The sequence below is a fragment of the Anopheles moucheti genome, chromosome 2, assembly GCF_943734755.1.
Source record: "Anopheles moucheti chromosome 2, idAnoMoucSN_F20_07, whole genome shotgun sequence".
Taxonomy (NCBI): Eukaryota; Metazoa; Arthropoda; class Insecta; order Diptera; family Culicidae; genus Anopheles; species Anopheles moucheti.
In genome coordinates, this window is record NC_069140.1 from 4,817,158 (window position 1) to 4,927,198 (window position 110,041).

General features: G+C 46.1%; 14 protein-coding genes across 19 annotated transcripts; 7 read left to right on the top strand and 7 right to left on the bottom strand.

Moving 5' to 3' along the window:
* Window positions 1-5,976: 5,976 nt before the first annotated feature.
* LOC128299666 (DNA-directed RNA polymerase II subunit RPB2) lies at window positions 5,977-9,899 on the bottom strand. The gene is made up of 3 exons (XM_053035688.1): window positions 9,789-9,899; window positions 6,267-9,685; window positions 5,977-6,187 (listed from the first exon to the last, which is right to left on the bottom strand). The coding sequence occupies exons 1-3, from the start codon at window positions 9,805-9,807 to the stop codon at window positions 6,098-6,100; spliced, it is 3,528 nt and encodes a 1,175-aa protein (XP_052891648.1). The 5' UTR covers window positions 9,808-9,899; the 3' UTR covers window positions 5,977-6,097.
* Window positions 9,900-12,073: 2,174 nt separating this feature from the next.
* LOC128308594 (ER membrane protein complex subunit 1) lies at window positions 12,074-16,435 on the top strand. The gene is made up of 5 exons (XM_053045505.1): window positions 12,074-12,323; window positions 12,392-13,512; window positions 13,941-14,756; window positions 14,822-14,974; window positions 15,040-16,435. Exons 1-5 carry the CDS (start codon window positions 12,217-12,219, stop codon window positions 15,603-15,605), a joined length of 2,763 nt encoding a protein of 920 aa, XP_052901465.1. The 5' UTR covers window positions 12,074-12,216; the 3' UTR covers window positions 15,606-16,435.
* A 197-nt stretch (window positions 16,436-16,632) lies between these two features.
* On the bottom strand, window positions 16,633-18,010 carry LOC128298874 (uncharacterized). The gene is made up of 3 exons (XM_053034677.1): window positions 17,858-18,010; window positions 16,839-17,769; window positions 16,633-16,761 (listed from the first exon to the last, which is right to left on the bottom strand). Exons 1-3 carry the CDS (start codon window positions 18,008-18,010, stop codon window positions 16,685-16,687), a joined length of 1,161 nt encoding a protein of 386 aa, XP_052890637.1. The 3' UTR covers window positions 16,633-16,684.
* Window positions 18,011-18,770: 760 nt separating this feature from the next.
* On the top strand, window positions 18,771-31,018 carry LOC128310500 (kelch-like ECH-associated protein 1B). 3 transcript variants are annotated; one of them, XM_053047150.1, is made up of 4 exons: window positions 18,771-19,333; window positions 27,435-28,187; window positions 28,271-28,953; window positions 29,020-31,018. In XM_053047150.1, exons 2-4 carry the CDS (start codon window positions 27,477-27,479, stop codon window positions 30,530-30,532), a joined length of 2,907 nt encoding a protein of 968 aa, XP_052903110.1. In that variant the 5' UTR covers window positions 18,771-19,333; window positions 27,435-27,476; the 3' UTR covers window positions 30,533-31,018. The 3 variants fall into 3 exon arrangements, with proteins under 3 accessions (XP_052903110.1, XP_052903109.1, XP_052903112.1); XM_053047149.1 differs by having other exon boundaries at window positions 27,438-28,187; XM_053047152.1 differs by lacking the exon at window positions 18,771-19,333 and adding an exon at window positions 25,921-25,990 and having other exon boundaries at window positions 27,438-28,187.
* A 440-nt stretch (window positions 31,019-31,458) lies between these two features.
* Window positions 31,459-32,344, bottom strand: LOC128310501 (28S ribosomal protein S11, mitochondrial). Its single transcript, XM_053047153.1, has 3 exons — window positions 32,058-32,344; window positions 31,693-31,990; window positions 31,459-31,597 (listed from the first exon to the last, which is right to left on the bottom strand). Exons 1-3 carry the CDS (start codon window positions 32,249-32,251, stop codon window positions 31,490-31,492), a joined length of 600 nt encoding a protein of 199 aa, XP_052903113.1. The 5' UTR covers window positions 32,252-32,344; the 3' UTR covers window positions 31,459-31,489.
* Window positions 32,345-34,673: 2,329 nt separating this feature from the next.
* On the bottom strand, window positions 34,674-51,344 carry LOC128309384 (ubiquitin carboxyl-terminal hydrolase puf). The gene is made up of 17 exons (XM_053045753.1): window positions 51,233-51,344; window positions 49,232-51,064; window positions 49,097-49,154; window positions 48,050-49,022; window positions 43,843-47,964; window positions 42,668-43,603; window positions 41,068-42,596; window positions 40,869-40,992; window positions 40,597-40,784; window positions 40,255-40,525; window positions 39,318-40,175; window positions 39,066-39,256; window positions 38,009-38,972; window positions 37,719-37,933; window positions 37,517-37,640; window positions 37,237-37,444; window positions 34,674-37,155 (listed from the first exon to the last, which is right to left on the bottom strand). Exons 1-17 carry the CDS (start codon window positions 51,273-51,275, stop codon window positions 36,080-36,082), a joined length of 13,713 nt encoding a protein of 4,570 aa, XP_052901713.1. The 5' UTR covers window positions 51,276-51,344; the 3' UTR covers window positions 34,674-36,079.
* A 1,358-nt stretch (window positions 51,345-52,702) lies between these two features.
* LOC128299381 (alpha-mannosidase 2) lies at window positions 52,703-56,994 on the top strand. Its single transcript, XM_053035329.1, has 5 exons — window positions 52,703-52,807; window positions 52,880-52,991; window positions 53,079-54,963; window positions 55,034-56,120; window positions 56,189-56,994. The coding sequence occupies exons 1-5, from the start codon at window positions 52,703-52,705 to the stop codon at window positions 56,333-56,335; spliced, it is 3,336 nt and encodes a 1,111-aa protein (XP_052891289.1). The 3' UTR covers window positions 56,336-56,994.
* Window positions 56,995-57,402: 408 nt separating this feature from the next.
* Window positions 57,403-60,113, top strand: LOC128298877 (ionotropic receptor 40a). Its single transcript, XM_053034680.1, has 6 exons — window positions 57,403-57,535; window positions 57,612-58,210; window positions 58,280-59,027; window positions 59,098-59,593; window positions 59,662-59,918; window positions 59,995-60,113. Exons 1-6 carry the CDS (start codon window positions 57,403-57,405, stop codon window positions 60,111-60,113), a joined length of 2,352 nt encoding a protein of 783 aa, XP_052890640.1.
* Window positions 60,114-60,424: 311 nt separating this feature from the next.
* Window positions 60,425-61,778, top strand: LOC128297992 (HSPB1-associated protein 1). 2 transcript variants are annotated; one of them, XM_053033715.1, is made up of 4 exons: window positions 60,865-60,919; window positions 60,988-61,123; window positions 61,184-61,294; window positions 61,357-61,778. In XM_053033715.1, the coding sequence occupies exons 2-4, from the start codon at window positions 61,040-61,042 to the stop codon at window positions 61,741-61,743; spliced, it is 582 nt and encodes a 193-aa protein (XP_052889675.1). In that variant the 5' UTR covers window positions 60,865-60,919; window positions 60,988-61,039; the 3' UTR covers window positions 61,744-61,778. The 2 variants fall into 2 exon arrangements, with proteins under 2 accessions (XP_052889674.1, XP_052889675.1); XM_053033714.1 differs by having other exon boundaries at window positions 60,425-61,123.
* Window positions 61,779-62,322: 544 nt separating this feature from the next.
* LOC128298522 (cysteine protease ATG4C) lies at window positions 62,323-65,444 on the top strand. Its single transcript, XM_053034273.1, has 4 exons — window positions 62,323-63,791; window positions 63,860-64,189; window positions 64,267-64,463; window positions 64,544-65,444. Exons 1-4 carry the CDS (start codon window positions 62,783-62,785, stop codon window positions 64,811-64,813), a joined length of 1,806 nt encoding a protein of 601 aa, XP_052890233.1. The 5' UTR covers window positions 62,323-62,782; the 3' UTR covers window positions 64,814-65,444.
* A 265-nt stretch (window positions 65,445-65,709) lies between these two features.
* LOC128298520 (RNA helicase aquarius) lies at window positions 65,710-104,208 on the top strand. The gene is made up of 5 exons (XM_053034272.1): window positions 65,710-65,868; window positions 65,952-66,770; window positions 99,591-100,131; window positions 100,832-103,605; window positions 103,678-104,208. Exons 1-5 carry the CDS (start codon window positions 65,776-65,778, stop codon window positions 104,017-104,019), a joined length of 4,569 nt encoding a protein of 1,522 aa, XP_052890232.1. The 5' UTR covers window positions 65,710-65,775; the 3' UTR covers window positions 104,020-104,208.
* On the bottom strand, window positions 67,217-81,090 carry LOC128298523 (probable G-protein coupled receptor Mth-like 5). 3 transcript variants are annotated; one of them, XM_053034274.1, is made up of 4 exons: window positions 81,056-81,090; window positions 71,378-71,830; window positions 69,209-69,336; window positions 67,217-69,119 (listed from the first exon to the last, which is right to left on the bottom strand). In XM_053034274.1, the coding sequence occupies exons 2-4, from the start codon at window positions 71,544-71,546 to the stop codon at window positions 67,962-67,964; spliced, it is 1,455 nt and encodes a 484-aa protein (XP_052890234.1). In that variant the 5' UTR covers window positions 71,547-71,830; window positions 81,056-81,090; the 3' UTR covers window positions 67,217-67,961. The 3 variants fall into 3 exon arrangements, with proteins under 3 accessions (XP_052890234.1, XP_052890236.1, XP_052890235.1); XM_053034276.1 differs by having other exon boundaries at window positions 81,038-81,062; XM_053034275.1 differs by lacking the exon at window positions 81,056-81,090 and having other exon boundaries at window positions 71,378-72,000.
* Window positions 82,726-87,682, bottom strand: LOC128298524 (probable G-protein coupled receptor Mth-like 11). Its single transcript, XM_053034278.1, has 6 exons — window positions 87,192-87,682; window positions 86,734-87,032; window positions 84,272-84,350; window positions 84,029-84,174; window positions 83,501-83,923; window positions 82,726-83,388 (listed from the first exon to the last, which is right to left on the bottom strand). Exons 1-6 carry the CDS (start codon window positions 87,503-87,505, stop codon window positions 83,351-83,353), a joined length of 1,299 nt encoding a protein of 432 aa, XP_052890238.1. The 5' UTR covers window positions 87,506-87,682; the 3' UTR covers window positions 82,726-83,350.
* LOC128298525 (DNA excision repair protein ERCC-1) lies at window positions 104,134-105,094 on the bottom strand. The gene has a single exon (XM_053034279.1). The coding sequence runs from the start codon at window positions 105,024-105,026 to the stop codon at window positions 104,268-104,270; it is 759 nt and encodes a 252-aa protein (XP_052890239.1). The 5' UTR covers window positions 105,027-105,094; the 3' UTR covers window positions 104,134-104,267.
* Window positions 105,095-110,041: the final 4,947 nt, after the last annotated feature.

Below are 110,041 nucleotides of genomic sequence, written 5' to 3' on the forward strand. Positions count from 1 at the left end.
AAATGGAATTTCTGTCTGCGTGTCTTTATCGAAATTAAAAACTTTTCTTCTCTTCTTTGGAGTCAGAGGTGTAAAACAAAGCACAGTGTAAAAATGCAATCTGCTCCTGTTTTCCCTTTTCCTGTTTCTGACGCCATCGACGGCAATGTGTAAAAATGCAATTACCTGAAATGAAACATTATTAATTTTAATCCTTTTATTTGCAAACTCACTCTCGAGCGTGCGAAATAAACTGGTTCTCCGTAACGATGCAGAATAAATGTATTGATTAGTCTTACCGGATGGATATGCAACAATGAGTTAAAACTATTTTTAAAAATGATGTGCAGTCCACGAGAAAAATAGTGTTTCTGTGTCTCAATATCTAGCGTCGTGACAGTGTAGCAAAGAGGGAAGAATCGTGTAGGTCACACCGATAAAGATACATACAAACACATACACTCACAACCAGCCAGCCAATTATTCAAAAAGGATCACCACACATCTTCCAAAAAACAAACAAGTATGAATAAAAAGTGTAACATTTAATTGCAATTCTTCTTCTTGTGTGCGAATTGAGCCGTGTACGTGTTACGTGTGCGTGAAGTGTGTGCGTGTTGTGTAATTTGTTTATTACTTTCTTTATTTTTGGTTCTGCTTGAACTTAGTTGTAGGGGCGTGCGGTGGATTGGCGGAAACACGAATTAGATAATGGAACAGATGAAACAAAGGGATGAAATATGAATGGATAAGAAAAAAAAACAGAAATCTAATTCGTATATAAATATACATATACAATATAAAAATATAAAAAAGTACTATACATATTTGCATATATATATTTTACTAACAAAACGTGGAAAGAAAATATAAACAAAAAAACACAAAACAAAACAATGCTTATTACATCGGAACGAAAAGTCAACCTAAAAAGAAAACTAGAAAGAGAGAGAGAGAAAAGCGTTAATAAAACCAAGCGAATATAACTACTGAAACTTTAATTGTTTAAGTGAAATTCGACCACAATACACGTGTGTCGTCCTAGAGCGAATGCAAGCGATTGGGAAATAAGTAAAAAGGCGAATGAATGCGATATATTAATGAAAAATAGAACAGAGGAAAGGGTAAAAAGAAATGCGCAAACAAGTAAAGAACCGAGATATTATGATAAGAGACAAATAGAGCTGTGTTGCTCTATACATGACCACACCCTTTGATAGCCACACACACACCCTTTATCGATTGTAATATAGACTAATAGACTTGTATCTGTAAAAAACAACAAACAGCGCAACTAAGAAAGATACTATCCAATATAATGCTATGGCGAAAATGCGCGCTGACCCGTCGGTAGAAAGCATCAACGTTCGATAGCGCGAGAACGAGTTCAGAAATAGGCCCAAATAGCGTTTAGCAAAAGTGTACGAGTAAATTTTCGAACAGTAACCACTACTATTACTAACCAGCCTGTCAGAAACTTGAAAGGCTCCATGAAGCTTTACACGATCGTCATTCTGGTCACAGTTTCCAGCAAAGAAAAGCACACAAGAACACACACCAATAATTAATTTTATATTGTTTGAAAGGTCTTCATCCTTTTTTAGTATGACACGTCGTGCATGTTGTTCGAATAGTGGTAAACCTACACACCTAATGATACATGCACCAGCCCACACGTGGTAGAGATTGCGAACCACATGCTTTAGTGCAAATCGATTTTCTACTAAATATGCAATTTCAGTTCAGTGGATATGGAAAAAATGAGATTTAAGCATTCGCTTTGCGCCAAGGCCAAGGCACACAAGCGTTCATTTCTATTTACAATTTTTGACTGTAGCGCTGGGAGAGTTACTAAAAAGCAATGCGTTTTATTACAATATTTCCTATGCGAATGCGTGTAGCCGCCGATGAAGGGATATCAAGCGATCGGTCTCAAGTCGTGATCCACTTATGCATGCTTGTCTATCCTGTGTGTGCTTGTGTTTCGCTTGTGAAATGCAAAAGCAAGGTGCAACATTCTGCGGTTTGCTGTAAAAATCGAGGTCAGCGGTCAGTCAGTCAGGGGAAGAAGTTCCTTCAGAGAATACTTCATTCGGAACCATTACCGTGTGGTGGTGTGTCTTGGGTTTGCTAAAACACGCACGGGTTACGGGCAGGACTTTATTAGCACCTTTATTAACGCCTGATTGTGTTTGATTTTGATTACGTTCTTTCCTTAGCATTTAGCGTTCCATATATCATGCGTATGATTTGTTTCGACTCTTCGATTTGTACTTTATCAAGCCGCGCGAAGTATGAATGTGGATACGGAAGCGATAGATTTTAGCGTTTAAGCCACCCACTAGACAAATTGATACATGTTGTGTTATTATTAGTAGAAAAGCCCGTAAGAAAAATTTTACCTGATCTATATAACCGTTTCGTTGTTTTCGTTTTATTTCTCTTTCCGCATTTACTTTCTCTTCCCACTGTTGTTGTTTCATTATCTGTACACCGCTTTGTGGACATTTATTTGATGGTTTATTCGACATTTTGCGCCTCTTAACACTTGTAGTGTGTGTCTGTATTGTATTTTATTTACGGTTCACCCATGGTTATGCCTATGTTATTCTCTTCTTTTATAGACTTTCTTGTTCTTTTACCCTAGTTCTATTGAGTTCTCTGTGCGTGATCCTCCTTTCACAGTTTTTGATGATTGTGATCCACGTGGAAAGAAATTTAGCAAGTATAATAATAAGCGCACGCTGCTTTGTAGTTAACTATTCTGTTTCCTCCCTTATTCCATTCGCGTGCTACCTTTTTTCACATCCGTATCCTTCCAGTTTTCCGAACGCGCTGTATACATACATACATATGCATATACATATATTAATGTGTATAAAATGTAGGCTTAAGGTGGAACTCTCCCCTAACATACTTATTCGCAGTGAGGGCAGTGTGTAATTCATCACTTTTTAGTATTTACTATTTCGGGCGGAATGTGGAACAACCAGGGATAGCAGCAATGCGGTGTTTGGCAAAAATCCGGGGTCGAAAAGCGTATTTTTAGCAACACTAGGAAGGAACCGCCATTATGGACTTGTAATTTAGAAAGAAATTAAGCAGAACACGTAAACAAAACTAATTAAAGAACTAAAACACATCTCGCTTTAGAGCTTTTGCGCGCGGTGTGAAGAAGCACACACAACACTTTGCAATAGAAGAAAGGAGAAAAACAAAGGTGATAAACTAGTAGAGTTGATGGTACAGCAAGAGTGGGTAATGTGTGTCTCGATTTTTGTTTTTGCTTTTATTCCACCCGGAAAACCCAAAAGCTCAAGTGAACAACTATTACTAAAGCGATGAATAGATTTTATGTTTTAACACCCATGTTTGTCAGTGCCACGATACCCCAATGTCCTGTTGCCGTAGGCATGTTGAAGCGCAATCAAAGGACGCTTTTGGTTTCAATACTTTCCATTTAATGCAATCAATAGTAGTATCGGTTTGTAGTTTGCTTCCGTGTTTTAAAACTATTTTGTCGGAGAGAAAGCCTTTCTCTAACAAAACGATGTGTAGCGCGCGCGGGCGGACACACCAGAAGCAGCCACGACGTGGGCCTACATTCTTCTACAGATGTGCCGACGGGCGATCAGTGATCATGTATCCGGCTGCAAACTGAAACAAATCAACGGGATAACGAAACACAATCCAAAACGTTGGAATGGAAGAAAACTATCAGAGTAAAGCTCCTCGGCAACTTATTACTTCGATGCTAGCAAATTGATGTGAGTGAGTGACCACCATGCGTATAAACGTGCACATTTATAAAACACAACATATTGGGAAAGCGAAGGGATGAGAATGACCTAGCGGAAACAGAGACCAACCTTCTCCCCCTTCTTGCCAACTATCCAAAACGTGATCGATGCGTGATCGCAATCTTTGGAGACGGTGGATAGTTGGGCGATCAGAGCGAAACACAGGGATTCCGAATACACGGGGTGGACATCCAACTAAATTGAATGTGTGTGTACACCTTATGAGAGAACAATAGAATGAGTTTGAAGCGGATGAAACACACATGAACGTGTGTGTGTGTGTGGGGTAGATCGTCCATCGTTCGTTAGTGTGTGGTGTTGGTGATCTAGGAACGAAGTACAGAACTTCACACCGTGACAATGTTGTGCAACCGGTGTAGGATATACAACTTCGGAAGGGTAACAACAACAATAAACTGTGAAAAAAACGTAAATTCGTTATTGTTTTGTTTTTGTGTTTTTGGCAGTAGTTGAGAAAACAGCAAGCGGTCCTGTTGAAGATCCTGAAAAAAGATCCTTTTTCTGGGTGGTTTCTATCCTGATGTCGATTATTAAACTCTATAAAATGTCTCGAAAATAATCCGAAAATACTCCCGCTTTAATCGTGATATTGCTAATTAACTGTAAAAATTAGTGTTTGGTATTTCAGATATTTGAACGAATATTTGCAATGAATAAAGAATCTAAATCTCTATTCAGAGATTAATGAATGAATTGCGCTAACAAGAGAGCATCCAAAACGGCAGGTAACAACATTAATTCCCCTCCAGCATGCTCACAGTTGTTCCGCTCTCGCATGTTTTCAGCGTGCTGCGAAATTCCAAGCCGTTTTCAGATTTGCGCTACCAGGGGAGCATCCAAAACAGGAGGTAACATTCCAAATGATGAAATGAAATGAAATGAAACGAAATGAAACGAATTGAAATGAAACGAAACGAATTGAAATGAAACGAAATGAAATGAAACGAAACGAAATGAAATGAAACGAAACGAAATGAAACGAAATGAAACGAAACGTAATGAAACGAAGTGAAATGAAACGAAATGAAACGAAATGAAACGAAACGAAATGAGATGTCACCTCTTGAAAAACATGTTCTCTTGGTATCGGAAATCTGAAAACAGATGGTTTTGTATGGAATTTTGATCCAGCCGACGAAAAGAAAGTTTGAGCGAGAGATGAGGGAGACTTCCCATTTCATCCATCTCACTTGCGCTGGCGAACGCTCTCACTGGTTTGATAGTATGCGATGCAATAGTGATGGGCAAATTTATTCCACGCTGCAGGTGAAGCAACAAAAAGTCTAGAAAAAAAAAAATAAATTATAAATAAATACATTAAATAAAATTAAAAGTATAATTGCACAAGAAAGTATTTTCACGTTGCAATTGTTTTTCCGAATGTGTCCATCTATGAGCAACATGCAGCAAAGTACCCTACAAGATAAGCTCTCTCCAACATTCCTCAAAACCTTGTGAAGAGTAAATAAAATTCCATTTCCACTCTTCTAACTCCGAGGCAAATCTTACGTCCATAATGGTTATTTCTCCCAGCAATATGTTATTGCGAGTAAATTTGAATTCAATTTTTATATTTACATTTTATTTATTCATTAATTACGAATGATCCCCGAATGATTCATTACGAATATACGAATGATTACTTGTTTCGAATGTTATTACTTGTTTCTTTTTTATATAAGAATATGTACGCTATAAACAAATTTATATAATTTTGCATTGTAGTTCTATATTCATTTAACACTCCGATTTACAAAGATTTGCAAGCTACGAAAACGGTTAATTGTATACGTCAAAACGTATTGAAAACCCGGGTATACCGGTTGCCAACTTACGTGTGTAAATTTGGTTGACTCTACTCTACGGTTAATTACACTTCTACGTATTTATCGGTGAATTTTAAAAAAATATGAATTGGACAGAACATTCTACACAGTAACACAAAATGAGTTGTGGAGTATTTGATTCATTTACTATTATTGTTGTGTTATGTGTTTACTACTATTTTTATTTGTGCTGCTTGCTTTTAATACTTATCCCGTGATTTAGCATACGCAACCATCCACCCAAGGAATTCTCCCCAGTTCGTGTGTCCATCAGCATCAGAGGCTTCGGAATCTATCCCGCTATCGATTTTGTTTCATGTTTGGAAATTGAACATTTCTCAAAGTTGTTTACTTAAATAAGGAGCTTTTTATTCTATAGAAACGTAAAAACACAATACACGGTGTACAGCAAACCGCTGAACCGAAACTGATCGGATATGAACAGTGTGCTGTGTCCGGTCGGGATTTCTTTTACAGTACCATCAAACGAGGTGCAATGTTCATTGCCATCAGTTCCTGGAATAAGAGTTTTGCTGCATATGGAAGTTTCACCTGAGATATCTGCAAAATACAACCCAAAAATGAACTTTTTAAGATCCACACCAGACGTCCAGTTTTGCCAACAAAACTCCCTCCTTACCTGTGTCTTGTTTTTGCAACCCTTGCACTCGAACGTATTGTTGCGCAGATTTGCGATCGCGATCAGCCCGCAGAAGTTGCACACGTGAATCCTGTACGGATCGGACACCTCGAACAGTCGTTCGCGCAAGAACTGCGCCGCACCGTGGGATATTTGACAATCACGTTCCATCTCTCCGAAACGTAAGCCACCGTCCCTAGCACGACCTTCCATCGGTTGCCGTACAAGTATCTGCACCGGACCGCGTGCTCGCGAGTGTATCTTGTCGTCCACCATATGCTTTAGACGCTGGTAGTAGGTCGGACCGAGGAAAACCTGTGCGTTAATCTTGCGCCCCGTGTGCCCATTGTACATCACCTCGTTGCCGCGCAGATGGTAGCCGTACTCCTGCAGGAAGGTGGAAATCTTTTGCACGTTTACCGCATCGTTGAACGGTGTTGCGTCACCGATTTCACCCTTGTTCGAGCCCAGCTTTCCCTGGATGCATTCGATCAAATGTCCAATGGTCATACGCGACGGGATGGCATGTGGGTTGATTATAATGTCCGGCGTGATGCCTTCGCACGTAAACGGCATATCCTCCTGGCGGTACTGGATACCGCAGGTACCTTTCTGTCCGTGACGTGAGGCGAACTTATCTCCGATCTGTGGGATACGTACCGATCGCACACGGATCTTGCAGAACTTGTAACCTTCGCTGTTGAGTGTCAGCATCACCTGATCAACGATACCAGTTTCGGAGTTTCGCAAAAACGTCGATCCATCACGCTTGGTGTACCGTTTCGTGGTACCGTCCAGATCATCGTCCGTTTCGGGCAGTGTGATCGTCTTGCCAATCACTACATCATCCCCGGAAACACGCAACCCGGGCGCAATTATACCATCTTCGTCTAGCTTATCGTACAGCGCATTCCGCATACCCTGACACGTCTGGCGGTTGGGTTTCTCGAACTGTTCTTCCTGGTCACCGATGCGCTTGCTTTCGGAGTCTTTATACGATCTATAGAACACCGAGCGGAAGAAGCCGCGCTCTACCGCCGATGCGTTCAGGATGACGCTGTCCTCTTGGTTGTAGCCTGTGTAGCAAAGAATGGCTACGATCGAGTTGATGCCGGCTGGCAACTCGCGGAACCGAAGGTACTCCATCGAGCGTGTCGTTACGAGCGGTTTCATCGGATAGTAAAGCACGTGCGCGAGTGTGTCCATACGCACGTGAAAGTTGGTGATGTAGACACCCATCGCCTGCTTACCCATAGCGCTCTGGTAAGTGTTACGCGGGCTCTGATTGTGATCCGGGAACGGAATAATCGACGCACAAACGCCCAATATCATTGCAGGATGGATCTCACAGTGCGTGTAGGTCGTACAATAAGCATACTCCTTATCCTGCTTCAAATCGTACGGTGTCATCGCGATCATGACAGTTTCTTCCTCGAGCGTGTCGATGTACTCTACCACACCGGACGCCACCAGCACCTGCCAACCGTAGTTGTTGTAATCCCGATCCTTCAACATGTCGATGTGGTTTTTGCGCAACAGTAACGACCCATTTTCCACGATCAGCAGCGGTCGACAGATACGGCCGGCGTCCGTGTAGATGCGAATCTCACGATCGCGAATGTCCCGAATCATCGACACTTCAGACACGATAATATCCATCTGACGGCGCAATTTCCTCAGAGTTGCCATAAGTTGTTCCGGATCGCGATGAATGCCCACCCAGCAACCGTTGACGAAGATCTTGGTCGCGTCAGCAATGGCGGACGGAGCGATTTCTTCCAAATTTTCCATCGACCATTCTTCCAAGAACTCGAGAATTGGAGACGGCTGTGAACCGACGGAAATGTATGCCATAAGGGCCAGATTCTTTACCAAGCCGACAGCAGCTCCTTCAGGTGTTTCGGCCGGGCAAATCATACCCCAAAGTGTGTTGTGGAGTTGTCGTGGTTTCGCTAATTTGCCATCACGTCCAATCGGAGAATTCACGCGACGTAAATGACTCAACGTGGAGGCAAACGTCAGACGGTTCAACACCTGCGACACACCGGCGCGTGCCTGATGCGCTTTTTTCTGATCACCCCAATTACCCGTGGCCAACGAATAGCGCAAACCATCCGTAATAATCTTCGTCTTGATGGCCAACTCTAGGTTAAAGTCCTTTCCACGATCAATGAACTTCTGGGCGTACATCCGTACCTCCTTCATCAGGTTTTTAAACAGCCCGCGGAACAGAAACGCTAGCAATGGTCCAGCCAGATCTAACCGCTTGTTACCGTAGTGATCACGATCGTCCAACTCGCGACGACCGAGCGCAGCCAGCAGCAACCGATGCACCATATATCCGAGGAAGTAAGCTTTCTTGGTTTCGCAAAAATCAGACACACCAACGTGAGGCAACATTTCCTTCTGCAGGATTTCTTTAGCGTACTTGATACGCTTGTCCTTGGTAACGCCCGGCCGCGCACCACGAGCTCCGATGAAATTAAGAGCCACATTTTGCTCCTGCACGACAAACGCTTCATCCAGCGATGGCTTCACCATTTCCATCATTTCTGGATCGTCAAAATCGTAGATGATGTGCTCGAGGATGTCCCGATCAGCGACGAACCCGAGCGCACGGAACACGATCATGATCGGAATTTCTTGCTTCACGTACGGCAGGATCGCTATGACGCGCTGTCCGATGGCAGATTTTTTTATGCTCTGACCGCCTCGTGCCATCATGTTCACCCACAGCGTAGAGGTGGGTCGTGAGCTGTGCTCCAGGCAGGAACGGATCTCCGTCTTGTACGCATACTTGCCGTCCTTCATGCTAAACACGTACACCGTGTTGGTGGCCATCTTCTCCTGTGCGATCAGCACCTTTTCCGAACCGTTGATGATGAAGTAACCACCCGGATCGAGCGGACACTCGTTCAGCTCAGTCAAATCACGATCTGTTAGCTGTGAGAGTAGGCAGTACGTGGAACGCAACATGATCGGAATCTTGCCGATGAACGTTTTCTGATGCTGCGTCTCGACCGGATCCTGGCCCTCGACCAGCTTCGTCTTAGTAATGTCTACGTACAGCGGAGCGGAGTACGTCAGATTGCGTAGACGCGCCTCGTTCGGCATCATCGGCGAAGGGGAACCATCCTTTTCCCAATGCGTCGGTTTCGACAGATAGATCTGGTCGAACTTTAGCAGGTATCGGGTAGGATTTTCAATTTCGCCAGACGAATGTTGCGCTTCGGCTGTCAGCTCGATGGCCGGCGAATCCTCCACGATACGCTGTACCGACATTTGAATAAACTCATCGAAGCTGTCCAACTGCTGACGCACGAGACCCTTCTCGTCGAAGTACGCGTTGATGACGATCCAGCATGCTTCCTGCCACAGTTCGTGCGAAATCTCCTCTGGATCTTCCTCCTCGAAATGATCTACGCGACCCCGGAAAGAAAGTTGGGAAATTGCAGTTGTGGTAGCAGTGACGTTGTTTAAAACAAAGCCGTTTCCACCTTAAATTCCACCGAATCCACCTACCTTCTTCATTTTCATACATCGTTCACACCGAGATTAACAATTATACTTGTATTTACTATTGATTGCAGGTAAAACAGCACGACTCAACTTTTGTCGGTCGCTTCTCCACTCCGCACGATTGGTTAATGGCGTCGGCAAAAAATGCCTTCTTCTTCGGTTGATTGTTTGTGCGCGCCTGTCAAAATCGGTTGGTTTTTCGGATCGGATTGGTTTCTTCCGCAACCCAAACAAAGAACGTACGCAGTCAAATGTAACCCAAGGAGAAACGCAGCCCAATTTTGCATGCTTCGATTAAAATTTTATACTATTTGACAAAATTAAAAACGATTACCATATATATTCACACACACACCATCTTTTCACTGCACTTTTTTACTGCTCTTCTAAGCGGCACCCAATCCCATATACGCGAATAGCTTTAGTGTCCTGCGCTGGCTACGCGAAAAATTTCTGCTTCCTTGATCAGGAAGAACATCAGGGACGCCTTGGGTTCCATACCAACCAGCTGTTTTCAGATTTCCGTTACCAGGAGAGCATGTTTTTCAAGAGGTGACACCTGCAGGCGTGGAATAAATTTCTCCATCCCTATTGCATTGCATACTATCAAACCCGTGAGAGCGATCACGCTAGTGTAAGGAAGATGGATAACACGGCAAACATCCTTCATTCCGCTCAAACCGAAAATTTCCGTCGGCTGGTACGAAATTCCATACAAACCAGCTATTTTTAGATTGCCGATACAAGGAAAGCATCCACGGAAGAGATAGCACCTAGTACAGCAATTTTGGTTGAAAACCGCCGAAAGGTATGCAATATTCAAAACATTAACTTTCCCGTTAATCGAGAAAAATTTCTTCGAAAACTACCAGTTTCCGAATATATAGTACCAGGAGAGCATCCACGGAAGAGGTAGCTCCTGGTACTGCGCCGAAAGGTATGCAATGTTTATACACTATATAAACGCCGTAAGGTATGCAATACTGCAATGTATAGTTCATAAACATTGCATACCTTACGGCGTTTATATAGTGTATAAACATTGCATACCTTACGGCGCAGTGCCAGAGCTACCTCTTCCATGGATGCTCTCCTGGTACTATACATTCGGAAACTGGTAGTTTTCGAAGAATTTTTTCTCGATTAACGGGAAAGTTAGTGTTTAAACATTGCATACCTTTCGGCGATTTTCAAGCAAAATTGCAAACCCAAGTTGTTGCATGTAAGATGTTGCAAGCCAGATGTTGCGCAACACATGTTGCGCAACATATGTTGCATGCCAGATGCTGTGCAACATATGTTGCGCAACATGTGTTGTGCAACATGTGTCGTGCAACATTCTGGTACTCGGCTGGTACCAGGTGTTACCTCTTTGAAAAACATGCTCTCCTGGTATCGGCAATCTGAAAACAGCTGGTTTGTATGGAAAGTTAGTGTTTAAATATTGCATACCTTTCGGCGGTTTTCGACCAAAATTGCTGTACTAGGTGCTACCTCTTCCGTGGATGCTCTGCTGGTACTATACATTCGGAAACTGGTAGTTTTCGAAGAAATTTTTCACGACCAACGGGAAAGTTAGTGTTTAAACATTGCATACCTTTCGGCGATTTTCAAGCAAAATTGCTGTACCAGGTGCTACCTCTTCCGTGGATGCTCTCCTGGTAACGGCAATCTGAAAACAGCTGGTTTGTATGGCATTTCGTACCAGCCGACGGAAAGTTTGAGCGAAATGAAGGACGCGTTCCGTTTCATCCATCTTCCTTTATCTTATCGTGTTCTCCTGGTATCGGAAATCTGAAAACAGCTGGTTTGTATCTGGCATGTCTAAAATCTATTTGATTCATTCATTATGTTTTTTAGGTTATGATAAAACTAACGATCCAATTCAAATTTTAAATCTACTGAATTTGACTCGAAAATAAGCACAATAAGAAAAGAAGCACAAGAGAAACGTCACGCTCCATACAAAATGTATGGAATACCCGGGTATGCTGGTTGCCAACTTACATGTTAAAGTTTAGAATAAATCCAAATAAAATACTTACTGCTTGTTGAAAATTGCAATGTATACACCAAAAATCAGAAATAAAAAGTTGGGAGGCTACTTAACATTTCAGGTCAATACAAGAAATGAATTAAAAGTAACTGCAGTTTAAAGCTGAAAAAATACCCGGGTATCCGGTTGCCTACTTGAAGGTTAAACCACCAGTCCTTCGAGGGTTATTTCACACAGTTTGTCCGGTTGACAGCGCTAGCGTCAAACTACTGTCAGCTAGAAAAGTCCAAATCAGCCGACAGGTGAAAAAATAACCAATCAACCGCGTTTGTCGTATTCTCGAAAGCCAGAAATCACAACTTTTTGTATAAAATACAACCTCCCGTAAGGATTTTGCCATAGGTGTTGGTAGCACGGAAGGGCGCGGGTTGCAAAATGAGGTACAGGGCCGGAGATGTCTGGCGCCGTGGGTTAGCACTGCTGGTAGTCCTGTTATCGACCTGCAGTGGATTATACGAGGACCAGATAGGCAAGTTTGATTGGTAAGTTCCGTACTAGCTGCTGCATGCCTAATCGATACGGCTAATTGCATTTCGTGGCTACATTTCAGGCGACAACAGTACGTCGGAAAGATAGTCGATGGTGCCTTCGATACCTCATCAGTTGATCGGATCATTGTTGCGACTGAGAGCAACGTTCTTGCGGCAATTAGCGCCAAAACTGGTGATATTCTCTGGCGCCAGGTGCTTGAAAATGGTCCCCGTGGCACGATAAAACTACTGCACGTCACAAGTCCCTCGGCCACTGGGGCGAGATTGAACAGAGGCAGTACTGGATATGATGTGATAACCGTCACCGGCAGTAATCCGGCCCTAGTACGCGGATGGAATTCCAATCTGGGTACGCTCGAATGGGAATGGTCGCTGCTGCCATCGGTCGCGGAAGAGTCTGCATCGGCAGCAATTTGGTTTGAGCACGATGGGCTCCTATATCACGTCGTGCCTGTTTGGGGATCACATCTTGAAGTGACACCTTATCAAGCAGTTTCCGGGCAACAAGCACGCTCAACAACAAGCCGCATTGCAGCTGGTTGGATTGCAAAAGACCGTTGTACGCTGGCAGGTACATTTTTCGCTTGCGGAATCAAGGAACAGATACTTGCGTTGGATCTTTCCGCGGATGCTAGCAGCACGGTCGTTTCGAAGCCACTTGGAGCCGAAGCTATTGGACGTCCCCGAGCAGTACGTGGAGAACCGGCTATCATCCAAAACGGACGGTACTTCTCGTTGCGCTCAGATCAAAAACTTGCCTTTGGGTCACGCGATGCCGCACTGGTAGATCGTATGGTGCAGGAAGGTGAACCGATTCTTTTCCAAGGTATTACCGATCGGGCAACCAACAGGCTTACGATCAATGCACATCGGTTGCGTGATTTTGTGCGCTTTGAACCGATCGAATTCAGCACGGAATTTAGTGAAACGTTGGGCGAACCAGAGTTGGTGGCGATTCGTTGCAAACAATCGTCCGGTGGTGGTTCGTCGAGGGTCGCAGCTGGACTTGTGTGTCGCATACTACTGTCGACCGAAGATGGTGCCATCGTGCTGGTGCAGCAAGGGAAAATTAAATGGGTGCGTGAGGAAGCACTGGCCGAGGTGGAAACGGCCGAATTCCTTGACCTGACGCTTTCTGATGCCGAGGGCGCGATTGAAGAGGAGCTGAATAACAAAAATGGTAAGACACTGTTTCCATAGTTTATCTCTTTCATTTGGATGTCGAACTTTAATAACTCAACATTTTTACTACTTCCCATCGTCGTTCACAACATTTGCCGGAATTGTAAAGCAGAAGAAAATGGGCTGGAATGTGAGTGCAATTGCTCTGTTGGAGTTTTACTGGCCCGTTTATCAGCCAGGATGTATTAGTTCCTTCTTTTCTCCCCGTGTGTGTGTTTTACGCTTGCAAAGTGGGCTGTAGTGCCGTGACTATCGACTAAAATCGATCAGTAATCTTAGCTTAATTGTGGTTTTCTTTGATTTCCTTATTTATTTTATTTCATGTAAGAAAATTGTTGTATTTTATTACGATTGTGTTTTGGTTGAAAATCATTTAATTTAAATACTTATCTAATATGGTTTCTTTATTGGAACTCCCTCCCACAGGGGATGTCTTTGGAGCGTTCCAGCGTCGCATCACGGCCCAGTTGTCACACGTGAAAAATTTAATCCTACACATCCTAGGCGTTGGACCGGCCCCATCAAAAGCCCAACGAGCTGGACTAGTAAGAGATGACTTTGGCCTGCACAAGATGCTAATAGTGGTCACATCCAGCGGGAAGATATTTGGAATCGATAATGTATCGGGCAAACATCACTGGATTCGCTATCTGCCCACCTTTACCGGATTCGGCAATAAACAGCCAATGAAACTGTTAGTTCAACGTACGTCCCGCTTCTACCCATTGCCGGCCCAATGCGTCATACTTGGGCGGGAAAAGAGCGACACGAAAAAGGCACTCCTGTACGTGTTTAATCCCATCACGGGCCAACCGGTTGCCGGTGGTGGTTTAATCGAGTTGCCATACCGCGTACAGCAGGTCGCTTTGTTGCATCAAACGGGTGCCGATTTTCTAAAAGGCATCCTGCTGCTAGACTACGACAACAATGCACACGTGGTGCCAGAATCGTTAGCAGTGCATGCACACAACTTCTATCTCTTCACCACCGACCAGCGGATGGCACAGATGCGTGGCTTTCTGGTGCAGTACCGTGCCGGGAAGCTGAAAACCATTCCGACCTGGCAGATCGATCTGAGTGGAGCAAGCAAAAGCCAGCAAATTATTGCATGCGAAGGCAAAAGTCCTATCGAACATGTGCACTCGCAGGGTCGCGTCATGGCCGACCGTTCAGTACTGTACAAATACATTAATCCGAATCTGGTGGCCGTTGCTACGAACGGACCGGATAACATTCATAAATGTAAGTATAGGAGCGTATTCTTAGAGGCGTAGAGATTGTGTGACGTGTGTGTTTTTCTATTGCAGACATTTTAAACATACATCTGGTGGACGTTGTGTCCGGTTCGATTGTGTTTTCAATGTCGCATAAGCGAATTCGTCCACCGCTCCACATGGTGCACTCGGAAAACTGGTTAGTTTATTCGTACTACAACGATAAAGCACGTCGAACGGAGATCAGTAAGTAGGCTGTGAAAATTGATTACTACTCATCTGTTGTAACGCACATTAATTCCCCTTTCCAGCCTCGATCGAACTGTACGAAGGTAAAACGCAAACAAACAGCACCGTCTGGAGTTCGCTCGATGCACCGCCGCTTCCGATGGTGGAACGGCAATCTTACATCCTACCGATGGCGGTTGCTGCACTGAAGGAAACCATCACCGAGAAAGGCATCACCAGCAAACACATTTTGATCGGGCTGACGACCGGGGCCGTGGCTGAAATGTCCTGGGCACTGTTGGATCCACGCCGACCGGTCACCTCACCCGAGAAGGCACGCGAAGAGGGCATCGTACCGTACATGCCGGAACTTCCGCTACCGCACGAGATCCTGATCAACTACAACCAGACGGTGGCACACATTCGCGACATACATACAGCACCGTCCGGTTTGGAGAGCACCTGTCTGGTACTGGTGCACGGGCTAGATCTGTTCGTTACACGCGTTTCACCTTCGAAAACGTTCGACCTGCTGAAGGAAGATTTTGACTATTTCCTCATCACGGTTGTGCTTGTTGTGCTAACCACCACATCCTTCGTCGTGAAGCAGCTCGCATCGAAAAAGCTCATCAAGCAGGCGTGGAAGTGATCACAACGAGCAATTGCGTATTTTGTGTGTATGTGTGCGCGCGTGTGTATGTTTGCCAATGGTGTGATGGTGGTGTGTGGTGCACACCATTCGTTCATATTGTACAGCCAAAAAGACATTTAAATGCATTTTCACTCCCCCGAGTTTTGTTGATACAACGGAACCTCTTTTCCTTTGCGTAAGCTAGCGGTGTAATGTTGTTGCGGGCAACATGTTGCTGGTAAAATGAATGGATTCGACAGCTCTACTCCAACAGTTACGAGTTGCCGGTTACGATCCCCGTCACTTTTTCACTGATAAAATGTGATTAATATTACAAAAGATTAGTGAGAGAACTTTAAACACTGAGCAAATATGGCTATTTATGACGGTGGTACCGTTATGACCATAAGCAACGATATTTGTTGTCAAAATTTCAATGTCCCCAGCAATATTCCTAGGCCACCACATGTTGCCCGTAACAAAAATTGACCGATTGGTTCTTCACCGGTCTTAGTTGCATTTACAATTGGGATATGTACTGTTTGACGACGTTTGTATCCGCTTGACGGGTGTACTTGAATAGAAATGATCCCCATTTGCCTGTTATATCGTTTACCCACAATTGGTATTTGGTAACTATTTTATTTTTGTTTTCCTCTATTGCACTATGTAGGTTGATTATCATAAAATGAGTTTTAAATTGTGGCAACAATCGGCAGCTGGGCGTGTATTTGAATTACTTTATCTTATGTTTCTTCTGTAGTTTTATTGTCTAGGCCAAAATAAAGAAACGGCCATGCATCTTCCGCCTAAAGTGAGGACTGCGTAAGTTTTGCTGGTAGTTTCATTCCACAAGGCGAAAGAAATGCAACAATTGTAAGGTGTTTATGAACACAATTTAACAACAAGCATTTTTATTACAAAGCGTTACATTATACTGCACGCAGTCATGAACAATTTTTGGCAGCTCTTATTGCTTTATTACTATTAAGTTAACGCATAAGAACAGAAAACATAACTAAAACACATAAGCAAGCAAATTAAAAATCGACAAGCGTAAATAAAAAAGTGACAATCGTTAAAAACTCTGACAATCCTTATCCTCCGTTTAAACGGGGCAATCGTACTTCCACGGTCCGGGACGATTGTACTTCCTTGGGTGAAGGATTCAAAGCTGTGAAAGAACAAATTATACGTTATTAATTTGCGCCGGCGTTGTCTCTGTCGTTGCTTTAGAAATGGGATGCTTACGAATGGGTGAAATTCTACGTCGCTTCGGCATTGGAAAGGTTGCTTCCTCACGTTGCCTTTGCAAACCACTTGGACCAGCTTCCTGCGAACTACTGTATCCCTGCAGCGTTCTTCGGAAGGTGGGTGGTTCCATTGAGCAGATGGAGGACGCTGAACTGATGTTGCTCAGTGTTCCAATAGGTATGGTATCAGGTACCGGCAGCTCATTCCCACGCCCAACATCCTGCGAACTGATGTCGATCGCAACACTGCGCACTTCGGGCGCCTGCGATTGTAGGCTGCTTAACTCGGCATTCGTTGCACTCGGCACTACTGTGTGCTGCAATGTGGAGTTTCGCAAAATGTCACCCGGCAATTCCGAGCTGATTTCCATGCCTAAAGAATTACCGCTGATGACTGCTTCTTCCGAGTCTCCAGTTCGCAATTGTTGCGAGTCCGATATGGTGTCCAAATCTGTTGCATTATGCGACCGACTTCGCGTCAACTGCGTTTGGAGTGGTGTACGTTCAATCATCAGGTCGATGTTGTCGTAGAAGTCACTAGGTAGTTCCATTTCGTTATAGGTGCGTAAAATTTCCTGGTATTTCTCCCGCAGGTCATTGGACATTTCTGCTAGTGTGCCATATTTTTTACATCTCAACTGATGCACAGGCAGAAACAAATCGTAAATTTTCTTCAATTTAACTTCCGTAGGCATCGGTTTACGGGCGATTTTCTTGAAGCTTTGATGGATTTTCGTTTCCTCAGTTATGATTATTCGTTTTTTCCCCGCATATAGTTGGTAGTACGGGTTGTAATATTTAAAACCTACAAACAGCTGGAGAAACTGCTCATTTCGTAAAAGGCTGCCTGTAGGGTACATTGAACAGCCACTAGTGTCGTTTAAGGCTGGCGCGGGTATACATTCCACGCAGAAAAAATTGTGTGTGAGCTGTGTGGAACAAAACAGGAACGGATTACTGAGGACTCTCGTTGATAATCTATCTGTGACGCTTTGTCAAAGGGTTTCCATTACTTACGTGCATTCTTACTGCTGTTAGCGCTGCCCTGGATGTAATATAGAATATAAAAGGTGTGTAACCCCCGCACGCACAGCACCGTAGAAAACTACTGGCGTCTTTCCCATTGTACTTGAAGTCCTTTTCTTTAATTATGTGGCTTGGCGTTTCCATATTTTACAACGCGAATTTCGTTTCAACTTCCGAACAGGCTTTGGCGTCCTGTGGCTTGTTTTTATTTTACCGGGAATAATCGTTTGAATGTGACATTTCCAATTTGAACTGTCAGCGCACAATAGGCGAGCGCTGGACTTGAACTGTGAGTTTTATCAGCTGATCTACAGCCAATATATATTGAAAAATTGTTCAATGGCTGCATCTTCACAGCTGAGGGTCGCAGCATCGCAACGAACTGCATTTCTGATCTGCGATTCCGTTGAGTTTTTGAGCAGTTCCAGTGTTTGAGCCTGTTCCAAAATCTCCACAGGCGCAGTGTTGGACCCCCAGTCGTAAACTTGCCCAGCTGTCACACTGATGTATTGATGACCATTCGTTGATGCAGGGGTTTTGGAGTTATGGTTCGCATACATCTTTTGTTAAACCTGTTTTTACATTACGGTTAGGGCTCTAAGCTCTCCAAATTACGGCTACGAAGACAATTTAACGATTTTGTTTTTACATTTTTCATACGTTTTTGGTTGATTGAAGTAATATGATAATAGAACATATTTTAGAGGAAGAATAATCAATGAGACTAGTCTATCACACCTGTTCCAGCCCTGCAAATATGCATTGCTCTTGCCTAGTACACACAGCACCCACCCATGCACAGATGTTGGCCGTGAGTGAGTGGACACAGAGCTGTCAGTTTTATTATTCATTATTCTTTTCTGTTGCTGTCTAGTCGTACGGTCGTTTCACGGGGCTCCAATTCTATCCTGAGTTTGAAGTGTAATTGTTGCGTTAACGCAAAGTGGCCTCTCGTTTTATGCCCACAACGCAACCGTGCGTGCGTCTGTTCGTGAAGTGTGCGTGTTGTGTGTAGTGTTTTCCTTCCCAGTTCCACTGTTTGCAGGGCCACCATACAGAGCACCCGCTGCACCAAGAACAACAACGTTATGTGGAGCGTTTAGCGAGTGCCAAAAAATGGTTGTGAAGTGATGTAGTAAGCTGTAACAGTGTGGTCAGCATATGAAGAAACAAAAGGAATAAGTGATGGTCAATAGGTGAACCGGGTGGGAACGGGTGACGCGAGAATCGATTGTGCACTGTGCCTGTCTCCTCGCTGGTGTGATATTTCAATAGTATTTCCCCGTGCCAATTGTGATTGCTACTGCTGCAGCTGTGTGCGAGCGTGTGTGTGCGCGTGGAGCAAGGGGAGCAGAGCTCAGGACATTCCGACGTTGGCCAGCGTTCGAAGGCGATAAGAAAACGTACGTGGTACGCAACACCCAAACCCATTGTCCTTCGGGGATCTTTGCCGCATCTAATCCAGCAGTAAGTAGTTCAAATGTACCGCCTGTGTTTGGCTGAATTTTTCAAGCCACCGTTTAAAGTAAACACGTTGTAAGGCAGCTCCACGTTTCCTCGCGAGTGTTATGTAAAGGCGGAAATTAAAGCCAATGCACAGCTGGTACTTTTTCCTCCTCCGCTCGGTAAAGGCAGCAGTTTTCGTCCGACCGATCGAATCGCATTTACCCGTAGTAGGCCGCTTACTGGTTCGTGAAATGAATTTGTGTACTGTCATGCTTCTCACGCGCGTTTCGCACTACTTGGATGTCATATTTGCATGTGCACAAAAACAATCGGCAAACGAAAAAAGTGTGCGCGTTGCGTGCGTTGTGATAAGCGGTTGTGAATGAATGTGTGCGAGTGCGGAATCGTCTCATTCACGCCACACCTAGCCCGAGGCGCTTTACGATTTGATCTCCGGATAGCGCAGCACGGTGACAAACAAGCGAGTTCATTGTCGATTCGATTTGTTCCATGCCGTGATTGGGTGCAAAAGCATAAGCCTCCACAACGAGCGAACATCATCATCCCACCGTAGGACGTTGTTTGTTACTCAGCTTTGAGCATTGAACGACTCACCCCTAGCGGGCTTTACGCAGTTGAGCAATGAATCAGCACGATTAGCTCGCACTGGTGTGTGTTGGTGCTATTCTTGCTGTTCTGATTCTTTTTTTCGATCGCTTACCGTTCTTGTGCTGACTGCAACAAGCAGACAAGTATCGCGATACGGGGTAGCACATGTTATTTGGGGGGGTTCCCGGTGGCACGTGTTTATTGTTATGCGTGCGCAGACTGTCTCTGTGTACCACGTGCTCAACGTGATTAATTGGTCCAATACGGCGAAGCGGTATGGTATAATCACTCTCATCACTGAAAAGTATTAAGTTATCGCAATCCCCGATGAGCAAAGATCCTTCTTGTAAGGCTAAGATCTTGTAACATCTCCAGCGCCAGGGCTGATCAAGAATTCATAGACGTATGACGATGTTAAAAATGGTTCTTCCAGAGGCCATTGCGTCTTCCATGTAGACGTTAAGATACTTGCAGATAAGGTTAAATTGCTCTCACGATCAATAAGTCGTAGGTCTATTACTATCTTACCTACCAGAACTTTTGAAATCGTAGCTATCACAAAACGAAGGACTCAGAGAAGCACTCAGACTGTGGTTTTTTCAATATCTCCCTGTAAATGCCGGTAGAAATTGCATTTAATGGATAACTGCAGTTGATCAACTATAGACCCAATGGCAGTTACGGTGGTAACTTTACCGTACGCCGCCGTACCTTATCTTATCAGTGCAATACACTGATTAGAAATGGCCACAGAAAGCAACAATAAATATTTCATAGTCACCAATTTTGCATTCCCCACTAATACGCCAACCAGGGCCCGGGAAAGGCGAGAAGCTAACTTTCACTTTCTAGAACAGTTTATTTGCACGTGCTACTTTGATCATGTTCTACTGTTGCAACTGTTGCTTAGTTGATTTATCGCCCTCTATCAGTCTTTCTCTCTGCTGGTGACTTGGAACTCGATCGTGATCGCGATCCGTCCAGAAGCGTCAGCTATTGATCGCTCAAACTTCATTGACGGGCGAGCGAAAGATCATTCGCGCACACCCACTCATAATCTTTACCCAATCGTCAAACCGAAAGAACAGCGCTTGATGCTTGATGAAGACCTCGCGGAGTTATTTGTGAAGAAAATCCCGGCCAGATCTACAAATAATAGAGTTAAAAGCAAGAACGCGCGTTAGGTTTCTGGTGGTGGCAAAGAGTGTATAATTTTGCGCAATCGGCTGTGTGTCGCGATAAGTATCAAAGACACGCGGGAAGAGAGCGCTAGGCTATCTCACCCGCCTGCGGTCGCTGAGCCGCGCTCGATGTTGGCGATGACCGCGCGTGTAACGCCGTGCCATCGTTGCGTGTGTATAGTACGGGTGCCCCCATAAACATGCACACACATGCGCCACTTCGACACCCTGTTGCCTCCCCCCCCATTCCGTGTTGCCGTGTTCATATGCCGCTGTGTTGTCTGTTGTCAGCATGATTCGGCAGAAACCAGCAGCAAAGAGACACCCTTGCGTAGCTTCCACCCCACAACCGTGATCATCCCCGCGGAAGTCGTCGTCTAACCAAACGATCGTTGCCCGGTTTTGACGATAGTGTTGTGTGCGTGGTTGGGAGATGTTCCCTTGTTCATACATTCTTGGCCCTACCGATAAAGCGGCAACATTCTTGAAGAAATTAAAGCTCTTTTCTCCTTTCTGATATCATCTTCATCATTTCCAGTTTGATTTACCGATACGTAGACGAGAAGATGCTTATAGTATCACCAGAAAATTAGACAAAAAAAAAACACGAAACAACCATAGACATTTCCTGCAAACACACCCCCGATCTTGCGTTGGTAATCGTAAGAAGTTACTCGCTGACAGAATCGACGATTACGCATGATGACGACAGGACCTCGCACAAGAAGTTAGACATATAAAAAACCCGTGGAACGATTTCTTGCCAAATGGCCGATCACCGTGACCATGAGCAGACAAAGATGACGGAAACGGGTCGGATTATCATTGGACATGTTTGCATACGCAATCATCTTTGCTGGTGACCATGGGCAGTTTGCCGATGGCGCTTATACAAATGCCCGCCCGAAATGCATCACGTGTTAACTATTAAACGGGTTCGCGTTAATGTGTGGAAGTGTTTCGCTCTAAAGTTGGCAGATTGTGAATGTAATCGCTACCATCTTGTTTATATATTTACGTACAGCAGTGTTGTTCTTATGGCAAACTTCAAAAACAAAAGCCATCCTTTGCATGAGTCATGTTGTGTGTCCTTGAGAAGTTTGTTTGCTAAAAGTTCTGGAAAAGTGATAAAAGAAAATTAGTTTCGGTGGCATTGTTGTGCTTAATGAATCTTTTGAGAAGCATCATTTATATGTTCAGTGAGACGTAATTCAAAACAGGAATCAGGGGAGGGATGATCTCAGTGGATTCATGAATCTTTTAAATAGAGATTCCGATTCAACCATTTCAGTTCGAATGTTCATTCAGATTCATGGCTATGACTCAGATTTACCTCACACTAGAATATGGGTCACCGGGCTGGGGTTGAATTAGCTGACGACTTCAGAATGTGCATGGGTTCGATTGATTTGCCCATAATTACAATTAATTGATTCACTCCCACGGTAACAACTCGAATATAGCTCTAAAGCAATCCGACATCCACTGTTTTCTCAAATCTCGAACAAAATTCTGCTGTGCGTGCTGCTTGCTTCAGTCTCGATAAACATGTGAAGTTCGTGAAGTAATATGGGTTTTTTTAAAGATATGTTGCAAACGTTCTATATAAACATAGTTAGGGGCAGCTTCTCTTCGGTTTAACAGCACCTAGTCGTTTGCTAAAATTTGTCCTATATTTTAGATGATATGTGATTGAGGCCTTAAGTTGGGGCCCATTCTTCGCAACTGATTCTAAGGAATATTCAGTGAAGAATCATGTGTTGACTTTCAATTCATTCTAGCAGCTCTTATTAATGAACTTCCAAAGGCTCGCAAGCACGCAAAATATCGAACCTTATCGAATATTCAGTGCTAATGATGCAGATTCATGGATCTTCATAATAGCCATCAGTTTATCTAATATACAAACACACAACCGGAAAATTGTAGCCCACACATGTTCTAGCACAAAGTGTTGCCTATTGCTTTTCGCCGTTTTATCCATCACGCCCCAGTGACGTCTGAGATTTTGTTCGAGCAATCTTAGCGAACGAACGGTCCTTTCGCCCAACCGTTATTTTTAGCACACTCAGGAAGATTATCGAGCAATTATTACACCATCCGTCTATTCATCAGAGCGAAGAGGAGCACACTGCTGACCGTAGGAAATGTTGCGTTCTTTCACTGGGGAAAGCACGAGACGATAGAAGGACAGACCCGAACCGATTATGTGCGGCTAGATTGTTAGGGGTTTGGACGGACGACATACTGCGCTGTAAACCACCTAACGCTACATGGACGCTAATCTGATGGTTCTTGCTAGCGCTGCTCACCACACGTTTGATGCATACCAGTCCAGTTAAAGTGTTGCGGCGGAGTAGCATTATTACAGAACCGTAATATTCTGTCACAACGATCACAGTTGCGATCTTTTGCTGCAGAAATTCAAATTCAGCATGACTTGCGTTAATAATTGGCCCCGGGGTGCTTGAAGATAAACATTATTCTCGCCTTTTGTTGGATCTTATCGCGTACCAGTGTCCTTCAGCAGATGCTTCTCTGCTTGATTGTTGTTATTCCTACAAACTTTGTTAAATTATGTGTATGGTGCGCGTGACCTAAATTAGACCAATACAGTACAGTTTGGCCTATTTTATTCCACTTCAAACCCATATTTAAATTCGTGCAATGAAATATTGCATTCGTGTGGGGCATGATTCGGTACTGATCGCATACATATATCCGCTGAGCTCAGTCGTGATGTGATGTGCTAATGTGTGGTGTACCTGATGGTCGTTAATACCACCGTCACCATTCTGCCGGAGTTCCCGGGGCCCGAGAGCTAATTCGACAACGGGTGTAACGCAATTGGATCGTTTCCAACTTTATTGACGCTCGTGGAGCCGGTTTGCTGGTGTTTTAGAACTAACACTAAGGGCAGAGGATTCTAATCGAGTCACAACGAATTAAGCAACAGATTGTGGTGAAAACGATGCGGAAATATCTCTCAACTGCAAGATATTGCATTATGCGATGTTTTGCTAAGACGATGGCGTTTTACAGTGTGATAATTCAAGATGCAGATACCCAAGAGGCCCTAGTAAGGTAAACCGAACTAGTGATGTGCACAATGGTTCAGAATGAATGAATGATTTAAAAAAAACTTTCTAAGGTGTGAGTTAATTGAAATCTCCAATAATTCTTTTACAATGTAACTAACTCACAGAGAACCAAATGATTCAAAACAGTAAAGATTTAACTCTTAACGACGACCTTCAGCTCACGATTTACATCATGAGTTAACTCGGGATTTAACTCACACTGAGTTGAAGGTCGCAGAACCCGTCCTCCCGTTACGAGAAATTGTTGAAATTCTGCCCAGACAAGGTTAAGAGTTAAATCGTTCTGCTTACTCTTTAACATGGATTCACATCCTTGAAAGGAATTAAATTTCCCTCCTCCAAAAGGGAACGTATAAACAATAGACGATTCTGTCGATTTTCCCCCTTTTGCCTGATTTGCACAAATCCTCCCAACTCATCGGTGTGACTCGGCCTATCGTCACCGCGTTACCACCCGATCGTTATCAATCGACGTTCAAGGGGAGATTGTGATAAATGCAGTGCAAAAGCGGAATGTAACGATGATGCTACTAATTTAATTTCTCCGTCGTAATCGCGATCCGGGCCCCAATCTTTATCTCCACTCTCCCGCTGTTGTCGCGGCAGCTGGCGGGCAGCCGCCATATCAGTTGGCAACGATTGCGATAAAATGGGAACGGTTGAAAACAGCGGTGACGATGCTGATATGCGTCCGTGCCCCAAAACTTTTGGTGGTTCTCGTAACAAATGGACGGTGCAAAGGGGTTCAGTTAGATACACTTGCTAGGCCCAGCACGTTACGCGTTTTTGCGGATGGTTTGACTGGAACAACAGTCCCCAGTGTGTCGGTGTTGTTTGAGTGTTCCCCTTTTGTGAAAGGATACGAAAACCTTGGGACTTGCAACTGTACCAGTTAGTTTTCATTTTTGTATTCGATCGTGATTGGCTTGGTAGTGGTTCGGTAAATGTGCTGCGAACGTCCTGCGAATAACTCCCACGGTGGAGTTTCCTCGCCCCTGTCCGCGGATCAATGGCTTTGGCCGGTGAGTGAAGTGAATGTTTTGCAAAAAAAAAACCACACCATTTTTGGATATTTTTTCTAAAATGGCATAAATGTTAGGAAGTATTTTTAAGATAACTGTTAATGCTGTTGCCCAACACGGAGGTCCCCCGTCCATTTCGGGACCATTATCGGCCAACAGTTGTGTACTACGTACACCCACGAGAGCGACTTATCGAAAGTGTGTCTGCCTGATTGCGTGTTATCAGCTGGAAGTTTATCGCTCATTAGTGGTCGCGCGAGCACAACTTCGCGCCGTCATTGCACTTGCTGTATAAAACAATAAACAAAATGGTATCAAGGGAAAAACGGAAAAAAGGCCGCACTCAACGCAACGTTATTGCGTCGCTCACGGTGGTGCGCGGTATGCCACAGATTCGGCCGCTGTGTGTGCGACAATTTTCGCAACAATCGAACGCAAGATCGCTGTGCGTGCGCGTGTGTGTAACAAGGCTAAGTCGCGAGTCGTTCCGAAGTGATAAGTGATAAGGGATGTTTGGGCCTTGAGTCAATGCATTTAGTGCGAGTGCAACGACTGTATGGGAAGGTCGAGGCGAAGAAGTGTGCGCTGACTGGTTTCCCTTTTGTCTCCCATTATCATGCTCTGATCATCGTACCTATGGCGATCGATCGATAGGGTTTCGCTGATTAGTGTGAGTGATGGACCATTCCGGTACCGTCCATTCTCGGTTAATTCCCGGATGCGACGGCTTGTTGGAAGGGGCGGTCGCGCACGCACTTGGGAAAGGTCCGTATCAGCTAATTTTGCACTCCGTCTGAGCGTCCGCACGGTTCAAGGCCGGTTCTCTCCCTCAATAACATGGCTTCCTCAACTCTTTGTACGTGGAACTGCATCACCGCTGGGCTGGGCGATTTTTCATTCATATTCGTGCATCAGAATGAATCTTTAACCCGAAAGCATGTCTCTGACTCTTCCTTAATGAAGATTTCTTCAAATTCTTCGAAGATTCCCAAATTTTGGTTCGGGCTATTCAAAGATTCTGCGGCTGTTTGACACTTGCCGAAGATTTCTCGACTATTACACTGAGCGAGGGATGGATGGTGCCAGTGGTTTGACGCGCTATGGCTGATGAAGAATGTAACGCAAATACAGACACCAGGCGGAGGTGGTGAAACGAGATGCGTACGTAAGCACACACATATGCCCGCGCGTCGTCCTCATCGCGTCACGCATGACGCAGCGTTATTTTGTGTATCACCTTCCTTCTGCCCCACCCGGAATTCGGTCATGGCGACGGTGTCATTTCGTCGTACGCGCGTTGCGCTTCCCAGAAATCCGGAATCCACAGACGGAAAGTTTACTGATAACATGAAACAACGCACGCGGACATGTGTGCCTCTGTGTGTGCGCTATACGTTCTACCGCTGTCCGCACATTTTTGGTTTATTACGGACTTAGTCATTCGATTGTGAGTGTATTTTGTATTCCTTCCTCTGGCAGTCAATCTATAAAACTATCTGAGCTTAACCCATCCTCCATCTTACTTACTTATCTCTGATGCTACCACATGTGGGAGACCCAAGAAGACTTGCCCGGTGTCATTCTAATGACGTAACTACCTCATTGGAGCCTGGCCTGGTTCGCTGTATGATTGGGTGTTCATCATTCAACTCGTAGAGCTCGTGTCCGTGTATTGATTCCTTCATTGAGCTCTTCCACTCGAACGCCTCTCTGAGCATTTCTCTGAGGAAGTAAGTACGGGAACCGAGGATCGGGTGGGAATGCTAACCTTCGTCCCAAAAGAGGTGAAATATTGGACGACTTCCGAAGGGTCGGGATTTGTTGACGTGGTAACTGGTGGAATGCCTATCTTTTTGAGCTTTTGTCTCATTAATCTCCAGTCTGGGGTTCAGTCTGCTGTATGCCAAAGCCGTCTATGTGATCAGATTATACTCTGGATCTGGATCTGGACGTCTACAAGATCCACCTCCAAAAATCCGATACTTTCGAGATGAACCCCTTGGGAGCTAGTTAACAATAGATCTAACGTTATCAAAGAGCTTTGAGAGCTTTTGCGCCATCCTCAGGGTTGATTATATCTTCCACGAAATGGGACTCGCTATCCAATTCCTCACTGTTAAATTCAAGTTTTATCGAACATACTACAAATATGTAACAACCGATCGCTTCTCTAATTAGTTTCCTGTGTTCTTCCTGTTATTTTTTAAAGCAGCCTGCAGATTGGACACTGTACCGAATACCGCCCCGCAGCATGGAAGCGACGGCCGCTGGCTATGCCGATTGTTTCGGCAACGGCGGACCGCATCTCGTTGGCATTGGCGACAGCAATGCCGTGGGCGGTGGTGGACCCGGCACCTCACATCCGGCGGGCGACGGCAGCGGACAGGCAACGATCGGTGGCGGCAACGGTGGCAACACAGCAACAACCATCCAGTGGGTGGGCAATGCGGCGACCGGTGGCGGTGCGACGGCGAAAGAGGATCTGGGCGATATGGCCTTCTACATGCCCAACTATTCGCGCGAAGTGCTGAAGATGATGTTTATGATGCGATCGCACCACATGCTGACGGACGTGACGCTCGAAGTCGAGCAGGAAACGTTTCACGCACACAAGGTCGTCCTGTCCGCCGCCAGTCCGTACTTTAAGGCAATGTTCACCGGCGGGCTGAAGGAATGTGAAATGACGCGCGTGAAGCTGCAAGGCGTTTGTCCAACCGCCATGACGCGCATCCTGTTCTTCATGTACACCGGGCAGATACGGGTGACCGAGCTAACCGTGTGCCAGCTGCTGCCAACGGCCACTATGCTGCAAGTGCCGAATGTGATAGACGCGTGCTGTGACTTTCTCGAACGCCAGCTGGACCCGACGAACGCGATCGGTATCGCGAACTTTGCCGAGCAACATGGCTGTGAGTCGCTGCGCCAGAAGGCGAACCAGTTCATCGAGCGTAACTTTACCCAAGTAAGGATGCGCTCGCGTGCGTCCGCAGGCGAAGGAGAGCCGATCGTCCGGAACTAATCGATCACATCTTTCTCCCGTTGTAGATCTGCCGCGAGGAAGAATTTCTCCAACTGTCTGTGATGCAACTGATATGTCTGATCCGGAAGGACGAGCTGAACGTGCAGGGCGAACGGGACGTGTATGATGCGGTACTGAAATGGGTAAAGTACGACGAGGACAACCGGTATCCAAAGATGGAGAGCATCCTGTCAGCCGTCCGCTGTCAGCTGCTGACGCCCAGCTTCCTCAAGGAGCAGATGAAAAACTGTGCGGTACTGCGCCGTGCACCGGGTTGCCGCGAATATCTGGCCAAGATCTTTGAGGACCTAACGCTGCACAAGCGGCCGGCGGTACGCGAGCGGAAACCCAACACGACGCGCATGATTTTCGTGGCGGGAGGATATTATAAGCACTCGCTCGACATGCTCGAGGGCTACAATGTGGATGACAAGGTGTGGCTCACGTTACCGAAGCTGACGGTGCCACGGTCTGGACTTGGGGCGGCTTTTCTCAAGGGTACGTTCTACGCGGTCGGTGGCAGGAACAATTCGCCCGGCTCATCGTACGATTCGGATTGGGTCGATCGGTACAATCCGGTCACGGAACGGTGGCGTCCGTGTTCGCCGATGTCCGTTCCGCGCAATCGGGTCGGCGTGGCCGTCATGGATGAGCTGCTGTATGCGGTCGGAGGTTCGTCCGGGTCGGACTATCACAACACCGTGGAGTAGTAGGTGTCCTTACTTTTTATCGTGTGGCCGTGAATTCTTAACCATAATTGTTTTCATCTCTCTAGCTACGATCCGGAAACGGACCGATGGACACTGGTGCAACCGATGCAATCGAAGCGGCTTGGTGTTGGTGTAGCGGTCGTCAACCGGTTGCTGTACGCCATCGGTGGTTTCGATGGGAAAACGCGCCTAGCTTCGGTGGAACGCTACCATCCGGAGAACAACGCTTGGACGCTGGTGCCACCGATGTGGTACGGACGTAGTGGAGCCGGTGTGGCCGCGCTTCACCAATACATTTACGTAGTCGGCGGGTTCGACGGTACAAGACAGCTGGCTTCGGTCGAACGTTACGATACGGAGCAACAGTGCTGGGATATGGTCGCCCCGGTCCGTATCGCTCGCAGTGCTCTCTCACTGACCGTGCTCGACGGAAGGTTGTATGCGATCGGCGGATACGACGGACAGGATTTTCTCACGATCGTCGAAGTGTACGATCCAGTGCGGGATGTGTGGGACGAGGGTACTCCGCTCACATCCGGTCGCAGCGGTCATGCATCCGCTGTCATCTATACGCCGTCCTGCATCTCGAGCTACATGGAAGGGTTGAACCTATGCACTGGCGAGGAAAAGCGGCGAGACTCGGGCAGTGGTGGAGCGGGGCCCCAGTTACCACCACAAGCACCACCACCACCGCCACCGCCTCCACCATCTTCCGGCTCTTCCGGATCGGGTTCGTCCTCGTCACGTCCTGCAGAAGGTACATCCGACAGTCGAATGGCTACGGGTGAGCGGGACGCCCTGCCGGAGGAACGCGATGGTGGCGAACCGTTTGCCATGGAAACCGACTCTAGTCAAGAGGAATGTGATAAAGATGTCACTGCAGACGAGGGTGCCATCAGCAGTGTGCCTTTGGAGTGTGCTCCACCGCCAGAAATGGCGCACGTGCGGGAGAGCATGTCATCGTTAGCAATCATGGAACATCCCGTACGCACTACCGCGGTTATACCGCCTTCAATGCGCCTTACACGCCGCATCCTTTCCTGTCGCCGGGCAAAACGAAGCTCCGGAAAGGAACGAAACGGTGCCGCTTCGTCACCGTCACGATGCGCCAAACGAACGTCCTCTTCGGCGGCCCGGTACACACTGACCCTTGCACCGGTCCCATCCAGCCGAAAACCATTCGGTTCCTGCGCGGAAAAGGCCGGTGTCGGCGGATGCAAGAGCAAACGAAAAGCGCCGATACCGGCCGGTGGTACCACGAGCGATGATCATTGCCCATTGGTACGACTGAAAAAGCGGATAACTTGTCTCGTGTCCGCTATTGTATCGCCTACCTCCTGCTCGGTCACATTGCCACCACCCACCGGTACTACTTCGTTGCACGAAGAATCCACCGGTACGGCTACGGCCGACGACATAGTGCCAACGGTGCCAGCGATCGTACTATCCACCGCGGATGATTTGAATGCCGTTAGTAGCGAGAGTTCCCGTAACTCCGTTTCGTTTAATCCGGCCGGCGAATGTATTTCGTCGAGCGTACCGCATCACCATCTACGATCACCGAACGCAAAGTTATGACAGTTATAATGCAAGAACATACTGTTGGTTTTCACAGCAGCAAAGTATTCCAACCATTTACCATTCTCGGTGAGAAGTGGCCCAACCCCCCACTAAGACCAAATACCAGGAAGGCGAGAACTGTTAGCTGTCGATCTAGAATGAATCTGAGTACCAAACCTCACTTACACCGAGCGCCAAGGTGTAGATAGAAGCAGGCAGGCGTGTACTATTCGAGCGAGAGGGAGAAAGAGCTTAGCTTTCCTCCTTCTCCGCTTCCTGTTCCGACCTGTGCGAAGACATTCCTTTGGACACGATGACGCCCGAGATCGAGATTTATGTGCCAAGAGATAGAGAGAGAGAGATCACGTTAAGCGCGGGGCTTTAGTGTCACGAGCAGAAATTCGTAGGCCCTGGGACTTGTTTGATTTGAGGGGTCATTGGAGTTATGCTCTGCTTAGGTGCAGAAAACACTGTGTTTTTACGTAACGAAAACGGGACGACGCACATTAGGACGCAAACAAAAAAAATCAAACCGTGCGTACCACACAGTGCTAGGAACTTTTTTGACTGTTTTTGTTGTTTTATTCTTTGGTAGTTCCTTTCCGGTTTGTCTTATACCGTGTATAAGACCGGTACAATGGGAGCAACAACTATTTTGCATTAATCTCGCGTGCGACATTCGTTTGTATGTTTGAACATCAAAGATAAGTTGTGCGCGATCGTGTGTGCGGGTGTCTGTGTCCTTACACACATACGTTTCCGGATGTTAGCTATCCCGCCCTGTCGGTGGGTGGGATGACGGAGCAAGTTTATGCTAGAGTTTTTAATTTTATTACTATTTTTTAAATAAGCATAAAGTCCAAAAACTGTAACGTCACATGATCAAACTCGTGTGTTAATCATACTCATCATGTAAACGGCGAAATTATGATGACAATATAAGGCGCGAGGATGTAACGATAGCAGCAGGACGCGTTACAGCTTCCTTTGCTTTCTGGGCCGAGGTGGGTTCCACGATACGGGTGTTGTATCCGTAATCGAAATGATGTTTAGCCCAGCCATCTCAAGCCCTTTGATAGCAGACTGAGGAAAAAAGGAAAATAAACGGAATCGGTAGTAGCAGCGTTGATATAAGCGCAAGGTGAGTGGTTGTTACATGTATGGAAGAAAATCCTTACCATTCGCCCAGGACCGAGCCCTCGGACCGTTACCCGGACCATTTTATAGCCACGTTCCATCGCCCTGGTACTTATGCTGATTGCCGTGGCCTGCGCCGCTATGTTCGTGCCTTTGCGCGTGTTTTTGAAGCCCTCGATGCCGCACGATCGGATAAACTGCGGTACACCCTTGGCATCCGTAATCGAAATGATGGTATTGTTGGGCGATACGCGAATGTGGCAAATCGGTATCTCGTTGAACGGCACCCCATTGAACAGTGCGGTCGGTGTGTTGGCATCAGGAAATATACTAGTCTTTCTGCAATTTTACGTTCAGTACATGCGTTAAGTTTCGTCAAACGGAATAGGAAACGGATTGAACTTACTTGTCTATCATGGAATCAATATCAATTGAACGTTCGCCGACGGTTCCCTCATCTTTGCTGGGCAGCGAAGCAAGCATTGCCTTGCGATCCTCCACCTTGCAAAGTGCCGCTGTCTGGTGAAATGATTTCACGTTTCCGAACACCATCGGGCGCACCACCCGAGATAATACGTTGAGTTGGTTCCAGAGGGACATTTCTTCGCAAGTTTGCGATATAGCACGTGGTGAGTTTATTGTTCTTCTCCTCAATTGTTTTGCAACACCGGTTCTCCTCCAACTGTTCGGCCACTGTTTTCACTTGTTTTGTAAGCACATACGTAAACTCGACCTGCAGTGTTGTTGGTGTCGAAGTGACGTTTCGGTTTCGAACTGTCGTTCTGTCACATGGGTTTCGAACATATTTCCAATTTAGATTTTCAAAACTCCAGTTCCAGCTGGAGGTCCTGCTTTTGCAGACCGGCTGCGCTGCCAATACACCATCTGGCCGCCCCGTAAACCCTTTTATTCCCGTTTACTTTAACCTATTCATGTGTTCTATTCTATGTATTCTAGTTGTGATCTCAGTAACATTTGCATCGTTGTTTGCCTGAAATTGTTCTAAAATCAATACGGTTGGAAATCCTCACCGCGTAATCGTTCATCTAACTAAAACAAGAACATACTAAAAAAGATACTTGAAGAAATCAAGCATGGATTGATATAAAAACGATATATTCAGTGAAGAACCTATCATAGTAGTTTTGCTGCAACATTGTTGGCGATATCGTGCGTGCTGAAAGTGGTCTCTTTTTTTTGCATTGAAAACTCCGTTTATTTGAGAAAAATTAGTGAGTGCTTTGTGGTGCTGTATCCCTATAATTTGCAACTGACTATCAAATTGTGCCTGAGGAGCACATAGTGTGTTTCATATTGATGTAAATGTGCAAGTGTAAATGTGACGAAATTATCGCAATTGTCTTCACAATGAGCGAAGAGATCGGCCCAGAAATTTTTGGATTTCTTGACGCACGGACAACCGACCTAAAATTGGAGCATCAAACTTAATACGCGAAAATCAAGCGAACGATAGAAATTCACATTAATATGTGCAGGGCCACGAGAGTTGACAAAATGCTGACAAATTTGTCCAATGACCAAATCAGCTGGTCAACTTTGAAAACCACTATACCGTTACCGCGCACACAATTGTTTTCAGATTTCCGATGCCAGGAGAGCATGTTTTTCCAGAGGTGACATCTGCAGCTTGGGACAAATTTGCCCATCACAATTGCCATTGCATACTATCAAACACGTGAGAACGATCGCTAATTTAAGGAAGATCAATAAAATGGAAAGCATCCTTCATCTCGCTCAAACTTTCCGTCGGTTGGTACGAAATTCCATACAAAACCAGCTGTTTTCCGATTTCCGATACCAGGAAAGCATCCACGGAAGAGGTAGCACCTTGTACAGCAATTTTGCTCGAAAACCGCCGAAAGGTATGCAATGTTTAAACGCAAATTTTCCCGTTGGTCGTGAAAAATTTCTTCGAAAACTACCAGTTTTCGAATGTGTAGTACCAGGAGAGCATCCACGGAAGAGGTAGCACCTGGTAATTTTGCCCGCCTAAAGGTATGCAATGTTTAAACACTAACTTTCCATACAAACCAGCTGTTTTCAGATTGCCGATACCAGGAGAGCATGTTTTTCAAAGAGGTAACACCTGGTACCAGCCGAGTACCAGGATGTTGCACGACACATGTTGCACAACACATGTTGCGCAACATATGTTGCACAGCATCTGGCATGCAACATATGTTGCGCAACATGTGTTGCGCAACATCTGGCATGCAACATCTTACATGCAACAACTTGGGATTGCAATTTTGGTCGAAAACCGCCGAAAGGTATGCAATGTTTAAACACCAACTTTCCCGTTAATCGAGAAAAATTTCTTCGAAAACTACCAGTTTCCGAATATACAGTACCAGGAGAGCATCCACGGAAGAGGTAGCTCCTGGTACTGCGCCGTAAGGTATGCAATGTTTATACACTATATAAACGCCGTAAGGTATGCAATGTTTATACACTATATAAACATTGCATACCTTTAGGCGCAGTACCAGGAGCTACCTATTCCGTGGATGCTCTCCTGGTACTACACATTCGAAAATTGGTAGTTTTCGAAGAAATTTTTCACGACCAACGGAAAAATTAGCGTTTAAACATTGCATACCTTTCGACGGTTTTCGAGCAAAATTTCGCTGATTGTTATCGAAGAAGTAAATCGATTGGAAACCGTACCTTGGGCGAAAAATCGTAGAAGGCATTGGGCTAATCAGGAATCGTAAATGTACGTAAATCGTAGAAAATGTGAGAACCATAGACCATCATTATCCGTTACGATCTTCATGTAGTAACGTGGCGGTGCTGCCAGTGATTTCCGGGGTAAGCAAAATACAATTACTTTGCAAACATGCAGAAATGGTAAAAGAATCTATCAGGAAGGCAAAACCAATTTGTCAGTGAAGCAAGCGGTGAAGCAGTGAAGCGGGCCAAGACAGTCAGCAATCCTAAAATGCTCTTCGGATGCAAACTCGCTACGTTACAATAGTAGACTCCACAACACCATCTTACCATCGATTTACGATAATAATTTTAATGAATTGAACATAAAAGAACTTGCTGAAGATAATAATAAAGGATAAAAAAGGACATTTTTAGACTAGCTAAGTTTTACAATAAATAAGACATCTCTCTGCCGCCTTACTCCCATTGTGTGCCCTTCTGCGTGCGGGCTGTATGTTTTACTTTCTTCGTAGTGCACATGTTTTATTCTAGAGTTCGTTCCTTAGCCTGTTCGTCACGTCTGCCAATAAAATATGAACGCGAAAAACCGAGTAGAATCAGAGAGAGTGAAAGAGAGAGCAAGGAAGGAGATACAATACAAGGGACAATGATGTTTGGAACGCGCTGAAGACCAGACCAGCTCAAACCAGACGAACCAAGCGGCTTAATTTTGTTTTTTTTTTTTAACCCAACGTGTTGAATCCACTTACAACAGCTGGCAACTATCTACGGACGACGGGACAAAACGCTGGATCCACGTGCCTTCGCTATAGATCGTAGCTATTCAGTAAGTCGCTGTGTGCCCACGGGCAGTAGGGAATAGAAAGGTGTTTCAATAATTTTAATGTACGGTTTTGTACGCATAAACTTAAAATCCGATTGTACGCGAACGTATGTGCGTTTGTCGATGTATTGCCGCGTTGCTTTTCATCAAGAGAGAAATGTTGAACATATGTCCGATCTTCTTCGGCACTTAATATAACAGGTGTTACGAAGCATCACACTGTCCTCACACGGCGTTGCGTAAATAACATAAGTTCTGATCGCAAAATAAGTTTAATCGACGTCCGATTGTTTAAATAATTCATCACAATGCCGTCTTCTATAACCTGATTACGTGCACATATTAGAGCCTTGTCTATTCTTCACCGTTCTATAGCCCTACGTGTACACATTTGTCTCTCTCAATACGAGAACTAGGTTCCTTCGGACACTTGCGCACCTTTATAACCACCTGTCTCCAGTCCAAGTGATGCTTTTCGTGATTATGAATTAAGGGACCTCTCTTACTCCACTGGCGACACATCGTTGGGAGTGGAAAAAACCAGGGTAGTCTTTGTAATAATAATTATGAATAAATCATAGTGCGCTCCAGAATCGCAATAATCGATAGGCGGTTGAGTAAACGGAGAAAAACAAACTTAAACATACAGAATTAGAAATTAAACATTTCCCTTCAACATGATTATTTCATTCGAACGAACAGCATACGTTCGGCTCTCAATTGGCCGGGCATGTGTGCGATCCAAAATTTCCTGTATGAGCAATCAGTTAATTTGCGTCTTTGTTGGCAAAAACAACCATGTTTGAAGACGTTGCTGCCTCTCGCTCTTCGCCGGTAGTGCTGCTCTCGCTACTAATCCGCTTATTCTTCTAGCACCTTCCTATTTGTTTCTTCTTTACATTTTTTTTGCTTCAAATTGCTACAGGTTTCGACTGCGAATTCTTCTCATCTTCTTCATCTGCACAGGTTTCCGGTTTGGGCGAAGAGCCTTTCCACTGTTCAAAAGTACACTCTTCAGTTACCCCATCGGATTTTTGGGCAATTGTTTTCTTCTGTATCTTACTAACGTTTGCAAACTGCTGCTGATGCCCCGTTGTGTCGCTGGCTTCCAATAGCTCAGTTACGGTTGCCGCTTCGGCTGCTGACGAAGCGTGACATCCGCTGTTACTACTGCTAACTACTACAACATCTGGATCACGCTGTTCCATTGCATGCTTTCCTGGTGTTGCACTCAGCTCAGCCTTGGTGGTGATGATGGTGGATGCTGGGCCTTTCATGATCGGATTCCTTCTCGTATCGATATTCCGTTCATCCGTATCATCGAGTGACTGGAGGGTATTGGTCTCGTTCGTATTATCCCCTTCATCATCATCCAAGCACTCAAATATTAGCTCAATATGGCTCTCGATGTCTTTTACTAAATTACGTAGATACTGCTCTTGTTGCTTTTGTTGTTGCTGCTGGTTCTGTTCACTACTTGACCCCGTTTCCATTACCGTTGGGCCAATTATTTCACCTTCAGCCGAAGGTTGCGCACTGCCCTTCTCACTACTTACACTACTTTTCACACCACGCTCCTTCTTATCGGCGCTACCGTGCGCCGTGGTCTGAGCCGTTCCTGTCGATTCTGGGCCTGGGGCCGTGGTTACACTTGTCGACGCCGTTGGTTGGATTCGTGTTTCGCTCTCTGGGCAGGGACTTTCGGTGGAGTTTGGCAGCTTTATCACACTGCCAGCACCCGAGGAAGCACCTGGTTTGTTTTGTACGGTGATTTCAATCGATGGTGGTACACTTTCCTTAAGTCGTGTAGATTTAGCCATTGCCCCTTCTGGCAGGGCTGTGGTGGTGACGGCTACTGTTGTCGCCTGTGTGCACTCCGCCGTTGGAGTAGCCGCACCGGAAGTCTCACCGGTAGCTGATGATCGAACGACCGGATGAATCGTTATATGTGGCACAGTCACTTTTCGTTTTTTCGTAGGTATTTCTTCTGAAATTACATACAAATGATTAGATTGTACAATCTTTTCCACCAGCTTGCACGCTTGCAAAGGTTTTCTTAACGCCTTACCGTCACTGTAGATTTCATCTTTAAACTTTGTCAGTACGGCATGGAGCGAATTCTGAAGTGCACCCTTCACCGTGCTCGGAATTCCTGTACGTTGGCCAATGATTCGTATCGCCTGCAAGTCGCCACAAATGTCCTCCAGATTATTTTTGTCCGGCAACAGGTGACAAATGGATTCCAGCAACCGCGGCACGAAAAGACGAGATTTTATCTAAAACCGAATTTATTGCAATAAGTCATTGATTAACCGGCAGAGAACTAAAGTGTTTGGTTTGGCCCTTACCTTTGGATAATAGATTTCGATAAAATTCGCTATTATAGGATCATTTAACGACAGTCTTTCGTCTCTCAATACGTTGTCGATGTAGTCGATTAGCAGTGGATTTTGTATGAGCATTTCAGCGTATCTGTAAGGGAATTTGTGATTTAATATCGTTTTTATCGTTCTTTTACTTGCACACGTGATGCATAGTACCGCGACTTACCGATGTGTTGTTTTATTGTTGAAAATTCCGACCCAAAACTTCGCGAAAATATTGAAGTGTAGCACTACCGCTTCTATTCCGGTCAGCAGTGAGAGGTGCACTAATGGTTCACTGAAGTGATTTGATGTCACTGCCACGCGGAACATGATGTCCAAAAACTCGTGATACGGCCGATAGAACAGTTCGAGTGCAAGATCGAAATCTTTGTCCAAACCCTGCAAGAAGCACATGATATCATAACGAGTATTACTCGCCACCTTCCAGAACACGTTGGGGTAAACAATTCCTACCTTTTCGCATATCTGTGCCTGTGGAATGTTCATCTGGATCATTGCTTTCGGTGGACGGGGTGTATTTTTTGACACGGGCGGCCAGGTCGCCTTCATGCCCCGTCGTGGAAAGTACGAACCCAGCGGCCCGATGGATGATGAGGCAGCTGCTGAAGCGGCTGCGTTGGATGTCGCTGGCGTGGTGGTGCCGCTCGTGCTGTTTGCCTGATGGATAAGATGGTGCACGTGTGGTGTATGACAGCTCGTCAGCAGTGGTACTAGCACAGTCGTGATTATATCTGGTGGAGCACATTTCACCAGTTCCTTCAGTACCTCCAACGCTAGGTTACGCATCTCGGGTGGGTTGAATGTATTCAGCAACGTGGCCAACCGGCGGACGGCGTCCGGCAGACCCTTCATCAAAGCTGGCTGAGGACGTTTCTTCTGTTCACGACTACTTGCGCGTAGGGTATTTATGAGTAAAATAGCCTCCGTCAGCAACTCTTGCAGATCGCCAAACACATGGCATGCGGTCGCCTCGTGGTACATCGAGTGCAGTGTGTGCAGTGCATCGAAGCAAAGCGTTATGCCACCGTTCAGTACAACATACAATCGATCATCATCGTTATCGACGAGAATGCGTAAGGCAGCTATTAGCGTACCCCAGGATACACGCGCATCTAGCCCGTTCAGATAGGCTGTAAGCGTTGTTCGGCGAAAGATGGTTACATCACGCTGCTCGGCCTCATTCGCATCCGGATGGCGTTGGGCGAAGAGAGTCATCAAACGAAACAGCTCATCAACGGCCAACGGGTATTGGGTCGGATGAGGCGTTATGTTTTTGAATGCCCATTGCAAATTCTGGTGAGCCGCTAGCTGTCTGGTAAGGAGACGGCTTTGCTGACAGCACATCCGTAACAAACCATAGTATACCGGCAACATTGCACGGTTGTACGTCACTATTTCCGTATCGTCATGGTCAGCTCTTAAAAGGTAAAAGAAGAATTCATTAAAATAAGTTTTATAGAACAAAAGATTCGTCATTTTTACGCGACGGTTAGCATACAACCGTACTTACAAAATGTAGTTAAATGCAATGTTCCTCGTTATATCTGGACAGTTCGCTACCAGGCTTGCATTTTCTGGACAGTCCAGCGTAGCTTGATACCAAAAAGCTAGCAATGCCTGTTTGTTGTGATGTGCCGGTACAGCCGGTTCTGATAGTCTCGGATGAAACAGATCCCACAAAGATCTCAAGTGCGGACCAACCTAGAAAAAGCACACAACCATTAGTATCTCATTGAGACGATGGGAATGCACAAATATTTACCATCAGTTTCTCCGTCTTCGATACCAGACAGTACGTTAGTAGGTTAAAATACGCGGTAAATTTGCTCGTACCATGCAGGTTAATATCCGTGTAATTTCTGGCCGAACGAAGTAGTAGCAGGAGCAGATTCAGTATGGTGTGCAGGATCAGCTGCGCTTCGCAGGATATTTCGCGATGCTGAAACACGTGCATCGATAATTTATGGTGCGATGTGGCCCGATAGTTGTTTCGGAAGCTTTGCGAAGGCACTAAAGACACCAACAGATAGGCGGCTGCGTTTCGAACGCGTGCATTGCCATGAGCCAGCAAAAACCGTTCCACCCAGCTGTCGGCGGACTGTAGGATAAAATTGTGGACGATCTTGTTACGCGGTGCCTGTACGGCTAACCAATCCAGGGCAGACTGTGGACAGTATTCGGCCGCATCCCAGACACGCTGGAGCACGAGCTGTGAAAAGCACGGGAGGCCTGACGGTCCGCCCGAAGATTCAGTGAGCAGGGTAATTAGCTTGAAGAACGGTCCACACAGTTCCGTGTGTTTGGTGACTGCGGTAAACAGCATCGCTATGATTTGGCTAGCAAGCCGTTCATCGCATCGACACAGCGCATGTATTAGATGACGCGTTTGCTGCGGGTTTATGTTGTCCTTAATCTGTTGGTACAAAAAGGGAAAACCTTTACCGCCTGCGATCGCATTGTAGTCACGTGCGGACAAATGCAGCCGTAAGTCTGGTCCTCTCGATCGTTCCACTAGGGAAGCCACCAATGCGATCATCTTATCCAACGATGCTGGTCGTGATTTATCGACAGTTAACGCCTCATCCGATGAATTTTCTTCATTATCCGAGTTCGCATCGATCTAAAAGCAGTTACAGCCACACAAACAATAAAGTTACTCATACGAATTCTAAACGTACCGTTTGAAACATGTTACTTACACACTCCTGTCCTTTGTGGCCAAGGTAAAAATCGGCAACGCTTCGGATCACGTTAATGCGTAGCAAAAACAGTGCTTCCTCTTCACCCATACGAGAAAATTCGTACAGCAAACCGAAGAACTCTGACAAATGCCGCGAATGTGCCTTCGCGCCATGCTCCATCAGCATAATGAGCGATTTAATGAAACGCGTCACGCAAGACACGTTTCCGATTATTTCGTTCCCGTCAATGTCGGTCTCGGCCTTTAGATACAAGCCGCAATGACTTTGTCTGTGGAGGAATGCAATACGTACGTCAAGTCACTCTTCCGGACACTCTCCGAAAACAGATATTATATTTACCTTAACCGTTGAATTACATGTATCACCAGCCGTTGAAACATCTGACGAACCATTTGATTTGGGCATTGTATTAGAACCTGAACGGGCCACCAAGGTTCCGCGGACATATGGCTGAGAAACCACTCGCAAGCTTCCTGGCTGGCGTTGAACTGTTTCGTCAAAAGCTCCACCCACAGTACCATTGTTGGCTGACGAAGTAAATCGAAGATATGAGAAAGAAACATGTTTAATAAACAAACACATAAGCTCGGAGGAATAAAACAATAATATACCTTTTCCTTGGCGTGTATAAATGTCTCGATAAAAAACGACACCGAAAGTTGTGCTGCAATGCTCGTTATGTCCGGTAGCGCCAGCAAGCTCTGAGGAATGTGACCACAAATTTGCCACATGAAGCTACGATGAAAGAGTGAACCGTTGATTATTCATCAAGCTGTAAAATGAAATGTCTGGCGTCTATTGGCCACTTACTTGAAGTACGTATGCTCAAAGATATTTCGATCCTGCAGGAAATGTCTATTGTCCTGCCAAATCCATTCTTCTAGCTCCTTGGACAGTGGCCGATGCCGGAGTCGTTTGTTCGATTGGTTGATCCGATTCACCATTACCAATCCTGAACTACTGGTACTTCCCCCTCCCGAACCGCTCGAGCAACCAGGCGAACTTGAAGACTGTAGCACTGCATGCGACGTAACAGCACTAAAGGAAGATCCCGGCCCTCCCGGAGTAGGGCCTACGACGGCAGCCATCGGCAGCGCTATGTTGCCACCAACAGTCGCTGTTAGCGCAGAAAGCGATGATATTGACGAGTAAGATGAAGGTGACGGTTCCGGAACAACGCCATGCAGCAAGGTCGAGGGTGACGTTGCGGATGATGTCGATCCCTGGAAACCCATGACCGACGATGGTGCCGTTCCGGGTCCACTTAACGCACCCATGCACGACGATACCACAGAGCCTGATGCGACGGAAGATCCAGCCAAAGGTACAATCAGTGGATGCAACGGTGTGGAAACGGGAACCGACGGTACAGTAATGGTTGGTGCAATAACCGCTGTGACGGGTCCGGCCGATGTAACGGATGCCGTCGATGCGGTCGATGCTGGCGATAATGAAGCAGTGCTGGCAAGCGATGCTATCGTTGGCGCAGGACTGACTGCTCGGGTGGAAGCCACTTCAACTTCCTGCTGCTGTGATGATGTTGTTGATGGTATTCTAGCAGTGCTAGCATGCTTAGTATCTATATCACATTTACTTAGGTTATTACTTTCTTTAGCTACTTCACTAAGTTGTTGAATGAATTCTTCAGTCTCTTGATCACGTTCATTACTTGCTGGCTTTTGAACCGAAGCTACATCAAACGCATTCGGCTGACTCCGCTTCAGTGGGTCAACATTTGACGCAGGCTGCTCTCGCGCTCCTGTGGCATTTCCATTTTTGTTCGAGTCCAGTGGAGCGTGCACGGCGGAAGCATTGCTGTTATTCGAGGGAGTTGCTTTAGCAGACTGTTGGGATGCCGCTGCCGAAAACGATGGTTGTGACACAGAAAACGCACTCGAATTAAACGCTGTAACAGCTGGATTCGATTCGCATTGACCCGTCGTCGTAATTGCAGCTTTTTTGTTCGTTAATTTCCCAACGTCTGGTGACATTGTTTCCGTCTCCTTTGGCGGGGAAAGTGTTGGTTCTTGCTGCTTTCTACAAGCATCTCTGTCCGGCAGGTTGATGGATTTCGTCGGATTTTTAATCGGTGACTTCACAGCACTTTTCGTAGCATTAATGAATGATCTCTTCTCGCTATCTACACTGTTGTTAGACACACCCGTGGGTCGTTTTTCCGTAGCAGGCGATGACGTTGAAGCTTGTTGTTGATCGACTTGATCACGCTGCACATTCTTACCCTTGTTGGAACGCCACTCATAGAACAACATGTACGCTGAGTTCGTTTTTTCGAAACTAAAATCCAAATATTTTTCAGCAACCGAATCGTATGTTTTACTCTGCAACAAGAACGAGACAATGTCAGTACCAAATAAACTCTTTTTCCGTTGCTAATCCGTTACCAACTTACCGTCATTTCTCCCCCAAAACATTCTGCCGCGATTTGCGATGGATCGAACAGTTTCACCTCGGCATCATTAAACAGAAACCAGCGTTCCTGGTGATTTGGATCACCATCCTCATTGCGCTCCTTTATGAAGCTGTAGTAGTGGCCACCGTCAGCATTTCCTGTGTGCACTGTGACGCCTACTAGATCGTACTCATAGTTCTCATTGAAATCCTCCGATTCTTCCTCATCCATCGTCTGCTGCTGTCGTTGCAGATCACCATTGCTGCTGTCGCTAAGGTTACCGTTCGCGGTATCGTGCTTCCTTTCGGCGTTGCTCTTATCATCCGAACCAGCATTCATCTCGACATCTTCACTCTCCTGCTTATCCATCGTCGTTGTAGCTCCGTTTGGTTTGTTGCTGTTGCTAGCAGCATTACACTCACTGCTAGTGCTCATGATACCGGTACTGCTACTATTGCTAGAATTGCTGCTAGCGCTGCTGCTACTGTTATCGTCATTAGCTCCAGCCGTACCAGCCGGATTCGCTTCCCCCGTTGCAGAAGATTCACTCACATTTCGGGAGTGTGAACGGCGCATTTGCGATTTACGCTTCTCCTCCTGGTAATGGTGTGGCATTAAGGTTTTCTCCACGTATCCCGACATGTCCAGACGCATCGGGAAGGAAAAGTGCGTATTAACCTTCTCTTTCAACATCGTAACCATATTGAATGTGTACCGCATCGTGTTAAAGCACAGTATCTGGGGCAGCTTCTTAAAGCAGGCCCGTTTCTCGGCACGCACCTTTTTGCCGCACTGTGAGCAAGTGTACATGTTATCGCCCTCCAGCGTATCCTTAACCGTAACTTCGTCAAGCGATTCATGTAAATTGCGCATATCTGCCACCTGGCAACGGACGGTATAAAATTCCTCCAATGTTCTACTGACGTGTCCACAATCCTACAAAGAAGGAAAAAAAGGTATACAATTAAAAAGCATTGCTCATTAGGAATATGTTGGAATTGCCGATACAATTACAGTTTGACCGTTGACACATGATTGCTTTCCTCCAGCAACTTAACAACAGTCAAACCGTAGATTGGCTCGGTCATTCCTTAACCACCGATAAACCGCTGCTCGGCGCACCCAAAAAGGTACATTCAGCAGTCCCGGGTGTACGGGGAGGCTTAAAAACTCACTAAGGACACAACATTATTGCTGATGACGCCGCAAAAGATGCGCTTGACAAGATTCTTCAGGTCCGGCGTCATCTCCTCCAGCTTCGAAACGAGATCGATGAAGAACTCGGCCATATCCTTCTGCTCGCCCGTGTTCAATGGCTGATGATCCATCTGATAAACCCGGCAAAACGATCTCGGACAGTACGCCTTCCGTTCCGACTCCATCAGATAGGCAAACATGCGCTGCAGTTCGTAGAGCGTCGCTTTGTGCTTTTGTGGTGCATCGGTTGAGATGGACAAGATAGCATCGCGTGTTTGTGGTGTCATGAAGAGATGCTGAATGCACGATGCCATGTAGCAGGTTGCGCCAAGATTCGTTAACCCGACATATCCACACTCGGATCGACCTTCGTCCTGTGGCCAGTAATCCCACGGGTACGGTGAATGAGGTCCAGCCCGGTGTTGCTGCATCAGCTTTCCGTGCAGCAAGAGATAATTCTTCGGTGCGTTGCGGCACATCTCAACTAGCAAATCGTACGCAGCTGCCCGCGCCGCATGGCTCTTGCATTTGGGCTTTTCACGGTCCTCCGGCGATGGCAGTTCGAACAGACAGCAAAACACACTGACCATAAATTCCTGTCCCGCTACACTGTACTTGAACACTGGATCGAATTTTAGCAAGTTTGCCATTAAATTTAGCAACCCGAACAGACCATCGTCCGGACTACCGTGTCGACTTTCCAGATAATCTCGTTCCAGAATGCTGCGGGCCACCTGCTGACACATCGCATCCAGTCCAATAGCATCCCGTGGCTGGAGTTCGTCGCTCGTTGAGCTGCCAGTAGTTCCTCGCAATAGTTCCGGCGAGAGAGCATCCACCAACCGGCACAACAACCAGAAATAATCTCGACAAGCTGGACCGTACGGTTCCTTTCCTTCATCCCCTGCCGACAGCAGCGCGCCATATATACCGCCACCACCCGCCGAAACATTGAGTGCCTGTGGTTTCATATTTTCAGCCAGCGGTAAAAGCGCCACTAGCTTGGACAGTAACGGCGCCATCAACTCGTAGTACGTTTGCGCATTTCCTAAACACAGCCGGTACAGTGCAGCGCATGCCTCTCGTCGAACGGCTGGCTCTGGATCGTCCAATATCAAACGTTGCAGCCAGTGAGAGTTGGCCTCGATTGTCCACAGCAAATGGCGCACCTCCTTGCAGGAGTGTGCATAACAGACGAGCAAGTTCATCGCGTAATGTATCACCTGCGGACGACCGAACATACCCGTTTTGAAGAGGTTTGGATTCACTGGCAAGGACTCCTCGTTCAAGATGGACGCGATTCGCTCGAGAGTTGGACGTGGTTCGAACAATGCCATCGTGTCGCGATTTAAAGGCGGAATCAAGATCCCATTCCCTTCCTGTTCGGGCGTTTTGAGTTCGTCCATTCCCAGCAGACACATGATGCGCAGCAACGAAGCCAAACAGTCGTGACGCCATTCGTTCAGCTCACTCTCGTCCGAACCGTCGATAGATTTTTGAAGCACGCCGGACAAGAAAATGCGATACAAATGGGCCAAACCACCACACCGCATAAATTCATCGCTCCACTCGACCACACGCGATGAGCTGGCACCCGGTTCGTTGGGATCGCTAGTCGACTCGGGACTGTTTTCCTGCTTCTTCAGTTCTTCCGATCCTTGCAACTGCACCGTCTCCATCTGGCCGCTACCCATGCCAGGACCATCCTGTCCAGATTCGACCGATTGCTGTGAATCTGCCGCTTGCTGATGATCATCGGGTTTAGTTGAACAGGAACTACCATCGGAATCAGGTTTGTTTTCCTTGTTGTCCATGCTTCCATCTGAAAGGTCCCTTGCCGTTATTACCGAACGATCCTCCTCACTACACAAAGGTGTTGGTTTTACCACACCTGGACCGGGAGAATTCGGTGCAAAATCCAATCGTTTACCCTTCGCAGGTGATCGGTTGTTGCTTCCAGCGGCGGCTGAGTCTTGTACCACCACAGTTCCTTGCCTGGGGCTAGTTTGTTGTTGCATTTTCAAAGACTTCGAAGAGGAAATCTTCAACTTCAGCTGATTTTTAACCGAAAGTGTCTTGGAACTCGTACCAGCAACACCAATTGCGCCCCGATTATTAACACTTTCGGCGAACGGCATCTGCTTTACGTGCATTGCTCCGGACACACTGCCACAGCAGTTGCCCACAAACTTCGATTTACACAGACTCTCCACTATGTGTAAGGCGTACATGAACTTTTGCAAGTTGTACGGGTCAAGAATTTCTTCTAGCGTGTAGCAACCGCCCAACAAAGGGTCCATATCCTTCGCCAAACCTTCGGTAATTTCACCACCACTGGATGCATTCTTGGTGCCATCTACATCTACACGCTTTTCTTCCAGTTTCTGGTGCTTTACGGTAGCACATTTAAAGGAGAGATTTTTCAGTGTGCTGAAGAAGGATGGACATGTGGGTAGCATCGCAAGGATGTCCCATACACGGCGCGACAGTAACTGAGCCTTGGTGTTGGGCTGACAGCGTTCTCCAGTGATACTAATTTTCATATCACCCAATGTTTGCATCAAGCGGAACAATTGCTCAAAGTACGGTGCCTTCAGGAGCAACAAGGTCGGCAAGCAATCTTTCGAAGGTGGGTGTTGCATCGAAGGGTTTTCATTCTGCTCGCGCCTGCGACCACTGCGACCACCGAGCGACACATAGACCATTTGATTATCCTTAAAGCCCACATCGGCCAAGCTGCGCTCATCGTACTCGGACGTTATCTCCTGCCCCTGCGTGATGATTCTCAATGGTCCGTCGTTCAGCAGTAATCCTAGCATCGGCGCCGGACTGCCGGAACTGGTTTGTTCTCCTCCGCTGCCCGCGTTGGTACCACTGGGAGATTGGGCCATTTTAGCTTGTGGTGGCCCTTGATACTTTTCCCACCATTTCGCAATTTCCGCCTTCAAATCGGCCACCAGATCACTTGCGTGCATATTGAGGAACGATTTATCGGGTACGCCGGCAGGTTGCAGCACGATTCTTAACGGCGGTCCAGGACCTTCCGTACGCAGGGCGCTATACGCCCCAATATCTTTGCCTTCAAGTGCCCAACGACGCAAGTGGTACGCGTATCGCCGTCGGAATGTATCGAGATGGGTATTTAGCAGCATCAGCGCGCGCTGCACACACAGCAACGCATACTCTGTCGCCGGTCCGTTGTTGTCCGAATGTTGGTTTAGTTCTTCGACCGCTTGCGACAGATGGTTCATACATTGCGCCACAAATTGATGCTCATACTTCAGCTGCTTCTCCATGTAGTATGTGTTGATGTACTGAATGGCCGAAAGGGACACATCGGTATTTGTGGCTCGCAGTGCTATCTTCCACAGGTGCTCCATGCCAACATTGTCCATCTCACGATCGCGTTCATTACCATCGACCGGTTGTCCGAAAAGCTCTTCCCGGCCGAGGGTGAAAAGTTGCTGAAACAAACCCAGCGCAACCATTGATATTCCTTCCGGTTTCAACTCCGAGAGGCGCTTCAAATATAGATGCTGAATAGCATTTAATCCGAGGGCATGAGTATCGCCACCTTTCACCTGTGCCTGCAGCCACGAAAACAGACAATCACTGCACTCTGGATCGATGGCCAGACAGCTCCATAGGCTATCCACTTGGTTTAACGTCAGCCGGAAGCTTCGCGGCGATCCAACGTCGCTGAACACCGACGTCAAGAATTGCAAACGCACTTGTATCTGAGTCACATGCGAGTAAAGTGGTCCGCTCTGGCTCGTATTATCCGTCTGTGCACTGACCGCATTTACACTGTGCCGGTAAGTAGACGAGTAATGTTTCAGATTGTTGAAGAAGTGAAACATCATCCGATGCTGCCTTTCCGACCACAGTACCACCTGATGCGTAGTCACCTCTCGGTACTGCTGAAACGACGCAAACAACTTTGGTAGCAGTTTCAGGCTCGTGACCACACTGCGATTTTCGGCCAAATTTTGCAAACAGCCTTCGATGAACCGCGTTCGAATGTGCTTATCCGTGTGAAAACAAAGCAAAGTACCGAGAACTTTCTCCGCTTCCAGTGCAATCGATTCACCCAGCTGACCCTGTGGCGTATTGTAGCAGAAGTGATAATGGAATGTTAGCAATAGCATATTATAGAACATTGTGATCCAACGATATAATACTTACAATCTTATCATCCTGCAGTAGATCCCACAGCAAGGTGTTGCCCGGCAGGCACACATCAGGAAATCGGTAAGGGTTTCCAATCATCATGGTACCTACGGGACCGGCAGAAGCTGCAGCAGCGGCCGTAGCTTGTAGAATATCCTTCGTCTTCGTGGACCCTCCTTTGACCATCTTTATTGCTCCATTGTTTGCACTCATTCGATGCATTCCGGGCGAGTGCTGATGGGGTGAATGTTTCATCAAACCCATTCCACCTGCACCCGGGCGCAAAGGTGACGGTCCTGCTACGGTACCAATAGACCGAGGCCGCGAGATGGGAAACCCTTGATGCAGAGACTCGGCACGCGCCGCTAACTGAGCCAGTTCCTCTTCGCATGGCGAATCCTCATCATCAAAATCGGCCATATTCTTTTCCGATTTATTGCTCATCGGTGACGAGCAGCTACCATCGTGATCGGCCGCATCCGCCGCGTTCAGAAAGTTTATCAAACGACCCTCACCCATTGCGCCCATAAAGCTGGAAACATCATCATTCAGTGCGGCGACACCAGCTGCACCCATCAGGCTGTTGCCGGCACGACCAATCATCTGCTCCCGCTCGTTCATGCCAACGATTCCTGGCCCCAGTGGGCTACCATGGTGATGGTGAGGGTGGTGATGATGGTGGTGCTGCTGCTGCTGTTGCTGTTGCTGCTGCTGCTGCTGCTGAATATGTCGCAACACAGATGTCTGCAGATTGTTATCGCTACAGTCGCTATCGGGGAGCATTGCAGCCAGCAGATCGCTGTCCTCCACATCGGATACACTTTCTTGCAGCTCCTGCAACTCTTTGCGAGTAAGTCCACTTATTTTGCGACGTTTTTTGCGTAACTTTTTGCGCATTAAAAACGCTTCATCCACATCGATACATTCGTCGCTGCTTGTAGCGTCCTCGTTAAAGGCGGTGATAGAACGTGTCATTAGAGGGATTCTTCTGTGAAATGGAAAAATAATTCATATTAGTGGCCCCATTCACAGTAACATGCAGTAGTAAACGGCAAAGCTTACATTTTCTCTTTTATCCTTTGATGCACATCGTAAATATCTGGTTCCACCTTGATACTGTCTGTAATTTGGAAAGAAGAAAATTGAATTTAACACCTATTGAGAAATATACTGGAATCGATATTAAACAATACACACCATCAGTAGTTTCATCACAACAAATTTTATGGCGTGCCTGCTTGCAAGGAGGTGCTCCATTGTCGGATTCTCCCTCACGGTCTGGGCCCATGCGCAGGATCGGACCGGGAGGTTTATGGATGCCGGCTACAACCACCGGCGGTACCGATGGTACATCCGGGTCGGAACTATCATCCTCCGGATGCTCATCCTCACTGTTGGTACCATCCACGCTAACGCTGTTCTCTGAGCTGGACGGGAGCTCGTTATAATCTCCGCGTCCTGTCGCCATATCGCTAGCAGTGGCACCGGCCGTTTTACTCATATCGATAAGCGTTTGTCGCGAACAGTCGCGCATCCAAATCAACCTAGTCAGTGCGGATGCGATGTAGATGCTCTGTTCGGTATGTTCCTTAGGATCCAGCCGGCACAGCAGCGAGTACAGATGAGTGGCCGGTTTCGGTGCGAGGTTCTTGACCAATGAAGGCAAAATATCGTATATGGTCTTAGAGCAGTGTTTTAACTGAGCCGCTTGCCACATCAACGTGATGTGTTCCTCGGTGATTTGATTTTCGACCGCCAGAAAATTAAGCACAATATGCGACTGCTTGATTACTTCCACGTGAAGGTTCGGACCGAATAGGTGTGAGATGATCTGGTTCTCCGATAACCAATTGGCCAGCTTTAACCCGACCGCCTCCACCTCGGAGACCGTTTCCGAGGTGCAGATATCGTTGAACATATTGATGTGTGCATTGATCTGTGCCATGCCCGCCAATCGCATCGTCAGAGTGGAGGAAGTGAAATACTTAAAAGCCAACGCCAATCCTTCCGTATCGAATGTAATCTGTGTGTCGAACGGATCCTTGATGGCGGTCCACATAAAGTCGGCCATCGATTTCGTAGCCGGCGATCGAAGATCCTGATCGGACAATCGGCACATGTACTGCAGCACCTTCACGCGCAAAGGAATGAACAGCTGCACGGTTGAGCGGTAGTTAATCCACAGTTTGATGTTGGAGCTCGTGGCGGTGATCGCATGGGCCGTAGAGACAGGCAATCCGGGCTGATCGAAACAGTGCATCATCGCATCGAAACCGGCGTAATTGCAAAACAACGACACATTCCGCAGCAGGAAGGTCGATATCTCGCTTTCGTGTAAATCACAGAACAAACTCAACGATTGCACCTCTTGGGGTGAAACTTCTTCTAGGCGCGTGTGCACACTGTGCTTGTAGGCCACATAGAGTGGGAAATTGAGCAGAAACACCTTGGACACCAGTATAAGAAGTTTTTCTACGTCCAGTAACGTCCAGGCTTCGTCCATCGCAGGTTGGTTACTTGCATCGCAGGTCTGCTTCTGCTGCTTGTCCACGTTCTTTCCATCGTCCGCTTCAGCAAGCTTCACGGACGACTCAAGAACATATTCGCCATCCTTTGAAGGGTGTTCTGCTTTACCAACGTCCGGTGCGACGGTTGGTGGCATATTTGTGTGTTCCTTTCTATCGCTGACATCTTTCGTATCCTCGGCCCTGGCTGCCGATGGAGTGCAATCTTTGTCGGATGCTGCCGTCTCTGCAGCGCTCGTACCAGTCTGTCCGGCGCTTGCACTCGAAGAAGCCTGCAGTAAATTCTGAGCCAACAGCTTGCGGATGTTCTTGAGCTGATATACGGTGAAGCATATTATACCCTGCACGACCAGGTTGAACCGTTCGAAGTTTTTTATCTCCCGGTAGCAACACATGCACTGCCTGTTCGGCCACGTTTGGATGTAATTAAGGACGACTTCCACCTCGCGCTTCTGCAGGAACACCGGTTGATCGGTGTCATTGCTGCTGTTTAGTCTGGACTCATCTAGAAACGTAGGAAGGAAAACGTAGCAAAACATGAGAATGTACAGAAAACATTGTTGTCTCGTTGTTTGGGCACGGGAAGTGATGTTGGCCACCAACACCGACAACGGCACCACGCTGTCAACGCAGAGCGCCGTGAGCCAGCCAGTGGACGGCGTGCGATACTTACACGAAACAAGAAGATTCAGAAAACCGGAGCAAACATCGCACATTTTTGCTGCCTCTTGTTTTCACCGGACGGAGGCTTGTTTCCAATGTGTTCCGTTCCTCCTTCGATGGCCACCATCCGAAAGTACGTCTGCCTGGGTTCAGTCACCACAAATCGCGCAAATTTGCAAAAGTAATACGAACTATTTTTTCACTTCAAACCAACTCGTTCGGCAGGAGTTCTTTCACCACTTTCTTTCTTCCTATTTGCTGCTGTCATTCGCTGTCAAACTCTTGTTTCTTCCACAGCCGTTGTCTTCGTCGCCACCGCTTTGTACCGCTTGCTGCTGCTGCTGCTGCTGCTATTCCTGCTTTCGTCCGTGCCTTCTTCTTGACGACGACGACGACGGCGGAGATCCGTGTGTTGCAGGTAGCGCAAATCTTGCAAAACGAACGATGCCTTCGCAGAGTCTACCGCAATCGATTCTCCATTCACTGGCTCCAATGCCGACACGCAACAATGCAGAATACAGATTTTGTTCACATACGCACCGGAAAAAACATTTCTCACTCCACTTGCGTGCCTTGGCGGTGGCAAGACATTTTCATTCGCACCGTTTTTCCTGCAGCCCCGTCTTATTCTGCTGATAGACGTTTGTTCTACGTTCTTCGTGTTCGTTTCGTGCTCATGGCGTAGTCTCTTTCGCTGGTGTTGCGCTCTCTTTGTTGCGCCACCGTAACGGGATATTGGGATCTTCTTGGTGTTTGCTGCAATGTTTTCTTCCTGGCGTTCTATGTTTCGGTCGCTGTCAGAGAAATGTCACAGTAGCTACAACTTTGAACGTTGCGGGATTTTCAAATTTGGTTGCGTCTCCCCGCCCAATTTTGCACACAACAATTGGCAGCTATTGGTCTCCGCTCACGAGGTCATAAAATGAGTTCTTTCAACAGTGAATGCACGCATTTCCGCGACCTCCGTGCCGAATCATCGCGGAAAACACACACCGAACAATGAATCCGAGGTTGTAGCTCCGCGCACACCTGCGCCATTGTGTGTGTTGATGCCTGATGTGTGTGTTGACGTTCGGTTGACAGTGTCAGAAAAAAACAATTCAAACACTTGTGTAAATTTGACTCCCGCACGATTCATTTCCCTAAATTTAAGGTGTGTTTTGCGCTTTCTGAGTCGCTATTTCGCTGCAAAGAACCGTTGCACCTTCGTAATAACTCGGTTCAGGTAGCCGGGTCACGAAAATGCGGTGCTGAACACGATTATTAAATAATTTACTGCTGTTATCGCCACCGGGGCTGGAGTAAAAATTAGAACCGGTCCTAATTTGGTGTTGTAGATAAGACTTACTGCCGAACAATCGTTGGAGCTATTGTTTGATAAGACGTGGTTCACATTTCACATTCACTATCCATTCCTTTGCAGCCGCAACTCGATACCGGTGTTCACTGGCAGCGGTGCTGTTGTTGATGACGTGCCAGGATGGTTCGGATACGAAGAAAACTCGTCTTCATTCTGTTTGGCCTAATCGTATCTGTGTTTCTAATTCTTTACGTCGTGCTAAACTATTCCGTGGCCGACCGGAGTGTGAGTATGCGCTTGAAGCTGAGGGACGTCGATCGAGGTTTTAACATTTGCTGCCTTCGTCTGCATTTCTAGCGCGTTCAAGATATAACGTACCTGGAGAGTAAGATAAAACAACTGGAGAATGGACTGAACAAGCACCACCAGGAGTTTGGCGATATTCGCAAGCAAATTGACACGATTCGTGGCGCAGTTGATGGCGGTGAAGATGCGTATGCCGACAGCAAAATACTTGATAAGGCACCCCTGCTCGGGGACCGAGAGATGATGAAAGAATCGGTCATCAACGCAAACGGCGGTGGAGCCGGAACGTGTGCACTGCGAACGGACATCGTTCCCCAGCCGGATGTGCAAATGTTGAATCTGTACGAGCAGGTATCGTTTGAAAATATTGACGGTGGCGTGTGGAAGCAAGGTTGGCCGATTAAATATCATCCCAGCGAGTGGAATAGCCACCATAAGCTGCACGTGTTTGTCGTTCCGCACAGCCATAACGATCCCGGTTGGATCCAAACGTTCGACGAGTATTACGAGCGCTCAACGAAAAACATTTTCGCAAATATGCTACGACACTTGGACGAACATGCGGGTTTGCGGTTCATTTGGGCGGAAATAAGCTACTTTGCGCAATGGTACGATAAACTGGCAGCGGAACAGAAGGATACGGTTAAGCGGTTGGTTAAGAACCGCCAGCTAGAGTTTGTTACGGGCGGATGGGTAATGCCTGACGAGGCGAACGCGCACTGGTACTCGATGCTGCTGCAGCTTACCGAAGGCCAAACGTGGCTTAAAACGCGCCTCAACGTAACACCAGTATCCAGCTGGTCTATCGATCCATTCGGACAATCGGCCACCATGCCGTTCATTTTGAAGCAGTCGGGGTTTGAGAATCTGCTCATTCAACGCACACATTACATCGTGAAGAAGAATCTGGCTCTCAAGAAGCATCTGGAGTTCCGTTGGCGCCAGCTATGGGATACGCGGGGTGATACGGATCTTTTTACGCACATGATGCCATTTTATTCGTACGACGTGCCACACACGTGTGGTCCGGATCCGAAGATATGCTGCCAGTTCGATTTCAAACGTTTACCGAGCATGGGTCTCAACTGCCCTTGGCACGTTCCGCCCCGTCCCATCAACGATCAGAATGTGGCCGAACGGGCTGAACTAATAGTGGACCAGTGGCGCAAAAAATCCGTTCTGTACCGAACAAGAAATGTGCTCATTCCGCTTGGCGATGATTTCCGTTACACCACGAGTAGTGAGTGGGAAGCTCAGCGAGTCAATTTCGAGAAGCTGTTTGACTACATCAATAACGAACCGTCGCTAAATGTGGAGGCAAAATTTGCCACTCTGCAGGACTATTTCGATGCAGTACGCGCCACCACTGGTGCAAATGGAATGGAACAGTTTCCCTCGCTTACGGGCGATTTTTTCACCTATGCAGACGTTAATCAGGATTATTGGAGCGGATATTTCACGTCACGCCCGTACCACAAACGGCAGGATAGGATTTTGCTACACTACATTCGCTCAGCTGAGATGTTGCATTCTTGGAATGTGTGGGAACCGGCGAGCGATTGGAAGCCGCTAGCGGACCGGTTGGAATATGCACGGCGGCAGCTGTCACTGTTCCAGCACCACGACGGCATCACCGGCACGGCAAAGGATCACGTTATGGAGGACTACGCCGAGCGCATGTCTCGTGCGATAGAAGATTGTAAATTCGTCATGCAGCAGACGGTTTATCGAATGCTTACGAAACCTTCGGTTTATCATCCGGATCCGGCCTTCAGCTACCTGTCGATCGATGATTCCCGCACGGTCAATGGATGGATGGACAATGCACGGCCGACCATCATACTGGGAGAAGAGCTACCGAGCAAGCAGGTGGTTTTGCACAACTCTCTCCCGTATACCCGGTCGGAAGTGGTCGAGTTTTACGTGGCCAGTCCGTTCGTGATGGTTCTGGATGCAAGTGGAGGCACGGTACCGAGCCAAATCGCACCCGTGTGGTCGTGGCACACGCGTCCGGACGGTATCAGTCAACCGCAACCTTCAAATACTAAATACAGGTTATTATTCCGCGCCAACGTTCCACCGTTGGGATTGAGTGTCTACACTATCAATTCTAGAAATAGCGCAGAGGAATCACTGTAAGTATATCATGCATAACAGGTGGCATTTAGCAGCATACGATAATCTTAGATATGCATTTTCTTCCAGTGGTGTCACGTATACGAAAGCGATCATATTGTCCAAGTCTCCGTTCACCGTTAGTCTGGCCGCAGGATATCCGGAGGATATTGACCACGCATTACCGACGGAAATGTCTTTACGGTTTGAGGATGGCGGTTCAACAAGTGCTGCTTTTACGTCGAAGGGTTTACTGAAATCGCTCACGATCGAAAACAATCAGGCGACGGTACCGGTGCACTTAGAATTCTATCGCTACGGTATGCAACTTAGCTCGGGCAAGAGCGGTGCATATCTTTTCCATCCGGGTGGCAACGCCACCCTGCTTACCTACGAGCAACCGATCGTGCTGGTCATGAAGGGTCCGCTAGAAACGAGCATTACCGCTGGTTTACCGTTTGCCGTACATCAAACGATTCTGCGGGACGATAGTGTGGAAATTCGCAACTTGGTGGATATTGGCCACCGGGACAACACGGAAATAGTGATGCGTTTGCAGACAAATATCAACAGCGGTGCTACCTTCTACACCGATCTAAATGGTATGCAGATCATCAAACGCAAACGATTCCAGAAGCTTCCGATACAGGCAAACTACTATCCCGTCCCGTCGAGTATGTTTATCGAGGATGACTATTACCGTTTGACGTTGCTCGGCGGACAGCCACTCGGTGGTTCGTCGCTGAGTTCCGGTGAAATGGAAATCATGCAAGATCGTCGCCTAACGCGTGATGATGATCGTGGGTTAGGTCAGGGCGTTCAGGACAACATGCCAGTGATGCATCTGTTCCGGTTGGTTCTGGAGTCGCGAGAATCGTGCACCAAGCCGGATCCCGATTATCCGGCCGGTTTTCTTACGCTTCCGGCGCATTCACAACTTCAGAGTTTACTGCATCCGTTAGATAAACTGATCTACAACGAAAACTATTGGACAGGATTGCAAAAGGAAGGTTTTGGGGCGCGTCATGAGCCGTTAGAACGGGGACTCGAAGTCGTTGCCATCCGTGAGTTACCCCACGTGAACTTTGGTCGGACGTCAGGAGCATCACCGATTGGGTTGATCGTTCATCGGACCAATTTCGAAGACTGCGGGTCGGAAGCAAACATGGAAGGAATGGTAAGAATTAGGAACATTGGCCGCGCAATACCTACGCTTTACTTGCAATGCATCATTCTGTTTTCCAGTTGAACATCAAGAAACTTCTCACCCTGGACGATGGACACGATATTTATTCATCTCGGTTGACGCTGCTGAAACCCTTGGAAATGATTCAATCGGATGACATTAGCCTCTGTCCAATGGATGCCAAAGCGTATATAGTAAAACGATAAACTTCTTATCAGGGCAGTAAGGGGAGTTGGATTAAACCTTGGGAGCAAGGTGAAAAGGCAGCAGCTGCAAGTATATAACCATTTCGGGTTATTCAGGTTATTACGGATGGACCGCTAAACCTTATTGTGCAATAGCAACGATCTACATCCGATCATGCGCATGGCTAATGAACAATCTGCATCCGTAAAGAAAAACGCTCCGTTTCTTTATGGATTGTGATTGTTAACCTCCTTTCCATTTTCCTTCTCAAAACCGAAAACCACACACGTACAAGGCGTTATTTTTGCAAAGAATATCGCACATTTCCTTATTTATGTAGGTTTTGTTTTCCAATTATAGATGTTAAACGAACGATCGCCAGCAGGACGATCAGCAAGTGTAAAGAAACACACTCCAATGGTTTGGTTGCTCCGTAACTACTGGTTACGCATTTTATATGTGTGTGCGTGTGATATATCATAGGTAATGTTTATCGGCTGTACGAAAGCATAAGCATGGTAGGCCATGTGCCCATCGTTTGCACTTTATGTTGCAGACTCTATCCAGGCGGTGTTCCGAACTTAACAATCAGTACGAATCACATTCGAACCGGGATCTGTTTGAACGAAGTACTATGTATACACAAACTATGCACTGTAGATAATTAAATAAAGCTAAATAATACCATTGTACTTTGACTGTGGTACATACATTTATACAGTATGTTTATTTTGGGAACAATCATTTAAACCACTTACTTAAACAGTTAAGTGCAGAGAGAAAGAGATTAAAGATCAGGCTAGGTTCATTAACCGTCGTTAGTTTGTGAAGATTTGGGAAAGACAAATACTATCCCAAACATGAAATCCTGGGACCATGCATCCAGGTTGAAATCAGGCTTAAATCTGTCTGTTTACTTTCTACCTACATCATAGCGGCCAGCGAGGAATGTTCGGTTTCATAAGCCTTGTCATAATTGCAAACCTCACGCACTAGATTGATTGATGGACACGCGGACATTGTAAGCTATTTTCTTGACGCGCCATGTAGTAAATAAGTAATGTTTCTTAAATGAAAATTCTAGTCAATGGCCACACATGACCTGTATAAAGGATTACGGTTCCAACGTAAGTTCTCGCAGTGTAAAATGTTCGTGGATAGGAAGAAAAAGTACACACTTGTCGCACTATTACTATTACGTGCGACATTAGTGTATGGTGGTAAGTTAGTAAGGAAGTTAGTCTTCGACCAAACGAATGGATTTGTACATAATTTTTACCTTGGAATATTTTCCAGCTCGTAAAAATCTTATTGCTCTGAATGAACGTTCCAATCAGTCCGGCATGATAAGAGGTATCTCGGAGATGGTAAACCTGTTAGCACCCAAATCGTTAGTGATTCTGGTACAAAACGAAACAAAAATCGATCGTCTCGACAAGCTCACCGTAATGATCCATCATCATAACATACCCACCTGCGTTTATTACGATTTGGAACAGTACTTCAATTTAATTGAGGAAAATCTAAAAAACTCGCTAGAAATTACATCCCTCATATTCTGTCATCCGGAAGACATGCTGCAGGACATCACCGATAGACGGTTGGCACATCGGCTTAGTTTGTTCATCTTTTATTGGGGTGCTTCGCAAATGCCTTCTACGCTGAACCATAATCTGCTCAAGGAACCCTTTCGGGTGGCCATCATTACGAACCCAAGACGCAATATCTTTAGGATATTTTACAACCAAGCCAAACCAAACAACCGTGGAGATATGGTAAGCGTGAATTGGTTCGATGGGAACGATATGACGTTCAAGCGGGTCCCACTGCTTCCGTCACCGACAGAGGTCTACAAGAACTTTGAGGGACGCGTTTTTAGTATTCCTGTCATACACGTAAGCTACCGCTGTCTTAGCTAGTCTATATTTCAAATGGTCAATTAATACAATGTAACTGCCAACTAGAAACCTCCATGGCATTTCATCGTTTATGGCAACGTGAGCGCCAACGCAGCAGAATTGACGAACGGTACCAACAGTGACGACGCCGTCGGATTCGAAATGGATCTCGAAAAGAATGTAACGATAGAAAGTGACGATACCTACTTCACGGTGAAAGGTGGACGCGATCACAACCTGATGCAGCTGATCGCGGAGCGGATGAATTTCAGCTTTCAGTATGTGGAACCACCCGAGAAAATCCAGGGTATAGCTCTCGGGTCGGAAGACAACGCTAGTTTTTCGGGCGCCCTTGGAATGCTCCAGCGCAGGGAGGTAGAACTTTACCTTGGAGACGTTGCTGTCACCTGGGAAAGGATGAAAGCAGTCGAGTTTTCTTTCTTTACGCTGGCCGACTCGGCGGCCTTTGTAACACACGCACCGAGGAAGCTGAACGAAGCGTTAGCTCTGGTGCGTCCATTTCAGATCACGGTTTGGCCACCAGTGATTATAACTATTTTGATTTCTGGACCCATATTGTACATCATTATCTCCACGCCTTATCGATGGAGGTACGGCTGTAGTGGAGTTAACTCACGGCATCGGAATCGCTATAAAAGGTTCCGGCAGCGCAAACCAGCCTTTTACAACATGCGCTATATCGAGGAAATGAGCTACACACGTGTTCGACGAACTTTCAGGACCAATGATGGGCAAGATTATCCTAGCTTGGATCGTTGTATATGGTACACGATCAACGTGTACTTAAGGCAATGTAAGTGTCAATGGACAATGTGGACTACAAATGTATGAAAATTAATCTTTCTCCTGTTCTTCTGTCTTAGCGGCCAACATCCCATTCGATGGTCATCTTGCGAGATTCTTCTCGATCTTGCTTTGGCTGTGCGCTACCTACGTACTCGGAGACGTCTATTCCGCACAGCTAACGTCCCAGCTGGCACGCCCGGCACGCGAAAGTCCTATCAATACGCTCGGACGGCTAGAAAACCGCATGACACGTGATGGGTACGAGTTGTTGGTGGAACGCCAGAGTGCATTCCATGCAGCGCTGGTGAACTCTACAGGCGTATTGCAACGGCTATATCGACTGACACGACAACGATCGGTAAACGATTCCTTTCTGGTTAAATCTGTCGAGGAAGGCATACGTGTGCTGCAGAGTGATCCGAAATACGCTGTCTTTGGAGGACGAGAAACGTTATATTTCAACACCAAACGGTACGGTGCCAATCGGTTTCAGCTGAGCGAGAAGCTGTACACGCGCTATTCTGCTGTGGCCGTGCAGATTGGATGTCCGTTTTTGGACAGCTTAAACGAGGTGTATGTGTGTATCGTAGGCAGAATGTGGCGTATTTGGGAAATAATCTTTCTTTATATTACATTTCCAGCATCATGCGTCTGTTCGAGGCAGGCATTGTGGAGAAGATAACCATAGCAGAATACGAGCAGATGTTCGGACGCCACAAGGGAGGCATATCGCACTCGGAAGAAACAGTGCGCTCGACGAAATCTACCAACTCTGACTGTGACACAGACGGCACCGGGAGCAAACGGAAGACGGATTCGAACGATAAACTGCATCCAATGAATTTACGAATGTTGCAAGGCGCATTTTTGGTGCTAGCGTGCGGTCACCTGCTTGGAGGTGAGCCCAAACCATACAACAACGGAGGAGATTTTTTTTATTTCAGAGGGTATATTTCGATTTATCACTTTTGCAGGAATTTGTCTGTTTATTGAAAGACACATTAAAATGATCATCAGATGTGGAGAAATAATAGACCGCGTTGGCGTTAAGGTGAAGTGTGTGGTTGGGCAACTCTGCCCACAGTGGAGGTGATTCGCGTAAAATCGACAACGAATCCGGAATAGAATAGCATTATTTTGAATTAAACTCCAATGATATTTTTCTTCATGAGCTCTAATGAACTCTTCATTTCTCAATTTGAGGATCTCTGTTGGTTACAACGGAAGAAGTTTAAAAAATGTTACAACAAACGTATGGATTAGACGAAGACGTTAGCTTTGACAGCAGACGATTTTGGATGTCGTCAGTCTGATTGTTGTGTTTTGTTTGAAAACAAGCGAAGATTCGGCCGCCGGTTTTAATTCGATTCCACAAATCCAGAGCTCGCAAACCAGGAGCAGCCAATGGAACCGACCAAATTGAAAGATATAGTTTTGAACGCAAAGCAACCGTATGTGCTGCACAACGTAAATCCTCAATGGTACTGCTTTCAACAAACATTCGACGAGTGGTGCAAATCATTCGACGATGTTCACCAGGATTCCGTACCATTCGATGGATGCTCGGTGAAAGGCGGTATTTACCCACAATGGGAATCTCAACGAACGAAGAGAGAGATGAAAATGGGCGACATTTGCAAAAGAGATACGTACCATAAAGCTGAACGATGGGACTCCTTCAGTTATCGTAACATCGCACTGCTACCAGAACCATGCCGGAAGGGAATCAATTTTGCATGCTTCGGGTTTCCAGAGGTTGAAGACGATATAACGTTTTGGATTGGATCGGCACAGGCCCACACTCCCTGCCACTACGATACGTATGGGTGCAACATTGTGGTGCAGGTTTTTGGACGCAAATCTTGGACACTGTTGCCTCCGGAAGCAAAGCTAACCCCAGTGCGTGTCCCATTTGAAGAATCAAGTGTGTATTGTGAGGAAAATTTTTACAGTCCCGCATCTTACAGCCAGTTTGCGAAAGTGGAGAATGAAGTGTATCATATAGTGCTGGAGCCCGGAATGGCACTAATTGTACCTCCGAAATGGTGGCACTACGTGGAAACATTAGAACCTGCTCTTAATTTCAACACTTGGCTTAGCTTGGTACGTAAAGGGAGTGTAGATAAATGGTGGGTTATAAAGTGGTTTTCTTATGATCTGCAGGAAACGGATGTCGATTCTCTTATCTCGGAATGCATCAGCAAGCTTTTGCTTCAAGATTTGTGTGACGGGTTGGCAGAGAATATTAAAAGTCATATTATAAACCCGAACGAGGTGCATCCCAATGTGACACCTTTCGAACCAACCACAAACTAATTCTTATTTCTCTCCAACAGGATCTATTGACCACAACGAGCAGCATTAGGCAATCGTATGATATTTTGAACTATTTGCTTGATCAAAAGCGTAACAACAAACAGCAATGTACAGAGCCAAAGCGTTATCCTTGTAACTACCTATCCAGCGATGCCTTCGAACGATTGATAGAAGAATATAAACTCTTTATAAAGCCGGTTGGAAAGCTACAGCAATGTGATTTTTTTACCATTATCACTTCCAACCATTCTCGATACGATTCATCTCAAAACGATGGCAACTTCGCAGGGTTAACCCCTGACGAAACGGAACTAGTGGTTAGATTAGGAAAATTGGTAAACGTATGTTGTAAAACCGATGTAGTGAAGTTAATAGAAAATGTCTTGATGAATGAAAATAGAAGGTGATATACGACCGTTAATACAGCGTTGTATTGTAATATGCAGTTCTATTTCCAATTAGTTTGTTCGAACCTTTACTTGAATGTATGAAGTCCATAATTTTTCTTCTTCGAATCGTATTTTAGGTATCTTGTAGCATTTAAGATATTTAAATTTGTTTAAAAATTATACAAAATGTGCTGTGCAACATCAGCATTTCGATTTTGTAAACGGTTCAAACAAAGTAGTACAAATCATGTGAATGTTCTATCAGGGAATGGCAACCAGCGCCAATTGTGCCGAACATTCTGACTCCTGACTCCGGTTGTTTGCAGCAGTGACTGCCAGTGGCAAAGTCAAGCTTTTCAATCAACGAACGGGATAAAAGGTATACCTACTTTAAATAAAAAACAAGACTTTTGCTTAAATAAGTTTCATTTTTCGGAATGTTCCACCAAATTCGATCTAAAAAATTCCCTCCGCAATGTCACCCTGTTTTGTTGTGACGTTTATCTATTGTGACATTTTCTAACAAATGTCAACAGTGCTAAAAAAGAATGGAATCAATTTAGATGTTTTTCTCTGTTTTTCACCGTAAACTAGAAATACATCAACGCAAGGGAAATGTACAAAGTGTGAATTCTTTCTTCTGAAACGGAACCAGAGCAAGCGTGAGTGGTTTCATCGATCGAGTCGAAGCGTAGCGTGATTTTCTGACTGGTGGTGAAACACGGAACGAACGCCAAGTGGGTGTGGGTGTAGTGTAGTTCAGCTTTGGGGATTTTGCCAATGGTAATTTCATGGCCATTTGTTTGCATTCCGTCACCTGATAGGAAAGCGATTGTGCTACGCTGAAGGTAGAAACGAGCTGCACTGAGCTATCTTATTCGCACGCAGGAATAATTGAGACAAACGGTAACAAGGTTGCGTACGAAACGGTGATTTCCTAGTTGGTTTTTTGCTTGGAGCGATTTGATTGCAAAATCACCTGCCAGTTCTACACTGTTTCACACAATTGGATCCCCACAGTTTGAACAGGATAGCGAACACTCCCATCGGAAAGACGATGAACTACGACGTGCTGTTAAATCGTACCGGATTCAACAAGCTGTCCATTACACCCCAGCACTTCCGGAGCGTTTCCGAAGGTGATTCGCGACACCGTGACCAGCCGCAGGTTGCTGACCAAGGGAACGATGGAACGAAAACTCCTGGGAGGAAGATTTCACTGCCACCGCACGCACACCGCCATGAAACCGTTTCCGCCTCGTGTAGTCCGATGCGAGGTGGTCCCTCTTCGAACCAACCTGTAGGTGGTCCAGGTGAAGAGTTCAAGGGTAAGGTGGAGTCGAAACTGTTAACCATGTGGAACAACATGAAGTTCGGTTGGAGCTATAAAATGAAGACCAATTTTTCGAAAGAGCAACCTTTGTGGCTGCTGGGTCGATGCTACCATCAGAAGGCAACACCCGGACCATCAATGGAAAGCTCGGTAGAGCTTGGCACGTCGGGTCCGGATGGCCAGCTGATGATACTGCAGAACGTTTACTTGGCCGAAGGATCCAACTCACCACCGGAGGAAACGGGTACCGACGCCATTGAGGACAGCAGTCCGGAAGCGATCATAGAGGAGGAAGGAATTGAAGCGTTCCGAAGGGATTTCATATCGCGCATTTGGATGACGTACCGACGGGAATTTCAAACGATGGACGATTCGAACTATACGTCCGACTGTGGCTGGGGTTGCATGATACGAAGTGGGCAGATGCTGCTAGCGCAGGGTTTAGTGGCACATTTCCTTGGCCGCAGTTGGCGCTGGGACGTGTCGATGTTTACGGTATACGAGGAGAGTATACACAGGAAGGTGATCCGTTGGTTCGGAGACACATCTTCGAAAACGAGTCCCTTTTCCATTCACACGCTGGTTTCGTTGGGGAAGGAATCGGGCAAAAAGCCTGGCGATTGGTACGGTCCGGGAGCGGTAGCACATTTGTTACGACAGGCGGTACGTTTGGCAGCACAGGAAATTACCGATTTGGATGGAGTAAACGTTTACGTTGCCCAGGATTGCGCTGGTGAGTGAGAATCGTTTCGTTACGATGAAAGGAAGCTCTAATCCTAACGTATTTTTTTTTGGTTTTAGTTTACATACAGGACATTCTTGACGAGTGCACGGTTTCGGCACCACCGCCTGTAGCGCCCTGGCAGCAAAAGTGTATGGCTGGAAGTAGTAGAACCACAGCACACCCGACCAATGTGGATAAAAGCGGCAGTTCTCCCAGCGCAGATGGTGATGATGAAGGACAATCCGCTCACTGGAAGTCATTAATTTTGCTTGTACCGCTTCGGCTCGGTACTGACAAGCTTAATCCCATTTACAACGAATGCCTTAAGGCGATGCTAAGTTTGGACTACTGTATCGGCATTATTGGCGGAAGACCGAAGCACTCGTTGTACTTCGTTGGATATCAAGGTACGAAGTAGTGAATGACTCTAGGGATATAAGCTTATCTGCAGCAGTATTTCACTGTACGAAGTTTTCTTTTGTAGAGGACAAACTAATACATCTTGATCCGCACTACTGCCAAGATATGGTCGACGTGAATCAGGAAAACTTTCCAGTCACCTCGTTTCACTGTAAATCACCACGTAAGATGAAGCTAAGCAAAATGGATCCTAGCTGTTGCATTGGCTTTTACTGTGAAACGAAGAGGGACTTTTATAAGTTTATCGACAGCGTAAAACCGGTGAGTGTTGAGCGTTTGAAGTGTTGCTTTAGTAAATCTCATTTATCCGGCATTGTTAATTTGTGTTATGGTTGTTTTAGTTTTTAATACCCGTTTATCAAGGCAATCAAGAAACAGGATTCGCGAACCCATCCGGATCATCGAACAGCTCCGTCAGCTACCCGATGTTTGTGTTTTGTCGTGGGAAAAGTAGCGAGCAGCGGGCCGATCTGCCAGGACAGCAGCCTCAATATTCTCACCCGACGGCTTATCGATCACCTCCGACGGCTATACCACAGCACATGGTCGCAGGAAACGATGAGGACGATGACGAAGAAGAAGATGAGGCGATAGAGTTCGTCATTCTATAACAACACGTTGGAGCAAAAGGTACTAATGGGATTCATAAAGCTAGATATGTTTAGCCGATGATTGGTGGTTCCTTGTCATCAAACCGGGTCAACTGCATAACATTTATTCTGCCTGTTCTATACAACAACATTCCACACAGGCAATCGAATGGGTATAACATCTGTTGCGTTTGGTACAACACGAGCAACTAGGTGACCAGACATGAAACACAGGTTTCAGTTCGGCATAAGAGCAAGAAAAGTAATGTTCTAGAGATCTAGAGAGCAAGTAATGGATTACCGTAGAAAATTGTACTTATATTGTGATTGTATCGCTTAAGATGGATGGAACCGTGCAAATTGCTCCGTTGTTTAACGAGAACTACCTTACTCCTACCTATGCAGACTGGCACTCCGCTTACATATTGCAAAGAAGTAAACAAATATCTGTACCATAGGTATGTTATAACATTTAGTTATGGAAGATTTTATTTATTGTGCAATGCATGTTTTGCCGCGCTTGGTTTACTTTCGATTAGAGTTAAGCGTAATATTTTATGTTCGTACTTACTACCGATTGAAAGACGCATGAACATATGCAAACCCAAATATTGTACCGTGTAGAGTTGGAAGATTTTTTACATATAAAATAAATAAAAAAAACTAATCGTAAAGTGGAAAACGTGTGGATTGCAATGTGTTTAATTGTGTTTAATTTGAAACAAACTGGACAACATTTCGGTTGGACTTTTCGAGAATGTCTTCCACGCCACTGTTCGAAGAACAAACGTAGGAAATCGCGCGCGCCATCTAGAGGCAATGGACTTAACTTCACAGCTGTCAAACAACTGGAAGGAATTGTTTGAGCACCGTTTGTTTTGGTACAGACGCGCGTACGCAGAAAATTGACCCATTCAGCCGGCCGGTTGTTCGCGAGTTCGAGTGAAATATTGTTTAACTTTGCGCATTGTGTAGTGTCGAGGATGGCGCCACAAGATGAAAATCAATCGCAGGATAAACCCGTCCCAAAGGGAGCGATCACGATTTCGCAAATAAACGCAGACGAAATAACTTTCGTAAGTACACGCGGGCTTTGTTTATCATCTTCAAAAAATGCATTAATTAATGATGGATTTTTTCACTCTCTCTCGTATTCCAGCTTGCGAACCGGTTTTGGGCGCCGGATACAGCAAACGAACACGAAGCGTACAACCCTCAGATCATAGAAGATGTCTATCGGAAAGAGATATGCGATACGCGTCATTCGCTGCGCCGGATCATGATGCTGGAGTTTAGCCAGTACCTGGAAAACTACCTGTGGCCGAACTTTGACGGGCAAGGCGCGAGTCGTGCCCATCTCATGTCGGTAGTGGCGATGGTGAATGAAAAGTTCCGTGAAAAGGTGGAAGTGTGGAAAGTGTTCGAGAAAAATGGTGAGCTGTTTGTGAAATTTTTCCAGCGCGTGCTGGAAGCGTGCATCGAAGAGTGCCCCGTGACACCGGCCACAATGCGCGAACAGACGGCATTGCTGGTGTTTTTGAACCATTGCTTCAACAGCATGGAGGTGGAAATATGTCGTAATCAGGCGAAGCGGCTTGTTTCGTTAGCTATGTGGGCCTGTCTGCAGTCGAAGCGGCGCGAACAGGAGCTGAACCAAATCCCGGAATGGCGCAAATTTTGGAAAAAGCTCCAAAAACGGGATAAACCGGAGCAGAGAGAAAAGCTTCATTGGGAACGTCACTTTTTGCAGAATTTAATGATAAAGTTCATACGCATTCTTGAGACCATCCCGGCGGACGGTCCGGTGTGCGAGGAAACGGTGCGTTACTGTGAACGGTTCGTCGAATTTTTGATCGATCTGGAAGCGCTGTTGCCGACTAGAAGATTCTTCAATACTGTCATGGACGACTGTCACGTTGTCGTACGTTGTTCCTTATCGCCGTTGGTCCTTCGCGAAGAAGGAAATCTGTTTGCTCAGGTGAGTGGAATTTCTTTATTCCTACTGTTACATTCAATGGGCTGCGGTTAAATAAGCAATAACCATCGGAAGATTTGTTTATTCAACGTAATAGGAAGGAGGACATAATTTTTTTTTTGTATTCTGGCCACCAATGGGAACCAATTTTTGTTTAGAAAATCTTGGTTTTATTGCTTGAAATAAGTGGGTTGTTGGTGCAGGCAAAGGGGAAAACATTACACCAACTTATTTCTTTACGGTTGGCAAGGAACGTTCAGGTAAATTCAATTTGTCTGAATCAACAAGCGGTGATTTTGATTCAGGCCAGGAAGAAAATTGATATTTTGCTGTGGATTTGAATTTCTTAACCATTCAATGACGCTCATTTAATTGTAGTTCGACGCTATTTCAACCAGTACACAGTATGGTTCATTAAACCATTACAACAACAGAGTCATTTATTGTACAATCCGTTTTATTTGCTAAAACCACGTATGCGCTTCTGTTGCATGCAGAGGCTTGTTCTGTTTAACCTTAAATGTATATTTTTAATGCCAAAAAAGCGGTAAGACACTGTCGGCTGTGTTGAAGTACAACTGCGCACCAATTAACGTTTAAAATTAGCTTAAAATTTAATGTTTTTACAAATATTTTGTTCTTCACTTACTATCTACACGGAGCAAGGTGCAAGGAGTATATCGGGAGAATCTACATTTCCCACGAGTAGTTTTTTTGTTTGATCTCGAGCGGAAAACTGATGCTTTTTGTTCGTTTTGCTGCATTTTATGACTAATATAGCAGTGCCCTATCATATCATTGCGCGTATGAACTATGACTATATTTGCTGCTTATTCTTAGCTGTTGAAGACTGGAATTTAGAAGCCTGGAAGCATATTCGGCCTGAGATTCTGTTCGTTTTTTTTTCGTTCGTCCCACTCTGTAAAATCCATTCGATTATTCCACTTTAGTGTACAAAAACATTTTACCTGATGGAGAGCCGATGGACGGTAAAATAGATGCAATGAATATCTTTTGTCTTGGCGACTGGTGGTCACTGCGACCCTTCTGTGCCCACATAATATCAAATGGAGTTTTCTTGATTCTGAGGATCATGCTGTAGCTACCATAAGTTTAAGATGAAATCGAATAATACAACACGACTGTATAGTCAACTGGATGGAACGATGTACGTCTTTTTCCAAAATACTAATATTAGTAATCACCGCCGTTCATGTACGTCATCTCGTCACCCCACTCGGTCGTTTGGGGTGCTTGGTCGCGGAAGCATGATTTAACAAGGAACGTTACATGCTTTTGACGCAACACACAAATATAGAGGATGCAGGGTGCCTGCAATGCATTGGCAATGATGTGCATGTAGAGCAACCCGTCAAAATGCAACCACGAGAGAATGAGAAACAGCCAAGCGATGCTCATTGTGGCGAAGATGAGTGTGAACATCACGAAGCTACAGCGTAGCTTATGGTGAATCCGTCCGTACGTGTGCATCCGATTGATAAAGCGTAACGTGGTGACGAAGAAGAAAATGTTCACTATAATAATAAACGCAATCGGGGTAAAGAACACGGCTACGCCCAACCAGCTGATGTTGTCCTGCCCCTCGAAAAAGCTTTCTCTTCCGGGATGGTGAATGGTTTCGGTGGCACTGCTGCTACTGCCGGGGAGATCGAGAAAGAAGTGGGCAAACACAGCGATTGCTGCCATCGTACCGGTACATCCCCAGGCATATCCCGAATACCAACAGTACTTTCGACCATCGCTAACGCGCAAGAAAACGTTACGCGTGCGGAACATCTTCCAGATGTAATAACCCATCGCATTTAGCCAGAAGAACGCACCGAGCAGGCTGACGTAGAAGAACAGATCCGCTATGAGGAAGCTAACGTGGTTGCTGAACTCGGTAAAGATGCGTACCAGATCGGCCGCCTGGCTCACGATCAGGCACATCGTGATCGTTGTCACCATGTTGCCGACGAGATCGCGCAACGTTGGCAGCACGAAGTAAATGATCGCTACTATCAGCAGAATGATCATGGCCAAACCATGGCAAATCGGGTTGATGATCTTGCGCAACATCACGTCACTGTCGGTCCAGTGGATCTCTTCCTTCGGGGAGCATACCTTCGCCATCATACTCTCCATCAGTTCTCCACCTGCACCGGCACTGCCGATAGCACGATCCAAACAGTAAAGCCCCTGCGAGTAGTCGTAGTGTAGCAGCGGCCCATTAGAGTCTCCGATATAGTCCTCGTCCAAATAGCTGCCCACGCTACCCTGCTCGGTGCTGTGGTGGTGCAGACTAAGGTGCCGCAGCTGACCATCCGGAAAGAGAATCAATTTGTCTTGGCTCTGAAAGGTGTGGAAAAATGAAAAGTTGTAATAAAAAACAGCATTGCGTGCCCCGCCACCGTTCGGAAATTGGGAAAAGCGATACTAACGTCGTGGTATTCGTAGATGATGAACTTCTGCTTGGTGCCACAGTCCGGCAGTCCAATGACGAAACGATAATTGTCGACCTGCACGTTCCGTTCGCCTTTTCGACCGATGAACTCTGGTTTCCACACGGCTGCAAAGAGAGGGGCCACAACGAGGCAAACATGAAATTGATGAAAAATGGGCCTCTTGGACGTTTTGCACGTTCAAAAGCCTTGTCCTCGCAATTTTGTTCTGTCACGTACGTGTCGTGGTGTGTCGATGGCCAATGTGGCACAGGTGTGGAGGTCAGGCTGTTCTATATATTGCAGCAATCAACTCCCTGGTGACTGCACTTGAGTGTTGCACAATTGAATGTTGTAATGTTGTTATCTTTTTCTATCGTGTTGTTTGCTTCGTATCATACAACCCTCACGTCCTGCTAGCGAACCGTAAGTAGCACACCAATTTTCTTCCTTCAGCACAACATCCACTCGAAGTGTGTAAAGGAATGAAAAGAATTTCTCTAGCTCAAAACAAGTAAAAGCGTATCGCTTTTCCTGCATGTACGATACAAGCGAACTCTTTGGAGTGTTCGTCCATAAAAAGGCACACAATCGCCGGTTGCGCCGGTATGTTTTCAAAACCCGGAAACGATAGTAGTAGCACCGAAAGCAATCATGCTCCTGCCCCGTAGTAAGTAGGATGAAATGGAATTTCGATTAAGCTTCCGCTTGGTATGTGATCAGGAGGGCTTTCAAGCATTACAGATTTCCTAGAGCATTTTATCCGGCAATGCGTTGCTTTAGCCATTTGGGGGCATTTGGAAATGTGTCATAACAATAAGGCACGAGAGGCAGAACTAGCCACTCCTTTCGCCGCATTGCGCTTGATTTCATCCTTAAATGTTGGTGTTTTGTTTGAAGTATGATTGAAATCCGGGTATAAATCATGCTCACATCACTAAATGGCCAGTATTGGCGTTGGTGTTATTGATGGATGAATGAACGACCGGCTAGGTTTCATGGCACACATCGATATTACGCATGCCGTGTATCGCCACTCTCCAAAGATAGCGCACTCTCAGACGACACCAAATCAATTGGGAAACAAAGCGAAGTAGGCGTGGATGCTGATGATACGACGAGTGCAGATAAAAAACTCCTTGATCTCTCGCAAATGGTTCAAAAGAATGATTGACTTCTTCGAATAAGTAGGTGCTACTTATAGCACTCCAACGTATATTTCTATTTATCTTGATAAACTGACGATAGGAAAACTCTTCTTAAGGATGACGAAAGGTAACACCTCATACCCCAACACAAGTTTGTGCGAGACGACATTATCTTTAAGATATTTAAATTCTTTAATATATGGTCTAACATCCATGTTCTGGTCTGTTGGGCACTCGTCACATTGGTTGTTGGAATTTAATGGTAGTTAACTTTCAACAATCAAACTCCCATAACTTTATTCCTAAATCTTTCATCTCCACTGGTGGAGGCTCTCTTTAAATGCAGAGTAGATAGAACGAAGCAAAACGGAAAGAGCCCATAGCCTCTGTTCTTCGATGAGTTTAGGTGTATCGTTTATCGGTAACCACTCGATAACGGTTGGAAATATTATTGGATTTATTTCGATTGTCGGAATGTAAGGTAGAAGAGCACGCCTCCGAAGTGAGACGCTGCTCGATTGCATCGAGTATCGAAAGGCATTGAACACATTTTGAGCTTCGAGCATGATTATGGCGGTGGGACGAACACCATCGACAACTCTTTATTGATTGCAATAAAATTAAGGTTCAATATTTACGTTAAAATCCTTTGAGTGTGCGAACGTTTCGTGGTGCAAACAGAAGCCATCGCTCTGAGTGGAGCGCGCGATCGCGATACCTTGTTACCAAAACCGGGTCATAACATTATGCTGTTGGTGAATCGTTATTTCAGCCTCGTTGCAAATTTTAAATACGCATCGGAATTTAAAAAGGCTCATTGTTGAAACAAACGTCGTCTTGCGAGGTCCAAAAGGTCCTCGAAAATGGCGAAACCACCGGGTGAATGTGTCCCGGTTGGGTCGGGTTTAAAAACTAATTAGTTAGCGCCATTATTGTGCGAGTGCAATCGTTGGACCCTACTTTTTCCCAAAACATCTGTTATCTGTGAAGCGTTTCCGTTGCTTCAGTGGAAGGCACTTACTTGCATTGACCGTGGCGGCAACGGTACACTTTCCATCGTACATGACCTCAAACTTCTCGCAGCATTTGTTTATCCGGACCGGTGAAGTTGTCGTCGAATGGGTAAACCCAATTACGGTAAGGACGATAACTGCGAAGGCGGTTCTGGTGGGTGCTGGCATCTTTCGCATCTTGTGGCCAAGCGGTGGAACACTAGAGACACACCCTCTCCCTTGTTATGAGGAAAGTTTTGCGAGATTCCCGTCGTCGTCCTCGTTGTCGCGTTGGGGGGAGATTATGTGTTGCTGTATTGGTCTTTTGTCGCTAGCAGAATGTTGAACAATAGGCCCCCACGTCTGGCGAAGGATGAGATACGTGGTGTGGTGTGGGGCAGGAACATTCAAAACGAGAACGAGTTGCATTTAGTGCTAGCTGTAGTGCATCGTTATTGTTTTCTGCGCCGTGAGGTGTAATTCTACAAGCAGAAGAACGTTAAATAAATCATTAGAAATTGTTACAGTAATGGATAACTTTAATCTTCTCCATTTGGTAGATAGAATATGGCGTGGACAACACTGCAGAATCATTAATGGTCGTTCATAATTCACAGCAAAGATTGTGGATCTCTCATTCTAACCCGTAACCTTTACGCGAGCTCGTTACTGCCATGCGTATGGATCATGTGGATCTTCCTTTCAGCGATCAGCTACACAGATTCACAGGTTGGGGAGAAAAGGGGGAAAAACAAAACGGACAGCTCATTAAACCCGTGTACCCACGAGCATATACATTCCAAGCGCAGACACAAACATGTGCAGCCACGGTACACGGGATATCATCCCCAGTTCCTATAGAAAACCGACTGAGTTTTGCCTTTTCACCGGCTGTACACCGCATAATGTGTGCGCGTGCCATAGACGACCGGGGAAGAGCTTCAGAAATTTCTCATTTATTTATGCTGACACTGAGACCAACTTGCAAGGCGAATGGGGGGAAAAAACCCGCGAGACTGTAGAAGGTTCTGCTTTTAACAGACAGCAGCTACCGGTTGCCGCTGCGCATCACTCACAACCCCCTCAAACCCGTGGCAGGATGTGTTGCTCAATTTCAACGACCCGAAGTGCGATGAAGTGGATGGGTTGGGTGTGTGACGACGATCCACCATCCCCCCAACCTCTCACCAGGGAAGATACAAATTGAGATCATTACGGAATAAGTGATTCACATTATCATCGCCATCAAAATAAGATGTGGTTTTCTGGCCAAAACCCGTGTGCTGTGGGCGATGGATGGTGCTGTGGCGGAAGGATTGTTCCACGGAATCGCACCCCCAATAACTCGCGTGCCGTTCCTCGATCCACCAACTGGAGCGAAAGGTTATCGTGATTGTTTCGCCGAATTTGCTAACGATGATATGTTTGTAGAATATGTGGCTGAAAGCATCGTCACGTTCGACTCGGAACCGAACGCGCCAACGATGAAACATCTTGTAATTGCTTAACGCAAAAGGAGCTATACGATATTTGGAGCTGTTTGGATCCAAGGAAGCTATGCAAAGTACAATTGGGGCTGTTTTAGTACGCTGTCTCCCCGGGATAACTCCCTGGCGGCTTGCAGATGCTGTTTGACTTCCGGTTGCATTTGTTAACATTAGCCGCACGCCGATGAATGGTTTATAAGACAATACACGATGTGTTCGTTCGGTTGGCAAACACAGTATTGACCACAACGGCGTGATTGACGCGAATCAACGCATCCGTGCGTGATGTTTCGGTCGTTCCGTGCGCCTCCATGGCAACCGGAAAGGGGTTGATGGTTGCTTGGATGAGGACACCATTTGCGTGTCTCGTTGCTGTCCGTGGTTGATTTGACGTTTTGTCATGGTGTATCTCGCCCAAGAGAACTACGCAATGGGACACCGTGGACACTTGAATATCTTAAGGGGAAAAGGTATAAGGTATTTACGGCCCCGTACCTTCCACTTTCCGTTCCCAAATGACAATCCTGGAAGCTTTTGGGATTGTGATATACAATTAATTATGGGTTTCATTTTTCCTTCCGCTGGTTCGGTGTCATCTCGTTCCGTTGGAAGCACGGGAAGCCCATGTCTGTAATTCGATGATAGTGCTTATCTTTCATGGATTTCCGTTCCCTTCTACACCAGAATTTGTTTATTATGCTCTTCACATCAGAAACACAACACCGTGCGACGCATTAAAGGAAGCGATGAGAGCAAATAAAATAAAGATATAAATCGATGCAGCTCCGAAAGTTATTGGGTCACCTCCCCTTACAGTACTGGCCTTTTTTTTGCAAAATATTCTTAGTTAGGTCTGGTTATTTATACCACACTCCAAACATGGAATCAGTGCACTGGCAGCCAACACCGAAATATTGTCCCAGCAAGAACGCACGTTCAAAGATTCCGTTCGGTCTTTGGGAACGTTGTGCTGTTGCTGCTGCTGTCGCTACTGGCCGGTTCTCTTAATTTTCCATTTTTTATGTGTTTGTGGTCCCCCTACCAACCACTGGCCAGTAGCATCACGAAGATATTTTCGCATTCCTCTTTTATCTTGCCAATATACGGGTGGCGTTTCTTGATGCGGCCTCCTTCGGGTTGAATGGTTTGCCGGTTCCTCTTTGCGACGGAAGAGATGCGTACGTGATGATAAGAACGCACCGATGTCGTCGACGATTGAAACGTGGGTCCGGCGAAGAAGGAACCGTTTGTCGCCGCCTTTCATGGATGTGGTACGCGGTTCGGAGACGTTTAAAGCGGGTTGATGATGCGGAATAGGACGAGACAGATCGAGAGAAAGAGAGGGAGAGAAAGAGTGGACAATGTTAATCGAACCTTTTTCCCAGCAGGCTCGGGGAATTCCGTCCATCCTGCTGGGTCCCGAACGGTGTGTCTTTTTCCCGATAAGGTATCAAAGACAAGTGGCAACTGCTCCGGCTTGGCTGCTACGGGAAACGAGCCTGTCGATAATGAAAACAATAACGGGGTTTTGTTTCGTTTTGATCGCTCGTACCTCCTCGGCCCGGCGCGGGTGTATGTCTGAGGCTGAGTTTCCCATACTCTCCAAAGATTGCCAGCTTGAAGCCCACACATGATTGGGGCGTTTTTACGTAATAAGAGTAAAGCAACATTTTAAGTCGATCGAAGTCGATCAATATTTTCCACTCCATCTGCAATTTAGTGGGTTCGACTCGTTCGTCCTTCGACCTTAGTCAATTTGAAATCAAAGTCCGTTTGATATCCTCGATAAATTCGTCGAATGCGTGTTTGGATAGGACACTTTTATGTGTGGTGAATAAAATATGCAGCTAATGCGGAGGCAGCTCCGACCGAGAAGATCCGTATGAATTTCCTAAAGTACGCAAACCGTACGTACGGTGAATAGCGCGCATCCAACATTAATATTCATCTGCCGCCATGCTTAATATGCGGCTCATCATTGATACACATCACCACATCACCGCACATGGAGTTGCCCAAGGAGGAAATGCGTCTCTCCAGAGACTGGCTGGAAGAGGAGTGATGGGATCCGTCTCGTAGTCGAGCAGAAGCAACTCTCGAAGGTCATAAATTCCAGCGATTTTCCATCATCTATCCTGTGGGGGGCGGTTTTTTTCCTGCTGAGACCAGTGGAAATGTTAAGAACCGGAGGCCGGAGCAGAAGTAACACATTCTTTGGAATTGTAAACGTCGGTGATGTTTGGTTTTCGGCGTTTAGATGACCGACGACAGGGGAAAACGTTGAGATTCACAGTGTCATGACCAAAAAAAACGACATAGTTCTGTCCATGTTTAACAGTCCTTACGGCCTTAGAATATTTCGACATTGAGCCACGGCATGTCATGCCGTTCACTCTTTCGCCTCTGTTGCTCCAGGCCCGTTACAGTGTGTGCCGGTTCATCCTGATGAAGATTAATTGTCACCGGTTTCCTTCACATGCCGTGTGCCCCCCATGTGTGGGTGGAAGCATTTCGTTCTATTGTTCTGATGGGCTGTGATTATTAGTGTTCGTTTATGCGGGAGTGCAGAAGAACGGGCTTTTTTTTGTCTATCTCATACGATTAGTTTACGATGATTCTATGCATTATTTACATAAAGGTAGCAGCAGAATCATTTCAATCTATACGTAATGCAAAGTTAGCACCCAGATCAGCTGCACCCGACCGGCGATCATAAAACGTAACGACACGGAAGGCATACTCACAGCGAGAGAGAGCCATTTGCATGCAAAAAGAGCAGTAAAGCGACCAGAATATGATAGGAAGCGACCGAACTTCATTGCCCGTGGGTCGACCTTAATACGTGGCATAACCCACCGCGGGAATGGGATATTGTTACCCGGCTCTTTATTAAAACGATGATTTGGTAAATGTGCTCTTATCGCTCTTGTTTGCCCTTGTCTAGGACCCGTAGGACAAATTTTCCAACGTGTATCCTTCGTTCCTCACTCTGCCATTGGCTTCGATTAGAGGTTGTGCGCGTAGGTTGGAAGCTATTGATTTTTTGTTTTTTCGCTGTACACAGTATCATAACACAGTATCAGTTTCTAGTTTTTCCCTGCTATCGAACTAATATTTTCGCTCAATTTTGGCTCATTTTTTCGTCCGATTTTCTGTTTTCAAAGGCGGCATGCGTGCGTATACGCAGTCCCACAACCGACGTGTGCAGGGTTTTTGAATGAACCATTCATCGCTTTACGAGAGACGGTTGGTTTTGATCACGTGATGGAAACCTTGCGGCGTGCGGCAAACCACGGGTCCTGAAGAAGCAACAAAAAACATCTCACGATACGTAAGAGCACCTAAAAGTAGAGAGCAAAAACCACGTTTTTATTTTGATCCTGATGTGAACGGTGGAAAGCCACTTGGTGGGTGGCAAGAGATGGCGTTCTCTTTGTGGGTCTTTTGCATGGACTTTCACCACACCGGCGAAAAGGCCGTGTATATCCGTGACGGAATCTGGCAAAGTGAAGGTGTAGCGTAGGCAAGGTGGAAATTAGATTTTGTGTTTTTGTCTCTTCCGGAAGCTTTAAGAGTAAAGCGACATTATTTTGTCCTCTTAGGGATCGCTCTTTTCGCGGGACAGCATCCAGTTGCTTGAATTGTGCTTAAAGCATAGACGATCGTAGTTAAGGCACAATTTAGCGTATTACAAAACATATTTCGTTTGTTTAAAAATATCGATCGTTTACCAAATTAAACATACACCATACGAAGTAAGCAGTGTGTGTGTTGGTGTTGAATTTCATTCAGCACCCACCATCTATTACGATGAGGCGACACATTCCGTAATAGCTGCCATCAGTACAATTTATGATGCCTTAAGGGGTGGCGGACGGACCCCCAGACGAAGCCGCGGTACCGCTGTGCTCGTGCGGATTTTATTCCAGTTGTGCCCGAGCGTTATGTTTCACGTGCTTCAGTCTCAGCGGTCCCCACCTCATTGGGTTGGGGAGCATGCTCGGTGATGGTGGTGGACTGCTGTGCATTTTTATTTGCATTCCGCATATATCAAAACACGAGCACGAGGAAATTGGTGGTTGGATTTGTTGGTTCTCGCGGCTGAGGCTGCGGCTGTGTCGGTGACATTGCTGTGCGAGATGGTTCTGTGTCTTATGAATAAGGTTATGTCACGAACTTGAAAATCCCGCCAGATTACATTACATTCCCATTCCCAGTGAATCCTGGACAGCCTGATGAAGCCTTGCCGTATTTGCAGGTGAGGTGCGCTAGCAGGATCATAAAAAACAGGTGGACGGGTAGTTTTCGTAGTTTCGTTGTTGATACGTTTTGTTCCAACGATTGCAGTTTAAGAGCGTTTTCATGAATAATAATAAAATGTAGATTAGTTCGTTCGTAAAATAAAAAATGAAAATGAGTTTAAAATATGCTCCAACATTTGAAATGGAAAAGAAAACAAACGAAATTGGGGAAAAGGTACAGGAGGCAGTATGAAATATATAAAAACACCGCTTAGAAGCGGATCGTTGCGGAACATATTCCTTTTAACCGATGACAAGAGCCGCATTTGTAATGTGTATGTGGCGTAATACACACGTAGGCAAATAAGGGAATATTCGTTTACGATCCTTTTTTTTTGGTGTAACATTCGCACTTGCTGAAACCGGCGTTGAATAACACGGAGGACTCACATTCATTCACAATATACATACGTGGCACAAACGTGTATGTGTGTGGTGTAGCGTTGCGACTTTTTGTTGTGTGGCAAGGTTTTTCCTGAAGCAAAAGCGAACGAACGGAAACGTTCGTTGCGTTTCCTTTCGTGTTATTTGTGGGCCTCTTTTATACTTAAACCCTGCCACCAGCAAACGCCAAACTGTGTGGTGAATTTCGTGGTCAGGGGTTTTTTTTTCTTGCTATGTGTGTGCAAACAGCGCTTGGATAGTATTTGGGGGCTATTTTCACCTCCAAACATGCAGATTGTTGGTGTACGATAATTTTAATACTTTTCTTGTATATGTTTGTCCCCCATTTGAGCGGCAGTTGCCCGTTGAGATGTGGCTTTCTTCTATTTTTATTTGCCAACCGATGTGGTGTGGTGGGCCCATGATGATGTGTTCCTAATGTGAATTTTAAAAGCCACAAAAAACGGATATTTTCACCTTTTGGCAAACAGCTGGTCCTGACGTGGAGAGACATCAAATCATCAAGTGTGCATAGGAAGAAAAATGTGCGGTCGTTGCAATTGCTCTGCCATTTGGTCGCACAGCATACCAAGGGTGGATGAATATTTCCCCCAAGGGGACCCTTTTAATTGATGTGGGTTTCATGTAGCGCTCCTTCTTGTAATTGTAAAGGTGCATGGGACGAGCCGAGAGACCCTTTGCTAACTGACACACATTTAAATGCGAACGGTCAAATAATTTCGTTTGGGAAGAAATGTCACTGATGATTGGAGGATGTTGTTGGGAGTACGAACCTCCCTAGAACCGGTTACCGGGCTCGGTAAAGATGAAAAGGAAACAAACAAGTTGATCCGATAATTATTGTATCATTATCAAAGCGAAGTCAAACTTGGATTCTTGCTAGAAATTAGAATTCATCTGGAATTCGTGTTTACCCAGGTGGAATTTACCCATCTCATCTCATGTACAGTGTGTGCTGAAGTCGTTCACGGCTGTGAATTAGATTCATATAAGAATCGTCCACAAATGGTAGGCCTCAAAGACCCCTTGAGGTTTTGTAGTGTCACTAGTCTGTCGCAATGTTGGTTGAATTTTGAATGTTGTGAGTCCAACGACGTTTGATCGTATTCAGTTAATGATGTCTGGTCAATAACCTTGGTGCATGTCCATTAATTTAGGAAAGCAATATTGGGGATATTACATCTATTGGGATGATATGGGACTTTACTTCAGTCCTGCCATGTGAAGCTCGGCGCTGCTACCAAAATACACCACCGAATCGTAATCGACGCATTATCCAAAGAACTATTCAAGCTTTGCTCCAAATACTGTCTTATGGCAATGGTCGCATCATGCCTTTTTGCTTCTACGGTTCTTCGAAGAAGCCATGTCACGGCAACGATGCTCCTCATAAGTCGATCAGGGGGCCCGCTATTTCTTTTGGCAAAACACCAGAAAAAGGAAATCCATAAATGTTGTACATTTATTAGTACAAGGCATAGAGCATCAACACACTTTCTGGCGGTATCGGAAGCTTGAAAATGCATCTCTCGTCAACAATGTTCGTTCCCAGGCTTGCTGCATCACACATTCTGCGGCGGTGTTAGCATTCTTCGATGGAGAAGCGGTGGAACCAGCCAAAACCGTTACCGGAAGTTTATTTATTTTTTTTGGGTCGTTGCAAGATGCAGAGAGCGTGATTTTGTTGGGTTTTTCTCGCACACTGCGCCTTAGCTTGAAGGCAACTGTACTGCGGTTGGTTTTGCTTTTCCGTTTTGCCTTGTAATCCGGTTCCGGTGCACATAGGTATCCATTAGGCCCCCCCTAGATATTATATGAAAGTATGTGGACTGAAAGGATTTTTTCTCCGATCTCATAAATGTCACATGTGTTTATGCTAACAACCATGGCATGCTGCGACAAACTGAGGTATGTGTGGCTTGTACGGTAATATTGTCACCGACAATAGTGTAAACATAACGAGGCAAAGAAACGCAGCATGAGTCGTTTCAAGCATATTCCGTGCTGTGGTGGGTTTTTTTCGTGAATCGCGCTATACTGCAGGGTTGAGCAATCGAGATGTGTGACGAATTAAAAACACAAAAATTGACAACAAATATCGAAGAATGTTTTATGTACAGCAGGTCCAAGGACGCTTTGGATGAATCATCCTATTGATGTTCCATAGTTCATGATCTTGAGCGCATTTAAAGAGTGTTCTTCATCACTGCATCTCGCGTCGTTTGTGGGCGCAAATTGATTGCTGGAATCTTGAGGAGAGATCGAACGTGAATGATGCTATTCCATCGATTTGTCGCAATTGTCACAACTCGCTAAATCGTTACTGGTAATTGATCTGCTTCTAGGGGACAAACATCACGTTGATGACCGAGTGCCGGTCGTGATTAATCCCCAACATCTTATGACGTCATGCTGCACGCCATGGTTGTACGATCGTCGATGACAAACACACACTTGGTGGGCCTGAGAGGAAAAAACACATTTCTGTTCACTACCGGCAGGTGTACGAGGGCACAACACAACAGATTCATAACTACTACACGGCTGTTGTATAGCAAACTCGGTGCTTGACGTGACGGCAAAATAATCCGCGCGCATCGCGGTCACCGAGTGCATGCCGTTGCGTGTGTTTGTTTGCACTCAACCGTGCAATTCCGCCGGGTAACAACAAATACACACAACTTTCCGTTTCCTTCACATTGGCCACAGAGCAAACGGGGTGGGCACACCTACGCCCTGGCGGCGTGCGTTGTTTCTTGGGTATGCTTTTTCATTTCGCTTCTGCTTTTGCACTCCGGATGTTGGACGAACGGAAGCTCCATCGCGGATCGCGCAATGGTTGATGGGTTTTCCACGTACGTTGTTTACAATGCGATTCGCATATCGTGTTTACCGATTGCCCGATCGTAATTGAATTTTCTTTCTGCTCACAGCGAAGGGATTTTTCATTCCCTTAAACTTTGGCACCTGATTTGGACCGTACGCAACACTGCTGTATATCCTCCTCCGTTTGCGCTAGCACAAACGCACAGACGCGCACACAAACACTCGGGTAAACACGGGTGGGCAACGTTTCACCTGGACGCGCAGTCACAAACCGGGGCTCATTATGTATTTCCTTTCCCAAAAAAACCAGATGCCAAACACATCACGCACATAGGCACGGTCGCCCAACACCACGGAACGAAGAGAAGCCAAAACCGGTGCTACGAGACCGAAACCCATTTTGATAGCATTCGCGTCACTGCGCTCCTTCACTCCAACGGCTAAGCCCCGTTTGCTGTGGCTTATTTCTCGCTCATTTACGCACGCCGGGAAATTACACGTCGTGGCAACACTTTTTTGGCCTTTCCGTTCTATTTCCATGGCTATGTTTCCTCACAAAAATCCTTTTCACAAATCCAAATACGGAATTTACGCAAGCCCGTTTTATGAGTGGCCACCAGTCACGGAATTGGCCGCGAAACCGACGGCTAAATAACTACCGCTGACTCACTTGTTTTGTGTTATTTACCCGTGGTAGATGCGATAACTGTGTTAAAATATGTAGGCAGCTCCTGAAAGGCTAAAAACACACTCCGGCACCGGCAAACAAGTAGACAACGCGCAAACCACACAACATGCTCGAGCTTGGTGCGTATTACAGGGGTTTTCCGATCATTGCACAAGCGTGGGGATTTGTTGGAAAGTGTGAATCATGATACACTGCCACAAAATAGGATGTTACGCATTTAATCATTCATTGAAGAATCGTTTCTAAATATGATTCACTCGGAATCGAGATAGAGCTAAGGAATTTCACGTAAATAGGGTTTTTGGCTAGAGTGAATGTTAATATAAGAGCACTGGTGAACCCTGTAAGCGTGTGGCGCAGCTGGCGATTTTGATCGTACCAGTATTCCACACGTGTCGTTATAAACAGGAAACAGTTCGGAGTTTGACTTGGTTTATGGTGACTGGTTAGGTGCTCCATAATTATGGCTATTTGAAATAGCGGTTGTGTTTTGGAGTTTTGTTTCCAGAAACGTAAAAATTATAAATTTAGACTTAAGTTCATCAATCTATTGACATTTCGTTTCGTATTCAAGGTTATTAATTCACACGTTCAGCGTCGCATCACTCAAATTTTGGTGATCATCCAAAAATGGTAGATGTGCTGTACAAAAAGCAAAGTAAGCATTGACAACGGCCCCACGGTAACTTTTGCGGTTTTTGAGTCGCAGAATGTGTTAAACGAACAAGTAAATAATGATGACCAGGTTGACTTATTGATTTCCAAACCCGCTTCATTTATTCGACATGAAAACGACATGAAAACAATTGCGTGTCTGTTTCTTTGAATTAAATTCCTAACGTCGACTTTGTGTTTGCGTCGCATAAATTGACGGATTTAATTAATGTGTTGTCTCTTATTTGCATCATTGTACTGCATTCAAGTACTGTGAGTTGAATCTATTTGTACGACTAACAAACAAGGTACAAAGAGTCGGTAATTATTATATTTATTCTCTCGGCATGAACTGCAATGAATTTTCCAAACAGAATAAATCTATTTCATGTTCCATTAACCTCATTTAGCAGCAGAATTGCCACTGCACATCAAAGGATTTTGAGTTTAAAAAATTGTACAAGAAAAAACCAAAAATTTATGTTTCATTGCTGGATTGGTGCTTACATGTTTTTCAATTTAAATTTTATTCTCATATTGAATTGATTTCACATCTGGATTAACATCGTTTCTATTTAGTTATAATGGGCTTACAGTGAATTTGCTAAAATCTGGATTAGCTCGGTGCAATCAATCCAAACTTTATTATCATGATGATTGTATAATCTTCCTTCCCGAGTGGTGCGTCGAATTTTATTGCACATTCTACACAATGTGCCATTCCGGGGGTGGGATGACTGTTTCGTCCTTGACATAGCCGGGTATTGGTAGTATTGGTGCGCCATTGGTGGCTATCGTCCTCCGGAATTTGCGGAATACCCTCCAAACCGGAATATGAATAGCAGGAAGCTTAGTTCAAAAGTTATTACCTGAGCAAGGTGGATAGAAGGTCACCAGATATATAGAGTCGGCTAACACCTTTCATCGCGTAGCAACACTCATTTACTCCCCGGAGCTCGTTGTGATATTGGAATGTACACAAAAGAAGGCGGTATTGTGCGAAAGTTTTGCTGTTTCAAAAGTTTATTACTGTAAGTTCAAACTTTACCCATTATCTAACCGGCATTTTAGGTGTTTGTGTGTAAATTCATTAACAGACTTAGGCATCACCTCAATCACGCCACCGCACACGGTGCAGCGGGTGATTAGCAAGGCAGCAGTAGCAAAATAGATAAAGTAACGCCTGACGCAATGCAACCACTAGTATTACTTCGAATATATATATCTAATATAGTAGTGTGTACAGTATAAATTCTGCAACTTTCTCAACATTGCTTATCTAGCTCCTAAACGTAACCTACGCTTAACAATTTGCGCGTAACTATAAGTGTTTGTCCAACCAATCGAACTGGCATGTGGTAAAAAATCATCGCCACACGTTCGATGGGTTCGTTGGGAAACCGCTTGGGTGTAAAATGATGGTCTACGGACTATGTGCGTTTGCCAGGGAACACACGCGCGTGGGGGCCTCTCCCTATCGAACGACTTCACCTTCCTTCACTGCTCTCCTCGTACCTCGTACCCTTATGAATGAGGTCACCGATTGTAGAGGTACAGCGAGCACTTTACCGCCAGATGGCAGGTGTCACCACGCTGGGGCCAAATGTTGGCTTGGGGACGCTATTTCGTAAGGTGTTCTGTTTACTTGATGATAAGATCATACTTCCCCGTATCGCGACCTGAGTGTGTGGATGAGATAAAAAAGGGAATTATTTTAGGAATTGACTAGGGTTGACACCTCAACGACGGTATGGTGGTCCTTTCCGACTGCCCCGTTCCCGGAATACCTACCTTCATCGTGCAGATGCTCCTGTTCGTCGTCTTTCAGTTCGGCCCAGCGTGCCGGTGCCCGGAAGCAGATCACCCATCGGTTCGCCAGCTCCCGCTTGATGCGCTGCCGCCAGACGATCAGTACGAAGAAGATGAGGACCCCGTGCAGACAGTTGACTGCGTCGACGATAATCCAAAACCAGGACTGGGGCACCAAACCTTCGCTCATGTGGAACGATAGTATCTCAAACACCCAGATAAGGCCGGACAGCAGGAACAGCTTCAGGTACAGCATGCACTTGTACCGGAGCGACTTTTTCCGATCCGGGCTGAGGTCGTCGCCGCTCGTATGCAGATGTATGCTCGTCCAGACGAACAGGAAAATGTTAATGCTCAGCATCACGCTCAGCGGCAGATAGACGAAGTACGACTGCTCCCGTTCGGCTGGTTCGATGGGGAAAGATGTTGGAGTGGAAAGAGAGAGAGGAGAGAGAGATGAAAACGAAATGGATTGGCGGTGGACGACTCCATTAGGGGAGACAAACTCACTCCGGAACCAGCAGGAGATCTCGCCGAGTGTCGGATACCGGCTGTGATAAATGTAGACCATGGTCGTTAACGTCACGGCAACGGTGACGGCGTAGATGTGGTTCAGGACGTACCAGGATCGTTCTCTGATCTTCCATCGACGGGCGCTATAAATTCCCGTAGCAGCCGCCGGATGCCAACGCGTGGATGGGCAAAACCGATTAATCAATGAGAAAGCAACTCGGGCGGTCGGGCCATACTTACACTGTCAATTTCCATACGTTAGCCATGACCATGTTCAGCCATGCGAAATAGCTGATGAGGAAGAAGTACATCAGGAACGCTGCCGGGGGTGTAGAGGGAAGGGATAAAGTGGTTGTTTAGAGAGAGAGGAAGAAAAAAAAAACGGATGAGGCATGACATAATTGTCCTGAAGTAAAAACAATTTCTTCCCCCCCCAAAGGCGCTTTTCGACGAGGACATAAACAGTAGCACGTCGTTGCCGGTTGAACGAACGTTCCTCCACCTTCAGCCTGCAACCCGTACCGGGTTCTCATTAAACTGGATCAGTCGGAATGGTTTTGTGACCACGCGGAGCATGAAGATTCGTTAGTGGTTCTTGTGGCTAAATACGAACCCAACACAAGTACCCGACGAGTTTCCCTCGCTCTCCTGCCCGATGTTTGAATCCTTGTGACCCAAATATGCAACTGCTGCCAATCTCAATCCCAAAAGCACCATTGAACGCTCGCAAAATAGCAAAAGTCGTTCCGCGTAATTCGAACCATCCTTCCGGTTAGGAAGCATAGTGGACCGTTTGCTTCACAACCGGAACGCTTTTGGCGATTTGCTTCGCACACGGATTCAATTTATGTTCCTTAATCCGTCAGCATCTTTTAGTGGCGTCGTAAAGTATTGGAAGAGCAATGGTGGAAGAGGGGACCCAAGGAGAGAGACTTCCATGCCGGGAAAGGAACGGCAACAACGAACGGTCGAGGTGTCGGGCTGGGTTGGGCAAAGTTTTTTAATCTCAACACGACACTGCGAATGTAGTTACGCTTTCCGTTTCCTTCGCAACATTTCTTCCTGCCATTTTGTTCGTCCTTACAACCAATTTCACTTTCATTTTGGGCCGGCTTCTTAGAATAAAAAGGGAAAGCGTTCGTCAACCATCGGTACACGAGTGTTGTTGGGTGCCTCCGGTGTTTGCTGCTGTTGGCCCGGTTCATTGGCGTTCGCATTCTCGTTAGCATGCTAATTACATTCGCTTGCTTGCTTTTTCTTTATGTCAAGTTCTGTGAGCGGTGTGGTTTTTTTTTGTGCTGTTGCATTCTATTTTGCAATCTAATTTCACCCATCGGCAGAAGGCAACCCAGGTTCCTGCGAAGGGCACAACATTATTCGGTCACCGTAACCTTAACCTTTGCTGTCGGTTGTCGTCGTGGCCGTGGTTTCGTTCTTTGTCCGCTGTACGTTGATACGGCTGATACCGTAGCTACCGTTGAAAACATTGTTACCCCTTTACCCCAACGAATGCCAGTGCCGTAAGAAACATATTTGGTTCGTGTTGATGATGATGAAAGAGATACGATAAAAAAACGTATCTAAAAGCTCTTTCTGATAAAGAAAAGATAAGTAGAGAGAGTGTAAGGACTTTCCCCTGGCGAAACTCAGAACTTTTAATGAATTCCTAAAATTGTCAATTCAATTTAGGCTCCTCTGTAGACAAAAAACGCGTCCTGCATCCTGAATTACAGGGTTTTACAATAGATATGAAATGGCGAACCCCAATTTATTGAATCGCAGCAACCAATAAGATAAACTGGAACATTGCTACATCGGTCACTCTGTTTACGGGCAGGAGGATTCAAGAGTTGAGATGTTCAATACGAGCGATTCAGTAAAATATGTTGTGCTTCAATATCAATCTTCAATTTTATCTTATTCGTTGGTACGATTCAGAAAGATAGCTTTTCCCTTTTCCTTTCTATTGTAAAATCCTGTAAAAGCTTGAGAAAAACCACGCAAAACGGTGGATGTTCGATTTTATGTTGTTAAAATTCATTCCATTCCCTATCGGTTTCCAACCCGGACCCGGATGTACAACGACGACTCTCCGAATATTCTGGAGATATTCGTTCGATTAGTAAATCGATCATCTTTTATCGACAACCTGCCAACTCGGGAGTGGATGCAATAGGACAGTTAACTCGTTCGGGATGTGAAATTTATGTTCGTTAGTCTGTGTCGCCGTTCCGCCGGTTCCGAAAGTTATTGGTGCGTTTGCAGAGAAATTGCATCGCATCCGGTCCATTATTGGTTTCGCATCGATCCGCCCAACACGAGAGCACGGGAAAGAAACATCCCACGGCCACGGAACGGTAAAGTCCTACGGTCCTACGGTTGCACAACAAAGCGGAGTGCATCATGCTGCAAGCATGAATGTGCTTTCAATTAACCAAACCGAATCGATTTGGTTGATGGACCGCAAGGTAGAGAATGTGAAGCTTTCCTCGGAATAGCAGCGGTACCGGCACTTTGTGCTTGCGTGTGGTCTCTACCCAGCGGCAAAACTGGGACGGGGTTTCGTTCCGGCAGCAGTGTTGGCGAATGTTGCAATCGATTTATTGCTACCCGAGCCCGTCAAATGCGCGCGGATAAACGTGTCTCGGTTCCATTTTCCACCTCATTGCCCTTTGCCGTTACGCGGAGCGCTCCGTGCCTACCTATGACCGTGCAGAAGGACGTGTGCGTGAGGGACGCCCAGAGCTGGACCACGCTGAGAAGGAACATGAACACTGCGAGACTAGCGACGGCGGCCGAGGTCACTTTGTCCTGCGTTTCCCGCAGATCCGGTATGATGAAGTAGATGTACAGTGTGACGAGCAGGAAGAATACGGAGATCAGCATCATGATACCCTTGCTGACGAGCATCGTGGCAATCGTCTCCATGTTGGCCATATTAAAGCACACCACAAACACCGGTTGCGTGCCATCGCCGTCCAAGGTGTGCGCCACACAGTAGCTGGTGGGGCAGTGGAGCATCGAGAGCGCGCGCGAGAGAACCGGGAAAGAATAAATAGATCGAGGGAGTTAGTTTGCGCTGGAATTCCTTCGGGGAGAAGGACAACAAAAGCCCCAACATCCAGCATTACTACCGGCACGTTCGACACGTGGCACTTACTCGTGGCGCTGGATCCGGAACTCTCCATCGACCAGGCTGCCCGACTCGTCCACGTACACCTCCTGCTCGATCTCGCGGTAGATCATGTAGCTGTGGGTGCAGTTGAGGTGCATTTCCGCCGTGTAATTACCATCGCTGCGGACACACTGCTGCTGCTTACCGTCGACCACGTACGCGTCCTGGCAACACTGGTTCGCCTTCTGGTCGTGGGTTGTCACCAGCTCGCCGGCCACCGTGCCCAGCAGCAGGACGGCTGCTGAGACGAACGTCACGACCAGTCCTACCATAGTCCGTTTACTGTCACGCGATTGCATGGCCGCCGTCTGTTGCGCTATGCGAGCCAACGGACTTTCCAAAACTATTCTCCCACCCGTGGAGTGGGCCGCCGCACGGTGCACTTCTCGCTTCGCTTGGGTTGTTTCGCCAATTTTCGCCAAACACTTTGCACTAATTTCACTTCCCTCATTAAACGACCCGCCGTGTGTCGTTTACTTTATGGTTAGTCCGCGCTGTATTCCGCACTGTATATCCTTTTTTGCTTCTACTCTTGCCTTTCACTTCCGCTTTCTTAACACCGTTTCCACTATATATAATCACTGAACGTCATTTTGCACTTCCGTTTTGTGCATTCTTGCGCTCACTTTGAATGGCACAATGCATTTCCACCTTGGGCCCCTCGCTCAGCTGCAGCTTCTGGCAGGAAATGAGGCTCTGAAATCTGACCCAACTGCAACTGACCGTCCCTTGGGGGTGGGTTGGGAAAACTGAGGAGAAAAAAAACCAAAGCAAACATGTATAAACGGTCACCAGAAGCACTGCAATGGTTCTGAGAGTTCTTGCTTCCTTGCTTCTTCTCAATTACGGTGCAACAGGAGTGCGAGTGTGTTTGCTTGCCTAGCACCAGAATCGTTACGGAGAGTTGGATGAAGAAGTTGTGGAGTGTGTTTTGCTTTGCTGTTAAGACAATCTCTCTCCACCGACCGAATGGGTTGGAAAATGGAAAACGTTCTTGTGCCCGTTTTTTTTCCCCTGTTCACGCTCATTGCCCATTTCTTCTCATTTTCCGTACCGAACGGGGGTAAAGATGTTCGCGAACGTATTTAATAGGAGCTCCACTTTATCGGAACCGTTTAAAGTGCCTCGCTGTTTGGAGATTTGGTTCCGCAACACAGGGTTCCAGCCAGAAAACAAGTAAATCGCTAAGTGTACGGGAGGAGCTTGTTACGGTTTGGGATCTTGCCATCCGGAATCGGGAATGAGGAGGAGTGAAGAAAAAAAAATAGCTATATCACAAAAATATTGTTAATTCATTAACTCAGCCAGTGGTCCAAGGATGGGGAAGCGCTGTGCCAGTGTAGACCCATGAAGGTTTCGTTCGCTAGACAATGTATTCCGCCGATCCGGAAGAACGGCACGACGGGTTGAGTGACGCTGGTGGGGCGGATTGGCAGAACCAAAAAGGAATTTAATTATTGGTGGGTAACTACCTGAAAACACCTTGACGGCTCCTCGCTCACTTGCGGCCGGCCGGTGTACAGTGTGCAGTGAACGGCGAACAGACGGACAAAAGTCTCGGTGGAAAAAAAGGAGCTGAATGATTAGCAGCATGAAGGGAATTTTTCCATCATATCGTTTGAAACTTTTGCTGTATAATGCAAAAAAAAACTTAACAACAACAAGAAGTTTGAAATTTCTTTTACAAATTACAATGTCAGTAGAAGAAAATGATACTTGGGGAAACTCTTCGAACGGCGGGTGTTGCTACAAATTTAATTAAACACAAGAGTTCGTTTGTTTATACCATCAATTTGTTCGTTTATCATTTGTTCGTAAGTACGTAGATTACATTCGTTTCTTTGGTGTTATCATCACCGTTGTTTTTGTTTCCTTCTGATAAATTATCTAATCTTGCTCTATTTCGATACCAGCAGGTCTAGAGGCTTGCTTTTAATCACATGAGGAGGGATTGTTTGGGGAATTATTATTGTTTTGAAGTTGTCCGGTAATGGAAAGGACATTAAACAAAATTGTCCAAAACTTGTCCACCGCATCCGAATGTCCGAACGCACTATCCGGCGAAACGATGATACGGATAATGGTTTTGGAATGGAAACCCTTTGTGTAACTGGTACTACCGGTGCCCTCAGCGTGATACGACGACGACGGTTGTTATTTCGAGACCCTCACACCCCCCAGAACAAATCACACAAACTCTTCCGAGTGTCGTCCCATCTTGCTGCAGTCGTATCTCTGCACCTGGACGCGCAGTAGTAGAGCAGTAGGGCTCAGCTAGATAACTTTTGGCCGCGTGATATAACAAGAAAGTTGTCGCTTTTGCTTCATCTGTTGGAATTCGTTGCACAGTGTTTTTTTTTTGTTCGTGATTCTTTTCCGCCCATTTCGGTACGGAGTGTTATTGAATACAAACTTACCAAAGGTGCGGAGATATTGGTCGATGTGGTGCAAGTGATGCAACGAAGCAGAAGCACACTCCAAAAGATCATGCTTGAACTTTCTGCAAGGCATCGGCAACAGAAAAAAAGTGCAATCAATAATGGCGGAGTTTATTCGACTGGAAATATAGGAAGTTGGACGTTTCTTTGGACGTTCGGCTAGATAGCTTCGTTCGGAAGACCATAATTCACCTGTCACATAGAGCGTATTGTACTCCGCCCGACTTTATCTGACGTCAAGATGAGGGGGAACATCCTTGTATTCACCTGTCATTCTGCTCAATTCGTCCGCCGTTGGAGCACACTAGAAAACTCGCTGTGTGATAATGTAATTTTCCTCTGAAACGCGGGTCTTTAATGAGCTTCACATCCTGCCTACATCCACCAGCACCATACGCATAATGGTAATTCTGTTTTGAAGAGCAAATTAGCCCTGCTCTCGGTGGAGAATTCGACTGAAGCGACTAATTAGCGTTTCAACTCTCGTGATGCTTCCCTTTACAAAGTTCATGGCTGGGAATGAAGTGGATATTCAAATACTCAAACTAAAACATAACTGGCAGCACCGCTAGAACCGAATTCGGCTCGCAATCACTGCGGGGAAAATCCCCCTGAAAGTGGTACACTTCTTTGCCGCCTTTGTTGTTCTTTCATTAACACAAACGATGCAAGAATGTCAATCGCTTCCGGCGCATAAACCATTTGGCAGTGTAAATAAACATGCATAACCATTCTGGAGCAAGGTATTCAGCCTTGGGACATTGGGGGAAACCCTGACACTGGCGCCGCTCGGGGAAGTACAAAGTTTGCTACGTCAGCACACTGCCCAGGACCCGAGAGGGCGCTTTCTTTCCGGCGCATGTTTGCAAAGCCGTTTCATCTTACCGGTTTTCTCGGCTAATGGATCGTTAGTGTTGGTCCTGGAAAAATGGACAAATTATTGGCGTTGTTGGCACACTCATAAAGTATGCAAAGCTCCCCCGGTCCCAGCGTTGTAGGGCGTATGGAAAAAGTGAGAAATGATCTATCGCCACGTCCGGCAGTATCTCCACCCAGATCTGCATAATACCCTCCCGATCATGTATTATGTCGGGTTGCGTGCGACGTGATCACGCTGCTAGGAATAATGAATTTAATTTTATCCTTCAGGCGGGCAGAGGAGGTGACGGCTTTGAGGAGAGACCGTTGAAAAATATCCTCTGCCAAGTGTCTCTGTGATGACTTATTTCGGTGTGACGTTCCCGGCCTTGAGCAACGGAACCATTGGCAATTTAGGGAAGGGCGATGCGTTATTTCCTCTCTCGCTTGTGGTGGTTGGGATAGACAAACAGACAGGGCCAGACAACTTGTTTCCGTTTCTGTTCGTCATCCTCCAAGACGGTTTTTGAGTCACTCGAAGAATCGTCCGTGTGTGTGCGTCCGTGTCGATCGTTCAAGGTCGCGGTGTAAGTGATTTATCTTCCCCACAGCCATTCCGGCCAAGAAGCTTTGGGTGGACACCAATAACAAACACACAAAGTAAGGCATCGTAAACCGATCGGAACGGAGCAAGTTTTACTTACTCATTCGAAACGCGCATACTTGTCCGCACTTTAAAGCAGCGTGTTACGATTGCCATCATTAATATTGCATTCTCTCCTGTAGTCGACGCCAGTTCCAACATCTCCACTACTAAGCCGATCGCGTGTGCAAAAGGTGAATGTCAAGAGCAACGGACGGGGTGGCTTTTGTGGGGAATTAACCCCCCCCTTCGGGCTTGGGTTTTTGTTGACGCACATTTGTTGCAACGCCTAAAACACACTGCTTGTTGCTTCATGAATCACAGCACGGAAAGCGAATCATTCCGTTTGGATGTCTTTACAAATTCTGGCCAACTTTTGGCCGGAAACTTAACGGCAACAAAAGCCGCGTTTCCCATTCCTCGGGACCGAACGGGAAATGCTTGCCTGGCACAAATTTATCCCATTCCACCTCGACCGGTGGTGATGGAGACCGGCAGCAGGGCGTAAAGTTGCCCACTTCTAGTTGCCCTGATAAATGACACCGCATATTGGGTTAGACACGGGTGAGCATCGCTGGGTGTGTAACGTAAGCGCTCAGCCAGCTTACGGACGACGGGCTCACTCCCCTCGGCTGGAGGGGTTGGTAAAATGGCAATCGATGGAGTATGCGAATTTTTCGGACTAAAAGCAGATTTTGTTTTTTTTTTGCACAAGCACTTTATAGATCGGCCCTTCGTTTAAGCGTGTTAAAACGGATTAAGCAAAACCAAGCAAATTTATGTGGAAAACTTTAGCTTCCCTCGCCTACCGGGGCACACTTCCGGGGCAGAAACATGCAATGGTGGGTATTATTCTTTCTTAGCAACGGTTTCAAATTCATGTTGATACTTTTTTCGAACTAATAATTAAACGGCGGCACATAGTTCCAGTTGAAGGAGGGCTTCTGTGAAACAATACTGTCATGTCATGGCATCCGCGAGATATCGCGACGTGTAGTCGCGACTTACAAGAAAAACGTTGACAATGAGCGACCATTAGAAAGGAGACCGTGCTTTTTCACTTTGGAATCACGCGTATCGAAGTAACCTTCAGTATTGTAAGAGTTGCATGAAATATAGTAGTTGGCATAAAAGAAAACACAACAATGCACACACAATAATAAGAGCGATATTTGGAGATCAAAGGCTTAAAACATTCTAGCTACAACTAGTGTAACAAAAAATCCCATAAAAAAGGACTCAATTCTCATTGCTTCGCACCATTTATCGTTGGTGGACGAGTTGGGCAATGCTTTCCAACCCAATTGCTCTATGTGCTCGCTCGTGCTTCTTTGGCACAAAATCGTTGAAAGTTTGATGGAAATATGTTGCTGTGATAAAAACTGATCGCTATTTTCCCTTTTCGGCCTACAACCACCCACACCGGGACGCATACCATAAAATACATTCCCCATTGGCAAGAAAAGATGGTTGAAATAGAATGTGCCTTGTTTTGAATTTGTTCCAGCAACACGAATGGGTGGATAGTGTTGCGTAAAACTCTGTCCGTAAAATCAACTAAACTGGGCCAGTTTTGAGTCCCCCGGACCTGCGGTCCTGCGGTCCTACTTCTGGGACTGAAGTATGTTTTTATTGTAATGTTGGGTCGTAAAAATAAGGATGGAAGACAACCCGACAAACCAGGCTCTCTCCAAAACCCCGAGCTCGCCATGCGACCGTGAAACCCAATCGGGACTCAGACTGCTTGGGCTGGGCGTAGAGAACAACATGAAGCGAGAACAGTACGATAAGGAAATAAAATCTCGAAAATTTGATTAAAAATGTACAGAACGTGATGACGGAGACCGGGCCCCCGTCGTCATCACCACTCGGTGCATCGGGGTTGCATCTGCAGCCCCGGGGGCCGGAAATGTGATTGCAGAAAGCTGAAATTGTTTCCCGTGAATTCCGGGTTGTCCGGTGCAGGGATTTGTTTTGCTGCTTTTTGATTGGCGTTTTCGAATGGAAGAAGTGGTGGCGAGTTGCAAATTGAAAAACTCCATGCGAGGAGTTCCCTGTTCCCTGTTTTGTGGCTGTGTCCTGGTCCGCAAGAGCTTATGGAAGCGTATGTGCATTTGGACAATCTCAAACTAGTGGGAGGACGACGTATCGATCGTTCGAAGAGAAGAAAATTGTGGCGATTAGTGCAAACTTGCTAATGAATGTTTCCGACCCATTTAGGGATGGTTGAATCGAGCAGTGGAAGCCATCAGCGAGAAAATAAAATGTGTTACGTACATATGAAACTTTTTGGCCACATTTGGAAACTGTACGGATCCTCCAGACACAAAGCAGTCTCATACACACAATGCTGCGACACAATGTTAATTGATAGACATTGGATGGCGACTGGGGATTTTGAAGGTTGTGCGGTGCTTTGTTTGGGTGGTGAGTTTGCCAAATGTTTGTTGGATGTTAATAAGCGCGATTGTTTGCTGTGCGTGTTGACACATTAACGGGTGCATTTTACCCAGGCCGGTTTGTATGCAGTTCTGTACGCTTGGGTACTATATTCCACGAAATCGATTTTATATTTATTACATATTTTTAAAGGAAAATTGTGGTCAAAATCTAGCAACCAGGGGAAAATAGGTCGTGCAAGACGAATGCGTGACAGTTGAATGCTCTTATCATTGCTGTGTCAGTCAGCTTGTAATCCCACTCTTTAATCTAATCCCCGTTTTTAGTCTAGGTCAGGATCGCATATCTATCAAGCGGGCAGCATTTGCGCGTGTCCACCGTTTGGACAGCTATCAGGGTTAATTGGTCGGCAAAGTTTGGAGCGGATTGAACCGAGTCATTGCACCTTCGGAATGCAACGTGAGATGTCGGCAATATTGATTACGTCCAAGGCTATCAATGGTCGATCGATGTCAAGTGCAGCCTCTCTGTTCAATTACGCGAAATTGAGTGTTTAATCCTCGCCGAGAGGAGCAAAAAAACACACTCAACAAACCGAGTGGCAAATAATTTATTGATAGATGTGCAATTTGCAATATGTCACAATTTCATTTTACGTTTCCGGCAATAAATCGGCAGAATGTGAAATGGAAACGAATTCGCTTGCAAAAACGTGTCCACCATGTGTGGGGAAAGCAGCTCGCGCAAAGGACGTACATTTCGGTAACAGATGTGTGTGTGCGGATCTCCTTTTTTTGGAGAGAAAAGTTCTTCTGGACGGCGATGTTGGGGGGGGCGGGTTCGCTTTGATGTGTATCCTTGCTGTGATCCAAGAGAGGAGGCGAGCATGGTTTAACCGGGTTTCCGAAAACGGAACACTGCCGGCCACTCGTAAATGCGAGTGCGTGAATGTTCCTGACGTGTTTGTGCTTGCCTGTTGGAATATTCATCCTACCGAAATCCCTTGCTTTCCATATTTTAAAGCCCTGGGACCGGGTGCACGCCGGTTGTCTTCTTAAGCCTTTTCGTGGGAAGCGTATTGTGCTTTCCGTTCGCCGAAGCTGCTTAAAACGTGCCTCATAAATCCAATCAATGGGTTCAACTTCGGGTTTTTAGAGCGGCGACGGAAAGACCAAGGACCCGGAATGTCCTTGTCCACCGGTTAACCAAACTCATCGGCCGGTTCGAGTACGTGCTTGCGTTGTTTGAGGACCTCGGGACCTTCAAGGTGTGTGGGAACCGATTAAACTTTCCTAATCCTTATAATTTAATAGCCGGCGTACAGTACGGCACATCGATGAGAGAGATCACTCTTTGTCTCTTGTCTCGATGAAAGGTGGCCGTGTACCGTTGACGAAACGTTTAATGAAAGTTCTCCCTTAATTTTCCCACCAATCGCCCGCTGCTCGTTCCGGTGCGTCGAATTAATCGTGATCACGTCGGCACGTGTTCACACGCGCGCCCGGTATTGACCGGGCGGCGGTGGTATCATATCTCGTGTTGGTGTGTTTACTTGCTACATTAATAAAAAAAAACCACCCCTTGACGCCACACGGGAGGAGGTCCACGCGAAACTTGTCCGCGTTATGAGCGCGAAGATAATCCAGTTCTAGCGCTTTGCCGCCCGATGACGAACGAGACGAATTCTGGTTTTGTTAGTTGATGCACATTGGTGCACCACACCGTCGTGGTGTATGGGTGGTGACGGTGGAGTGCATAGCAGAGCAACTGAATATGCATCGCATTGCGTGTGCAACGCAGCAGCGGTTGGGAAAGGGTTTATCTTGCCCAAAGATAAAGCTTGAAGCTGCTTCTCTTTCCGCGCCGCTATTGTTGCGTGTTTTTGAGCGTTCGATAAGAATGCGTTGCTGATTATGCAGTTCGTGCACTTTTGCACCCACGACAACACCCCTTTTGTCTGCCGAGTTTCGCGAGGTTACACTCGATTTACACTGTTTGACGTTTGTCTCTGCACACTTTGATCTCCACAAAATGGGTTCGATAGGGCGCCATCGAGCAAACGGCGTCAGATGATAGCGTCGTACGTTCACTTGGACAACGTTTTTAATTCGCCGTTTGGCTTGCAGGGAACACTTTTTCGTTTTAGAATAATTTGATCGACTGTACCTGTTGTGATGCGTACTTTAGATTACACACTTCAACATTATCGGCCACAAGTTGTTTTGTGCCCTTCACTTGTTTTCCTCGCACACAACAACACAAATGGGCGTGTGTGTATGTTTTTGGGTATGGACGCCGATAAGCGACAGTACTAGCTACTGCTGTACGCGGTAGTGTTTGCGTTCGAGTTGTCCGGTTGCGCGTGACGCGAGCCCGCTCGCTACCATGCGGTACGACGGCTAGAGCGATACTACGAGCACCGATGCGTTCGGGACGACGCTCCACCAGCAGCGGGTTCGGTTCCGGACTCCATTCGGGTTTTGTTCGCGGTGCCACCCGAGCAGCAACATGGTTTGCGCGAACGGTGCGTGCCCCATGCGCGCATTTTGCCGTTCCTGCCTTTTTTGACGGCCACACCACAGCTGATAGTGGGCAACGAAATGCGTTACGCGACGGTAGCGATTATCGGGGGCGTCCTTTGGAGGGGGGGGCAAACGTCTGATGGGCAAAGCAACGGATGCTGTCGGATCGTATACAACAGCCCGCAACAGCTGCAGCACCAGTGCACGCGTATATCACGTCCGGGGCCTCCGGGAAACAGCCGGTCGCTAGTGACAGTTGGAATAGTTGGGCCAGTGACGGAGTTGGCGGGTTGAAACTCAAAAGATGAATGGCTTTTGAACGAACGCGCGTTCTCCGGTAGGTATGGCCCGTCGATTGCAACATGCCTCAGTTAACCCTTGGATGTGCGGATGGCGACGTGGCTCGTAGTGATTTATTAGAACTGCAAGACCCAGCACATTAGACGACTAATTGGATGTTACCCACAATAATGTTCCAATGTTTATCCAATCTAGTTTGTAACTTTGTTTGCCTCTTGTTCGCTATCAAACATTGTTCGTATTGCGTACGTTCTCTTTACATTAAACTAGCTGGTGGTTCATTTTTACATTGTTTTGCATTGCAAAGTCGCTTAAACATCATTTGTTGGCTTTAATGTGTATATTTTATATGTTACTATGTTTGTGTGCTTGTTTTCCTTGTGCTTCTAAACAATAATCGTTGAGCATTAATAAACTACGCATTGGTGGTATTTCAATCGTCGTTTGGTTGCGTGTTTTTGCACGATAAAAATAAAAATCTGTTCGATTGGAATGCTTTTAGCACAATCACCACCACCACCCGCACTCGCACAGTGAGTGACGGTTACGCGGCTTCCCAGGCCCAGCCAAGTTTCGGTTGAGTGTGGCCAGGGAGATAGAGGTGTCGGTTGTTGTTTTTTCCACGCTCTTTTGGCCGGTAACTGTGGCACAAGTGAACCTTTCTTCTGTCAACGTTGGTGATTGATGACTATCTGTTGATTTATTTGCCAGCGTAATCTCATGGGCCGGACCTTATTTATGCTGTAAAATGGTTCTTCATTCTGTTCTGCTTCTTGTGCATAATTTGTATACTTTCTTGTACTACCCCAATCTACTACCTTTAAGCGTTAGAATTTCATGAGGGTAATGCATTTTTGGTGGTTGTAATCAGTAGTTCGCAAGGATATCATAAAGTTGCTCCAATATACCGCATTGTTGAGTTTGCAACTATGCCACTGTAAGAACTGCGGGTTCTTTGGATTAAACTATGAACCGAAAGCCAGCAGAATTTCAACCGGCAGTGGATGAAACGTTGAAACTTTACTCACATTCATGTTATCTTTTTTTCCTTTACCAGCCAACATTCTGCCTGACGACAGAAGGCACTGACTTAGTGCTGTGTGACTGGATAGTGGCTGCTTCTTTCTGCCTCAAGCCGCAAGAAAGGAACGCCGGAGAAACGTTAAACGGAAGTGAATTTTCCTGCGATTTCCGGGGTTTTATATTGTTGTTTGCCGAGCGGGGCGATGAATCTGTGCGGCGAATCTGTTATGAGGGCTGCTGACAGGATGGTTGGAGTGCTTGTGCTACTTGTAGCACCGGGAAGCCAGATTAAAATGGATCCAAAATGGGAAACGACGTGGAAGGGAAGAAGAGCAAATAATAAGCATTTGGGAAAATGTTCGTCGTTTCACGCAGACATCAGACATCAGGGGGAGGACCGCACCCCACACTTTGGTGCCGGGAGTTTAAGAACATTCATCTGTTTTGCATGAATTAAAACTTTAATCCACTTGCCCCGGCACCCCCGTCTCGTCGTTTTTTTTTCTCGAGTGGGACCACCAACACACCGCGCGGAGGGACCATCGAAAACAATGTGCCGTACACCGTGACGGTTAAAATGTCTTGTTGTGCCACGGTGAAGATGAAGTGGTTCGGTGTTTATCGAACACTTTAAAATGCAAACTGAATTTGGGCACCGATGGCAGGCATTTGTGTTCGGGAGGCCTGTGCTAGACGATTAATTGTGTACTCGAGATGGAATTGGATGGAATTTGTATTGGCAGACTTTTGAGCGTCTGATGAGAATGATGAAACACGATGCGCTCGCAATCAATATTTATTGGCGTATCTGCTTGAGATATACACCGAATGTATCGCTTTATTCCACATTCTAACTGGGGAAGTTGGGGAGTTCCACTTTAAACGGGAATGCAACAATTCGATGTGGAAGACAGTTTTGGTTCGAAATTCGTTTCTAATTGTTTGATGTTACACAAACTCAAACTTGAAGGATGGATGTAGTTTAGATAACCGTTTCAAGAGTACTTCTTATGATACTATTTATGGATGTAATGATCATTGGAGAACTTGTGGACTGAAATCTATCGATCGTGAAGAAGAAGTGGAATCTCTGAGGAGAAAAGGACTTTACGAACTTGATTGTCCGGTGTCATCCGAATCACATGATCAGTTTTCAGTGCACGTCCTTGTAATAGTTTTTCCATGGGCATTGTGACAAATCCTTCCCAATAGCTACCTCTCGAAGGCTTCCTAGGAGGTTTTATACAGCTTAGGACGGTACCCATATCTCAGAGGTGAATACACGGAGCTATAAGTGTACTTCATACCACTGATGTTGAAGTACTTTAGATCGTATGCCTTCATTAATCTTGTTGATGACTTTCACCTCGAAATGGATTAAATGTTAAACAACTTGAACAACATTTCGTTATGTTCAAAGGTGAGGTACAGAGCTTCCAACTCTCAGGCGGTGTTCTCCGGTACCACTAACGAATCCTGTTTCCTGGGCCTTCCACAGAACAACCTCTGACTTTCCGCGTCGCTTGCCATTTCCACTTCTTGTCGCATAATGTTGTATTTATTTTTAAAATAGCGTACTATTACCTCTCTTTGTAGATAACGAAACGGAGTAAGCGCAATGGCATGTTCGTCAGTGTTCTGGAAGATGTCAAGTGCGCTTCATTCGAATGATTAAGCAGTAATAATGTACCACAACTTTATTCATGTGCGTCAAAATTAATCTATTATGTGTAAATGTTTTCAAAACAAAACCATGAATGGCGCATACCGAAATTTTGTGGCTGTTGGTTTGCACCATTGCTGATAGGAAGGTTAATGTGAACGAGGTATTAATCACGTTCGTTGTTACTGATAATGCGATTGTACAAGGGAGGCTATAAACAAAGTAGAAGATGTTAGATTTAGTTAATGTTTGGATTCTTGTTTCTGAGGATTCACACATTTTTTTTTCTTTTTCATTCAAATTCTTACTGTTCTAACTTACATACCCCATAAGCGATGATTTTATCAACAAACATGTAGTAGCAGAGCCATAAAGCACAGTTTCTTTGTCTTGCATGCAGTTTGGTTTGGATGTCGCTTTGTAAATTCCACGAAGTAAACCATGACATCAATGTGTGCGCATTTTTCATATTATGTTTCGATTCGAAGGCAAACCTCGACTGATAAACTCATCCCGTGCCTTTATCTTCCCTTACAGCTGCTGGACATGCTGAAGTTCTACGCCCGCTTCGAGATAAATGATAAAACCGGGGATCCTCTGACTGACCACGATATGACGCAACAGCACTACGCCAAAATCAAATCCCTGCAGAAGGCCGCCTTTGCCAAGTTTCCCAATCTGCGTCTGTTTGCGTTATCGAATGTAGCGAACGTCGATACACGCGAGTCGCTCGAGAAGCACTTCGGTGCACTCGATTGTGCCAGCCTGCGGGAAATCGCCTGCTATCTGAATCTGGTCCCGGAGAAGCTGCAGGCCCCGTTCGAGTGGCACCGGGCGGATGAGACGTTCCTGCGGGAGTTGCTAATATCGCGGCACGAGCGACGCGTGTCACAGCTGGAGTCGTTGAACGAGATGCCCCTGTATCCGACCGAGGACATCATCTGGAACGAGAACATTGTCCCGACGGAGTTCTACTCGGGCGAAGGGTGTTTGGCGTTGCCGAAGCTGAACCTGCAGTTCCTAACGCTGCACGATTATCTGTTGCGTAACTTCAATCTCTTCCGACTGGAATCGACGTGTAAGTATCGAAGGCCAATTAAGTTAAGTAGATTTTATATTTCTTTTATTAGTTTAATTTATTACAGGGCTTAATCAAGAGCATTAAAACATCATCGCCTATGCCTACAGTTGTATCTTGATTTCTGTTTACGATAATCCTTTTCAAGTCGAAATCCTTGTGTCTATTGTCTTATATCCCTGGGGATAATCACAGTTGTTTGATTGATTAAGTGTGGAACACTACGCGCACAGACTAGGATAATACACATAATTATTGTTGGAGACGTGAACGCCACACGGATAAACGCGGTTGCTTGGCAACAGTCAGTACAATAGAGTTCCGTGGTGACGCCAGTAGACGCGCACCTTTTCCAGACTAGTAGGCTCAGGCTTTAGACGTGTTGCATAATCATTAAGAAAATATATTGTATTCGAAGATACAACAATTTTAATGGGCTTTAAGGTGCTTATTGCGTTGGGTCCTCCCATCATTCACTGTTCAATGTTTGCTCCAAAAGCAGACATTGGCAAGACATTCATTAGAGGTCAAGGTTTGGGGTTAGCTCGATAGATTCCTTCTCCACTTAATGTTTTCGCCAGATTCCTCATAGATTTTGGTTCTTTACTTGCTACACTCGTGTTTCTCGTAATTTTCCCATGTTATACGTTGCTTCAGTTTCTTCATGCTTGCTAAATCTGATCCGTTTATGTTTCCACAGATGAAATCCGGCAGGATATTGAGGACGCCGTCAGCCGAATGTTGCCCTGGAAATCGGAGGATGGAGACGCTGTGTTTGGCGGATGGGCCCGTATGGCTTTACCAATCCAGTCGTTCGCTGTGGTGGAAGTGTCCAAGCCTCACATTGGCGAGAAGAAGCCGTCTCGCGTCAGGGCCGACGTCAGTGTTACGCTGAACGTGCGCAAGGAAGTGCAAGAAGAGTGGGAAAATCTGCGCAAGCACGATGTGTGTTTTTTGGTGACGGTCCGACCAACCCAACCGATCGGTACCAAGTATGACTACCGGGAGCACTTTGTACCGCAGGTCGGGCTGGTGCACGTACGTGGTTGCGAGATCGAAGGTATGCTCGACGCAAATGGACGTGTCATTGAGGACGGTATCGAGCAGCGACCGCAGTTGGCCGGCGAGCAACGCACGTTCCGTGTTTGGCTCGATTCGAACCAGTATCGGTTGGACATGGACGCTACGCTGCAGGCCGGTACCGGTGAGGATGATGAAGGCAAGGAGGATGTGTACGAGGGATTTAACATCATCATGCGCCGAAAGCCGAAGGAAAACAACTTCAAGGCAGTGCTGGAAACGATCCGGCATCTGATGAACACGGAGTGCGTCGTACCTCCGTGGCTGCACGATATTCTGCTCGGGTACGGTGATCCCGGTGCGGCACACTACAGTCGCATGCCGGACCAGGCCCGGGTGTTGGATTTCAACGATACGTTTCTGGATTATGAGCATGTGGCGGGTAGCTTCCCGTCGTACGAGATTGCGGCGGTGCAGCAGGAAGGAAGGTTGAGTCTTCAGCCACCGTTCCGGCTTACGTTTGAGGATGTACCGAAGGAAAGCGATTCTGACGCGGATGCGGAAAATAATGGAGAAGAACGTGAACTGTCGAAGCGTATCCGCGTGGAACCGTATCGCATACCGAGCCGTGGTCCGTACAAGTACAACGAGCCGAAGAAGAACGCGATCCGCTTTACGCCGACCCAGATCGAGGCGATCCGTGCGGGAATGCAGCCGGGATTAACGTTAGTGGTCGGTCCACCCGGTACGGGCAAAACGGACGTTGCCGTGCAGATAATCTCCAACCTGTACCACAACCATCCGCAGCAGCGCACCCTGATTGTGACGCATTCGAATCAAGCGCTGAATCAATTGTTTGAAAAGATCATGGCGTTAGACATTGACGAGCGCCATCTGTTGCGTTTGGGACATGGTGAGGAGTCGCTCGAAACGGAGAAGGATTACAGCCGTTACGGTCGGGTAAATTATGTGCTTTCGAAGCGCATTGATTTGCTTGGACAGGTGCAACGGTTGCAGGAGTCGCTCGGTGTTAGCGGGGACGTGGCGTACACTTGCGAGACGGCAGGTCACTTCTATCTCTATCACGTGGTGGCAAGATGGGAGAAGTTCCTGAGCGAGTTCGAATGTGAGGGTGGCAGTGGGGTGGCCGGTGGGGAAGGAAATCCAGCCCGCGAACGTTTCGAGCAACAGTTCCCGTTTGTGCGTTTCTTCAAGGATGCCCCACAACCGTTGTTTGGGGGTGCGACATACGAGGAGAATATGGACATTGCGCGCAGCTGCTTCCGGTACATCTCGCACATGTTCGCTGAGCTGGAGGAGTTCCGAGCGTTTGAGCTGTTGCGCAGCGGATTGGATCGTTCGAAGTACTTGCTGGTGAAGGAGGCAAAGATCATCGCCATGACGTGTACGCATGCGGCACTCAAGCGGAAGGAGCTGGTCACCATGGGCTTCAAGTACGACAACATCCTGATGGAGGAGGCGGCTCAGATATTGGAGATAGAGACGTTCATTCCACTTTTGCTGCAGAACCCCATGGATGGGTACAATCGGTTGAAGCGTTGGATAATGATTGGTGATCACCATCAGCTGCCACCGGTGATCAAGAACATGGCGTTTCAGAAGTACTCCAACATGGAGCAGTCGTTGTTTACGCGGCTGGTGCGACTCGGCGTGCCGACGATCGATCTCGACGGGCAGGGTCGTGCGCGGTCCAGTATCTGCGAGCTGTACAAGTGGCGCTACAGCCGTCTGGGTGATCTGGAGCACGTGCACAAATGGCCCGAGTATTGTCGTGTCAATGCCGGTTTCGCCTTCGAGTATCAGCTGATCAACGTGGAGGACTTTAACGGTGTGGGCGAATCGGAACCGAACCCATACTTTTACCAGAATCTGGCCGAGGCGGAGTATGTGGTGGCGGTGTTTATGTACATGCGGCTGCTGGGTTACCCGGCGGAGAAGATTTCCATCCTAACTACGTACAACGGTCAAAAGCATCTTATTCGCGATGTGATTGAATCGCGCTGTGCCACCAATCCGATGTTTGGCAAACCGCATAAGGTGACCACCGTCGACAAGTACCAGGGTCAGCAGAATGATTACATTCTGTTGTCGCTTGTGCGCACGAAGACTATCGGTCACATTCGGGACGTGCGTCGTCTGGTGGTGGCGATGAGCCGTGCCCGTCTTGGGCTGTACATTTTCGGGCGGGTGGCACTGTTTAAGAACTGTGTGGAATTGCGACCAGCGTTCCGTTTGCTTATGAATCGACCGCTCGAGCTGCAGTTAAATCCAGGGGAGAAATATCCTGGAGATCGTGGACTAGACGGTGGCAGCAACGCATCCGAACCGTCCTCGTCCGAATCATCGTTACGGACTGTGAAAGATATGACGGAGATGGCACAGTTCGTGTACCAGCAGTACATGCAGCAGGTGAACGTAATTCGCGAAGAAATGGTACGATTCGGGGGGTTGCGGATACGGTTTCTGGAAAAGAGCTCATGTTTGGTATCTGTTTTTGTTTTTTAGGAAAAAATGAAGTCACTATTCGAAAAGCAACGCCAGGAACAGCAACAGGAAAAGATGGACGAACAGATCAAGCTGGCCGATGCGGAAGCGGAGGAAGCGGAAAAGCAACGATTGGCGGAAGCGGTGGCAAAGAAAGATTTTACTCCTACACCAATTCGTAACGAAATAGGCGATTCGGTTGAACCGATCGAAACCGCACAGCTGGTGCGTCGTGGCAAAAAACGGGCCGCTGTAGAGGAACCGGAAACTGAACCAGCTACGACAGAAGAGAAGCCAACCGAAGAGGAGCCCGAGAAGGATACACCGACCGATGAACCGATGTCGGAAGATAAAGAGAATTAACGATAAGAATAGTGGAAGGAAGTTGCCAACTTTCATAAAATGCCCCTCAATGTACTTCTTTCTTTCTTTGTAGTAGTAAAAAATGATGAATGCGCTAGGTTCTTTTGTGTTGTATATTTAATAGGCTTACGTTTATTTGATACATTACTTTTCGAACTCTCAATTCTCTCTAAATTAGCACATTTTAGATTAGTACAATCACTTAATTTTACTTTGCGTTTTGGCCAACAGCCACAGCATAGAGGCGACTATTTACGAAAGTTTTCACTAAAAGTTTTGTGCAGTTTTTTCACCTTTCTTGGTCCCAACCCGGAACACATACTTAGCTTCTCTTCGGTCGTATTGATTAGCTTCCCGAGTGTACCATAGTTCTGCAAAAGTATCATCGCGTCCGTCTGATTGACTGGTTTTATATTAGTAAGTGCCCGTACCAGCTTCTCATGCGGATACTTCTCGGCCCGCTCCATAATCCAGTCCGGTGGCCGGTTTTCGAACAGTTTATACTTCTCCACAATCCGTCCGGCTTCATCCGCGTTCCAGGCGAGCATAAGCGTCAGATCGGCGAGCAAACAGATGCGGGTCAGATGCTTCAACGCATTCTGCGGTTCGGATATATCAATCTGCACCAGTAACACACGCAGCTCGTACATTTTCCCGAGCTGCTTCAAACGCGCGTGGATGTAGTCCGGGTTTAGGTTGTGATAGCGCAGCGAAAGGAACAGGACACAAGCACTCGCGCCAACCACATAGTCCGGCACGATGTCATCATATTCCCAGGGTATGAGCTGGATTGCTTTAAGCAGCGGATTACCACGCTGCTTCGGATTTACCAGGATGCAGTGGCTTTTGTTAACCTTCGCCACAACGACGGATGGTTCGGTCGTACCGGACGACCCACTGGTGGACGGTGTCGGTACATTAGGCGAGGGTTTGGTTTCACTTACGGCGCATTGTTTCGGTGCCGGTGGTAGCTCCAGTGACGCCAGTAGTTCATCATCATCGTCCATTGTAGCCTATTTCATTGTGCGAGGGATATCGACCGGCAAATAAAAGTTGCGCCCAAACGGTTTAATACTCTAGCTCAAGGCATTAATACCTGACAATTTAATCATATCATCAACACCTATTGTTTTGTTTTGTTCTGTCATTTTTCTGTTTATGTTCTCCAGTTCTTTTCTATAAAATTCTATTTCATTTGGTTTGAATAAATCGTTTGCTCGTAATGGTCGTTTTAATTTATTTTTAAAGAACTACTTGGTAAAGAGGCTCGACGCAGAAGGAGTTATGGCCCAGATGGCCCATAATTATTTACAATTAATATTTCCCATATTTATTTACAATTAATTATTCTGAATTCCTTTGCGATCCTCACTTCCCAATCGCTGAAGTCCCCGGGAGAGTTGGGACAAAATTTCGTCGTTTGCCGAGCTTCAGAAACGGTGAGATTTTTGGTTTCTGACACCAAGAGAGCATGATCAACGAAGAGCTAGCACAAATTTCCGTACCACGTGGAGCATTTCATATGCTGTACCCTTCCCTCTAGTGATCATAGCGCTTGATCCGTCGAATGATCTTTCCTCTCTTTCCGTTCGTCCAAATGTTCTAGCACCCTCATATGACTCAAACCAAGTTCATTTTTATGTAAATAACAATAAGGAGTATTGAAATCATATATTTATGTATGGAATCCTTTCAAACTCCCGGAAACTCCAAGACGACATGAGATATAATTATTGCGAAATAACCGAACAATAAACAATGAATAAAGTTTTACGGAAATAGTGTTATTCCATGTTTCCTACTCCTAATAATTAAAAATCTTAACTGCTGTACAGTTATGAGACGCACTGTAGGCACTGGATGGATGAAACGAGACGCAGGATTCTCCTCTCAGTACCTGAGCTATTTACTCTACCGATCGCTCTCCCTTGTTTGATAGTGTGAGTAACTAATACCCAATCGTAGAAGATCTCTCATTCTGATACCATCAAAGCGAATGATGCCGTGAGTATGCGATATCAATATGTTATGTACAAACGTGGCGGAGCCTTGTGCGGATCAGATTGATGTTATCTCCTTTCGTGGATGCTCTCTTGGTGTCAGAAATCACAAAACCGGTCGCTTTTTGGTGGCTCCGATCGCGCATGCGCGGAGACTTCGACGAAAGGAAAAGCGCTTCAAAATAATGTGCAATGGCGACTGAGATGACCGTGTGGTCTTCTAGCTTTTGTGTGGTGGACATTAAATACTTACGGTGATTAATTCTTTCCATTTTGCTCTCTGTTGTCCGCAACAAATATTGTCATCAAGAAGAAGAAACAGTACCGCGAGTCAATCTGCTGATATATGTGATATGTTGTGATATGTGATATTAACATCTATTGTACTGCTCTTTGTCCGTATCGTCGTATGCTGAGCGGTGTCCACGTCCTTCGGGCACCGGCACAGCTCAGCTCGTCGGTGTATTCATGCAAACTATATACTCAGCATAAAACCGCATGCAATTATGAGGCGCGATCAGCTTCTGCTGGTGGCGACGCTTCCTTCTAAACGCTTTTACGTACATTCGTGTTTATATGAAGCATTTTGTGGACAGTGTTTTTGTGTGTTTAATAAAAGTTTATTTAATAGTTTGATCTTCGGATGCGTGGTTGAGCTGAAAAAAGGGATCAACGGCGGATCAAACGGTCGACGGAGTAGGTGGTCGCCTAGGGCCCCGCCCTGTTGGAGGCCCCAAAAAATGTGTGTAATAGTAAAAGGTGTATACATAGGCCCCTTCTCCTTATGCTAGAGGGGACCCCTGGCGAAATTTGACCGCGAACTACCCGTGGGATGATTCAAAGTGAATTCAGGAGCCCCTTCTTACAGCGCCTTTAGCTTTGCCTCATTTCAAGGGCCTCAATGCCCCCCCAATTCATCGTTTTTAAAATTAGAGGCCCCATTTATAATTTCGCCCTGGGTCTCTAAGGGGATTTATCCTCCACTGTGTCGTCCCAATGTGCGATGTGCACAATTCCGTCCGTCTGGTTCAATGTCCCTGTGTGGTGTAAATGGTGTCCCTCTGCTGCCTCTGGTTGTCTATTTGCATTGATGGCTTTTCCAAATTTAACACGTCACACGGTACATTGGAGTGCATCCCCACGCACGAAGCGCTGGAAAACAATCGCTTATAACAGTGGAGTGTGTTGGCACGAACGTTTTTATCCTGTTCTATTATGTCTGACGCTAAATGTACACAAGAAAAAGGGTCCTCTAGTCCCCAGGCAAAATAAGTTGACGGATGTGTTTAAATTGAATTTATTTCCCACAATGCAATTTAAAACCTTGCCGCACTTGTGAAGGAGTGTGATGCGCGTCTGGATGTTGTGGGATAAATTGAATTATCTTTTCTACATTTGCATTAAGGAATGTCTATTTTAAGAAGATCTCTGTGTTATCCAGCTAAATTTGTTATCTACTGTTTACAAATGATCATCTGATCGCATCTCGTTCGTGTGCTGTGCGTGAAATGTGCTCAGCAATTTGGATAGGAAGATTGGCACTGGCACTGAATAGCATGCAGCAACAAACCATGTTTACATTTATTTACTTTCATAGTTATCAGTGATAACAAGGTAAGGCACATACCCATATATAAATAATTCAATAATTCAATAATTGAACCCATAAATTCAATTTCTTTGGTGACCGGAATGTGAGAATTAAGGTTTATAAAAGAACATTCCTCTCACATTCCTATCGAACGCATTAGAGTGAAGGGGGAAAAGGCAAAACGGATCCTGCGTCTCTTTCGTATTTTGCGCCGATCCGTTCGTCGAAAACGCTCAGAAACGGTGAAATTTTTGGTTTCTGACACCAAGAGAGCATGATCAACGAAGAGCTAGCACAAATTTCCGTACCACGTGGAGCATTTCATATGCTGTACCCTTCCCTCTAGTGATCATAGCGCTTGATCCGTCGACTGATCTTTCCTCTCTTTCCGTTCGTCCAAATGTTCTAGCACCCTCATATGACTCAAACCAAGTTCATTTTTATGTAAATAACAATAAGGAGTATTGAAATCATATATTTATGTATGGAATCCTTCTAAACTCCCGGAAACTCCAAGACGACAAGAGATATAATTATTGCGAAATAACCGAACAATAAACAATGAATAAAGTCTTCGGAAATAGTGTTATTCCATGTTTCCTACTGCTAATAATTAAAAATCTGAACTGCTGTCCAGTTATGAGACGCACTGTAGGCACTGGATGGATGAAACGAGACGCAGGATTCTCCTCTCAGTACCTGAGCTATTTACTCTTCCGATCGCTCTCCCTTGTTTGATAGAATGTGTAATTAATAGCCAATCGTAGAAGATCTCTCATTCTGATACCATCAAAGCGAATGATGCCGTGAGTATGCGATATCAATATGTTATGTACAAACGTGGCGGAGCCTTGTGCGGATCAGATTGATGTTATCTCCTTTCGTGGATGCTCTCTTGGTGTCAGAAATCACAAAACCGGTCGCTTTTTGGTGGCTCCGATCGCGCATGCGCGGAGACTTCGACGAAAGGAAAAGCGCTTCAAAATAATGTGCAATGGCGACTGAGATGACCGTGTGGTCTTCTAGCTTTTGTGTGGTGGACATTAAATACTTACGGTGATTAATTCTTTCCATTTTGCTCTCTGTTGTCCGCAACAAATATTGTCATCAAGAAGAAGAAACAGTACCGCGAGTCAATCTGCTGATATATGTGATATGTTGTGATATGTGATATTAACATCTATTGTACTGCTCTTTGTCCGTATCGTCGTATGCTGAGCGGTGTCCACGTCCTTCGGGCACCGGCACAGCTCAGCTCGTCGGTGTATTCATGCAAACTATATACTCAGCATAAAACCGCATGCAATTATGAGGCGCGATCAGCTTCTGCTGGTGGCGACGCTTCCTTCTAAACGCTTTTACGTACATACGTGTTTATGTGAAGCATGTTGTGGACAGTGTTTTTGTGTGTTTAATAAAAGTTTATTTAATAGTTTGATCTTCGGATGCGTGGTTGAGCTGAAAAAAGGGATCAACGGCGGATCAAACGGTCGACGGAGTAGGTGGTCGCCTAGGGCCCCGCCCTGTTGGAGGCCCCAAAAAATGTGTGTAATAGTAAAAGGTGTATACATAGGCCCCTTCTCCTTATGCTAGAGGGGACCCCTGGCGAAATTTGACCGCGAACTACCCGTGGTATGATTCAAAGTGAGTTCAGGAGCCCCTTCTTACAGCGCCTTTAGCTTTGCCTCATTTCAAGGGCCTCAATGCCCCCCAATTCGTCGTTTTTAAAATTAGAGGAATTTATAATTCCGCCCTTGGCCTCCAAGGGGATTGATCCTCCACTGTGTCGTCCCTATGTGCGATGTGCACAATTCCGTCCGATTGGTTCAATGTCCCTGTGTGGCGTAAATGGTGTCCCTCTGCTGCCTCTGGTTGTCTATTTGCATTGATGGCTTTTCCAAATTTAACACGTCACACGGTACATTGGAGTGCATCCCCACGCACGAAGCGCTGGAAAACAATCGCTTATAACAGTGGAGTGTGTTGGCACGAACGTTTTTATCCTGTTCTATTATGTCTGACGCTAAATGTACACAAGAAAAAGGGTCCTCTAGTCCCCAGGCAAAATAAGTTGACGGATGTGTTTAAATTGAATTTATTTCCCACAATGCAATTTAAAACCTTGCCGCACTTGTGAAGGAGTGTGATGCGCGTCTGGATGTTGTGGGATAAATTGAATTATCTTTTCTACATTTGCATTAAGGAATGTCTATTTTAAGAAGATCTCTGTGTTATCCAGCTAAATTTGTTATCTACTGTTTACAAATGATCATCTGATCGCATCTCGTTCGTGTGCTGTGCGTGAAATGTGCTCAGCAATTTGGATAGGAAGATTGGCACTGGCACTGAATAGCATGCAGCAACAAACCATGTTTACATTTATTTACTTTCATAGTTATCAGTGATAACAAGGTAAGGCACATACCCATAT

Coding starts and splice junctions, on each gene's coding strand:
- LOC128298523 (XM_053034274.1), bottom strand. CDS start 71,546: ATGCGAAAGATGCCAGCACCCACCAGAACCGCCTTCGCAGTTATCGTC. Junction 69,337..71,377: donor TGCCGCCACGGTCAATGCAA/GTAAGTGCCTTC, acceptor CTCTCTTTGCAG/CCGTGTGGAAACCAGAGTTC. Junction 69,120..69,208: donor TCATCTACGAATACCACGAC/GTTAGTATCGCT, acceptor CACACCTTTCAG/AGCCAAGACAAATTGATTCT.
- LOC128298520 (XM_053034272.1), top strand. CDS start 65,776: ATGGCGCCACAAGATGAAAATCAATCGCAGGATAAACCCGTCCCAAAG. Junction 65,869..65,951: donor ACGCAGACGAAATAACTTTC/GTAAGTACACGC, acceptor CTCGTATTCCAG/CTTGCGAACCGGTTTTGGGC. Junction 100,132..100,831: donor CTTCCGACTGGAATCGACGT/GTAAGTATCGAA, acceptor ATGTTTCCACAG/ATGAAATCCGGCAGGATATT.
- LOC128310500 (XM_053047150.1), top strand. CDS start 27,477: ATGGAAGCGACGGCCGCTGGCTATGCCGATTGTTTCGGCAACGGCGGA. Junction 28,188..28,270: donor TCGAGCGTAACTTTACCCAA/GTAAGGATGCGC, acceptor CTCCCGTTGTAG/ATCTGCCGCGAGGAAGAATT. Junction 28,954..29,019: donor TATCACAACACCGTGGAGTA/GTAGGTGTCCTT, acceptor TCATCTCTCTAG/CTACGATCCGGAAACGGACC.
- LOC128299666 (XM_053035688.1), bottom strand. Junction 6,188..6,266: donor GTTGCAAAAACAAGACACAG/GTAAGGAGGGAG, acceptor TGTATTTTGCAG/ATATCTCAGGTGAAACTTCC.
- LOC128298877 (XM_053034680.1), top strand. CDS start 57,403: ATGGCCACACATGACCTGTATAAAGGATTACGGTTCCAACGTAAGTTC. Junction 58,211..58,279: donor TTAGTATTCCTGTCATACAC/GTAAGCTACCGC, acceptor ACTGCCAACTAG/AAACCTCCATGGCATTTCAT. Junction 59,594..59,661: donor TTGGACAGCTTAAACGAGGT/GTATGTGTGTAT, acceptor TTACATTTCCAG/CATCATGCGTCTGTTCGAGG.
- LOC128298525 (XM_053034279.1), bottom strand. CDS start 105,026: ATGGACGATGATGATGAACTACTGGCGTCACTGGAGCTACCACCGGCA.
- LOC128310501 (XM_053047153.1), bottom strand. CDS start 32,251: ATGTCCCTCTGGAACCAACTCAACGTATTATCTCGGGTGGTGCGCCCG. Junction 31,991..32,057: donor ATTGATTCCATGATAGACAA/GTAAGTTCAATC, acceptor GTAAAATTGCAG/AAAGACTAGTATATTTCCTG. Junction 31,598..31,692: donor GGCTCGGTCCTGGGCGAATG/GTAAGGATTTTC, acceptor TTTTTTCCTCAG/TCTGCTATCAAAGGGCTTGA.
- LOC128309384 (XM_053045753.1), bottom strand. CDS start 51,275: ATGTGCGATGTTTGCTCCGGTTTTCTGAATCTTCTTGTTTCGT. Junction 43,604..43,842: donor GCAATAATGTTGTGTCCTTA/GTGAGTTTTTAA, acceptor CCTTCTTTGTAG/GATTGTGGACACGTCAGTAG. Junction 37,156..37,236: donor AGATGAAATCTACAGTGACG/GTAAGGCGTTAA, acceptor ATGTAATTTCAG/AAGAAATACCTACGAAAAAA.
- LOC128297992 (XM_053033714.1), top strand. CDS start 60,425: ATGGAACCGACCAAATTGAAAGATATAGTTTTGAACGCAAAGCAACCG. Junction 61,124..61,183: donor TCAACACTTGGCTTAGCTTG/GTACGTAAAGGG, acceptor TATGATCTGCAG/GAAACGGATGTCGATTCTCT. Junction 61,295..61,356: donor ATATTATAAACCCGAACGAG/GTGCATCCCAAT, acceptor TCTCTCCAACAG/GATCTATTGACCACAACGAG.
- LOC128308594 (XM_053045505.1), top strand. CDS start 12,217: ATGAGGTACAGGGCCGGAGATGTCTGGCGCCGTGGGTTAGCACTGCTG. Junction 12,324..12,391: donor CAGATAGGCAAGTTTGATTG/GTAAGTTCCGTA, acceptor GCTACATTTCAG/GCGACAACAGTACGTCGGAA. Junction 13,513..13,940: donor GGAGCTGAATAACAAAAATG/GTAAGACACTGT, acceptor TCCCTCCCACAG/GGGATGTCTTTGGAGCGTTC.
- LOC128299381 (XM_053035329.1), top strand. CDS start 52,703: ATGGTTCGGATACGAAGAAAACTCGTCTTCATTCTGTTTGGCCTAATC. Junction 52,992..53,078: donor GCAAATTGACACGATTCGTG/GCGCAGTTGATG, acceptor AGATGATGAAAG/AATCGGTCATCAACGCAAAC. Junction 54,964..55,033: donor AATAGCGCAGAGGAATCACT/GTAAGTATATCA, acceptor ATTTTCTTCCAG/TGGTGTCACGTATACGAAAG.
- LOC128298874 (XM_053034677.1), bottom strand. CDS start 18,010: ATGGAAACGCCAAGCCACATAATTAAAGAAAAGGACTTCAAGTACAAT. Junction 17,770..17,857: donor TAACAGCAGTAAGAATGCAC/GTAAGTAATGGA, acceptor TGTTCCACACAG/CTCACACACAATTTTTTCTG. Junction 16,762..16,838: donor ACGTAGAATTTCACCCATTC/GTAAGCATCCCA, acceptor GTTCTTTCACAG/CTTTGAATCCTTCACCCAAG.
- LOC128298522 (XM_053034273.1), top strand. CDS start 62,783: ATGAACTACGACGTGCTGTTAAATCGTACCGGATTCAACAAGCTGTCC. Junction 63,792..63,859: donor CGTTGCCCAGGATTGCGCTG/GTGAGTGAGAAT, acceptor TTTTGGTTTTAG/TTTACATACAGGACATTCTT. Junction 64,190..64,266: donor GTACTTCGTTGGATATCAAG/GTACGAAGTAGT, acceptor TTTCTTTTGTAG/AGGACAAACTAATACATCTT.
- LOC128298524 (XM_053034278.1), bottom strand. CDS start 87,505: ATGCAATCGCGTGACAGTAAACGGACTATGGTAGGACTGGTCGTGACG. Junction 87,033..87,191: donor TTCCGGATCCAGCGCCACGA/GTAAGTGCCACG, acceptor CTGCCCCACCAG/CTACTGTGTGGCGCACACCT. Junction 83,389..83,500: donor GGAGCATCTGCACGATGAAG/GTAGGTATTCCG, acceptor CCACACACTCAG/GTCGCGATACGGGGAAGTAT.